Source organism: Tamandua tetradactyla, chromosome 17, assembly GCF_023851605.1.
Source record: "Tamandua tetradactyla isolate mTamTet1 chromosome 17, mTamTet1.pri, whole genome shotgun sequence".
Lineage (NCBI taxonomy): Eukaryota > Metazoa > Chordata > Mammalia > Pilosa > Myrmecophagidae > Tamandua > Tamandua tetradactyla.
The window spans coordinates 51,344,201-51,488,379 of record NC_135343.1 but is presented as its reverse complement, the minus strand read 5'-3'; the positions used below and the strand labels follow the sequence as shown (position 1 = coordinate 51,488,379).

The 144,179-nt window shown below is 35.8% G+C and overlaps 1 protein-coding gene across 5 annotated transcripts; it reads left to right on the top strand.

The window, feature by feature from the left end:
* The first annotated feature begins 47,696 nt into the window (after window positions 1–47,696).
* Window positions 47,697–100,592, top strand: LRRTM4 (leucine rich repeat transmembrane neuronal 4). 5 transcript variants are annotated; one of them, XM_077134697.1, is made up of 5 exons: window positions 47,697–48,036; window positions 68,928–68,998; window positions 91,304–91,499; window positions 95,109–95,283; window positions 97,156–100,592. In XM_077134697.1, the coding sequence occupies exons 4-5, from the start codon at window positions 95,280–95,282 to the stop codon at window positions 98,706–98,708; spliced, it is 1,557 nt and encodes a 518-aa protein (XP_076990812.1). In that variant the 5' UTR covers window positions 47,697–48,036; window positions 68,928–68,998; window positions 91,304–91,499; window positions 95,109–95,279; the 3' UTR covers window positions 98,709–100,592. The 5 variants fall into 5 exon arrangements, 4 of the variants coding, with proteins under 4 accessions (XP_076990812.1, XP_076990814.1, XP_076990811.1 ...); XM_077134699.1 differs by lacking the exon at window positions 68,928–68,998 and having other exon boundaries at window positions 95,203–95,283; XM_077134696.1 differs by lacking the exon at window positions 68,928–68,998.
* The last annotated feature ends 43,587 nt before the right edge of the window (window positions 100,593–144,179 follow it).

The following is a 144,179-nucleotide window of genomic DNA, read 5'->3' as shown; positions in this document are numbered from 1 at the left end:
TCTCTCAGACTCAAAGAAGAGTTTGCTTCATGAATTAGGGAAACTGAAGGAAAACTGAAAAGCTGGGATCAGAGATTAAGATTCCATGTTGTGTAGCATGGTGCTCCTGAGGTCCAGATCTAATGACATTAAAATAAACTGTGGGAAGATGAAGACGATAACAACGTCAGAAGGGACAATAAGTATGGCTTTCCTCCCTAGAAGGAAGTTGTAAAAGAAATAAAATCCAAGTAGAAATTTCCCAACAGCTCTATAAGATACTATTGCCAAAGCCTATCAGAAAAGTTCTACCACTGAGCAATAGTCACTGCTTAGAAGGTATTTCTCTGCAGACTTTTTGCCCCATGCAAGCTACATAAATACATTTTGCATGTATCCATATTCGTACTTAAATGTCTCTCTATCTATTCTGTCATCTACATATCTAGGAGACCGCTGTCCAATAGAAATGGATTGTGAGCCACAAATGCAATCCACATATATCTTTAATTTCTCTAATAACCACATTAAAAGACATGGATGAAGTTAATTTGAATAATCTATTGATTTAGAATGATACATAGAAAATACTATTATTTCGAAATTTTCTCAGTGAACTAACAAAACACTTCTTGGGTTGGAGGTTGTGGAATTTATCAGTTTGAAACTATTGTGTACCCCAGAAAAGCGATGTACTTTAATCCTCATTCAATATTGCTGGATGGGATCTTTCTATTGTTTCCATGAAAATGTGACCCAATCATAGGTAGTAACTTTTGTTTAAAGGGTTTCCATGGAGATGTGTCTTCCTCATTCAAGGTAGTGTTGCTCACTGTAGCCTTTTAAGAGAGAACCATTTTAGAAAAAGCTTCAGTGCTTACAGAACCCACACAGCCAGAGACCCTTGGAGATGACAAAAGAAAATGCCCCTGGGGGAGCTTCATGAAACAAGAAGCTGGGAGAGAAAGCTAAATGTCCCCATGCGCCTTCCTAGCTGAGAGAAGTCTCCAGAAGCCAAAGACCCCAGCAGACGCCAGCCACATGCCTTCCTAGCTGACAGATGTGTTCTGGATGTGTTTCTTGAGTGAAGGTAACCTCTTCTTGGTGCCTTAATTTGAACATTTTCATGGCCTTAGGACCTTGAACTTGCAACTTAATAAATTCCCTTTTCAAAACTGTTCTGTTTCTGGTATATTACATTCTGGCAGCTTTAGCAAACTAAAACAGGGAAGAATAGAACAGTTTATGTCCTTAGTTGTCTGTCCATGACAAACCCATGCCTTATGCATGTTTGTAAATCAGGGAAGAATGTAAAAAATAGCACCCCTCACCTTTATACCCTTATGTAATAAATAAGCAACCTGAAACACAATTTTTAAAAGATCATTAGTTTTAGTAGCCACACAGCATTCCTTTGTGATATTTATCAAATTAGATTAAATTGGTTATTTTATAAAAGTTCTTTAATTACAAAACGGTTGATAATGATCTTTGTACAGGTATCTTTGCTTGAATGCACATTTAAATCTTCTGAATGCAATCATGTGAAAAGAGGAAATTGTATAGAAGTGAAAGGATGTGTGGTATAAGATATTGTAACACTTCCTTCTGCTTTTTCTTTTTTTATCCAACTGCCTGTTTTCTTTTGGTATCCAAGGAAATGTTCCATGCAGGAGACAATGGCACATGATGGAATATGTAACCAGTCAACTTTGCACTTTAATCCTGATGAAGCACCCTAGTGAGAAAGGCTTGATTAAAAGCCCTTAGTTTGCCATGGCTTCTATGACAAATACCACACAATGAGTTGGCTTAAACAGTGGAAATAGTTTGGGAGGCTAGAAGTCCAAATCAGGGTATATTGTAGGTCATGCTTTCTCCTGGAGTCAATAATTTTCTGGTGCTGGCTTGCCAGAAATCCTTGAAGTTCCTTGGCTTGTAGACATGTCTCTTCCTTTGTCACATGATGATCTCTATCCTCTTGTGACTTCAATTTCTATCTTCCGTGATCAATTTCCTTTGCTTATAAGGACTCAGCCACATTTGATTAAGACCCACCCTCATTCATTTGAAGCACATCTTAACTAATAGCGTCTCCACGGTCCTATTCACAAATGAGCTCCTACCCATAGGACTGGGGTTAGGACTACAACAAGTCTTTTGTAGGGTACATGTTTCAATCGCCATCAATATGGAAAGATAGTTTTATTAATGTTAGAGAGAGGAATAAATTTAAATCAAGCAGTTTCTCCCTTAAAGGAAAACTAGAGAGTTATTATAAGGATCGTGCCTCAACCCTCACTCTGCATTGCCTGTAATAAACAGGGCGTGAGGATGATGTGTGCAGACAAGTGAAACTACTCCACACACACTCCCCAGAGCTCCACCAAAGCCCTTTTCTTGAGAAAATAAGCTTGCAGATTAACATAAGTAAGGAAGGTAACCAACTGGATTTTAAAAATACATGAAATCTACTTAATACACTTTAATTTCCCAAACTACAAAATTTTATTAATTCTATAACAATAAATAGAAGAGGTTATTAACAAATCAATGACCTTGTTGTTTGTTTATTCTGAAAAATCAGGTAACTAATTTTTACAAAATATTTTGCTTGCCTAGTGGAAAATGTCTCCTCACTGCAGCAGCAGCTCTAACGCACACATGAACAGAGACAAGGCAATGGGAAATCATGCACGTCTTTTCACAGTGTTTGGCCCAGATTTATTAAACCTTATTCAAATATAAGAAAAAAAAAGAAATTAGAAAGGGATATAATAAAGTACCGCAGAAATGGGAGTAAGAGAACCATCAAAAAGGCCTAACGATCTGTTTAAAATGATCTGTTTGGATTTCTAGAAGAAACTTTCGCAAAATTGAAAGGTTCTCCCAGTGCAGATTCAGGTGACCTCTACAAAGTTGTGCAGAAAACTGCCAAGGAGAAAGAGTAAAATGGAAAGGAAGAGAGAGAAACTACGAAGACAAAAGGATGGTGTATAAATGGAAAACGATGAGGCAGGGAAGATTTTCTATACACCAAAACTTTCACAGGGGTTATTTGTTGTGCAGTTACAGTGCTATTTTTAAATTTTTCTTTTTGCTTTTATGTATTTTCAAAATCTCTGAACTGTGCAATAACTTTATCAAACACAAAATGCATGAACGTTATAAAAATAGAAAATTTTAAGTAAAGATGGAAGGGATTGAAAAATAGTTACAGAAATGCTACCACGTAATCAGACTCCAGAATAATAACTGAAACTCCAAAGGGTTTCACTTATTATTTCATGCAAACGTTTAGAAAAAATGATTTCAAAAATTCACAGGCTATTCGAAAATGATATAGAAAAATGTAGTGTATTATGAACCAAAATAACATTTATTTCAAAAGGTAACTACGATAGGAAGTTTGTGAAAGACAATCCTTATTACAAATCAATATGCAAAAATATTATTTAAGTAGTAGTGGAGAGAATTAAATATTATTTCAGGATATCAATTAAAGAACATTAAGTAGAAACCAATATCTGAAATAAACGCTTGTTTTAATATGAGAAATCTGAGTCTAGATTAGGGGATCCACCACAAAAATAAACAAACAAAAATAAAGAGAAACATTTTGCTTCATTAAAATTTCCAATAATCATAGATGACTGTTCTAGGACTACACATTAACGAAAAAGTATTTTTTTATTGTGTGTACTGAACCTTCTGGAATAATATTAGAAGTAAATAGGTATTATTTTTAATAGAGGTGAAATTTATACGTTTTACCCTTAGGGTGTTTCTGGCTGTTTATTTTTCAATTAGATATCATTTTGATAAATGCTTTTATATCACTTTTCTGTAAAAAAAAAATCAGTAACTTTTAAAATTATTACCAAATATCTATTACACTTTTTAAGATGGTCATATACATTTTCTGAAATCCTGACATAAATTTGTCAAGAAATTGTGTGCATTGATTTCGCAAAATAGAATTAACCACAATGATAATGACTTAGAGATGCTGTGTTTTTCTGTTTAAATTTTTTATATATAGTGCATTCTGCTGCAATATACGGCTTGATTACTTTCAGAAATATTATTGCACTTGTTAAAACTCGTACTTACTATTACATCTTTACTCTCATTACTGTCTTTTTTTTTTCCTTCTGGGTGCATGGAGTGGGAATTGAACTGCAGTCTCCTGCATGGCAGGCAAGTATTTCACCACTGAACCACTGTGCACCCCACCAACTGTGCACCGAATTTTTACTTCCTGTTGTACCACATTGGGTAATGAGCCTTTATGTTCTTGCCGTTGCTTCCAGAAGGTTCCCTTGGGCATCTGCAGCCAGGGCTGCTCACCTACTATGCCACAGTCCATCCGGGAAACTGCAGCCTTTTTCCTTTCACCAAGCAGGAAGTGCTAGTCTGCTTCTGAGAGTAAAATCCATAGAGTTAATTCCAACCATGTATTTCTCTCTCACACAATGTAGCTATTAGAAAATTCTTATGTGAGGCATGTCTTTCTCTACAAGCCTGTTGGCAGTTCTTTTGGGCTTTCAAGTATGTTCTTGAATAATATTTAACAAAGACTCTTTGATAGACTACAACTGTGTGACATTCTGAATATCTTTTTATGTGTTTATAGCCACCTTTCATCCTTTTTGAACTGTTTGCTTTTGTTCAAAAATACAGATTCTAATTTTTATAGTGAAACTGTTGTTACTTTAATTATAAATGCACATTATTTGGCTTAAAACCAAATAATTATAAAGGGTATGGCTTAGTCAAAGGAGAGACATTATTAATGCTAGAGAAAAACTATGGCGCAAGAATAAAAAAATTAAAAATGTGGAGAATAATTTTAAATCAAGTCTATTTGTTTTTACTCTACTCTCTTATAAAAAAACACTCCCAAAATTATATACAGTTATTTTCTAATAATAGATTATTTAATCCTCTGCTGTTGAAAATGAATAGATCGAAATCCACGAATGCAATGATTGAAACAGATTTAAGATTATGACCTGGAAACAGGAGCCCACCCTTAAGTCTTACAAGTGGTCACACTACAGGACCTTTGACCAATCACACTTCCATTCCCTCCTCCTCTTTCCCAGAGTATTACTTGTTACCCTCTTCTCCATCCTTCAAGTCCAACACCTCCACTTCCATTTTCATTCTCAGTTCATGCCCTTGCTTGTGCTTCACTGGAAACGTATTTGAAACCAAGAGACTCCTGCCTTGCCCTCTGTAGTTGGTGAACCACGTCCAAGTGTGACGTGGTTTATGATAAGTGTACTAGTAGCTGTCGCTCGGGGAGAAGGTGCCCCTACATCCTCAGCAGCCACCCTGGACCTCCCCTTGTCACCCAGCTGCAGCATCCCAGGGGCAGGGCTCCACCTACCCTGGGGCTGGCACGGTCAGTAACCCAGCCTGCAGGACCCCAGTCCACTTCCCCATGAAGACTATCATTGAGGAAGGGAATATAGGCAAAACAAGGGGTTGGCAGTAAGAGGGAACATTTGGCGCTGGTAGCAGCAGCAAGGATAAACATTTTAAGAATGAAACATTGAACAGAAAGCAACACAACTGTCCAAGGGTGGTTTATGAACAGAGGAAAGATGGAACCAGAACCTTGAGCAGGAGGAGAGGGAGTGGGCAAAGCTAGCACCTGATTATCAGTGCCCTATCTGAGGAAAGGGGAAATGGGCCTAGAGTGAAAGTAGACAGATTTGGGCAAGGGGCCCCAGCTCACCTAGGTGGCCTCACCAGAATCCCTGGCCTTCTCAACCCCACCTGTACAGAAGGTGACTTGCTATCTCCATCACTGCAGCACGCTCAGATTCCAGGGTGAGGGCAAGATGGGTTGGAACTCCAGTGAAGAGGGAGGAGTCGGAGACTCAGACTGTCTCCTGAGACTCAGTAGGAGAGCCTCGCTCACACAGAGGGTCAGTTCTGTGGGGGATGCAGGACAGGTGCTGGAATTGTTGGCACAAGAAGGTTCCAGAAGGACTGAACAGTCATGCAAGGAGGGGGAGCACAGTCTATGGTCCTAAGGCAAGAGGAAAGGAATAGGTCTGCATACAAGACCATCATTTTAACAAATTTATCCTCAAAGGACTCATTGGAACCTTATCTTTTTATTGAAGTATTGATGGTTTATAATCAATGGCCCTAGAATTGTAGAAGTTACAGATGTGCCTGTGAGAGCTGAGCCAGAGCAACAAACAAGAGTGGAAAATGACACCACAGAGAATAAACATCTTGAGGCTCTCCAGCAGTTGCATTCTAGTGATGTCCCCTTGCATAAACATCTGCCCTGGGGCAACTACACCCTTGCAGCCTGCAATAAATTCACTTGCAGGAATCCCACCCACCCCCGCTGACAGTTACAATCTTGCAGAACAAAAGCAGTATTTTAACTTTTAACTTCACCGATGGAAAGCTGCCCAACCCCCAAAAACCCACCTATGAGAAACCCACCTAAATTTACCTCCAGTCCCCTTTAAAAACCCTTATTTAGATCAGCAGGGATAGAGTTGATTTCTTGAGTCAACTTTCCCTTCTGCTCTTCTGCTAGTAAACCTTCTTTTCCCACTCCCTGTGCCACATCTCTGCCTCTATTTCTCGCCTCCAACCTTAGCACAAGTCCGGGACTTTCCGTGTCCAGGCTCCTAACACTTTGACACGTGAATATATGCCAAACCTGAATCTGTCTCTACCAGCTATCCAGCATTCATTAATCAAAATCCTAAATCCAATTCATGCTGTATAGCAGACAGAGAAAAAGTGCTCCCTGTATTTATATATCCACATTATCCAGTAGTCATAAAAACACACACTGTCATGTGAGATTAGGAGAAAAGGACATTGTAGAAGAAGATGCACTTCATTACAAATGACTTTAACTGAGAAAACAAAGGCTATGACTCCTAAGTTGGAAACACAGCATAACTTTGTTTTAATATATCATTCCACAAAAGCATGAACATATTTTAAACCTACCAATGCCAATTGTTTGACTTTAAATTGAATAAAACTACTTAGGCAAGTTGCCATTTTATCATATGTGAATAATATTGCCTTCATAAAATTGTACCAGCATAACACGGTATATTTAAAGTCTTGTGATCCAAATGCTGTTTTACATGAACATCCTGCTATGACATTATCAAGATGAGGGAGGCTTCGAAAAAATAATCGCTTAATTCTTTTTAGCCACAGTTTATGACAGAAAAGAAAGGAAATAGAAGCATTGATCATCCTTTAATTGGCTGACATATTGCCTTTGATCACCATTTCTCAAGGTGCTGAAAATACACTTTCATTTCTACTGATCTGTCAATATACTTTTTTTGAATGTTGCAAATTGCTCAAAGGAATTTGACATCTAAGAAGATGTTGAAAAATTATCTTTCATCTAGCTGTAATGTTCTCACAATTCTGAAGAACTGAGCATTTAAAAAGTGAATTGAAGTGCATATGACTGGAATCTCTATCAGAGCCATCTGAGCACAGGAATACTCTGTCCTGGACAAGGAAGTCACCAAAAATCTATTTTTCCTTCTGCTTTTCCTCCCTCTCTCCTTCCCTTTCTCCTTTCCTCCCTCCCTCCCTTCCTCCCACCTTCCCTTCTCTCCTTTTTCCTTCCATCCTTCCTTCCTCCTTTCCTTCTTTTTTCATTTATCACAAGAGAAAGTCCATGTCAACTTGGCACTTTAAATCTTTCTCCCCACAAACACTTGACCTTTAAGAACCTTGTAAAATGTACCTGTAGCATTCTGAGAGCTCAGTGAACATCTTTTGACTCTATCCCTCGTGTATGGCTTGGTTGCAGGCTGCCAAAATATGACTTTCATTTCAATCCTAGATTTTCTCTCATAGGCTAAATTTTGGCTCTAGTATCTCTAGCCACTTCTTCCCCAATCCCAAACATGTATCTCTTTGCCTGTGTTCTAAAGGAAGAGTGAGCCAGGGAAATCAAACAAAAACAAAATGAAACTTCAGGCAAAAGCTTATTTCTGGGTTTATTGATATAGAAAGGAGAGGCCAGATAATGGAAAACTTTGAATGTCTAAATATGTATAGTCAAAGAGATTTACTGAAGATTCTGTGATTTTAGTAAAATATTGAAAGTGATATTCTTTAAAATTTGATTTGATGGAAGTAATACAGGAGGGGTTAAAGACAGATAACCCTGAAAGGCAGAGTCCTATTAGGAGACTGTGTCATGTGTAAGTGTGCTCCTTAGCCAACTGTTAACAAGAAGATTGAATTTCTTTTCCTTTTTTTTGAGAACTTGCCAAATATTCCAAATTTAGTGCATTTTAAAAAAATGGGTTCTTGATTTACAATCTATTATTGGATTTCCCTCTAGTTCATCTATTATTGAATATCCCTCTAGTTCATTTGTTTCAACTTACACTCTGTATTTGTAAGACAGAGCTGATTTCTGGAGAATTGTTTCCAAGGATACAATTTGCACATGTCTGGATGGGTTGCATCTCCTTGAATTTTCCGAGTTTTCAGTCCTGTGAACCCAGAAATATATTTTGATACATGCATTGTATGAGGGCATTTTCTGATCCCCTTGGAAATTATTTTATGAAGTTCAAGTAATTAAGAAATCATTTCTGTTAAAGTCTTAAGCTTATGTTCCTTTCTCTGCTCTGAAATGTAGCATCTTCTCTAAACTGAGAAAGTTTAAAAAGCACTGCAGGTCAAAGGAAGTAGTGAACTCAGTCTCAGAGTCTGCCTATAAAATATGATTAATCATTGTTCTGTATCTTTGCACAAAGTGATAAAATATAGAAAAGTTAGAACTGGGTAGAAAAACCCAATATTTTGGGTTCATTGTGCTGCAGAAATTATATATGCCTTACCAAGAGAAAAATATTAAGTGTAACTACAGGCTGTTATCAAATAATAGACAATAATAAGGTAAAGATCAAATAGCTATTTCCTTAGTGAATATATTTTAGAACCATAATATCAAATTATGATATATTCATAGATGATAAATTCTTAATACATCAGCTACAGTTCCTGATTTGCAGCTTGCTATGTTGCATAACTGTTTTGTAATGAAATGTATACTTTTCCAAATAAGGATGGAATGAGGAAAGAGGCTTAGAAATCATTCATACCAACACTTTATTTTGCACTGGTAAGACAGAAAATAAGAATGGGAGAAATTACAGGTACATGATGGAGCCAAGGTCTTCTAGGCTTTTAATAACTGAAACAGGAATAGAATTGAGATCTCCCAAGTCAGCCTACTTCACCTTTTACTCAAGCTTATTCTCTTTTATGTATGAATGATATCCCTTTGTGTTCACTGCAAAATAGGAGGCAGAACATGAGATGTATCTTTTAATGTTTAAACATATTATGAGCAATTTGACAATTGCTATGCACAAGTAATACCTTGTATTAAAAAAAGATGCACATTTTTTCTACTCTGCGAGCACTGTCAATGTGTTCTCTACAGAGCTTTACTTCCAGGCTTGTTCACATACACGTATGTGCATATTTCAAGTAGTATTTTTAAGTGCAAGACTATATAACACATATAATTTTAGCCTACACATTAAGCTCCAATTACCAATGGTTCTACTCTTTCTGCATACTCAAAGTAAAGAAAATTAGAGAAACATAATTTAGGAATATGTTTAATTTAAACAACACAAACAAAATAATGGCTAGAAAAATAATTAAATTTTTAAGTAAATGAATAGAGAAATTATGCCCTTTTAATTTTTTGTATGGGAAGATACTACTATGTTCTTTATTTTTATTTCTTGAGAAAAGTATTAGCTTTTCCCAAATGCTAATACTTTTTTTTTTGTAATTTGGAAAAATGTTTCAACAAAGAATAAATGCATAGGGTTAACAGAGATGGATCTCCTCATTTAGTGTACGCACAGACATAAAGGCACATGAAAAGATACAAGGAGATGATTAACAAATTTAGCCAAAAGAAAACACCAATTCAACTAATGTTGCCTTTTTAACTGTCAAGGCATGTGACATCAATGTAATTCTTTATGTTGTGGAGTTTGACCAGAGAAGTGATATTGCTTAACATTGTGCCTTGTTGAATTTAGCACTAAATATTATTGGTGAGACTATATTTATCTACACTCTTTCCATAAGGGATTTTATTCCATGCTAAACTTTAAATGCAGTCCACATGTCCATGACTCCCTTACTGATGTCTCTAGCCAAGATTACTTTTGTGATTCTGAGCCCTTATTACTGACTGTCACTTCATACGTCCACTTGTCTGTCTAATCGAGAAGTCAGAACACTTTTTCTGTAAAGAGCTAGATAGTCAATACTTCAGAGTCTGTGGGATAGTAAATGTGATCTCCTTCACATATTCTTCTTTGATTTTTGACCACTATTTAAAAATGTAAACAGCTAACCATGCTCACCAATCCTATAAAAAAAGCTCATGGTTTGCTGATCTCACTTCTAGTTTAGTTCTGTCCAATAAAAATATGGGAGCTGCAGACAAAATTTGAAATTGTCAAGAAGCCACATTAAAACAAGGAAAAAGAATCAAGGGAAATTAACTTTTAATAGCATTTTATCGAATCCAATATATCTCAAACATTACCATTTCAACATGTAATCAATACAAATACGATTAATGAGATAGTATTCATTCTTTTATTCTTACACTAAGTTTTCAAAACCCAATTTGTATTTTTCACCTACTGCCTTATCAGTTTGGACTATGCATATGGTGAGTGCTAAAATCAGCGGCTACAGGCTACCACAGTGGAACATCACACATGTAATCTTCTGAAATACAGTGTGCCCCAAACAGAGCTCTTGAGTTCTCAAAATTTGATTTCCTCACTCAATAAATTATGATACCATCGTCCCAGGTGCTTGAACCCCAGCACTAAGATATATTATTTCCCATGTCTTTCACAGGGAGCCATCCCCAAGTCTTCCTGATTCTGTTTACAAATAGAGACCCAGAGCTGATCCACTCTCTGCATTTCCCCAGCCGTTGGTCTCAGCCACTGCCAGCGCTCATCTTGACCACGTGGTGACCACACATCCCCTTCTGCTCTCTCTGGTCTTTATTATCCCTTCATGCTATTGTTTTACTCTAAATCAGATCACGTCATTTCTCTTCTTTGGACTTGAGAATAGTTTCCCTTAAGTTTTTTGTTCGTTTGTTTTGGCATGGGCGGTCTCCAGGAATTGAATTCAGGTCTCCAGCATGGCAGGCAAGAATTCTTTCACTGAACTACCATTGCACCATCGATTTTCCCATAATGTTTAAAATAAAATATACTCCCCTTTGCATGACACACAAGGTCATCCATATTTGTTTCTCCATTGGTCCATGCTAGAAATTAATAAGAACCTTAAAAGATTACTACGAGGATAAATTGATTTTGTGAATATAGGCAAGCTTTATACATTTTGTAGTACATCAGTTTAAGTTTATATTTATCCATAAGTGTCTCCTGGACTTCTGCTAAGAGCAAATTGTATCTATGTGCACTAATGGAATCACATACTGTAAGAGGTTATCTGAGAAATGGAAAACCAATAAGGACAAAGAATAATAAGGGCCAGTTCATATTTTCTGAGAGAGGAAGATTTTATCTATATACTGTTTAATGATGGAGACTAAATAAATTCCTCAGTGCCTAAAAGCACTTTGAGAGAGCATCACATTATTGCTGACACTTTTTTTTAATCTGCATGCTCCTTCAGTCCCATAAACAATATGAGTAGATGGGGCCCAAATATGTTTTTCTTCTAAATTTTGGTCTAGCAATTTCATGACAGGGACCAAAGACCTGAGTGAAATTACTTGAAATTTTATGTTCCACTTTATTTGGTGACTTCGAGCACTTTTCCAAAGAGTGGTTAGTATATTGATCATAAAAACTAATGTATATATGCAAATTTAAAAACAGTTTTAACTTAACTTACCTCAGGCAAACAAATGTAAAAATAATCTATGTAACGATGTCTATGAGTTGGTTTAAAGAACTTGAAGGTCAAAGTTGCAGTTTAGTTTCTTAGTAGTTTGTTTTTCTAATTTGGATAGATTAGTTAACTGAAATTTTCTGAGTCACAGTTGCAAAGCCAGAGGAGTCAATTAATAACAATAAGTCTATTCTAGGTTCTTGATCCACAAATATAAGACATGCACTGAAAATAGTGCATAGCATTTACTGAACATCTTTCTAAACTTTTGAAAGTTGTGCAAAACTGTTCTTCTATTTTAATTTGAAAGAGATACCGAAATATATTTTCAAGTTTTGACAAATGTTAGGACATTGGGCATAAAACTCATTCTTAAGATGATATAATAAAGGGTAAACTACAGTCTGGACTACTCCCATGTCCTCAGCCAAAAATAAAATGGTATTTAATTATAATGAAAAATAATCTCCCCACAAAAATTTCAGCTTAACAATGGACCTCTTCTCATAATAGCTTCACCAAGGGATCACACCATCATAAGCATATGCCTGAATTAATTATCACGTGACCCTAGGTGTTCAGAATGATCAATTTCTCCTTCTTATTACTTCAATAATGATTCTTTCTTTCGTGGTTATCTTGCACGTTTAATCTACTATTCACATTTTAGAAATTACAGAAAGACATTAATTCTATGGCATAAAATGTGATACCCAGAAAATTGAGTGTAAAGGTCAATAAGGATGATGATGAGTCAATGTAAACAGAAAAATAATAACAAAGTTTGAATTTACTAAGATATTCTGTTTGAAATTCAGACATGTCACAAGCTAATACTGCCAAAGTTGCATGCTTCTCCCACTGAGAAGGAAAATAAATAAAAGGAGACTGTGTGAAATTTGGCTCTGCAGACCAAGACTGGCAGAGTTACCAAATAGTTTAAAGATGAATCAATCTCTTGGTGAGATTAAGAAAAGTCCAGTTAGTAATTTTATGAGATAATTACTTGCTGAAATGTTCACTCATCACGAGAATTTGGCTATGTTCCATACATCTTTTGTATTTCTAGAGTATTTTACAGTTACACAATTGTCAATTCCTTTTACAAAAATAGGAATTGTGGCTTAGAAAAGCACTATAAAAATATCATCCTGGCCTTAAGAGGGAAAACTCCTAACATAACCTAGCTTGTATGACTCTAAATACAATGTCACTACGCAGGATAATTTTTCACAACCACTGTACATAAAATCTTTGATCACGTTTTAGAGGTGAATTTTGGTCTTGTTTATTCTTATTTATCCTGCCAACTCCAAGTAATCCCTCTTTCATTAGTTCTAAAGGTAACTGCCATACTATGGTTTAGTTTCACAAGTGTACTAAAAATTTTCATTTACAGAGTTCAAATAGAGGTGGATAGAAGTAAAAATTTCAGATTGTAAGGCTGTGCTGTGTTGGTCCCTCTCTCTCCTCCTTTTATTCCTTTTTTCCTTCCTTCCTTTTACCTTCATTCTTTCCTTCCTTCCTTTCACCATTTTTTTTTATTAGAACAGTTGCAGTTTTGCAGAAATATAACATGGAGAAAATGCAGAATTCCATTATTAGCACCCCTCACATTTAAAGTATGTTTCAAATAAAGAAGTAAAAATCTTCCTACTTCTTCTTTTTCAAAGTTGTTTTGTGTTCAGGGTCTCATGAATTTTAGAATCAGCTTGTCAATTTCTACAAAGTCAGTTGGGAGTCTTTTAAGTGTTTTGTTGAATCTTTAGATCAAATTGAGGAGTACTGCCACTATCTTAATAATATTAAGACTTCTTCCCATTCATGAAATCTTATCTCCTCCCATTCATTTTGATATTTAAATTCTTTCAACAGTGTTATGTAATTTTTAGAGTATATGCTGTGCACTCTTAAAAAATTTGTTTCTAAGGATTTTATTTTTTTGAATACATGTTGTAAATGCTCTTGTTTAGTAATTTCATTTTTGATTTGTATTGTTGCTACTATATAGGAATCCAATTGATTTTTAAATATGATCTTATATCCTGCAAACGTGTTGAACTAGTTTATTAGCTATAATAGCTTATTAGTGAATTCCCTAGGATTTCCTGGGTATGAGATCATGTAATCTGTAGATAAAGTTAGTGTTTTCTTCCTTTTAAATCTGGATATCTTTAGTGCTTTTTCTTGCCTAATTGCCCAGGCTAGAACTTCCAGTTCAAGGTTGAATGATAGTGATAGGAACAAACATCATTGTTTTGCCTCTGATCTTGGCAGGAAAGCATCAGCCTTTCTCTATTATGTATAATGTTAGCTATGGGTTGTCCATAGATGCCCTTTATCAGGCTGCAGACATTCCCTTCTATTCCAAGTTTGTTGAGTGTCTCTGCCAAGAAAGTTCAGGGATTTTGCAAAATGTTGGTTCTGTATCTGCTGAGATGATAATGTCTTTTTTTCCCTATTCATATGGATCATTGTATTAATTAATTTGCAGATATTAAGGCAATTTAATTCCTGGAATCAAACTCATTTGTCCTGGTGTATGATTCTTTGTGTATGTTTTTGGATTCATTTGCTAGTGATTTGTTAAGGAATTTTGCTTGTATATTCATAAAAGATACTTGTCCGTAGTTTTCTCTTCATTTTATGTCATTCTCTGCCTTGTATGACTTTAGTGTCAGGACAATACTGGCCTCATAAACTGAGTGTTTTCTCCAATTCATCCTTCTTCCAGCTCAAAGTTACCTTTGAACTCCTCTAGGGATTTTTTTTTTTTTCATTTCAGTTATTGTAAATTTCAACCCTAGATTTGTTATATAATTTTTATAATTTCTATTTTTATTTTCAACTTGATACAATTTTAATCACAACTTACTTTACCTTTTCTTTAACTTCTTTAATTATGTTTTTCTTCAATTCTTTGAACATTGTTCTGGTAGCTACTTTTAAGATTTTGTCTTTTAAACCCAACATCTTGTCACTTTCACAGGCAGTTTTGTGGTCCGCTTTTTTTTGCAGGTGCTTTTGGCTTATACTTTCCCATTTCTATTCATGCTTCATATTTTTTGTTGTTATTGTAAACTTGACATTTTAGTTTATATGTTGAAACAACTCTGGGTACTGCAGCCCACACCTTCTTTTCAGGGAATACTACAGTTATTTACTTGTTCATCTATTTAACAGCAAACCAAATTATTTTTCTAGTGGAACACATCCTCTGCCAATTCCCTCATAATGTTGCTTCTCTGAGGGCCCAACTTTGCGTTTACCCAATGTTACCTTGGGATGACATTGGCTTTGGCAGGGCTTTTTCTGTCTCTTTAATGAACACACCAGGTGTTAAGCTCCACTAACTGCTGGTTTACTGTTCTACTGATTTCAACAATGCCCTGAGCACAAATTACCCACAGAATAATTCAATCAAATTTGGACCACATTGAAAGGATAGTTCTTGAAGTCAGTGTTTGAGATTTGCTCGGATCACAAACAGATTTCTCCTGACTGCCTCCTACCATAGTTCTCTAGGGAAAAACAAAGCCATAGTTAAGCCTTTTTGTTAAATGAATCCACCAAATTCCTCTCAATTATTTCCACCACAACAACCATTATTTTCTAAAGCACCCTGAAGCTTGTACTTCTCCATGCTCTATTACAAATGGTACCGGTTCCTTTAGTGCAAGATTAGGAGTTAACTGTTCTATGGCCTGCTTCTGCTCTCAGACAAAATTTCTGAATCACAGCCTAGAGCCTGGGGTGGGGCTTAGTGCACACTTCTCTGTGAGTGACACAACTGCTTTAGGTGCTGAACACTCAATGGAGGGGAAGGGAGCAGCAGCATTGAATTTTCTCAGCTTACCCTCCTGGAGTGGAATCACTGCCACCTTAAAAGTCAGGGCACCGACCATCAGGGCCCCAGTATTCTAAGTGACACTTCAGCCAAAGTAGAGTCTCTGCCATAAAAACAGGGTTGGACAGAAACAAGAAGCCCCCACATTTCAGCTGTACTCATCTAGAACTTAGGCTCAGCAACAAGTAGATGGGGAGAAGATGAAAATGCTGATTTTCTGCAGCTTCCAGGAAGATAGGCGCCAACTGGGAGGTGGGGAGAGAGAGAGAGAGCACTTTGTTTTTGGCTACTTAAGACTGTAGCAGATTTTGGATTTCACTGAGCTGAGAAGGCATAGTGAAAGTATGGGTCTCAGCTCAAATAACCATTCTTTCACTGTTCTTACCAAAGTTCAGCAGATATGGTTGAATAAATTTTACTTCATTTGTGCCAAATGCTTGGAATTATTTCATTTACAGAGGCTTTCATTCAGTGTGGCATTTTATTTGTATTTTAATATAACTTTCACTACTTTCACAGGGGAGCAGATGTATGGAGCTCCTCATGCTGTCATAACACTCTTCATTTATTTGAAAACAACTTAAGTAGAATATAAGAGTAGGGCAGTGCAATAGTGGCTCAGTTGCAAGAATTCTCACCTGCCAAGCTGGAAGCCCAGGTTCAATTACAGGAGACTGCCCATGACAAAAAAGAATATAAAAGCAAAAAGAAATTATTAATTTGATCCAGCATAAATCCATTATTCAAATAATTGTCCATAATCTCAGTCTACTTAATACATATGTTGCCCTGTGTATTCCAGTTTCTAATATATGAACTCATATTTTTCACAAAATGCTGAGGAAATGAAGATAAGAGTGTAGATAAATTGTGTTCTACTAAATCATGCTTAAATTGTATGGCTATGGCTATCTTGTCTGGATCTAGTTCAAAAATCACCAACTTAAAATGTTACCCCTTCAGAAATCAAAGTTAAGATCAAATGAACTACATATGTGCCCAGAATTCCATAGAAAATAGAGGATATCTGTAAAATATTGGCTCATGACTAAGTTTTCTTTGCATCTAGGAATCTTATCTTCCTCTCAGAAGACATTCTATTTCTGAATCACAGAATTGGAGAGATGGGCAAGATGGCAGCATAGTAAAGAGTGGAATTGAGTTCGTTTCCAGAGCAGCTAGCAAATAGCCTGGAATGCTGCAGAACAATTGAACTGCTGGGGGAAGATGAATGACCAGACTCACAACACACACCAGTCTGGACTAGGTGGAGTGGCTCAAATACCATGCAGATCTGTATGTCCCCTAAGCCACAGGGGCCAGTGCTCCTCCTCCTTAGGCACAGCAAGCTGATTCTGCAAGGGGAAAGGAAACAGACTTTACTAATAGCAAGGGCTTAGCTCAACTTAATTGCAGTTGCCAAATTAATTAACAAATTCTAACTAATGAAAACAGGCACCCAGCAAAGATAAATGTGGAATAAGCACTAAAAGAACCAGGAGTTTTTGCCCCAGCAGAGAGGGGATAGGACTGATGCAACAAAGAAACAAACAATAAACAACCAATGGCTTTAGAGTTGAGCAGCACAGAATGCTAAAAACAAAAAAAAGCTATACCACAAGAAAAAGGGGTACATAGAGCCTGGAGATACATAGTGCCACATACCAATTCAACTGTTGATTCACCAAACCAGGGAGGGGGAGTCTGGTTCTCAAAAGCTTTTTTTTTGGCTTTTCCTTTTTTACTTCTTAACAGCTCATTAGATAGAACTGCAAGCACTCTAGGGTCCAACACTGCACCAGACAATGGCAGAACTAAGGGATGTCTAAGAGGCAAAGTAACTAGTCAGGTGAAAGGGGTAATACACTAAAGGGCATATCTTCTCTAAGAAAAGGGGGACTCAAAAAGACCCCTTCTTTCAAGGAATTCAGGCCCCAGGGGCTGGAAAATAGAAGTAATCAAAGGCCACCTACTACCTCACCTCTGTCTCAGCCATGACCCTGGCAGAGTGAGTCTACCAAAATTGAAGGCACTGCATGACTTTAAACTGGTGAGAAGCTGTGGGCAGACATGCACCACATTCTGGGCAGGGCAGGAAGATCACAGAGTCTAGAGGCTTTATAAGATTGTGTCACAACCTGCTGAAACTTATCCTGAGGGAAAACTGATGTTGGCTATTCTCTTCTTCTGATATGTTGGCCTGTCTGCTCTGAGGAAATCTGACTGGGGTCTATCTGAGGAGACCTTCCAAGCAAAAAAGACTCCACATAAGCAGGGAAAGATACAGAGATAAAAAAAAGAACTGAAAAGTTCTGTTCAATTCAACATAACCTGTGCTAGAAATCTAGAATAGTTGAACCGAATGTCAAAGAACAGAGAGAGAACAAAGCCATTCAACAAGAAAATCCTTGACAAAAAAAGGAAAACAATCTCTAGAATGAACTAATTAAAGAAGTCAAATGCCTAGACATCAGCAAAAATATAATGCTTCATACTAAAAAAGCAAAGATATGGCCCAGTCAAAGAAACAAATCAATGCTTCATATTAAATACAGGAGTTGAAACAACTGAGTCAAAATGATTGAACAGACATGCAAAATCTCATCAAAAATAAAATCAATGAGTTGAGGGAGGATAAAATAGAAAACATTGAACAAACAAAAGAATAACACGAAAGTTTAAAAAAAAGTCACAAAACTTATGAGATCAAAAGGCAAAATAGAAGAGATGAAAAAAACAATAGAAACCTACAACTATAGATTTAAAGAAACAGAAGAAAGGATTAGGGAACCAGAGGATAGGACAACTGAAATCTGACAGAAAAAAGAAATTGTAGGGCAATGAATGGAAATATATGTGCAGGGTATCAGAATCAGATGGCAACATGAAGAACAAGAAAATACATTTTGTGGGTGTCCCAGAAGGAGAAGAGAAGGGAAAAGGATGAGAAAGACTAATGGAGGAAATAATTACTCAAAATTTCCCATCTCTTATGGAAGACATAAAACTAAAGATCCAAAAAGTACAGCCTACCCCCAAAAGAATAGATCCAAATAGACATACTCCAAGACACTTACTAATCATGTCATTAAATATCAAAGATAATGAGAGAACATTGAAAGCAGCAAGAGAAAAGCAATCCACCAGATACAAGGGAGGCCCCATAAGACTATGTATGGATTTCTCAGCAGAAACCATAGCAGCAAGAAGGCAGTGGTATGATATAATTAAGGTTCTAAAAGAGAAAAACTGTCAGCCAAGAACTCTATATCCATCAAAACTGTCCTTCAAAAACAAGGGGGAGATTAAAATATTTTCAGACAATCATTGAGAAAATTTGTGATTAAGAGACTAGCTCAACAAGAAATACTAAAGGAAGAACACTACAGGCAGCTAGGAAAACACAGGAAAGAGAGGTCTGGAGAAGAATGTAGAAACTCAGACTATCAGTAAAGGTACAAAGAGGGAAAAAAAAACAGTTATGATATATAAAATCCAAAAGAAAAAAAGGTAGAAGAAAATACTACCTCTACGGTGATAACATTAAATGCTAATGGATTAAGCTCTCCAATCAAAAGATATAGACTGGCAGAATGGATTAAAAAAGTAGGACCCTTCCATATGCTGTCTACAGGAGACTCACTTTACACCCAAAGATAAAAATAGTTTAAAAGTGAAAGATTGGGAAAAGATATTTCATTCAAACAACAACCACAAAGCATCAGGGTTAGTTATAATAATATCTGACAAATTAGACTTCAAGCATAAAACAATCAAAAGAAAGAAGGACACTATGTATTAATAAAAAGAAGAACTCACCAAGAACACATAACAATCATAAATATTCATGCACCAAGCCAGAGTGCTCCAAAATATGTGAGATAAACACTGACAACAGTGAAGGGAGAAGTAGACACCTCTACCACAGTAGTTGAAGACTTCAATTCCCTGTTTGTGTCAATGGATACATCATGTAGACAGAGGATCAATAAAGAAATAGAGATTTTTAATTACATGATAAATGAACTAGATGTAACAAACATTTACAGAACACTATATCCCACAACAGCAGGATGCAAGTTTCCCACAAGTGCTTATAGATCATTCTCAAGGATAGACCACATCCTGGAGCATAAAGTAAGTTTCAATAAATTTTAAAAGATTGAAATCATAAAAAGCACTTCCTTGGATCATAATGGAATGAAGTTGGAAAACAACAAACAGAGGACCAGAAAATTCACAAATATATGGAGACTAAACAACACACTCTTAAACAACCAATGGGTGAAGGAAAAAATTAATGGGGAAACCAATAAATACATCAAGGCAAGTGAAAGTGAAAACACAACTTATCAAAATTTATGGGATACAACAAAGGCATATGGTGAGAGAGAAATTTATTGTCTCAAGTGCCTATATTAAAAAAGAAGAAAGCCAAAACTGAGGAATTAACTGTTCACTTGGAAGAACTAGAGAAAGTATAGCAAACTACTAACCCCAAAGCAAACAAAAGGAAAGAAATTATGCAGATCAGAGCAGAAATAAATGAAATTGAGGATATGAAAGCAATCAAGAAAATCAGCACAATCAGAAATTGGTTCTTAGAGAAAATCAATAAAATCAATGGACCTTCAGCTAGGCTGACCAAAAAAACAGGAGGTAGAATGCAAATAAATAAAATCAGAAATGGAAGGGGAGATGCAGCCATTAATCCTGCAGAAATAAGAGGTAATGAGAGGATACTTGAGCAACTATATTTTAATAAACTACACAAAATAGAAGAAATGGATAACTTCCTAGAAAGGCATAAACAAACAACATCCTGCATAGACAAATGACCTTAACATATCAATCACAAGTAAAGAGATTGAATCAGTCATCAACAAGCTTCCAGAAAAGAAATTCCAGGAACATATGGCTTCACACATTAATTCTATTAATTATTCAAGAAAGAATAAGTGCCAATACTGATCAAACTTTTCAAAAAAATTGAAGAGGGAAAGTTACCTAACTAATTCTATGAAGCCAACAATAACCTAATACCAAAGCCAGTCAAAAATAATACAAGAAAAAAAAAAATTACAGGCTGTGCCAGTATGAAAGGATTATGTATCCTAGAAAAGCCATGTTTTAATCCTGATCCATTTTGTGGAAGCAGCCATTTCTTTTAATCCCTATTCAGCACTTTAGGTTGGAAACTTGATTAGATTATCTGCATAGAAATGTGACTCACCCAATTGTGGGTATTAACCTTTCATTAGAGGGAGATGTGACACCACCCATTCCAGGTGAGTCTTAATTATTTTACTGGAATCCTTTAAAAGATGAAGAATTTTGGAGAGAAGGACATGAGCGACCAATGAGAACCAGAAGAGCCCGCAGAGCCAGAGGCATTTGGAGATGAAGAAGGAAATCACCCCTGGAGGAGTTTCATGAAGCAAGAAACCTGGAGAGAAAGATAGCAGATGCTGCCATGTCTGTCATGTGCCTTTCCAATTGAGAGAGAAACCCTGAATGTCATTAGCTTTCTTGGACCAAGGTATCTTTCCCTGGGTGGCTTAGATTGAACATTTTTATATCCTTGCTTTAATGGGACATTTTCATGGCCTTAGAACTGTAAAATTCCAACTTAATAAATTCCCCCTTTTAAAAGCTGTCCTATTTTTGGTATACTGTATTCTGGCAGCTAGCAAACAAGAACACAGGCAATCTCTTTAATGAGTACAGATGCAAAAAATCCTCAATATAATACTTTCAAATCAAATCGAGGAGCACTGTTAAAGAATTATACACCATGAACAAGTGGAATTTATAACAAGTACGCAAGGCTAGTTCAACACAAGAAAATCAATTAATGTAGTCTACCTTATCTGTAAGTAAAAGCAGAAAAAACACATGGTCATCTCAATTGATGCAGAAAAGGCATTTGAGAAAATGTAACATCCTTTATTTATGAAAACACTTCAAAGGATAAGAAATGAGAGGAACTTCCTCAGCATGATAAAGGGAATATATGAACTACCCACAGCAGAAAGCTTTCCCTCTAAGATCAGGAAGAATACGAGGATACCCAGTGTCACCACTGTTTTTTCAACATTATGCTGGATATTTTAGCAGAGCAATTAGACAATAAAAAGCATCCAAATTGGAAAGGAGGAATTAAAACTCTCACTGTTTTCAGATGATATGATACTATATTTTGAAAATCCTGGAAAAATCTATAACAAAGCTATTAGTGCTAATAAATAAGTACAGCAAAGTGGCAGGGTAAAAGATCAACACCCCCAATCAATAACTTTTCTATACACAATGAGAAATCTCAGAAGAAAATCAAGAAAAAAATCCATTTACAATAGCATCCAAAAAAATAAAATATTTAGGAATAAATTTAATTAAGTATACAAAAGACCTGTACATGGAAAACTACTAGAAATTACTAAAAGAAATCATGGAAAACCCAAATAAATGGAAGGGCATACCACATTCATTGACTGAAGATTAAATATAGTTAAGACGTCAATTCTTAGATTTATAGATTCAGAAATACTTTGCAGAAATAGAAAAACCAATAGCAAAATTGGTTTGGAAGGGCAGAGAGCCTCCAAATAGCTAAAAAATACCTTGAAATTAAAAATGATGTGGGAGGTCTCATCCTACCTGGCTTTAAAGCACAGTACTAAGCTACAGTGGTCAAAACAGATTGGTACTGGCAAAAAGATTGATATACTGACCAATGAAGTCAAATTGACTGTTCAGAAACATACCCTCTCATCAAACAACAATTGATCTTTGATAACATGGTCAAGCCAACTCACCAGGAACAGAGCAGCCTCTTCAATAAATGGTGCTTGGAGACAAGGATATCCATGTGCAAAAGAATGAAAGAAGATCCATATCTCACACCTTGCACAAAAATTAAGTTCAAATGGATCAAAGACCTAAACATTAGAGTTAAGACCATAAAACTGTTAAAAAAAAAAAAAAACTGTAGGCAAATATCTTATAAGTCTTGCAATAGAAGGTGGTTTCCTAGATTTTATAACCAAAACATGAGCACAGAAAAAAGGAATCAATAAATGGGATCTCCTCAAAATTAAACACTTTGGTGCATCAAAAAAATGTGTCAGGAAAGTAAAAAGGTAGCTTGTAAATGGAAGACAATATTTGGAAAGCACGTATCAGATAAGGGTTTAGTATCCAAAATATATTAAGTGATTATTCAACTCAACAACAAAAAGACAAACAACCTAATTAAAACATGGGCAAAAGATGTGAACAGACATTTTTCAGAAGGGGAAATACAAATGGATAAAAGGCACATGAAAAGATTCTCACTTTCACTGGCTATTAAGAAAAAGGTAAATCAAAGCCACAATGAGATATCATCTCACACCCACTAGAATGGCCATATCACACACACAAAAAGACAAACCAGAAAATAGCAAGTGCTGGAGTAGATGTTGAGAAAGAGGCACATTTATCAACTGTTGGTGGGAATCTAAAATAGTACAACCATTCTGGAAAACAGTTTGAAAGTTCCCCAGGAAGCTAAGTGTAGAATTGCCATGCGATCCAGTAATCCTATTACTAGGTATTTAAACAGAGGAACGGAAGATAAAGATATAAACAGACATTTGCACATAAATGTTTATAGCAGCATTATTTATGATTGCCAAGAGATGAATGTCTATTAACGGATGAGCTTCTAAATGAGCCATGGTATATACATACAACAGTATACTCTGAAACTGTAAGACAAAATAAGGTCATGAAGAATGTAGCAATGTGTATGAACCTTGAGGACATTATGTTGAGTGAAAGAAGTCAGAAACAAAGGGACAAATACTGTGGTCTCACAAATATGAACTAATATTAGTAAGCCAACTTTGAGAGTGAAAATTAAGAACACAGATTATCAGGTGATAGAGTGTAGACATTGGGCATTTGGTACTGGAGGAATACAGATTATGCAACAGGACTTATTGTAAAAATTCAGAGAAGAATAGTACAAAACTACCTGATTGTAGCACAAGAGGATAAAAACACTGAATAAAGCTGAATATGAGAATGGCTAAGGGAGAAGGACTGGGGCATGTATGAAATCAGAAGAAAAAACAGAGGATAAAGACTGAGACAGCATAATTTAGGAATACATAAAGGAATACATAAATACATACATAAAGTGAACAATGATAGTGATTAAATATACAAATAAAAAACATCTCTGCATGAGGGAGAACAAATGAATGTCAACATTGCAAGGGGTTGGAAATGGAGCATATACAGTAAAGGAACAATACAAATAAGGCCTATAGTCAACAGTAACATTGAAATGTGCTCTCACTGAATGTAACAAAAGCATTACACCAAAACTAAATGTCAAGAAGCAGGGGACATAGGAGAAAGATATGGATTCTATGCAGAAGAAAAGGAAATGTCTTCATGTAGAGATTGTGGTGGTGAAGGCGTGTCTATTTACTTAGGCTGGATTTATATGATATGTGAATAAAATTGTTTAAAAGGAACAGAGAGAAACAAGTCCTAGAGAATATGGAGAAACAGATGTACCTATTCACTGTTGGTAGGGAAGCTGAGAGGAGCAGCCCATCTGAAGGGCAGCATGGTGTTTCCACAGGAGGTTAAGGGTAGGGTTGTCATACGATCTTATAAACCCATTGTTAGGTATATACCTAGAGGAACTGAGAATGGGGACAGGAATGGACTTTTGCACACTGGGGTTTATGGAGGCAGTGTTTGTGATTTGTAATGAATGCAGGTGGCCTAAAGGTACATTGACTGAAGAACAGAAGGGGGAACTGTGGTGTTTACATACAATGGGCTATGGAGTGGCTGCAAGAAGAAAGGAAGCTGTGAGGCATGCAACTAGGCGAATAAACCTTAAGGACAGTATGTTAAATAAAATGTCAGAAACAAAAAAAATCATATTATCTTGCTTCACTCACATGGATTAACTATAATATACAAACTCAGAACTGAAGTTGAGAGCAAGGATTATCATGTTGGGGCCTATTGTAAAGGTTCCTGGATATAAGCTCTTATGGCAGTCAGATATATTTAGGAGTTATAATTGATATTTCTTAATTCTAAGATACTGAGCTATCTTTTTATAAATTGGTCATTCCCTGAAACTTTGGGTGTTTATTTGACACCTGAGACTTAGAGTTAGAGCACTGAAGTTACAAAGTCTACATTATCCCATTCAGCAACTGTTTAAAAAGCTGAAAAAATGATAAAACTTCATCTAGAAATATGAATGAAGCTGATCTGGATAGGACTAAGGTAAACAGAATATTGGGTTAAAGATAATATGGTCCATATTTTAAAACTTCAACTTCTGTTTGAGAGGAAAGAAAGAGATGTTTATTCGATGCAAAATTTATATTTTGGTAATGTATTAACTAATTTAACTTATAAAATCAGCTTAGTTGAACCCCATAAGTACATGGAATCATGAATAAGGCATGAGATCTTGTTGGTTTGTACCAGTTAGTGTGATGTCCTGATACATACCAGGGTAATTTGGGCAGAGAATAAAATATATATATATATTAGCAAACTCTCCTTGGAGGACTGGGGAGAAAGGAAGAAATCTTCAACTTCCCCACCTGAGGAATTCCCGATATTCTTGCAAGTAGTGGTGACAACAAATCCAATAGACTAAGCCCTCAATCTTGGGACTTGCCCCAATGAATTCTTGCAAAGGAGAAGTTAAACCTACTGATAATTATGCCTAAGAGTCACCCTCAGGGAACCTCCTTTGTTGTTCAGAGGTGGCCTCTCTCTCAAAGGGAACTTGGCAGATTAACTCACTACCCTCCCCTCTACATGAGACATGACCCCCAGGGGAGGAAATCTCTCTGAAAACATGGGGCCTGACTCCCAGGATGAACTGAGACCTAACATCATGGAAATTAGAAAGACTTCTTGACCAAAAGAGGGAATCGAGAAATTAGACAAAATAAAATCTCAGAGGCTGAGAGATTTCAAACAGAGTCAAGAAGTTAGCCTGGAGGTTATTCTTATGCATTATACAGACATCCTTTTTTAGTTTATGGTGTATTCAAGTGGCTGGAAGGAAGTGCCTGCAACTGTTGAACTGTGTTACAGTAACCTTGATTCTCAAAGAATACTGTTTAACTATATAGTTTTTATATGACTCCACGATTGTGAAAGCCCTTGTCTGAGGCTTCATTTATCCAAGGTACGGACAGAGTCACAAAAAATAAGGATAAAAAATAAACAAATAATAGGGAGAAATAAAGAGTAATAATGGAGTAGATTGAAATACTGTGGGTCAATAAGAGCGAGGAATAAAGTTATGGGATGTATGAATTGTTTTTTTTTTTCCTTTTTATTTCTTTCTCTGGAATGATGCAAATGTTCTAAAAGTGATCATGGTGAAGAATACACAAGTAGGTGATGATACTGTGAGCTGTTGATTGTATAATATTGTTGGATTGTATGTGTATAGATTTTTCTCAATAAAAATATTTTTTACAAAAATAACAGAATTGAAATGGAATTTAACAGATCTTTATATCAGTGCTTTAATTTTAAATTTGGGAAAATAAGGAATAAATAATGTCATTGATTTTTCCAAAGCCACAGGAGTAATTAACAATAAAGCCAGCATGAGAAACCAAATTTGAACTGAGTACTCATTAATTGTCCAAACAGGATATCAGCTGAAAATCAACAAGTACGAATATTCTCCAATTACAAAATGCAAACCATAATTAATAAAGACTTGCACCAAAATAAAGCATGTGGTGTTTGCATCTGTCTCCTTTTACAATAAATGATAAACAGAAATATGAATTGGTTTATTAACTAAAGTTTTAAAAAGTTAATAGTGCAAATAAAAAGTAATTGATATGTATTTAGTGAGCCATATCATATCATATAGAACTATAAGATACAGGAGAAATGCATAATGTGAGGAATTCCAAGGGGAGTATAATTGCAAACTTGAAGATCAAAGATTATAAAAGAATTCTATTTATAACACTCTAATAGTCAATTTGATCATCTACATAAAACTAATTAAAAATTAGTGGTAAAATTATTTCCTATAGTAATTCTGATTAAATTTTAAAGGTTATTAACTAAACTTTATAAAACAAATTGGGACCAGACAATTTTCTGGGGAAGAGTTAGCCCACTTTTAAGCTACAAACTAATTTATAGTTTTCTAAAACAGATGAAAACTCAAAAATCTTGCTAATATATTTTAGGAAACCAGCATGAGTATTATATGAATCATCAAAAACAAAATATTGACCATTTTCAAATTTTACACAGAAAAAAATGTCTAAATAAAACATTACCCAAAGAGAAAGGCACAGAAGGAAGCAGCTGAAAACAACAAAACCCAGAAGACACATGGCAGAGGAATCCAGGATTGCCAACAGCTGGTGTTGGGAAGAAAACATTGTCTTGATGATGCCTTGATTTGGACATTTTCATGGCTTCAAAACTTTATAAGTCTCTGGTAGAATGGCAGCTAGAAATGGTGACAATGTGCACCATTGAATTTCTCCTAATCCTACTGGGAAATTTTCAGTATTTCATCATGAAATTTTATACTCAAGATCAACTAGTAAACACCATAGTTCTCTGAGAGTCAGATTCTTCTGTTTGCTACTTTGATTCTGCTGTCCAGGATGGTAGCCATACCATCCTTGTCTTTCATAATAAAGTGCTGCACTTGGCTTCTGCCAACTTGGGATCCAATTAGCTCCACTGTATTTAAGGGTACAAGTTCAGTGGTAACAGTTTCAGATCAACATCTAACCTGCAGGGAAGAGAAACCACAGTGCTCTTCAGGAATTATTGAGCTTCTTTCATGAACTTATCCCTCAAATTCATGTTGAAAGGTCCACCTTCTAGACATTCCCAAGTGCTCCTGGTTGCAATTAGGTTCTGTATGATTCTTAGAGTTCTCTGGAGAAGTGTGTTTATTCATGGAAACTAGCATAATAATGCACTGAATATCATTTCTTGCACAAAGGGTACATACAGTTCCTTTTCCTGACTGTGCAAAAATTTTTCATAAATGTTTTCAAGAAATCTTATCTAGAGAATGTCTAGATTGATTTAGAATACAAAGTTTATGAATAGAGAGGCACAAGATTACAAAGCTATTCTGACTGAACCCTCAGGAATTAAAAAAAACATATATGATTTTTCTGAATCATTACTAAAACTGCTTGTCAAAATAGTAAAGGAAAAGATGCCTGAGAACGGAGCTCCAGGACTCACCCTGTCCTTCAGGGTAGCTAGAAACAACTGTTCTGAACCTCCAGAAACAAGAAGAACACTGCACAGCATCCAGGGAAGAGCAGGAGGAAGAGATGAATAAATTGTAGTGAGGAACTATGTATAGGTTGCTCCACAATTGTGGCTGGTGCCCACTCCCACTCTTGTGGGAGGTTGCCTCAGGATCTGGCTGGGAGCCACTATCATAAAGGAACTTAAAAGTCCCCCTACCCAAGAAGGGATCACAACTTTTGAATAGGGAATTCAGATCACTAAGTTCTGGTTTTAAGGGCAATTATTACTTCAACCACCCCCAGGCAAAGGCAGCCTTCAGCCTCTGTTTCAAATCTGTCCCTAGCAGAGGTGTAACTGTGGGTGATTTTAAAACAGAGCTCCATCCTAGGGCTGTGGAGAATCAGTTGCTGAAGAGTGGCTCTTTTCCAAGAACAAGAAGGGAGCATGGCCAAGCACTGATCACAGCTTTTGATTAGCAAATTCAGATCACTGGGTCAAAGCTCTGAATTATGCCTTCAGTCCACCCCAGATAAAAGCAGCTGGTGGCCACTATTTAACCCTGTACCCAATAGGGGTGGAGACAATGGGTGGAGATTTAAAGGAAAAATTCCTCCTTACAACCACAGGGAGCTATTTGCTGAAGAGTGCCATTGCCTAGGCAAGCCAGAAAAGTGTAGATTCAAAGAGCCATTAAAGAGATGTTTGGTGCTCTTCCTTCCAGGGCACTTTTGAACTGAGATACAACTCCTCTATGGATCACTGGTCCTGTTTTTACTGGGACATAATGAATTGAGAAAGCCTACTTCCAAGGCACCCCCCACCCAGAATTTGCCCCAGAAAAAAAAGAACTAGAGAAAATGAAAGGAGTTTAAAAAAATTGTTCAGTCAAACAAAAAATAGAACAAATCAACATTCCCAAGGAAGAAACATAGGAAAGGAAACTTCTCCTATGGGTGAAACAAATGCACAAATGGTGCAATCTCAAAAATTGTTTCATATATCCTGGGTAAGAATCAGATGAAGAAAAGGTAAAAAATCTGATCAGTTAAACACAGGCTATTCTGAAGATCTAAAATAAGTTGAACCAAGGGTCAAAGAAGAGTCTTAACACAAAGCAAATTGACAATAAAACCCTAGGCAAGAGGGAAAAACTGACCTCTATAGTAAACATATAAAGATAATATACTTAGACCTCAGTAAAAAATTACAAGTCATACTAAAAAAATAGGAAGATATGACCCAGTCAAAGGAACAAATCAAACTTCAGGGGAGATGCAGAATTTGGAACAACTCATTAAATATGTTCAAAGGAAATTACTAAATCAATTCAAGGAAATTAAAGAAAATATGGCTAAAGAGAGCAAAGATATTAAGAAGACACTATGTAGAGCCGAGTTGGTGGCTTAGTGAGGTGTGAGATTCAGTTCATCCTTCACAGCAGCTAGTAAATAGCCAGAAACAGTATAGAACAACTTCTGTGGCCACATCAGTGACCAGGCACACAGTCTATACCAGTCTGGACAAGCTGGACCAGCTGTGATCCCACCCAGAACTATGAGTTCCCCAAGACATGGCAGCCAGCACCCCTCCTCTACAGGCTGATTCCTAGAAGGGAAAAGGAAAGATACTTCACTAGCAGCAAGGGGCTGAGCAACCAAGCTCAATTTGTGGAATTAATTAACAAATTCTGACTACTGAAAATACACCCCCAGCTCAACTGAACCTCGAGTAAAATCAGGTTGCCAGTTTTTGCCCTAGCACAGGGAGGGGAGGACTGATGAAAAAAAGAAAGAAAAGAAGAGGGTTTTTTTTGGCTCAAACAGCACAAAATACTTGAAAGGTCTGGACCCTGAAGGAAAAGAGTGGGCACATAGGACCTTGAGACACACAGAGCAATGTCCCAACTTAAGCCCTTGATTAGCAAACCTGAGGAATGGGGGTCCTGCTCTGAAAAGGAGGATTTTTGTTCTTTTCTTCTTTGTGGCTGAGATTCTATGGCTCTTGGCGGACAACTGCAAGGCTTCTCAGGCTCCAACTGCCCCATGCAAGGATGAAATTAAGCTTATCTAAGAGCTTGTCTGAAGACTGTGCCTTCCCCAGATGAGGAGTGGGGCCTAGCTCAGGTGGGATCCCTCCCTCAAGGAATTCTGACCCAAGGGTCTGGAAAACTGAAGCAATTAAAGCCAGCCTACAACCTCTCCTCTGTCTCAACTATACCCACAGCAGGGAGAGTCTGCTGAAGTTAAAGGCACCACATTACCTTATGCTGGTGGTATCCACAGGCAGACAAGCACCACATACTGGGCAAGATAAGAAAAACACAGAGTCTAGAGGCTTCATAGGAAAGTCTTGCAACCTGCTGCATCTCGCCCTCAAAAAAAACTTTGCTCCTGAAAGAAGGCCAGTTCTATCTGGGAAAATCTGATTGGGGTCTATAATACTTAAGTAGACCTTCCTTAAGGGGAAAAAAAGTACCAGATAGACAGTGCAAGAAACAAGAATGCAAGAACTGAAAAATTCTGATTTGTTAAGCAAAACCTAAGCTAGAGGTCTAAAATAAGCTGAATTGAATGCCAAAGAACAGGTAGACAGCAAAGTAATCCAGCAAGAAAATTCTAGATAAAAAAGTAAAAACAATCTCCAGAATAAGCTAATTAAGGAAATTAAATGCCTAGACACCAGCAAAAAAATAATGAATCATACTAAGGAAATTGAAGATATGGCCCAATCAAAGGAACAAACAACAATTCAAATGAGATACAGGAGTTGAATGTTCGAACAGACATGGAAAATCTCATCAAAAAGCAAATCAATGAATTGAGGGAGCATATAAAGAAGGCAAAGGATAAAAAAAAAAAGAAATAGAAAGTCTGAGAAAACAAATCGCAGAACATATGGAAATGAGAGACACAGTAGAAGAGATGAAAAAAACAATGGAAACCTACAATGTTAGATTTCAAGAGGTAGAAGATAGGATTAATGAACTGGAGGATGGGACATCTGAAATCTGACAAGCAAAAGAAAATATAGGGAAAAGAATGGAAAAATATGAGCAGGACTCAGGGAATTGAATAACAACATGAAGCACATAAATATATGCATTTTGGGTGTCCCAGAAGAAGAAGAGAGGAAAAAAGGAGGAGAAAAAAGTAATGGAGGAAATTATTGCTGAAGACTTCCCAACTCTTATGAAAGGCTTAAAATTACAGATCCAAGAAGTGCAGCATACCCCAAACAGAACAGATCCAAATAGACATACTCCAAGACACTTACTAATCAGAATGTCAGATGTCAAAGAGATAGAGAGAGTTTTGCAAGCAGCAATAGAAAAACAATCCATTACATACAAGGGAAGCCCAATAAGACTATGCATAGATCTCTCAGCAGAAACCATGGAGGCAAGAAGACAGTGGTATGATATAGTCAAGATACTAAAAAAGAAAAACTGCCAACTAAGAATGCTATTTCCAGCAAAATGTCCTTCAAAAATGAGGGGGAAATTAAAACATTTTCAGACAAAAAAATCACTGAGAGAATTAGTTTCCAAGAGTCCAGCTCTGTAAGAAATACTAAAGGGAGCACTAGAGACAGATAGGAAAAGACAGGAGAGAGAGGTGTGGAGAACAGTGTAGAAGTGAAGACTATCAGTAAAGGTAAAAAGAAGAAAAATTAGATATGACATATAAAATCCAAAAGGCAAAATGGTGGAAGAAAGTACTGCCCTTACAGTAGTAACACTAAATGTTAATGGATTAAACTCCCCAATCAAAAGACATAGACTGGTAGAATGGATTAAAAAACAGGACCCATCTATATGGTGTCTACAGGAGACACATTTTAGATCCAAGGATAAACGTAGGTTGAAAGTGAAAGGTTGGAAAAAGATATTGCATGCAAATGACAATCAGAAAAGAGTAAGAGTAGCTATACTAATATCCAACAAATTAAACTTCACATGTAAAACAATTAAAAGAGACAAAGAAGGACACTACATATTAATAAAAGGAGCAATTCAATATGAAGACATAACAATCATAACTATTTATGCACCAGGCCAGAGTGCTCCAAAATACATGAGGCAAACACTGAAAATAGAAATAGACACATCTACCATAATAGTTGGAGACTTCAGTTTCCTACTCTCATCAATGGACAGAACATCTAGACAGATGATCAATAAAGAAACAGATAATTTGAATAATACAATAAATGAACTATACTTAATGGATATTTATAGAACATTACACTCCACAACAGCAGGATACACCTTTTTCCCAAGTGCTCATGGATCATTCTCAAGGATAGACCATCTTCTGGGTGCCTGACCTTGCAAAAAAAGGAAAACTGAAGGGAGCAGTGAAGATCTATCCAATAATAGTTGGGAACTTCAGAACACAATTTTCATAGACAATGAAATATTAATAGTATTTCATACCTAGATAGAACATCTAGGCAGATGATCAATAAGGGAACAGAGAACTTGAATAATAGACAAATGAACTAGATCTAAAAGAAGTGTATGGAACATTGCACCCCAAAACAGTAGGATATACATTCTTTTCAAACGAGAAGGTCCAATTCTCCAGGACACACCACATATTGGGTCACAAAATAAATCTTAATGATTTTAAAAAGATTGAACATATACAAAGGACTTTCTCTGATCATAATGGAATGAAGTTGGAAATCAATTAAAGTGGAGAACTAGAAAATTCACAAATATATGGAAGTTAAACAACATACTTCATCAAGTGGGTCAGAGAAGAAATGTCAAGGTAAATTTGTAAATATCTTTAGACAAATGAACATAAGTACACAGCATATCAAAACTTGCTGTATGCAATGGGGGCAATGCTGAGAAGGAAGTTTATAGCTCTAAATGACTACATTATAAAAAAAAAGCTAAAATGAAAATCTTAACTGCACACCTGGAAGAACTGGAAGAAAAAAAAGCAAACTAACCACAAAGCAAACAGAAGGAAAGAAATAAACTAGGGCAGAAATAAATGAAATTGAGAATAGATGATAAACTAACAAAGTAAAAAGAGAAAAGATGCAAACAAAATTAGAAATGAAAAGGTGACATTACTACAGACCACACAGAAATATATAGGATCATAAGAGGATACCATTAATAATTGCATGCTGACACCTTTGACAACTTAGTTGAAATGGACAAATTTTGGAAATACATGAACAGTCTACACTGACTCTAGACCTCAATAGACCAATCATGAGTAAAGAAATTGAATCAGTCATCAAAAATCCCCCAACAATGAAAAGGACCAAATGGCTTCATTGGTGAATTTTACCAAACATACCAAGAAGAATTAACACCAATTCTGCACAAATTATTCCAAAAATATAAGGGTGAGGGGAATACTTCCTAATTCATTCTGTGATGCCAACATCACCCTAATACTAAAGCCAGATAAAGATACTACCTGAAAAGAAAATTACAGACTAATTTCTCTAATGAATATAGATGCAAAATTCCTCAACAAAATACTTGGAAATCAAATTCAACAGCACATTTAAAGAATTATTTACCATGATCAAGTGGGTTTTATCCCAGGTATGCTGGGTGGTTTAACATAAGAAAATCAATTAATGTACCACATTAACAAATTGAAAAGGAAATGATCATCTCAATTGATGCAAGAAAGGCATTTGACAAAATCCAGCATCCTGTCTTGATAAACAAGGAACACAGCAAAAAATAGGAGTAGAAGGAAACTTCCTCAACATGATAAAGGGCATAAAAGAAAAATTCACAGCTCAAACAGTACTCAATCATGAAAGATGGAAAGTTTTCCCTCTAAGACCTGGAACAAAATGAGGATACCCACTGTCATATCAGTGTCACCACTGCCAACATGATTACTCAACATTGTCCTAGAAGTTCTACCTAGGGCAAGAAAAAGAAATAAAGATCATTCAAAGAAAGAAGTAAACCTTTTAGTATTTTCCAATGACATGATCCTATAAATAGAAAGTTCTGAAAATCTACAAGGTACTAGATTCACATTCATCACAGTATAGGGTATGAGGTCAACATGCAAAAGTCAGTACTTTTTCTGTACAAAAGAAAAGAGCATTTATTTATTTACAAACCAAAAGCAAATAGCAATATGAGGAAAAAATCAAGAAAAAACATCCATTTTCTATAGCAACTAAAATATTCAAACATCTCATTGTAAATTTAATCAAGGATATCAAGGATTTGTACACAGAAAATGAGAAACCATTGCTAAAGGATATGATAGATGACCTAAATAAATAAAACAGCTTTCTGTGTTCATGGAAAGGGAGTCTCAACATCATTAAGATGTGAATTCTACCCAAATTGATTTACCAATTCAATGCAAACCTAGTAAATATAAAACAAACCTACTCTACAGAAATGGAAAACCCAATTATCAACTTTTTTTTGACATGGTGAGAAGCCTCAAATAATCAAAAACAGCTTGAAAATGAGGTTAGGGGACTTACACTTCCTGACTTTTAGGCATGCTACAAGCTACAGTGGGCAAAACAGCATGGTACTGGCATAAAGCTAGTTATTGATATATTGATCAATGAATTAAAATTGAGAGTTCAGCAATGGATCCTCACATCTCTCACCAGTTGATATCTGATAAGTCTGACAAGTCTGACAAATTCACACAACTGGAAAACGTCTCTTCTCTTCAACAAAGGGTGCCAAACAACTGGATATCCATATGCAGAAGAATGCAAGAGGGCCCCTGTCTCACACCATTTACAAAAATTAATACAAAATTCATCAACGACCTAAATACCAGATACAGTATAAAACTCTTAGAGTTCTAAGGCATGGATGAAAGTAAAGGAGCACCAAGGATTTCAGTTATCCAGCCACCAGACCACTACAGACTTTGGGAAGAAAGCATGGCCTTTCTGATGCCTTGATTTTGGGCATCTAGCATCCAAAAGCATAAGGCAATAAAGTCCTGGAACGTCTACTACTGTGTGGTATTGGTCATAGTCCCCTGTTAAACCAAGGCAATGACTAATTAGGACATATCCCAAGAATTCAAGGTTGGTTCAACATTTAAAAAACAGTCAATATAAGTGGCTATAACAGAAAGAAAACCCTATGATTCTCTCAATAGAAGGAAAAAACATTTGCTATAATTTAATATTAATACATGATAAAATAATTAAAACTCTGAAAAACTAGGACTTACAGGGAACTTAGTATATGACATCTAAGAAAAACTAATTGCTAACATCATGCCTAATTGTGGAAGACAGAATATTTCCCCCCACAGGTCATATACAAGACAAGGCAGTTTTACTCTCATCATTCTTTGTTAGCATATGGTAGTGTTCTTAGCTAGTGCATTAAGTTATGAAGCAGAGTTAAGAGGCATACAATTAGAAAGGATTAAAAAAATTTTCATTTATAGGCAGCTAGATAGCCTACATAAGAACTACAGAAAATGACAAGAACTTCTCTGGTGAGTTCAGCAAGGTTGGAAGAAACGCAGCCAATAGATGAAAAATATTTTTTATTTCTATTAACTAGCATAAACAATTTAAAACCAAAACAAACAAAAACAACATCACTACCATGGCATTAAAACATGAAATATGGAAGTAAAAATTTAGAAAATACATAAACAAGATTTGTATGCTGAACATATGTTTGAATGAAATCAAAGATCTATATAAAGGGAGAATATGCTGTATTCATTGCCTGGGAGGCCCAATAATGTTAAGATGTCAGTTCTACTCAAATTGTTCAACACAGTCCTGGACAAAATCCCAGTGAAATTTTTGGTAGATATTGATAACCTCATTGTAAAATGTATGCAGAAAAGGAACAGAAGTAGAATAGTCAAAACATTTATGAAAATAATGAATAAATTTGGAACAATCACATTACCTGCTCTCAAAACCGAATATAAAGCTGCAATAATCAAGAAACTGTGCTACTGGCAAAAGAATTTTCACATTGGTCAATGTAACAATATAAGAAGGCCAGAAATAGGCCCACACATTTAGTTTCAGATTAAGTTTTCAAGGCAATTCAATGTAGAAAGAATAGATTTTTTGACAAACGGTGTGTGAACAACTGGGCATTCATATGCAAAACATGAATCTCAATCCATGTTTACACTACATTCAAAAATTTAGAGTGATTATTCCATTGTAATTTAAAATCAAAATTATGCATTAAGCAAACAAACTCAATTAAAAAAAAGGAAAATGATCTAAACACATACTTCACTGTGATATTTAGATACCCCTTTTTAGTTTATGGTATATTGAAGTGGCTTGAGGGAAGTACCTGAAACTGTTGAGCTGTGTTCCAGCAGCCTCGATTCTTGAAAATGATTGTATAATGGTATAGCATTTATAATGTGACTGTGTGTTTGTGAAAACCTTGCATCTGATGCTTCTTTTATGTAGGGTATGGGCAGATGAGTAAAAAATAATATGGATTAAAAATAAATAAGTAATAAGGAGAATGAGGGGTAAAAATAATTGGGTAGATTGAAATACTAGTGGCCAATGAGAGGGAAGGTTAAGGGGTGTGGGGTGTATGAGGTTTTTTTCAATTTTAGTCCTTTTTTCTCTAATGAAGCAAATGTTCTAAAAATGATCATGATTATGAATACATAAATAAGAGATGATACTGTGAGCCATTGATTATACACCATGCATGGACTCTATTGTGTGAAGATTTGTCAATAAAACTACATATAAAACAAAGCAAACAGAAAAAAAGAACTGGCCTATCTGTTGCTATGAGGACATTTTGTGGAGTTAAATAATCAGTACATTGATTGCATCTATGGCTGATTACATTTGCAGACAACTAAGGGGAGTTTCTTCTGCAATGAGAATTGTTTAATTTAATCATTTGAAAGCTTTTAAGGGGGATGTGATAACTTCAACAGTCAGAAGGCAGAACTTTCATCTCTAATTCAGCCAGCCAGCCTCTCCCAGGGAATTCATCAAAGACCTTGCAGGTTGCCATATGGAATTTGGACTTAAGCATCTTCAAAGTTGTGTGAGACACTTTTACAAAATCTCACGCTATTTACAGATGTCTTTCATTGGTTCTGTTCTAGAGAAACCTTTCTAATACAGCTCTGGTACTAATAGTGGTTCTTGAGAAAAAGAATCATAAAACTAGGTTTTTGTGATTGGTTTTCTACTTCAATTAGCTGCAAAGGCACTAATGATGCTATTCCAATATTCAAGATGACATTTACAGTAGTACATGGTGTGAGTTGGCAGTAAATATATGCAAAATATCATCATTTGATTCTGCTAATCATGCACTTATATGAGGCAAGGATCTGGGTGGCAGTGTTTTTGACACCTTAACATAGTTTTGTGCAGTTAAGAGGCCTAATGATATTGGCTGGTTGCTGTTGCTAGATATACTGGATACAGTTATAAAAGAAAGGGATGAGATGGAGGCTTCAAATTTTCAGCTTAAGTGTCATATGAAAGATGTAAAAGTGTCTGTGTGTGCCCTGAAAGAAAATCTTATTTCTTGTGGCTGCAAACTTGAGATCTCTGAAAACCAGACCCAGGATCTTATTGTGTGTGTGTAGCAGAATTCCACCATAAAATAAATTCTCAACCTTACAGGGTGTCTATTGTTAAAGTGTTTGGAAAGCAATGGAATACTGAAAATTACGATGGGGACATATGGGTTGATAATGATAGCAATGGGTGCATTGAGACTAGATTCTGCTGAGTCTTTGTGAGATAAAACTGCAATGGTTTCTTGCGAAATGACCACCCAAACTCCTGCTTGTCCTGAGTCAGCCACTCAACCTCCACCTGAAGGTGTCTGCTAAACCTATAACCCCCTCTCCTGGAGAAATAGCTCTCTTCTGTCTGGAGACATTAATCCTGTGTCATCAGATGAAACTGCAAGGAAATGCCCTGACATAATTGGCTTGAAAGATATTTCCAACTAATTTTATGACTCACCACTACTACCCTACTTTTTCTCCGGGCCTATTACTACACTAAAGTCCCAACAACCCTTAAAGATGAGGTTCAAAATGTGACTCATGAGGAGATATGCTATATTCCAAAAGAACTGCATAAGTTTTTCAATTTATATAGATAGAAATAAGAAAAAGATGTGTGGGAATGGATATTAAGGGTGTGGGACAATATGGAAGGAATATAAAGCTAGATCAGGCTGAATTTATTGATATGGGCCCACTAAGCAGAGACTCTGGATTCAATGTTGAAGTTTAAGGAATTAGAAAGGGCTTAACAGTGTGTCTGGGTGTCACATTATACCAGGGCTGAAACAAGGAACAAAAGGTAGCCTACATGACCTGAGGTTGAAATGCCAGAACAGTCCTTGTATAATGTAGATCCGGGATCCAAATTCTTAGAGACATTGGAATGTTAAAGTGGATTTATCATGGAAGACCTGCTCATACAACCTCAGGAATATCCAGAGGGCACACACCTTTTACCAGAACTGCGAGGAATGCATTTGTCAAACTAGCTCCATCATCCCTAAAGAGCTCTGTAATTGTCCTTCCCTGTAGTTCAAATATTATTGTGGGAAATTCTGTCACTGAGCTGGAATTCTTAAACACAATGGGAATAATCAGATCTGGAATTGGCAAAAGTCATGTTATCACATTTACTCCTCAAAGATAAGGTCAGAATGGGTACCATAATGAACAGCAGACTCAAATCAGCAAAATAACCTGACTCTCAGTCAAAATAAGAGTCAAATACTAAGAGTCAAAATGAGAGTCAGAGACTTAGGGTGCTTACTAGTAGATAATGGGGTACCTAGAAGTAAAATAGATGGGAAGTATACAACATTCTTGTTCAATCTATATAAACAGAAAAGTCTAGGTCAAGTGAATAGAAATATAAATTGAGTTACAAAAACAAACTCACAATCTCTTGATTGATTTCCAGAGTTGAGACAGTTTACAGACCAAAGTCCCTTGATTAAGGGGAAGGCCAGGTACACTTTGGGAATGACCCTATTCCACTGCCAAAAATGTATACCACTAAATTTATTTGTAGCCTTCCCAAAGGATACCTACAGCCTTTTACTAGGTTAATTCTGCAAAAGGGAAAAGGAAATGATAAGATATCTGGGGGATTTTTAGTACTGGCTCAAAAGTGACACATTCCAGGAGACACAAAATGTCCTTCTGATCCACTAGTCAGAGTAGGGCCTTATGGAGGTTAGGTGATTGATAGACTTTTAATTCAGATCTATCTCACAATGAGTCCTCAAGCCAATTCTGTGGTTATTTCCTCAGTTCCTGAGTGCATAATTGGAATGGTCATACACAGCAACTGGAAGAATCCCCACACTGGTTCCCTGACTCATGGAATGAAGGCTATTATGGTAGGAAAGGCCAGGTGGAAGCCACTAGAATTGCCCCTATCCAGCAAAATAGTAAATCAGAAGCAGCACTAGATTCCTGGAAGGATTAATGTTATTCTCAAGGATATGAAGGATGAAGGGGTGGTGATTTCCCACCACATTCCCACTCAGCTGTCCTATTTGGCCTGTGTAGAAAACAGATAGGTCTTGGAGGAAGACAGCAGATTATGATTATCATAAACTTAACCAGGCCGTGACTGTAATTGTAGCTGCTGTTCCAGATGTGGTAACATTGCTTGAGCAAATCAAAACATACTCTGGTACCTGGTATGCAGCTACTGATCTGGCAAATACTTTTTCACAATAGTTGTTAGTAAGGACCACCAGAAACGGTTTGCTTTCAGCTGACAAGGCCAGTTTATACTTTCACTTTCCTACCTCAGGGGTATGTCAACCCTGCAGCCCTATGTCATAATCTTGTCTGCAGGGATGCTGATCATTTCTCCCTCTCACAGGACCCCACACTGTTCCATAATTTGATGGTATCATGTTGATTGGATTTAGTGACCAAGAAGTAATAATTTTTGTAGACATATTGATATTATGTATTTGCATGTCAGATGATGGGAGATAAATCTAGCAAAATACAGGGGCCTTTCATCTCAGTGAAATTTCTAAGTGTCCAATGATGTGGGGCATGTTTAGATATTCCTCCTAAGTTGAAGGATGAGCTGTTGTATCCAACACCTCTTCTGATCAAAGAGAGACCACAATGCCTAATTGGCCTGTTTGGATTTTGAAGACAACATATTCCTCATTTGGGCATGCTGTTCCACACCATTTATGAAGAAATCAGAAAAACTGCTAGTTTTTATTTGTTAGTTTATATTTTGCATGGGCGGGCACCAAGAATCCAACTCAGGACTCTGGCATAGCAGGTAAGAACTCTGCCCCTGAGCCTCTGGGGCCTGCCCAAGCTGCTAGATTTGAGTGGAGACTGGAACAAGAGGAGGCTCTACAACAGGTCCAGGCTGCTGTGCAAGCTGCTCTACCACTTGGGCCATCTGATCCAGCAGACCCAAAGGTGCTGGAAATGTCAGTAGCAAACAGAGATGTTTGTCTTGAGCCTTTGGCAGACCCATTTTGGAGAATAACAATGCAGGTTTAGGATTATGGAATAACGCCTTGTCATCCTCTGAAAATAACTACTCTTCTTTTGCGAAACAGCTTTCAGCTTCCTACTAAATGCTGAACCATGATCAGTCAAGTTCCATGAGATCTAAGCTGGATCTTTTTTGACCCCCAAGCCATAAAGTTGGGCTTTCACAGCAACAGTCTATCATAAAATGGAAATGGTATATATGTGATTGGACTCGAGCAAGCCCTGAAGTTGCATGAAGAAATGTTCCAAATGCCCCAATTATTGAAACAATACCTTCTATTTTCCAATTCTGAGGTGTGGTCTCTTGGGGAGTTCATAGGTGAATGAACTCAACTACTCAACTCAAGTTGAATGACGATGAGAAATCCTGGATATGGTTTAGAGATGGTTCTGCATGCTATGCAGACACCACCACAAATTGGTCAGCTGTAGTACTGCAGACCCTTTCTAGAATGTCTATGAAGGACAGTGGTGAGTGGAGATCCTCCCAGTGGGTTGAATTTTGAGCAGTGGGTCATTTTGCTTGGAGGGACAACTGGCAAGAGGTACATTTGTGTACTGACTCACCACTGTTGCTAATGGTTTGGCTGGATGGTCAGGGACTTAGAAGAAGCACAATTGGAAAACTAGCAACAAAGAGGTCTTGGGAAGAGATATATGGACAGATTTCTCTAAGTTGAAAAAAGCATGAAGATATTTATGTCCCATGTGAACACTCATCAGAGGGTGACTTCAACAGAGGAAGGTTTTAATCAAGAGGATAAGATGACCCATTTTATGGATACCAGTCATGCTTTTTTCCAAGCCACTCATTTAATTGCTCGATGGCCTCCTGTGGTCATGCTCATAGGGATAAAGGTTATGCATGAGCTCAGCATCATGGACTTCCACTCATGAAGGCTGGCCTGGCTATAGCTACTACTGAGTGTCCAATCTACCAGCAGCAGAAATTCACACTCAGTCCCTGATATGGCACCATTCCCCAAGGTAATCAGCTGATTACCTGGTGGCAGGTTGATTACATTGGACCAATTCCATCATGGAGGGTGCAGCAATTTGTTTTAACTGGAATAGAGACATACTCTGGATATTTGTGTACCTTCCCTGCAATTCTTTTGCCAACACTACCATTTATAAACTTACAAAATGCCTTGTCCACGGTCATGGTCTTCCACACAACATTGCTTCTAATGAAAGAACTTCTTCACAGCAAGTGAAGTGCAGATATGGGCACATGTTCATAGAATTCCCTAGTCTTACCATGTTCCTCATCATCCAGAGGCAGCTGGGTTGATAGAGTGGTGGAATGGCCTTCTGAAGGCTAAATTACAGCACTAATTAGGTGACAGTACCTTGCAGGGCTGGGGCAATGCTCTCCAGGAAGCTGTGTATGCCCTAAATCAATTTCCATTCTATGGTGCTCTTTCTCCTATAGCCAGGATTCACAAGGCCAGGAATCAAGGGGTGGAAATTGGAGTGGCAACACTCACTATCACCCCTAGTGGTCCACTAGAAAGCGTTTTGTTTCCTGTCCCTGCAACTTTAAGCTCTGCTGGTTTACAAGTCTTAGTTCCAAAAGGATGAGTCCTTCTACCAGGAGACATAGCAATGATTCGATTGAACTGAAAGTTAAGACTGTTACCTCGCCAATTTGGGGCCTTCTTATGCCTCTGAATCAACAGGCAAGAAGGGGGATTAGTGTGCTGGCTGGGGTGATTGATCCTGACTATTAAGGGGAAATAAAATTGCAGGTACACAATGGTGTTGAATAAAGGTTTTGTGGAATAACAGAGATCCCCTAGGGCATCTCTTATTACTATCATGGCTTGTCATTTAAGTCAGTAGAAAACTGCAAGAACCCCAATACAAGAAGGACTACCAATGGCCCAGAAACTTCAGGAATGAAGGTGTGAATCAAACCTTTCAAAGAACTACAACCAGGTGAAGTGCTTGCTGAGGTTAAAGGAAACATGGAATGGGTAGTTGAAGAAGGTAATGATAAATATGAGCCATGACCATGTGACCAGTTACAGAAACAAAGATTATAATTGTATGAATATTTCTTCCTTGTTTTGTTATGAGTACATTTGTATCATACATAAATCAAATATATTTGTTTTTTATCTTATTCCTTTATTATATAACATAAGTTATATTGTTCAAGTTATAGTATTTAAGTTATTGTGTACAAGTTTAAGAGTGAATATTACCCAAGGACTTGCACCCTATTCTGGAGAGATTTAGTGTATTTCCTGTTATATTCAGGACAGTTAGTATTGTTAGGTGAAAAAATATGTCTTTTATTTTTTTTTTTAGGGATTAAACATGGTTTAAAGTGACCTGTACAATTTCTAAGTTGATAAGGGGTGGATTGTGATGACTAGATTCATGCATCACCTTGGACAGGTGATAGTGCCCAGTTGTCTGGTCAAGTAAACACTGGCTTATCTATTGCTGTGAGGACATTTTGTGAAGTATTCTTGTGATAACTCTTTGTGGACTTGGCGAGTTGTGGGTTGGGGGGGTGGGTTGCAGTGAAGGAAAAGGTAGGATTAAAATTCCCTTCATTTTCTATGCAATGACCAAGTTTTAAAAAAAATGTATGTAGACAATGGGACACAATAGAAAATATTTGTACTCACTTGGATAGTATTTGATGACAAAATAGGATCGTGCAACTTACTATGCATTGTTTCAATACTCTACTGTGTTATCACATAAACAGCCTTAATGTATGATTTCCTTTTATGGCCTATAAATTTGCTAAATGTAATGTCATATATTCTCTTCTTAGTATCTAATAATCTGTCAGTTAAGGGTATGAACAGTTCATTCAGATCTACACTTCCTATATATTTGCGTATAATGTGGACAATTTAATTCCAGCAGAAGTACTCTTAAACACAATTACTCTCTATGTAAAAGATACACTAAACTTGCATTTTGCAGCATAAGAGTTTAAATCTACCATATTGCAGGCAATGCCTTCTTTTCGGAAACATAATATAGACACACTTCTTGAAGTAATGAAATAAACATTCTACTAGGTTGGTATCAATTCCTAGGAGAAAAGAACATGTTGATGGGGATTTTTTCCCTCTCTCCTGCATTTGAAGATCTTGAGAATGAATAGTCCTGAAGGAAAAGAATAGCTTATCATTCTTGGATGACATACTAAATTGCAGTGTCCATCTTCATTTCACGTTTTTATTCTGGCTTCCTTCTATAAATATTGTTATTACAGCTGATATCCAGCCTTCCACTCATTTCCTACAAGATTTGAGATGCAGGATAACTTCTCCCCTTTGTTAAACCTTGAAACAGTTGTGTGTGTGTGTGTGTGTGTGTGTGTGTGTGTGTTTTGTTCCAAAGAACATACATACTTCTCTGAAGATACAATTTATCATTATGATAATGTATTAAGTTTTTGTGGTTGTTTTTGCTTTTTGCTTTTTTTGGTCACATCAACCACTCAGTTCCACTGTTCTCTTCCTAAATTAAATGATTGGAATAAAAGTGCGCCCAGCCATGGCTGTAGGAAGCACTATTGGCAAAAAGATGTTGGGAATTGCATGCTTCGTGGGAGCATGTTTGAATGCATCTTGTAGTTACTGTAATTGAATTTTACTGCCTGCAGTTTACTGCCTATCTTTAAATTATGTAGGTCCATTACTCTCAAAAGTATCTCTAACTTTAGTTGCTACATATCCTTATTAAAACTCATAATTGTGTACTCATTACACTGTATTCTTGAATGTTTATTATTGTAGTCAGTGTAATTCGTGGGTCTGCAGCATGTCACATCCTATTTGCTCTTGGCAGAACCACATATCACTCGAACTAAAGTGCTTATTTCCATTGCATATTTACAGCTATGGCAATATTTTTAAACCTGCTTGTGAGTGCCTTTAATTACATATTGATTTTGGATTTATTCTTAAACAAGTTTGCTGGGAAAAATCTTGGTTTTGGAATGGGGAAAGATTCATCTGCATGGATTAATTGTGTTCTTCCAGAAAATTACTCAAATAATAAAAACAAAATATAAACACTACTTTGAGAAGATAAAATATGCTTTTGAAGAAAGGAATCTGTTAGTGGAAAGAAATGCAAAGTAATTATGCTAGAAAGCCATGTTTACACAAGAAGTCGATTTTTTAAACTACAATGTCCTAAGGTACTTAATAAGAAAACTTTTCTCATTAGTTTTCTAATATCTATAGTCCTTTTGGTTCTTTGGTTCTTTTAGTGCCCTGGGACGTGTAGGAATTTCCAAATAGTTGCTCAATCAGAACAGACTCTGAAGAACTTACTAGAAAGTTGTTCCTGATGTGAAAATCCAAATCATCTTCATATGTGGAGGTAAGAATTCTGACAATTTTGCATGCTAATTCTGTACTTTTCTTAGCTGCTTGATTCTGGGTAAATCACATGTGTGTTTTTTTTGTTTTTTTATTTATTTATTTATTTATACTGGGCAGGCAACAGGAATCAAACCCGGGTCCTCTGGCATGGCAGGCGAGCATTCTTGCTTGCTGAGCCACCGTGGCCTGCCCCACATGTGTTTTTTCTTGTTTGTTCGTTTTTGTGTTTTTTTTTTTTTGAACCTTAGTGCCCTAAACTGTAAAATGAAGAGAATAATGGAGTACTTTTAGCAGATGTTGGTAATGCCTTGCCTAGATCTCCTAGGCAGTGTGTGAATGTGCCCATCCCCAAGTGACTGGGTGTTTGAGAACCTTTCCTAATGGTTAATGCTTAAGCATTCCCTTCAGGATTGCCATCAGAGTTTGGACATTACTCCTGGCTTCTCCTCCACTTATCCCTACCTTGAAATCTAACCTCCAGAGACATAACCAATTACTGACTGTGCAGGCAGAAACAAATGCCCTGCTCTTCTCACTCAAAGTAGGATAGGTTCTTTGGAGCAATTTACTCTCCTTGAGAGGAAGCTCAACCAGACTCCCCTGAACCCACACATCCTTGCAAAACTAATAGACAAGGATTACTGAGGAAAGGTCTACTTTCCTCAGGACCTTACTGGTTTCTCAAGAGCACTGCTACAGTAAATCACATTCTCATAAATCTCCTCAAGTCTTGCTAATGGGCAAATGAACTTAACACAACTATCTTTCTGAGTTATTATGAATATTGGATTAATTCATTTAAAACCTCTAGAACAAAGTCTGACCTGTTGCAGGCAGTTAATACATGTTAGCAATTATTTTAATTATCAATGTTGTTGAAAGGAAAGAAAATCATATTTGATTTAAAAGAATGTTAGATTAAAATGACCTAAGAAAGGTGGTGATGTTGAAAATTAAATACAAGCAATTCCAGAATAGTGGCTAATCTGTGAATGAATTATTAAGCATAATTTGTGTGAAATGGAGTATTTCAAATGCATTTTCATCAATATGCAAATGCTACTATTCCTTAAATTTAGAGTAAACTCATGCAAAAAATAAATAAAAGAGTGAGTTGTGTCTGCAATGTTATGAGAGCTGGGAACTAATTTTATGTTAGGAACACATTCATGAGGTGACATCATGAGGATGGGTGACTGAGATGCTCCAGAGTTGCATATCCCACCCCCCAGGGTTTTTGAATAATAAGGGAAAGTTGGTAGAACCATTATTCTTGAACCTCTGAAAAACACAATTAAAGGGAGTTGCAGTAACTGCTGGGGCAGTGAATTAAGGCAACTTAAAAATGGCAGGAAAATCTCATGGTGTTTTTGCTGGCACTTACCCAAACCCTTCCCAGTATAGTGCAGAGACAGCCTGTGCTCTCAGTGCAGGTGCCTGGGCCTGATTCTGGGGGAATTGCTTAGTAATCATTATGTGCATAATGGGTGAATATATGTCTACAATAATCTGCCTGATGTCAGGCTTACAGGCTGAACCAGTTCACCTCTGTCTGACAGGTCCCAGAACTTTCCTAGATATAGAAGTAATTTGCAGGGCAATTAAAATAATATATGAAAACAATCAAACTGTAAGTTCCTAGAGAAAAAGATTATTGGCTTTAATACATACAGTAGAACACCTGGAACAAGGAGGAAAGACAGAGTTTCCTGATATAAAAAGGGCATTCAGAGAGAATCCTTTTAAATTGGGGAATTCATAAGGTCATAGGCTTAGAAAAGACAATAACGGACCTATACTTTCACCTTGGGCTGTTCTTTAAGCTCAATGTGAAGCTGGGTAATCTCTGAAGGAGAGCACATACACAGAGCCAATCCCAAAGAATGGAAAAGGGTTTTTATTTCCATATTGTTTTCTCTTTATTTCTTCCTTTTCTTCTTCTGTCCTGTTCCTTTTCCTCCTCCTCCTTGATCTTTTTTTTTTTGTTACCTCTTGAACATTTAAAGAAATCTCTGTAATAATACTAAAAGATGATAAGTTTATGGTTTAGATACTTTAGTAACTAAACTCTAGAGCTGAGATGCTAAAATAGTAAAAGGTCCAGTGTACAAAACAAAAAAGGACAACACATGAAATGGTGGCACATTAAAAGGAACAAAATAATTCATTTAAAACAATTAATGAAGAAGACCAGACTTCTCACTTCTGACATGTGAGACAAATTTTAAAAAATATTAAATATGTTCAAAGGGCTAATGGAAAACATGGAGAAAGAACTAAAGAGAATCAAGAAAATGATATATGTGCAGAAAGATAATTTAAATAAAGACATAACAATTATAAACAAGAACCAAAGGAAAATACTGGAGCTGAAGAGTACAATAAAAGAAATAAAATTCCCTAGAGGGGGACAGTAGATTGGCGCAGACAAAAAAAAAAAAAAATCAATGAACTTCAAGATAGGACAACTGACATTATCCCATCTGAGAGTAAAAAAAGATTAAAAGTGTGAAGACATGTGAACAAAGCCTGAGAGAACTGTGGTATACTTTCAAAGATGCTGGTATATATTTTAGGGGAATTCTATAAGGGGAAGAAAAAGAGAAATGGCAAAAATAGTATTTGAAGGAATGATGTCTGAAAATGACCAATGTTTAGAAAAGCACATGAATATGAACATCCAGTAAGCTCAAAGAATTCCAAACAGAATCAACTCAAGGAGATCCACACTGAGACCCATTATGATGCAATGGCAAATGTCAAAGACTAATTCCAAATTTTGAAACTGCAGGAGAAAAGAAAGGCACCCTATACAAGGGGGCTTTGAAAGATTAAATGTCTATTTCTCATCAGAGACCATGGAGACAAAAAGGCAGTGGGATGACATAGTCACAGTTCTGGAAGAAAAACACCAACCAAGAATGCTATAGCTAGTGTCATCCTCTTTCAAAAATTAGGGAGAGATTATTTCATCACCAATGGATTTACTTTGAAAGAAGTGCCAAATGGAGTCCCTCAGTTGAAAGAAAAGGACACTACATAGTTGACTAAAGCAGCATAAAGATCTCCAATAGAGGTAACTACATGGGTAATTATAAAAATCTGTACAATTTTATTCTTGATCTGTATGTATAATTTCTAATTCTTATAGGATATAAAATGAAAATGTATAAAAACTAATAAACCTAATTTAGAACACACAAGGTAGTATGCAATATATAATTTGTGACAAGAATAACGTAATGGTGAGGGGGGACAGAAAGGAACAGGAATATAGATTATGGATGCAACTGAAGTAAAGTAAGGATTGAATCAAACAAGATTGTTATAAATTTAGGATATTAAATTTAAGCTCCATGCTACCTGTGGTGGCTTGGAGCTATGTACCACAGAGAAGCATACTCTTAAACTTAATCCATTACTGTGGATATGAACCCATCGCAAATAGGACCTTCAGATGAGATTGCTTCAGTTAAGGTGTGGACCAACTGAATCAGCCTCGGTCCTCATCTATTACTGGAGTCCTTTATAAGCAGAGTGAAATTCAGAGCCACAGAGAGAAAACCACAAGGCAAAGTCACAGAAGTCAATGGGATCCAGAGAAGCCAGGAAAGACCACCATTTGCATTGTGATGTGACAAAAAAAGCCAAGGACCAAGGGTCACCAGCATCTGGCCCCAGAGCACAACAGTCTTCTGGAGAAAACATTACCTTGATTACATCTTGATTTTGACTGGATTTGAATGTCTAGTCTTAAAACCTTAAGCCAGGAATTTCCCATTGTTTAAGCCACCCCATTGCATGGTATTTGTTTTAACAGCTGAGACACTAAGACATCTGATAAATGAAAGAGTTTTCAATAGCCTACTTCTCAGAAGAATCCCTTTCCTCAATTTTTCTTCCAGGCTTTCTGCTTATCTGAATGTGTATTATTTACGTGAACATAAAATTTTGCTTCAAGAATGCTCTCTGCATAATCACTTTTCTACCCTGAGATATTTCTGAGTTGGGCAAAACAAAGGCAAAAGCCTAAATTCAATCTTTTCAGGTAGCTGCCAGACAGGTGAAATGATGTGAATCCCACCCTGGGAATTGAACTGACCTCTTTAAGACTGCTGCCAAGCCTGGAAGAGAAGTGAAGCAAGGACAAGTAAAAACATCACAAGGCTTTCTTATTGTATTCAATTCAATATTCTTCAATTTCTTATTGTATTCAATTCAATACAAAATTCTTATTGTATTTCTCTTGATTCAGTCTTTGTTTTGTTGCTGTAAACCTGGAACTACTTTTTAGAGTTTCAACAAAGTTAATGCTACAGTTTTTATTGAGGTTTTTTGGTAATTCTCTGAAGGATGAACCTCTGGAGCTACCTAATCCATAATTATCAGTAACATAACTCCAGTTCTATTGGTTTTGACATATCAGTCATTGCTGCATTAAATGGATTAGTTTCCGTACCTTAAAAAAATCCCATTTTACCCTTGCACTCAGTTCCTGTCCCCAAACCTGTGGAAACCACTGATATGCTTTACATTTCTATAGCTTTTCCTCTTACTTCCTCTTATTTGTTTCTTACTTGATGTTTATTCATTAATTTTTTTCTCTTTAGCATTTTCAGAGAAAGCAAATATGTCCCATAGTCAACATCTGTTAAAGGAGAGTCCAATGCTAGGTGTCAAGATCTTTCTCCATTGACTTATTCTACTTCTTTGTAGGTTCAGTTGCTGCTATTTTCAATATTACTCTATTTATTGGGAACTCAGACATGTTTTAGTTTTCTCTTCCTTCAAATATTTTATGAAAATTCACCAATTTTTCTGACATTTCAAACTGAATTGAAATACAAGCCATCAGATGTTTCTAAATTTATTTAAAAAGTGGAGTTACAGAATTGTCAGCTATTCCCTAAAGACATCACTTTTCATTTATTTGCTTAAAATATTTATTAAAATTTAGGAGAGCGGGAGAAGAATATGATTAGTTGGGGGCTTAGGTTTCTGTCTGTTGCTTTGGCTTTGGAAGAGAAATCTAAAAATATGTTTGTAGCAGTGCACTGTGTAAAGCCAGACATGTGCAAAGAAAAATGTTAAACTCCGAAATGACAATTTAGTAACACTCAAAACAGAATGACGTGGGAAACTATCTAGAAAATATAATAAAATCAAAGGGTTCATTACCTTTTGAGGCACTATAAGGATAATAATCTAATTAAAAGCATAATTTAAAAAGCTAAGCACATTAATAAAAAAATCCTAGACATAAATGACAATACACACACATGAAAAAATTCAAGTAACAAACAAAAAATATTCACTTTCATAAATAACTAAAGAAGTGAAAATCAAAATTAAATATCCCTCTACTCACACACAACAAACCCCACCCAGTATATACTCTGACAGTTTACTTTCAAGATAATGTGAAAATCTGGCCCTTGTGAGCTTCATAGGGCAAATCACCATTATCTCTGAAAAGTGATTATGCAGAGAACATTCTTGAAGCAAACTATTGCAGTTCAGGTAAAAAATATACATTTAGACAAGCTGAAAACCTGGAACAAAACTTGAGGAGAGGGCGGGCCATGGTGGCTCAGCAGGCAAGAATGCTTGCCTGCCATGCCAGAGGACCTGGGTTTGATTCCTGGTTCTTGCCCATGTAAAAAAAAAAAAAAAAAAAGTTGAGGACAGGGATTCTCTGGAGAAGTTAGTAATTGAAAATCCCTTCAGTTATCAGCTGTCTCAGCTGTTAAAACAAATACCATGCAATGGGCTGGCTTAAACAATGAAAAATTCTTGGCTCAAGTTTTGAAACTAAAGATTAAAATCCAGCCCCAAATCAAGATGTAATCAAGGTCATGTTTTTTTCCGGAAGACTGTTGTGTTCTGGGGCTGGATGTTGGTGATCCTTGGTCCTCGGCTTTTTTGTCACACGACAATGCAAATGGCATCTCCTGGCTTCTCTGGATTCCTTGACATCAGTGGCTTTGTCTTGTGGCTTTCTCTCTGAGGATCTGAATTTCATACTTTTATAAAGGAATAAGACCCATCCTGGAAATTCCGAGATCCATCCCAGGAAAAATCAATATTATTACTCACTTGAACTATTGAAAAAAATAAAAAAAGCAAAAACCTCTACAATTCCACTCTGGTTTTCCACCAGTCTATCTCACACTGGACAGCCAAAATTTTGTCCTTAAAATATAAATGAATCCATACCATTCCTGAAATCAATGCTTTTTTCAGGGCAGCTGTTTCTGGAGATGGTAGAATGAGTCTTTGGCAGATGAAGCGTGCTTTACAAAGATGCTCACAAACGTCTTCTTAAGGGTTAGGAAATGGGTAGCAAGGCTAGTCCCTGGACAAAAGTCTGTAAGTGATTTTTCTTGGCCCATCCATATGCAAAGGCCTTACCTGACAGGTCTAACAGGGAAAGCTGCCTTCCCTGCACAGACGTGGGCACAGACAGTGTGCTGCAGGCTCTGGAGGAAGTTGCAGTCAAGCGCTCAGGTCCCCTAGCCGCCATTCTTTAACCCAGGTCTGTGTTCCTAAGTCAGGGTCTTCCCCAGGAGCCTCTACTGGGGCCTGCCTAATGAAGGATGGGAAGAATGGGGGGGGGGGCAGGAAATGAAGACACTTTCTGCTCTCTGATACAGTACTTTTCCCTTCCTAAACCCCTCCCCCAAATCCTCCAAGTTCTTAAAACTGCCGAAGCTTTCTTTCCAGGGATCTCTCAGCAATGCCATACCCCACTTCTGTGCTGACCTGTCTGATCCTTGCCTGATGGGGCAAATTCATAGGGAAAATGGAATGGGGTGGGGGAGACTGTGCTTTTTCTCCAGATTAATCTCTCACCTATACCATTGTGGTCAGTTATTAAAGGCTTCGCTGTTTATTCCCACTTTGGCTTGATTATTATTTAATTGACTTGGTTCAACACCCAGCAGCTCAGCTTAGCACTCTCTCAGCTCAGTTCAGCTCTTGACATGTGATAAGTAAAATAAATGATCTGTCTACATTGGCCTTGCAGGGAGAGAGCCCCTTTTCTAAGAAGCGACAGGAACTTTCTAAAGATTTAAACATAAAAGTGAGGCTTCCCTCCCTCCAAAAAATGGACTATTCCCTTAAAAGTTGCAATTTAAGTAATAATAAGAAATAAACTGGTTTCTGCCAATAGAGATAGCCTATTAGAAATACACAACTATGTTCTAATAACAAATGTACAACCATTTCTCACTTTTGAAGATGCTCCTTTATAATGAGGAACTTAAATGTCAATCAACTACAGTAATTTCCCCTTTTGAAATATTCTAATTGCCTTCCTAAGCCAATGTTATTAACCACTTGAAACTCTTACTTTGGTTTGAGACCTCCCTGCTCAAGCAGTTTCTCAATCAATAAACCCATTCTGTTGATTATTGATTATTATTGGTGACTAAGCTCTTTTTAACACCTGTAATGAGTTGGAACATTCAGCTGCCGCTCAAACTAGCATATCTTCACTTGTTAGAAGATTATGTTACTGAAGATGCAGACCAAAACAAAATTCAGTTGGAAAGGATATTTTTCTTTATGCCGATAATGACTATATATTCAAGGATGGCTAGTTAGGTTAAACTATGCTTCTCTCAATCTCCAGAACCAACATCTCATCCCCACCACCCCATAATTCTCCCTTATCTATGACTTCTGTCTGCTACAAAACAAAATTCAGTTGGAAAGGATATTTTTCTTTATGCCGATAATGACTATATATTCAAGGATGGCTAGTTAGGTTAAACTATGCTTCTCTCAATCTCCAGAACCAACATCTCATCCCCACCACCCCATAATTCTCCCTTATCTATGACTTCTGTCTGCTACTTTAAAGTACTTAGTTTCAGGAAAGTACTTCCTGGGGCCCCATTTCATTTTCCCCAGAGTAGGCATCAAATGAATCCTTGGGTTAATTTTTCCTTTACCAAACCAGTTTGCAATACATCTTAGATAACTAATCAAAGTATTCTTCAAGAACATGGAATTTGATAAAGTTTCTATTGCTGTGTAACAAATTATCCACAATTTGGCAGCTTCAAACTTTTAAGCTGGCAATGTTCACTGATTCTGGGTACAAGAATTTGGACGTGTGTGGCAGGAGTGGCTTTAATTTGTTCAGCAATGTCTGGACCTCAGCTAGGAGCATGAAATGGAGGGGATGAATTTGTAGGTTGATCTGTCCCATATCTGGCACTTGGGCTGCCATGACTCCAACACTGAGGCTGCTGCTTAGGCCAATACGTAGTCTCTCCATGGTATCTGGCTTCCTCGCAGCATGGCAGCCTCAGGCTGGTTAGACTTCTTTCATCAGGGCTCATAGCCCTAATCACAAAATGTTACAGCCAAACAAGTCAGAAGCCTTGTCATCTTTATGACCCACCCTTGGCAGTCATGTGTCATGTCATCATGCACCCCCACTCAACTGGTTGAAGCAGCCAAAACCCTGTGTAGATTTCAAGGGTTTGCTAAAGGTGGGAAGTGCTACAGAATTGGGGAGCCATGTTTTAAAGCCATGCAGCTTTTCTTTTTTGTACTAATACGAAGACCAACCCCCTAATTTTGTATTCTTTTGACCATTGTGGTAGAACTTGAGGAATGAGAGTTTACTAATGGTTATCAAGTGGAGTTTTATATGGAAATATCATTCACCCTCATCCTTTTGCAGAAAGAAGTAGAATGCACATGGATTTTTCTTTTAAACAAATGTGGTCATTCTTCTGATTACAGCTTTGGTGATGATGAAAGCAATAATTGTGTTTAACTTTTTCAAGTTCTTGGGACAGCCCTCATTTACTTGGTGCTTGTTAAAAGTTACCACAGATAAAGGAAATTAGTACAGAAGGTACACAGTACAGAAGGGGGAATAACAGAGGTTTTCTTAATGTAAGTGGAAACTCATTTTTTTAAATATAAAACCTCTTTTTTGTGTGTGTTGTGTGTGTAGTCATAAAAGTGATTTCTCAAGTATTCAATAAAATTGTGGAAATGGTTCCTCTCTTTAATCAAATATTTTTATATATATGGTATATCATATATTTGGTAAAATTTATGTAATTCTTATATCACAATATAGTTAAAAACTAAAATTATGCTTAACAGAGATATTGTTTCTTATTTTGCAATATCTTGAAACATGTTCATTTCAGAATTGTCATTTCAGCCATCAATTCTTTATATAATATAGGCCTTTTAGAAATATCAGTTAAGAGAGAATTCTGGGAAATTAAATAATGGTTGTGTAAGACCTTGCTTTATATACCTTTCTTAGAATTGAGGTATTTTTGTGGTAGAAATACTCTGCTGCTAATACACAAATGTCCTTTAAAAACAGATGAAGTTTTTATACTCAAGAGTCCAGTTAGTGGTTCTCAGTGAATTATTATTCTAGTTTCTGTTTTGGGAAGGGGGAGTATTATACCTTAAAGAAACATATTTGTAAAATATTAGTGATACAAATGTCTCTTTGCCTCAAGTAGAAATGCTAAAAATGATTACGAAACATTATTAAACATGATAACTTTGTCATATCATTTCCCCTTAGAGGACCTTTTTTAACTTTTAAGTTCTTCTTAAATCCCTCTGCGTTTCTTAATTTGCTCAATTATTCCGATCATTAGCAAATAAAAATAACATTGCACACGGCCCATGTTCGATTAAAAAGGAAACACAAGAAGCTAACATCCATTCTATAAATGATCATAGGGTAATGGATTCAGGTACTGTAGCAGGCTCCATCACAGAGCCAATCATCCTTTGTGTGTTGGGGTAGGAGATAAAAACAGAGACTGGACATGTAAATTTTTCACATAATGCCCCCGAAGATTCTTTTTTCATCAAAAATTGTTTGGCTTTTATCAACCATCTATTCTTTAACAAACATCATAGAGTCATATTCACATTGGCCAAAACTTACAAACGAAAATCAAATATAATTATGAATGCGTGGATTAAGGTTTTGAAAAGGTAAGCAGTCACATGTTTTATAGTACCTTCTTAGAAGATAACGGTCATGAATACTTTCAGCCTATGTATATTTCTTTCTCAGAAAAATCCTTGGGATTTCGCTTCTGATAACTGCTGGAAGTTCCTCAGAGGATGTAGCAGGCACAGAGTAGGATCTCCGCCAGGGAGTTGTGGAAGCCTAATGTGGAAATTACAGTTCCGCTGGTGACCATAGCCAACATGGGGGGGAAAAAAGTTTCATTTTGTTCTGTCTTTTTTAACAAAAGCCAAAATCATTTCTACATCTGACATGTGTCAGGTCCATCTTCAGCCACTTTATTCTCTGATTCTATAAATAAATAATGGAACATAAAATAAATCTAAGTGGTTCCCTTTTCATTTCTCCTGGGTCTAAAAGTTATGGACAAGGAGCAACTCCTGTGCTTAGTAGAGCCTTTACCAACTCCACAGCCAACAAGGTCCTCCACCTGTGTAGAGGAGCAAATCAATTTTCTACCTTTGAGTGCATATGTTTGACTGACTTTTGCTCTCCTAGGATGAGTTCTATGCAGTCACAGGTTCCAGGAACTGTTTGATGTACGTATCTTGAGTGAATAAAAGAATCTCATGCTGATGACTGTTTGAATGACAGTTTTATAAATATTTGAGAATTCAAAATTATACTAATGAATCATTAATAAATATAACTTGGTTTTTCAAAACATGTGATTAACTAAGAAATCGTAAGGACCATGGATACTGGCAACTATGTTCGGAAGAAAAGGATTTTTCTCATGGTATAGAGCCCTGCAATCTACAGTGAGCCATGTAAGCATTAGAGATAAGAGATAACTGAATGATTTTTAAAACTATTATAAAAATAATTTTAAAATAAATTTAGTTGGCAGTAGCCAGAGGAAGAATGTGGATAGTCATGTTTTTTATTACACATGGATGTAACATGCTTATATACAAATTCTCATGTGCATTTATTAAAAATCAGGAAGTGGAAGATGAAATTAAAAACTGAATAGACTTAACCTTTGTAGAGAGAGAATAGGGTCAACAAACAAAAATAAACTGTAATATTTTCTGTAGCATTTAAATATTTTACCATATGTGGGTATACTTTCTTTACCAAACAAAGAAAAAAGGCAAATTCATACCAGCACAAGATATTTGAATTGCATATTTGTTTTAGCACTTTTGTTATAATTAATAATGGTAGTAGTCAACTGCGTTAATTGCGAGCCATTTTCCATGCTGCATTTATACAGTGGTTGCAAGCTTAAAATGAATTAAAAAATATTGCACAAAAATGTAAGCCTGGCATGGAGTGGCTTTCCTCTTAGAGTCAGGGTGGGCTCACTCCAGTACGCCTTTCTTCAGACTTGAGCCAGCTGGGGTGCTCAGGGTGGGCAGATTCATTTCAAGGCATTGAGCCCTGACATGTCTTGTCTCCCTTTCCAGGGAAGATTTCAGTGTTCTTTCCAAACCCAGAGCAGCTGTAGCAGGATTAAGGTCACTCTAATTATCTTGGTTTTAAAATGCATGGAACACTGTCTTTGTAGTACATATTGATTTAATAATATAGAGGGAAGAGAAAGCAACAGGATTTCATATTTTAATTATGTCAACAAAAAGAAAAGATTAAAAGAAGGATCTGGATACTTCATGCAGGCTCAACAATTAGCTTAAAGGTCTTTCTACAATAGAAGGACAGGAAAATGTATATGTAAATGAAGGTATGTGCTGTATTGGGTGATCCTCTCATTTCTTTACACTGTATTTCTTTTTCTAAAATATTTCACAGGTAATGGAAATTAATCTGGTACTCTAGAATAAGCAGTAGAAGCTATTTGGCTTATCCTGTAGGCAAAAATGAGAGTGAGGATTTGTCTCTCCTATGCATTTTTAATGGAGTATAAATTTGCTAAAATATTTAGAAAGGCATTTTGAGATTGTATCTGAAAAATTCCAATATCGTGAATTTTATTTGCCTCAGAAATTTTACTATGCAAGGAATCACTCATGATTTCAAAGCATATACTTAAATTGAATATATTTTAATTTTTGAGTATTGTCTTAACATTTATTTAATTGCCAGAAACAAATCCCTTCCCTTCAGTGAATACCAAGTCTTATTTTTTTAATTTAAGAAAAGGTTCTGACCACTAAATTACATTTTGTTAATATCAAATTTTATTAAATTACTATTCTAAAATATATACTGCCTCTTATAAGAATTATATATGATATTTAGATTCGCACACGTATTTAAGTACTTACCCTGTTTTAAATTTCTCTTTTCAATATTTGTATTTCTGACCTTGAGTTCTTAAGATTGCTCATTTAGGGGTATATACTTACAGATCATTGTCTCAAAGAGTAAATGAATGCTTTCATTTCAAAGCCATTGCATACAGGAAACCATCTTCCTGCTCTCTTCACATGTAAACAACTTAAGTAATTATACAGCTCTGTTTCACATTAACTTTTCATCCAAACCCTTAGAAATTTTACTCTTGTTTTCTTTCACTTAGCGGTGTGGGGGACAAATTTAATATCTGCATGTTAGCATGGGATTTGCTGCTCTGTTTTGTTCTTTATGTATTTGTTCTATTTTGATCTATTTATTTTTCTAGGATTCTTGCCAGATATAAAATTTCTTTTTCACTATCAATTAGTGGCCAAATCTACCTTTGAGTTTCTTTCGAATTTTGTTGTCCCTGAAATACATAAAACCTTTAAAAGATTCAACTGTAAGAGTTCAATATTATATATTGGCTAATTTTATCAGGAGTGTTTTCATCAGTTATGCCCTTTATTTTTATTTCCTATTAAATTATGCTACTTTTCTCATAGAAGAGAGATTTCCAATATATCTATTGCCTTCTCTATCAACATTTTTCACTCACTATTATCATTTTGCTCCTTTTATTCTAGATTGTGTGAGAGTTTGTACATTCTTCAAACAGAGCTAATATGGTTTTTTATAGAGACAATTCTACTTTTCATATCCACAAATATGGATATTAAAATAGCTTTAAAAATTATAATAATCTTTTATCTTATTTAATAACCCCTTTTTGACCTTTTCTCTAATATTTTTCTGTTTCATTGTAAAATAAAAATATTGGTATCATATGAAATTAAACCCAGGAATGTTCCCAACTTAGGAAATATGGACACAAATGATTAAAACAAAATCTTGGTTTTGACCTTTACATGCCTATGCTAAATCAGAGAAGAAAAGAACCTACAGAATGTGACAATCTTAAGTAGTTTATCAGAGATGCATAAATGGAGAGAAAAATTGAGACCAGTCTTGCCATATCATCTTCAGCATTGGCCTAATGGTGGGTGTTCCACTCTGATCTTCAACTTTATGTTGTTCAAGATATCTCTGAACGTTAGGGATCCCCCACTGTAGAAATGGATATATAACATCAATAAATAGAAGAAATCTAGCTAGATTCCAGTTCCAATCCATAGGATGTGTGACCCAACTTGACCTTATACACCATCCAATTAAATCTGAAATGACTCTTCTTTCCCTTTTGTGAAGTTTTAAGGAGGAAATGATGTATATGTCCATTACCCTGATTTCCAACATTGAGAAGAGATTTGTGTAGAGCTGGACTATAATGCCTATTTCCCTAGGCTTAAGGATTATGTGTAGAACTAATATTCCCAATGTGTACTGGTATAGATAGTTGCTACTTTCCTGTCTCATACTGCCTTATGAGAGGGGTTTAATTGTGTCTCATCCTTCTTTGCCTTTTGTCTACTTTTGAGTATTGGTCTCCTGAAGCAGAAATCTAGATATGAATGTGGAAGTAGTGAGAATCTGTTCTTCAGCACCCCGGATGTTTGTGATTTTCTGAGTGCTAGAGATCCTTCGTCTCTGAGTTCAGATTAGCGTTGGAGAGTAGACACTGGATAGGGCTTGCACTTCTTTTTATTCTTGAATAAGCTGACAGCCCTGCCCTTCTTCATTGAGGGCATAATCTCTTATAATCTCTCTTTCTCCATTAGTAGTAATCATATATTTGAGGGATATTTTTTGAACTTTATCTAGATGTAGACTACCATCAAAACATGGCTGAGATGAATACACACCAATTTTAGAGCACTGGATACTTCTGGGAAGGAGGGAGGACAGTGAATGGGGAAAAGATGGAATTTCAACTTTATCTTCATAGCTTGTTGAGAAAGAGAGATTAAACAAAAAGACTACAAATACGGTCAAACGATAAATTTGCTAAATCAAAGTAGTAGGTTCCTGGTGATTTATTGCATTATTCTTTTCATTTTCCTGTACGTACAAAATATTTCATAATTGAAACAAGAAAAATATAGGGAGGAAACTATATTGAAAGCAAGTATTACAATATTATAAATGTTTCTTTCTTTTCAGAGTTTTTACAGATATTTTACTGAGGAACAGAGATAGCATACATCAAGGTCCTGACTCTGGATGCCATTTTAAAACAATATCAATGCAGAATTATCGTTGAGGCAGGAGACATTTTTGTGAATCATCTAAAGCAGTGATTGGCAAACTTTTTCTATAAATGGCCAGACAGTAAACATTTTAGGATTTGCATGTCATGATGTGTGCTGGTTTGAAGCTCTTATGTACCCCATAAAACCCATAAAACCCATGTCCTTTAATCCTCATTCAATATTGCTGGGTAGGATCTTTTTTATCGTCTCCATGGAAATATGGTCCTCCCAATTGTGGGTGGTAACTTTTAATTAGACCGTTTCCATGGAGATGCGTCTCCACCTATTCAAGATGAGGTTGCTTAATGGAGCCCTTAAAGAGGGAACAGTTTTGGAAAAAGTTTTAGAACCAATAGAGCTGAGAGAGCCCATACAGCTAGAGACTTTTGGAAATGCAGAAAAAGAACATGTCTGGGGAATCGTTATGAAACAAGAAGCCAAGAGAGAACACTAGCAGATGTCACCAGTGTCCTTCCAGCTAACAGAGGTATTCTGGCCCATCAACCTTTCATGAATCTAGATATTTCTCCTTGGGCACCTTAATTTGGACATTTTAATGGCCTTAGAACTGTAAACTTGCAACTTAATAAATTCCTCTTATGAAAAGCCATTCCATTTCTGGTATATACCATTCCGGCAGTTTTAGCAAGCTAAAATATGGTGTCTGCAGCAAATCTTCAACTCCACCATTGTTGGACAAAACCAATTATATATAGTAATCAGTGAATGAGCATGGCTGTGCTGCAATAAAACTTTACCTATGGGCACTAAATGTGAATTTCACATTTTCATGTCACAAAATTTTATTCTTCTTTTGAGTTTTTTTTGAACAATTCATAAATTCAAAAACCATTCTTAGCTTACAGGTCAGACAAAAAGCAGGTAGGAGAGTGATTCTGGCATGTGGGCTGTAGTTTGGCAAAGAAAGGAACAAGATCCTAGGATGCCATTCTCTTGATTTCCAGGAAAGATATGTAAGTCATTTTTCATAGTAGAATATTTTATGCAATTTAAATGACAGCAAATTGAGGCTAAAAATGTATCTATAATCCTTTCTCTCTCTTAAATCATTAATTATTTGTTTTCATTCACTATAGATACACTTTTAGGTAGTTATCATCACATAGTGGATACAAATTTCTTTTCTTACCTGAAATGTCTACGTTGATGCAGTGTCATTAATTGGCTAGTTCAATGCTATATCTTCTATTATTGGACTGATGTGAAACAATTCAGTTAAAGTAAACACACATGCAACAATAGTTAAATGACTTGTTCCAATTTTAGAATAGATGATGCCACCAAGAACATCTCTGATTATTTTTGGGTGTTTTTCCTTAGGATCAATTTTCACAAGAGAAATTATTAAGTCAAAGGACATAAACATTTATACATTTTTGATAAATTTTGTGAAATTGATTTCCGAAAATAGTATGCTAATTTATGTACCCCACCAGAAATAACTATTGACCACAAGCACATTAAGATTTATTATGATTTTAATACTTGTTAAATGAATTGCCATCTCATTTTTATTTTAATTTGTAACTATTTTACCATGCAAAGGTGAATATTTCCTCATTTTCAGAATTACTGACTACGTTTCTTTCATGGAAATTGCCTCTTCATATCTATTGCTAGTTTATCTATTGGAAGGTTGATACACTTTTATCAATGTTTAGAAGCTTTAAATAAAATATATTATAAGTGGTCTATCAAAATTGTTTCAAATATTTGCTGGGCCTGCTTTCTTTTTTAATTATATTTTTATCACAAAGATATTACTTTTGATTTTATGGGATCTGTCAGGTCATCCTTTCTTTATATTTACTTTCGTCTCCATACCTAATAGACTATATTCTTCCCACATCTGTTAGAATTTCTGTTTGGAACCAACTTTTTTCACACTTTGAATATTGAGTTTTCCTTTTATGTCCATTGATCCATCTGGGATTTAATGTTGCATATGATAAGAAGTATGCACATACAAAATTTTACAAGTTCAACTATTCAATGGAGAACTTGTATATAATTTTAGAATGGACATAATGTAAAGAGAAAAATTGGCAAGCCTGTCTTAAAATAAAAATAAAAACTTCCAGCAGGCTATGCTGACCTATTTAATCACAGAGGGTAGCACATTTCATGACAGTAGATGAGTCCGGCTTTCATGGTTTGGGTCCTCAGGAGGCTGCCAGCAAAGCTGTGGATGAGCAGACGGTAGGAAAGTGTGAATGGAATTAGGCCTTTACTCTTTGAAAGTAAAATTGGAGAGAGGGTGTGGCTGTAAAATCAGTATAAAACGGTGGTTCCCAAAATGTGGACCTCAAACCAACAGTGTCAGCATCACCCAGAAACATGTGAGACCTAGATGCACTGAATTAGAAAAAATAATCTGCATTTTACCACCCCACCCCACCTCACCCCACTCCACCCCAACCCTACCCTAACCCCAGGTAATTCTGAAGAACACTGAAGTTTGAGAACCACAGATAAATAAATTAGGATCTATATTTGACTCTGTAAATGAACAGTTCTTTTTTGTTGTCATTTTTAGTTTTTATGTGTTTAAAGTTATGTTCATTGATCTCAATTAATCATTAGTTTTTCACATTAATTTTCATAGAAGTCAATTTCTTTTACAAAGCCATGATGTTTCAGAAGACATTTTATTTCATTTAATGATGATCCTGTGCTTTGATGATACCTTTTAGTTTTGGAAACAATTTATAAGACATAAGCAATTTGGGATTCAGGTATTAATAAAGATACTAGGTAATCTCTCATATAAAGACATTTATCATCAATGAGACCTAAGGAGAGATTAGTTCAAATATGTTATCTTGTTTGAAATGAGGTCTGTGTACATGTCGGTATTTGTGTGCTTGCGTGTGAGGAGAGAGAGAGGAGAAAGAGTAAAAAGGAGTGGTAAAGAGGTTTTCCATATGTATTAAACCATAGCACATGTTGGCTTAAACCTGCAGAGACAGAAGAACGATTTTGTAAATAGAATAAAAACATATGCAAATTCATTCTTGGTATTCTTCTAGACCAAAAGCTGTTTAAGATAAGTTTTCAAGTTTCCCCAGAATTCCAAGGATATAAGCAAGGTATGCATGTGTATGCATAAGTATATATATATATATATTTTAAGTATGTTCTTGCAACAACATAAGCATTTGCCTCAGTTTTCTAAATATACTAAATTTGTCATAATGCTTAAATGAGGTAAAGCATATATATTTAATTAAGGCATGTCCCTAAATGGGAAAGATACTCCTAAAAATTAGCTAGCACTTTGAGGAGCATTTTAGTTGCTATACTTATCTCTTCTAAAGTCATTTTGAAGAGGAATGCACTAGTAAAGAGCATAGGATTGTACAACATAAACAGTGAACCCTAATGTAAACTATGGGCTATAGCTTACAGTATAGTATAATCTTATTCTCTTAGAAATTTTGTTTAATTTCAATAAGAAATTTTGATTTGAAGAATACTTTTGGTGGTGTTGCAAAAACCTTATCTAAATAACTCCAATAGAAAATTGAAAATCATAGATTTAGTAATCTAAAACTCTAGGAGAGAAAGAAATGATTGCTATGGAGAACCAAGATAAAATAAATTTAGTACATTCTTTTCCATCATCTAAGGTATAATTGAGCAGAGCTTAAAATGAATAATTTGCTCTTCTAATGTCAGAGTTCTAGGTCAGCTTCTGGAGAGTGCTAGAAAAAAATTCAAATTTTATGCACATTATTTTGCAAGAAACTGTATTGACTATATGCTATGCATTTTGCATTTTTTATTTTACTTTCTTTATTAGGGAACGTACAGATTTCCAGAAAGACCATGCCCAAAGTACCAAGTTCCCATATACCCGTCCCCATTTTTAGCATTTTGCATTAGTGGTAACTTGATTATAAATGATAAGAGATTATGATTATAATGCAATATTAGCTATAATCCATAGTTTACACTTGGGCTCACTGTTTATATTGTATAGTCCTTTGGTTGTTCCTTTTTAAATTTTTGTTCTGTCAGCATATATGCTGCTTAAATTTCCCCTTTTAAATACTTTCAGATATATAATTCAGTAGAGTTAATTATATTCACAATGTTGTGTTATCATCACCAATATAATTACTCTATCTTTTCCATCACCCCAGATAGAAACTTTTCTCTCCGCCTTCCCTACCCCAAGCCTGGCCCCGGCTAATCTGCATACTAGTTTCTGACTCTATGAATTAACTTATTCTAATTGTTCCATGTCAGTGAGATTATATGATATTTGTCGTTTTGTGTTTGCTTCTTTCACTCAACATGATGTCTTCAAGGTTCATATGCTGTGCTTTTGACCAAAATCTTTATAAATTTCAGAAATCGTACTGAGATCTGATAGATTTGGCAATGCGTTGACATATAGAAAAAGTTCTCAGATCCTCTGGGATAAGGTTTAATATGAAGATTTCAGGTTCACAACCAAGAAAATTTAATTCAGAAGGACCCTGTTAGTGATTCATATTCTAAATATTATGATCTGGACCAGAACCATACATTGAACAACAACAATTTCAGAATTAAATTATTTTCTTTAAAAGCTGGTTTCACCATAAAGGGGATTATCTTTGGAACTAGAGAGTTATGCATTTGAATGCTGAATATGTCTTTTCTTGGATGGCTAACCTGCAGTCTGTTCAACCTACCATTTCCTCATTATTTTTCTCAAGTATAAATTAATCACAAGATTATAATGAGAAGCAAAAAAGAGGTGGGTAGTTGGATGATACATAGTAACTGTACAACACAATTCTGTATATATTACGTATGTGTGATCATTTTAGATTCATAACCCTTTCTCTTTCCACCTCCACTCCTGTCCAAGAGTCAGTAAAATCCTCCAAAGATGAAACACATAATCCTGTTCATAGGGTCGAAGTACAGCTTATTTGTTAAGGGAATATTGACCATCACTGGGGAAGCTGATGCCATAGAAAATGGAAGCTATTCTTATTTCTGCTACTGATTCTTGACTAAGCCAAGCATTTAGCAGGCTTCATCTCATCTGGTTCTCACAGTAACCTTGTGATTGTTTGCACTGTTAGGTACCCCAGAAAAGCCATGTTCTTTCAATCCTATTCCACTTTTGTGGGGGCAGAACTATTGTTTGGGTAGGACTTTTTTTTATGCTGTATAAAAAAATGTGAGGGTCACATTTCATTCTTATTCCATGTGACTCTTCTGTTATTGCAGCACTATTTGTTGATTTTTTTTTTTTTTGGTGGTGGAAGGGAGTGTACAGACCGAGACTCAAACCCAGGTCTCCCGCCTGACAGGCAAGAATTGTGGCACTGAACTATCCTTGCACCCCCTGTGGAACCTTTTGATAAGGTTGTTTCCATGGAGATGCGATCCATCAAATTGTGCGTGAGATCTTTTGATTAGATGAAGATGTGACCCCGCCCATTCAAGGTGGGTCTTAATTCGTTCACTGGAGTCCTTAAAAGAGCCGACCTAGCGAGCAGAGAGACAAAATTAGACACAGACATTTGGAGATCCTTGGAGAGGTGACATAGAAAGCCAATGGGATAAGAAGCTGAAAGCTAAGCAACCCCGGAGCCTCGGACCAAGAGATGCCAGCCACGTGCATTCCCACCTGATAGAGAAACCCTGGATGTGATCAGCCTTTCCTGAATGAAGGTATACTTTTGTTGATGCCTTAAATAAGACATTTTATGGTTTTAGAACTAAGTTGTAATTTAATAAATCACCGTTGTAAAAGCCAATCCATTTCTGGTATATCGCATTTCAGCAAATTTAGTATGCCAAAACAGTTTGGAACTCTTATTTAACCAGTGTGACCAATGACAAATTGAGACAGAGCTAAAATTGCAGAATTTAGGAAGGGGCTGAGCAGAGTAGTATGCAGTACAGCTTGCTGGTTCCCAAAAAGAAAGTAAATTGAGACACAAAATAGTGCAAACAAACCTTCAATAAATTAAAACAAGTAAACAGAAGAAAATATCAAGTTAATTTTTCCACAAATAAAGAAGAAATTTTGAATACATATGAAATATTCAAGGAAAGAGAGCTTAAAGATGGCTCTAAGGAGTTTATTTACCCATAGAATAAATTCTATATGGAGAAAATGTATGAGAAATAAGATATTCAAAGAAATAATGTGATGTTAGGACTGCATTTTCAGAAAAAGAAGAGCTCTCAGAAAATCAGATTAAAGTAATGAAAAGAGGCACAAATTGAAACTAATCTATTAATTAGTTTTAAAAGGTAACTTGCAAGGAAAATATAGAAAAGTTTTTTAATTATATCTTTCCCAAATACATCATTAGGAGACAATCACTGCAAACATTTTGGCATATATTCCTACAAACTTGTTTCTATATTACACATATGTACAAAGGTTTGTATAATTGAGGGGCAGACCATACCATTTTATAATCTGCTTTTAAAATTTCATCTATAATATGGGATGAAATTTAATTTCTATATCAATCACTATCCAATGTGCACATTGATATGAAATGCTAAGTACTGTTTTCTTGTGTGTATACATAATATATTTTACCAATCTTCTATTGAAAACCATAATATATCCTGAATTATTAATAAAACTGCAAAAACCAGAGAGTCTACATAATTTCATTGTATTTGTCTGATTACTTACGTGGAACAAATTCTTAGAAATGGTATTGCTGGGTCAATGAGAATGCATGTTTAATACCTATTTCCAAATTCCCTCAAGAATAATTATGCTACTGGAATTTAAGTCTTAATTTTTCTAAATTCTTGTTATCACTGGGTATTAGTTATCAAATCTTTTCATCTTGGCAGGGATGGTTTTGTTCTTTTCCTTTTTTCCACTGGTATGTGTATAACTAAAAATATATACATAAACTAATCAATACTATCAAGTTGTAAAAGTTTCTATATGTTAAGGATATGAAATGTGTGTGTAAAATATTTTTTGTAAGAAATTTTCATGAGACATCATGGTAGAATGCAAAAATCACTTGAGCATCGCAGTAGAAAACGCATCCTACCTAAAAAGGGTGACAAAAAAACCTGATTGGATTAAAATATCTCTTCATTTAGGAAAGCAGTGAAAGGCAGTTGCAAAATTTGATGTTTAATGATTGTGGCTGAATACATTTAAACCAGCTAAGCCATCAGTCTTTTACTGGAGCTTCACAGAGAGATTCTCTGATATGCAAGTATTCATCTAGTATGCCACCCACATACCAATTTTAGAAAGTATTCCATTGGATTGCAAAATTAAAAAAACATTAAAAAGGTTAAGGTAGTGATGGAAAAGAAAGGACAACAGCATTTGTGCTACCAAAGCATGAGGTTATCTAATTGCAAATCAGGGAGAAGAAGATAATTAAAAATCTTTTTAAGAGATGAGATAGTTTAAAATATATAAAATACATATATTTTATAATAAATTTGAATCTAAAATATATCAGATTATCATGATAAATATTTAGAATTATGTATTCAAGTATAGTTTACACACAAATTCTCATGATTTCAAAAATGATTGTCTAAAAAAAAATGCACAAGTTCCAAATCATTTAAGTCCTAGTAAAGAAGATTTGAAAGATGTGCTAGAAAATAATTATGAGCACAGAAAACATAAAAGAAGATTATCAAAGTTGGAACAAGCCACATTTCATTTAATGCCTAGAAAATCCATTTTATGCAGACGATAAATAACAGATCATAGATTCTTAGTCTGGGGGAAATACTGTCTATAGAGAACATTTTTTAAAGGAAGAAGATAAACAGTATTGATATGGTTCAAAAATGGATTTCAAGATAGAAAAACATTAAACAAGACAGTAAATCTCATTTTGCAATGCCCTCTAGCCAAAGACTACCAGGAAGGCATCTGTGGTTGAAATGGAGGAGTTTATTACTCCTTGTAATTAGGTAAATTGCATGCTAATGGGAACTATGGCTTGCTCTCTAGGGGTACATTAGAAAGGATTATCAAATTGAAAGTGCTAAGTGATTTGGGGGAGAGTAAAGGGAAGCAGGGCTTTCCTCTGGATTGGATACTGTCTGGAAGCTCAGGGAATTCTATGATTGTGTATATTAAATCTTATCTAGAAACTGAGATACATGGAGCAAGGTCGATGCTGCAATTGATTGGCAAAGAAGCAGCTGTCACTCATGTTAGCCAGGATATGTTTGGTCGTTGTTGTGGTTTGGACAGTGTTTTTGTTTCTGTTTTTGTTTTTAATTAGGGTGTGATTATGTAGTGTTTAATCATAGGATGATTTTAGGTCCTACAATAGGTATTGTGTTCATCTCTAGGGGAAATATCATAAGAAATATATATTTATATTTGTTTTCAAGTTGCCAATATGAAATATGCATTACTTGATACACAAAGTTAAATATAATAAAGATAAATTAAAAGAAGCAAGGTTAATATACAATGCAAAAGACATTTTAAATAGATGTCTTGATGCATCAGTTTTCTGTGAGGCTGTTTATATGCAAAGCAAAAATGACGGTGTATGGAAGTGCAACGTCAGCTCCTAGGGTCGGGAGCTGCTTTTCTTCCACTCAGTGTGTATGGAACATTGTATCATCTAAGATCAACTTTTATGCGTTATTAGCTTGAGTGTGCTATTGAAACAAATGAAAAATAAGCACATTAGAAATATTAGGAGACATTAAAGTAAAGAAAAATAAAAGTGAAAGACCTTTAAACTTGCACTATCATTTTTGACAGCTAAACTAAAGGAATAATTAACAAAGCTTTAAAGAAATATTAAATGCTGTCGTGTGTGTGTGTGTGTGTGTGTGTGTGACAAAAGACAAAGTATTCTAAAATGTTAATGTGATATTGATAAACAGTGCTGTATATTAAATTGCAAAGAAGCCTCTAACATCTTTACAAGAGTTAAACATGGGAAGGACATAATTTAATGAGGCTATTGTTTCATTAAAAACAATATGAAATCACTTAGAGAAATATTAATATTTCACAAATAATGCTTGAGGCAAAGAAAAAATGAAAACGATATTTACATATTAACTGCAAATGAAAACAGCAAGTAATGTAGTTCATTAAAACATCGGGGCTTTGGTAAGCATATAACCTTAGGAGAATTGATTCCTTCAAATTTTTATCTTTTAAATATGGAAAAAACATTTACCTCAGGACTGAGGATAAGCAACAAAAAGAGATGAATACTAATAATGTCAGGGAGAATGATTTATTAAAAAAAAAATAACCAGAAAATTGATCAGTAAATTTAAGCAAGTTCTATTTGAAAAGGCCAATAAACACCTCTGGTTCATTTAATTAATAAATAAAATTAATGCACTAATAATGTCATAAATAGAAAACTTATATGTCCATAAGCATAACTGGCAAAATAAAGATTTATAGATATTTGTCAAGATTTTATAAAACTGTTTTTTATAATTAAAAGCACAATTTCTTTTCAGAATCTTCAAAACTTAGAAAATGAGGAATAACAGATAAGAAAACCTAACAAATACAAAAGAGAAAATTATAGGTAAGAAATCATTGATAAAATATACCAGCAAATTCGTTCAATTAATATAGTAATAGAAAAAATGCAACGTTCAAATGTAGTACTTATTCCACTAGTACAAGATATCTTTATAGTTCATAGATCTCTATTGAAAAGATAATAAAATTCAACACTAATTCCTGGTAATTTCCTAGCAAATTATAAATAGTATAATCATGATAAATAAAAGCTAAAAGATCCTATTAAACCATGTCATACTTCCTGCAGAGGCATTAAATGCATTCTTTGAATATTCATTTTCATAATTGTTTATCATTATTCTGCAATTTCTGATCACTAAAATGAGAAAAATGAGAAATAAGAGTTAGAGATATTGAAGAGCAAAGATATTGGTACATTCTGGTAAAAGTACATTGTTTTATTTTGCTATTGGCATGATTTTAAATGTATGTGCATGTGCATTTCTTGTTAAAATATGCTATTTAAAAATTTTGCATTTTAGCATTTTTGTAAATTATATAGTTATGTGTACCTGCACTTGTTTAATCATAGGATGATTTTAGGTCCTACAATAGATATTAATTGTGCTTGTCTCTAGGGGAAATATCATAAGAGATAAATATTTATACTTACTTTAAAGTTGCCCAAATTAAATATGCATTACTTGATATGCAAAGTTAAATATAATAAAGATAAATTTTAAAAAAGCAATGTTAATATATAATGCAAAGCCGATTGCTACCCCATGGGGGGAAACGGTGTGTCTGACTTAATATATGATGTTGACAAAATAAGGTGAGCTTTTAAAATAGAGCATTGCATTTCACAAGTGCAGATACTGCAGTCAATAGCAAAGATCAATTTTGGAACATTTAACTTCCTGGTTTCCATGAAGAATCATGGAACTACATGACGGGATTAGCTATTCCAGCACATTTGGAAGCCTTTTATAATCTCTCTGAATTTTGTTGCTTTTCGAGCTTTCTTTCAGTCCATTTCCTCTTACTCTGATATCTTCTGAATAATTTAAATCTGAAAGATGCCCCATAGATAAGAATTTTTGAGAGACAAATCTATTTACAGGCCTTGATCCAAAGTGTTAATAACATTTTCCCCAACCTGTTTTTCCAAACAACAGTCACGTATATTAGCGATCAAGCATTTTCTGAAAAGAAAATTGTTCCACCAAATCCTTTAGTCAAAGCTTTCTTCTCAGTAAATTATAGTAATAGTTTATACTTTTAATTTAATGTATTTCACAGAGAGCAAATAGATTTTAAGCCAAGCTGCTTCATTATTTTTTCAGGCACTTAAAACACATAGTACCTGACATATACTAAACATTCAGTGAATTTCAGCTATTATACATTTTGTTATTATTTCAATAATTGCTCTAATTTATTTTTCTTCCCTGAGATACACACAAGGAAATATATACAACAATTTGCAGCATTTAAAATGATTTTAAAGGTAGAAACGAAACGACACTACAATTTTCTGTTTTGAATTTAGAATATTACTGTCATTCAAGAGTTATATCATAAAAATATTGTCAGGAATAGAAAAGGTAAAATAATGTTATAAGGTATGTAAACCAAAGTTTCACAAGACCAAATGGGTATAAAATATTGTCTTCTTTTAAAATTATGCAGAAATAAATTTTTGTGACTGTTAGATAATACCTTACATTCTGTTTGACATAGCAAAAAAATCAAATATTATGTTTGATTATATTATGGTTTTCATGACAAAAGTACAAACTGCTAAGAATAAACAACTGAATCATGTTAATTGTTGATGGAGAAATCATCAATATTATCAAATCCATTCACACTGGCATTTCTCGTTAAGCAGATATTTTCTCCTGTGGATGAGAAATGCTAACATGCTGGCAGCTCTCATATTAATATCTTCAGATCCAACACTCCTCAAAGCTGAAAATATCTATTTATTTGAAATTTTCATTAGGTAACTTCCCAAACCTTTCCCAACTCAAAACTTGATTCTCCAACAGCGTTTTAGAAAATCTTCCCCATCTCGGACAGTATGGCAACCATGGACCCAGTCGTTTAAATCAGGAAGTATATATAGCCCCATTCCCTCTGCAGCCCGTCAGTGAATTCTTATTCCTCTCTGGAATCCATCCACCTTCCCCAGATCCCCTGCCATCATCTTAGCACAGCCTATTTTGCTTTGATTGTCTGCCCCCTCTGTTTTCCATTCTTAAATCTGTGAGGTACACAAAAGTTAGGGTGATCATATTAAAACTGAAATCTTATAAAAACCTTTCATTCCTAAATTCCCTTTCTCCTTTCCATTGCGTTCCATGTGAAATCTAATCTCCTGCGTATTGCATAATGCATATATGAAGGAGGCCCCGGCTACTTCTCAAATCTCTTATTTTCCTCTCTTGTTCTACAGGCTCCAATCTTACTGAAATCTCAGGTCCTTAAGCACATTAGGCTGATTTCTGAATAATGTAACTTTCCCCTCCTCTTCTCAACTCTCAGAAAAGTAAATGAATATTCACATGAGAAAGAAAGTGGATATGGATGAGCTCAGATTTCTGGAAAACATAATATAAAGAGCACTACCTGGTGGTGGGGGGGGGGTTTGAAGGCAAAAGAAATTGGGGAAAACTAACCAGTGGAATAAATAAAACCAGAAGGAGCCCAAAGGTGGGAAGACTATGCCTATCATTCAATTTTATAATAAGAAATTTGTACTGGGCATAGTACAAAGGGTGTTGGTATTATTTTTCTCCTCCCCTCCCCTCCTCTATCCTTTCCTTCTCCCCCTCTCCCTCCTTCTCTTCTTCTTTCTCCTCTTCTCTTTTTCTTTTACTCTTTTCTCATTCTTACTTCCCCACCTGCTTTTTTTTTTAACTTTAAGTTAAATTCACCCAAGTATAACTGAATATTTTCAGGCAATGGCCACAGGTTCTACTGAGATTCCACAAAGCAATAAACTTTCTTGGTGGTCACTGCCTCCAAAGCATGAAAATGGACCTTTCCCTAATTTTCAACCATGATAGCAGAAATTCATTCTTACATTAAACCAAAGCCTTGTATAAAACAAAAGGGAACTGCCTCAGACTTAGTGACTCCACGTGTGGTCTCCATCCTCTCCTTATTCCACAGAAGCTGCCACTTTCAGAGACCAGGTTACCTCCTCCCTTTAGGAACTCTCAGTCAATCATTCTTCAAGTCCAGTCACCTACTGCCTAAGGACCTTTCCTTTCCAACCCAGTATCTGGAGCTCTTTATCATGTCGATTATTTCAGGGAGACTGATGACCTTATACCTGGCGCAATAGGTCAAATTCAACAATCCCCACCAGTTCAAATCAAACTGTGAGTTATTCAGACTGCAATAACACAAGTGAGGCTTCAGCAAAATTGTCCAGTTTGATCATTGCCTTTCCCAATCTCTTCCCCTTTAACGTTTCTCTGTCAGTGTGAATGCAAGATACCCTTCCTGGGCTCTGCTTAAGATCTTCTGTATTTTAACTATCTACAAACCGATGTTCCTAAAGCAAGGAATAAGCTTCAGAAGAAGTGCAATCTAAGTCCAACATTCATGAAAGAAACATTATATACCTACATTAACATATCTAACAACCAATTTTTTTTTCATTTTGATGCACAGTTAACTTCTGCCTTGTGTTCAAAATCAGAAAGACAGTTTCTGCTTTATTATTGCCTAGCCAAAGTTTCATTCTGTTGATTTTCCCAAAACGTTTTATTTCTGCTTCCCCTGCTGTAGCCATAACTTTCCAAATGAAGCACCTGCTGCTGCCTCACCGAGAGACCCTATCACCTATGCAGGAGTTTCTCAGTTTCCAAGAGAACTTGCTTTTACTTTTACATTCAAGCCTAGATCTAAACTTATTCTAGGAATAAAAGCCACTGGGCAGTGGGGGGAGTTTTATCAAGGAATTATTTTCTTTTTTTAAGAAATCTTGTTAATATCATATATTTATTAGTACTCCTGCTGCCAATCTCCCCTTGAATATGTCTGTTTAGGTAGCCTTAGTGTTAGCTTCATGTAGTGAACTAATGTTACGTTAAGGTATTTGTCAGTGCCCCACAGACAGAAAATCCGCTGGCAGTGTTTGCATATTCCCTCTGAATGACTTCATGTGGTTGTCCTAATCTATTGGTTTTGAAAAAGAAAGCAATTCTATTTATAGACTCTAAGGCATTACCTTAAGAGAACAGTGTGTCGGTTTGAAATTGTTGCATGCCCCAGAAAAGCCGGGTTCTTTCAGATTCATTATTTTTGGGTGGGATCTTTTTTTTTTTTTTTTTTTTAGCTCAGATGCAGCTTCATTCAGTGTTTTAACATGATTACTTTACAATTAGGTATTATTGTGCTGTCCATTTTTGAGTTTTTGTATCTAGTCCTGTTGCACAGTCTGTATCTCTTCAGCTCCAATTACCCATTATCTTACCCTGTTTCTACCTCCTGCTGGACTCTGTTACCAATGACATATTCCAAGTTTATTCTCGAATGTCCGTTCACATCAGTGGGACCATACAGTATTTGTCCTTTAGTTTTTGGCTAGACTCACTCAGCATAATGTTCTCTAGGTCCATCCATGTTATTACATGCTTCATAAGTTTATCCTGTCTTAAAGCTGCATTTGGAAATGACATGTTGTCCGGCGCCGTCTCGCTCAGCTTCTGATCCCCGGCCGGCGGAGGGAACAGGAGGGAGAGAGAGACAGACGCAGACAAACCGACTCAAGTGACAGACACGGGTTCGAGACACGCTGCAGTTGTGAGCACAGACCTTTACTGGAGCTAAGCTTGCAAGCTCTGTTACAAATTCCGCGCGGGACAGAATACCCCGCGGGGGAACAACCTCTATGCGGCCGTCAGGTACGGCTCCCTATGGGTCGTCTCCTCCCACCCTGTCCGGGTAACCTCTTATATACTGTGCCCAAACCCAATAGGTTAGTGCCACGTATACAGAGGTGATTGGAAGATAGGGTTGGTGGGCGCGTGCGTCATACGCGGAAACAGGATGCGGGCGCCATCTTGACTCACTCGATGGGCGGGGGGGAACTCTAGAGCAGGCCGCAGCGTGTCCACTAGGCCAGACCCGGGAGGCGGCTCTCCACATCTCCCCTTTTTTTATTTATTTTGACCCAGTGTCTCCATTGATGAGTGTGCTCCCATGGGCCTGAGTGGCCCACTACATGTTTTGGTGCTTTGGGGAGTCTGGACTAGGCTTGCTAGGCACCAACCAGAATGCCACCTCATATAGAGACCGGAGAGCCCGTGAGCTGGAAACCACGTGACTCTCCCTGCAGTGCTTCGCCTCGCAACTGGGTTATGAGGGGGGGCAGGAGAGCGGCAACCAGAATCGAGAGTGTCGCTAGGTGTCTCTGTGCAATGGCTGGAGTCTAGTCTGGCCAGGACTGCGACTTCGCCTAAGAGATCAGCCTACGACCAAAATTATGACTGCTGGTGCCGCCTTTTATACCCGGGACACAGCCATGGGCCTTGCAGCGGGTCTTGCTTTCGAGCGTCCCGCCCTGAGTGGCCGGGATGGGTCATACGGTGAAATGGGGGACTGGGCAGCAGGGCGGTCGTTGTCAGGAGCACCAGGGGCGAGTGACATAGCCAACATGGTAGTAACACGCAATTGCTGCTGTGTCTGGAACAAGCGTTCTAACAAGCATTTAACAGTGACTAATCCCACTAATAGTCCCACCGCTACGAGAATCCAAGTAGTCAAATTGGGCCAAGAGAACCAAGAGGTGACTCGGTTCCACAGACTTTGTACAGTCTCGCCCAGTTTGGAAAGGTCGAAGGCAACGGGGGTTAACTTGATCTTCCCAAGCACTTTAAGGTCTGATTCCACCTGTTGGGAGAGCGGGGGGTATTAAAACTGGTCCCCCCTTCTAAACAGTCGAAGGGTGACCGGCGTTTTCGTTGCCATCTCGTCAGTCGCCGCCGTCATCAGCAGAGTTGGAGGCCTGATCTGATGGTTCAGGTTGAAGGCTTGTTGGTTTTTTGGGCAACAGCTCCGTGGCCTCCTCGGGCGATGTCACGGTTCTCACCAGTCTTTCCGGAACCCACACTGGTTGACGTCCTGGCTCCTGGGGAAAAACACAAACAGAGCCTCTGGCCCAGCTGAGCACGGGGTCAGGGCCTTGCCACTGTCCCGACAGGACATCCTTCCATCGGACTAGACCTCTATGTGGAGGACTCGGAGTGGTGTGTTGAAGGGCAGGTGTCATTCCCTGTGAATTTTCATTTAAAAAATTGTACGTAAACAAGGCTATAGACAGTTGAGCCTTTGGGGACAGGCCGTGACCTATTCCCCCTTTCTGTTTCTTTAGTAAGTCTTTGAGAGACCTGTGAGCTCTCTCAATGACTCCTTGTCCTTGAGGGTTGTAAGGGATGCCATGTTTTAATTGTACTTCCATATTATCACAAAATTTTTGGAAGGTTCTACTGGTGTAAGCAGGTCCATTATCTGTCTTTAATATTTTTGGCTTACCCCACGCTGCCCAAGCGGCAAGGCAGTGTGCAATGACTTGGTGGACTTTTTCTCCTGTCTCAGCAGAGGCAAATAATATCTGAGAACATGTGTCTACTGACACATGCAGGTATTTAATTTTACCATACTCTGAATGATGAGTGACATCCATTTGCCAAATGTCTCCTGGGATGAGGCCCTTAGGGTTAACTCCAACCGAAGGGACTGCTCTTTGTTCTGCACAATCCCTGCAGGCTCGGACTATATCTCTAGCCGCTGCACGCGGAATACTAAACCGCTTAGCTAGGGTACCTGCATTGATATGAAATTTGGCATGAAACTCTCGGGCTTGTTGATATGGTGTCAGCGCGGGGAAGACGTGTGGCTGTCGAGTGGCCACATCTACTATGTGATTTCCTTGTGTCATGGGACCAGGCAGGCCTGTATGGGCCCTAATATGAGTTGTGTAAAAGGGATGTTGTCTAGCACGTATTGTCTCTTGAAGCTCGAGAAAGAATGTGCTCACTGTGGAGGAACATTTTATAATGCCCACAGTTTCTAAAATTTGTAGAGAATTTACGACATAAATGGAATCAGAGATAATATTCAGGGGGCCAGGAAACTCTTTCAGGACTGTAATAATGACTTGCAATTCAACCCACTGAGGTTTTTGTGGTTGAAAAAATACTGTTTTGGGAGTGTCCCCTTCCACACAATACGCCCCTGTACCGGAGCTGGAGCCATCCGTGTACACGGTGAGGGCGCTCGCTAGTGGCTTAGGCGAAGTCACTTTGGGAAAGATCACTGGATGTCGGGTAACAAATTGTAAGAGGGGGTCTTTAGGGTATTGACTGTCAATACATCCCAAAAAGGTGCACCGGAGAACGGCCCATTGATCTATGCACCCGGTAAGTACTTCAATTTGCTGGAGAGAGTAAGGCACCCTGAGGTTTTTGGGTGGTTGGCCAAAATGTTGTATGGCCTTCTTGATGGCTTCTAGGGCTAGTTCTGCAACTGCGGTAGGGTAATGCTCTAAAATCTTTTTTGGAGAATGAACAAAGTAATCTGTAACTGACTGTAATCAATTAGTTGTAACTTCCACTGCACTCGGACCAGCCTGCAGGGGGCTCCGGATCTCGCAATGGAGGGCAGACGGAATTACCTGATGCTGCCACTCGAGGGAGCCCTTGCCTACCATCCACCGGAAGGCGCCGCGTCTCTAGGGGCGCAGCAGTAGGCGCGGGCGGGGCGGAGGGCAGCGGGGGCGAGACCGGGAGCCCCCCCAGATCGATCAGCAGAGGTGCGCCTGCACTCTCGGCCTCGTCACCATCTGACTCTGAGTCAGAGTCGTCTGAACTAGCGCCAGACTCTGGCGGCTTACAAGTGGGCGGCTCACTTTCACAGGAGCCGTCCGCTAAAAGGGTCTTTAAGGGAGCTAACAAAGGTAAACTTCCGGACTGCCCCATGTTTGCAGTCGGCACTGTACTTTAATCACTCGGAGAGCTCTTCCGAGTCCCCGGGGCTACCTGAAAGCCTGCGGGCCTTAACTCTCACGTAATAAGAAGTACTCACCTTCTCGCGGTGATCAGGCGCGGGAAGTCCGCTGCGAGCTCAGGATGCACGTCCTTCTCAGTTCAAGAAGAGACAGTACGGCTCTCCTTGCAGAAGAGGTGTCGAGAGAGGAGGGTCCCCGTACGGGCCACCACTTGTCCGGCGCCGTCTCACTCAGCTTCTGATCCCCGGCCGGCGGAGGGAACAGGAGGGAGAGAGAGACAGACGCAGACAAACCGACTCAAGTGACAGACACGGGTTCGAGACACGCTGCAGTTGTGAGCACAGACCTTTACTGGAGCTAAGCTTGCAAGCTCTGTTACAAATTCTGCGCGGGACAGAATACCCCGCGGGGGAACAACCTCTATGCGGCCGTCAGGTACGGCTCCCTATGGGTCGTCTCCTCCCACCCTGTCCGGGTAACCTCTTATATACTGTGCCCAAACCCAATAGGTTAGTGCCACGTATACAGAGGTGATTGGAAGATAGGGTTGGTGGGCGCGTGCGTCATACGCGGAAACAGGATGCGGGCGCCATCTTGACTCACTCGATGGGCGGGGGGGAACTCTAGAGCAGGCCGCAGCGTGTCCACTAGGCCAGACCCGGGAGGCGGCTCTCCACAACATGTCAGATAAAGGTCTAGTATCCAGAATTTATAAAGAGATTGTTCAACTCAACAACAAAAAGACAGCCAACCCAAATAAAAAATGGGAAAAAGACTTGAACAGACACCTACCAGAAGAGGAAATACAAATGGCCAAAAGGCACATGAAGAGATGCTCAATGTCTCTGGCCATTAGAGAAATGCAAATCAAATCCACAATGAGATATCATCTCACACCCACCAGAATGGCCATTATCAACAAAACAGAAAATGACAAGTGCTGGAGAGAATGCGGAGAAAGAGGCACACTTATCCACTGTTGGTGGGAATGTCAAATGGTGCAACCACTGTGGAAGGCAGTTTGGTGGTTCCTCAGAAAGCTGAATATAGAATTGCCATACGACCCAGCAATACCATTGCTGGGTATCTACTCAAAGGACTTAAGGGCAAAGACACAAGCGGACATTTGCACACCAATGTTTATAGCAGCGTTACAATTGCAAAGAGATGGAAACAGCCAAAATGTCCATCAACAGAAGAATGGCTAAACAAACTGTGAGTGGGATCTTTTTACTTAAGTTGTTTCCATGGAGATGTGACCCACCTAATTGTGGGTGGGAACTTTTGATTAGGTGGTTACCCATGGCGATGCCTCCACCCATTGAAGGTGGGTCACTTACTAGAGTCCTGTAAGAGAGAAACATTTTGGAAAACGCTTCAGAGCTGCACAGAAACCTTTGGAGATGCAAAAAGAAAACACCCCCAGGGAAGCTGTTTATTAGACCAGAAGCCAAAGGACTAGCAGACGCCAGCCACATGCCTTTCCAGCTGACAGAAGGCTTCTAGACTCATCAGCCTTTCTTGAGACAAGGTATTTTTCCCGGATGCCTTAGTCTGGACATTTTTATGGTCTAAGAGCTGTAAACTTGTAACTTAATAGATTCCTTTTATAAAAGACAACCCATTTCTGGTATATTGAATCTCTGGCAACATTAACAAACTAAAAGAAATGATGTGAAACTTGTAAGAGGGTCTGTGATACTTTACAGATATGTTTAGTAAATCTTGTCTTGAATTTAGAATTGATACATCTTGGTTCTCAGGAATGCCAGAAGTTTCATTTTCTTCTCCAAAGAATAAATGAGCATGTGTTAATGTAGTAATTAAATATCACATATCTCTTATATTTCCTTCTTAATAAAACATTAGGAATAAGAACAAGTGACTTCTTAGCCTGCTGAATTGTTCTGAGGTTGACACAAATCGTAGAGTTTAAATTTATTAAGCTATGCTAACTGTGAAATATTTTTATGGCATTATAGTCACAATTAACTAACTCTAGGCTGATCTTTAATATAAATGATAATTTCTACTGTGTAAGAAAAGATTGCAGCTGGTAAATGCAAGTTTTCTTTAATGTCATTTTTATTTAAAGATAATATTTAATTAAAAGTTTTATTAATAAGCTTGGTTTCTAATTACTTTGTCATAACTGTTGTGTGTTCTGAGTTTCAAAATATGAATGTGATTCATTAGCTAGTCTAACAACCAATTTAGTGTCCGCCCATGTTTTTAAAAATATTCGTATATTTTTGTGATTTTCGAATTATGTCTCTATCATTGGAGATATATTTTCCTCCAATCAGGTTAAAATTATTGGTAATTGGAGAATTCCAACATTGGTAAGGCGATGTGAGAAATACCTCATTTTTAAAATGTCAATCATTTTCAGAAGCAAAGTTATGCCATTCCCACATTTTTGAAGATGTTAGAACTACATGCAGGGCCAAATATTTCAAGAAGTAAAGAAACTGTCATGTACAGCAGTGCCTTCAAATGTTACATTTTCTCAACTTGGAAACTCAAATTATCTTAATAAATTGGATAGGTGGGTAGATTATTTTGTTCTTGAAACTTACAGACTTTTAAAATGACTTCCACTATTATTCATTGACAATTTTAACATAGTAAAACACATTGGCATTAATTCTTCAATGCAGTGTGTATTAAATATTTTCCCCTGTGCTTCAAAACCTTTCTAGAAAAATCCCCATGCTTAGATCCTGCCTTTCATTTGGGAAATCTGAATTCCCTTCTTCCTTCCTGCTGTACTTGAAAAATAGTTCTTCATGAAGGCAAGGGGTTGTCTCTCCAGCCTCACCTACCCTTTCCTCCACACGCATACCCTGAAGGCATTTGGCAATGTCTGCAGACTCCTATTGGGAGTGGTATCTGGTGGGTAGAGATCACAGATGCTGCTAAATGTGCAAGCAACCCCAGCAACAGAGGATTATCTGGTCTAAGATATCAATAGTGTCCATGTTTAGAAACCCTGCACTAGAGTATTTTCCTCCACAGGAAAAGTACACTACTCCTAAATAGTGAAACCTGCATGAGCTTCGGAAGCTGTGATGTCATTGGTGGAGACTCGTTCAAGAAAGAGTGTTTATGCGTCTCATTTAGTCAGGTTACTTAACAAGTCAATCAAGCACAAGTCACAAATCAATAATGGAATAAGCTCCATTAGCTCCAACATTTTCTCAAAGGGACAGTTTGCTATATTTGAAAGTAGAAATAATGCTATATATGCATAGATTATTAGCAGAAAAAACAGAATACAAATAATAGGCCATGTTTTATAATGGATGTATGGAACATATGGTTTCTTTATTACTTACGAACTCTTTTACTTTAAACTGTATTCATGGGTTTTATATATAGGATGTGTCCACTAAAACCAGAGAGAATATTAAGACATAAATTAGTACTTAATTCAGCAATCTTCTCAAAAAATGTGGGTTTCTGAAAATAACGCTCACGCAGTGCATGATCCAATTTTAAGTAATATCAACCTTTCTGCTGAGATATATAATATGTATTTCTCTATACATCATACAATATATATGGTCACATAGTTATGTGTCTGTATTGATATAAAAATCCAGTATGATGCAAAAACCATTTTCACGATCCAAATTAAAAGATAACATTGGATAGGAATTTATACATTAAAGCTCAGGTATATCTTCTGTGCTGTGACTAATTCAGTGGAAATTTGGCCCTAAAACAGTAGGTTAAGTAAGGATTGAATTTTTATACAACCTGAAGAGACTTGCATTACATGAATTTTGCTGACACTTTTGTTGACAGACACATGGCTGCCAGCCATATAAATTTGTTTTCTGTCAAAAGTTTCACAAGTCATAGGAGGAATTCAATGCATTCATATTCTATACATGTAATACTTTGTCTATCCACTACTTAGTCATGTGTTGCAAGTTTTAATCTATTTTTAATCCATTTTTAAAAATACACATTTCCTTTAGAAGGACTGAAAATTCCCTGAAGATTGGGTCACATGTCATACTTATTTATGCTGGAGAAAAGACACCTGATACCACCAAGGGGAGGGATCTCACTGCTGGGAGAGAAGTAGAGAATATAATAAGGTCTGCCACCATGACTGGTAGTCCTAGCATCCCAACTTACTCCATGGTTTGCAGGTGTGAGGCTTGCCAGCAAAAACAAGGCTCACACAGGGACTGACTGGAACCACATTTATTCACGTAAAGAAGAGGGCCAATAAAACAGAATTAGCTTCACTAGTGGGCATTGGCCCTAAATGACCAGTGAGTCTCGCTCCGCAGCTAATGCAAGGAGATGTGCCACCTTTCTTTGTTGCAGAATAAAGGGCCCTGCACCCCAGCACTTGGAATACACAGAGCAGCTCGGTGGGTCAGGTGCCACAAAATGTATCTACTTTAGCCAAGCAGTCTCCATTGAGTGTTTACATATGCTGAGAACAAAAGAGGGAAGGAATGTGCTGACAGGCCATTATCTGCTAGAGGACATATTTTATGTCAAGATTCTTCAAGAAAGAAGTCATCCTACATTCATCATCTAATGCAGACACCAGGCTAACACGTCTGGTCCTCAGCACAGGGTTTATTTGTGGGTGCCAGTGAAAGGAAGATAATCTCCTACTGTAAATTGTATCCCCATTTCCTCTTACCATGCTAAGAAAATTTTAGACATTCACTAAATCTTTGCTCGTAGAGTAACAGGTTCTTGCCTTGCCAATAGACCCAAGTACTCTTTCTTTCCTAGTCCAGCAATCAGTGAATTGTGTTTGTAGAATATATAGCTGGAGAAAGAATGATAGAATTTGAGAACAAAAAGAAAAGTTTCCTTCAAATCTTCCAATTTTACCTTTAGGTCAATTGCTTGGTTAAAAAAAGGGGGGGGTACATTAGCCCTCAGCCTACCAGCCTTCTGTCATTCTGCCTCAAATTCAGTTCAGTTGTATAAGTGGTACTATCCTCCTGATTACCTAGATATGCACTCTCTCCTTGGAAGCAAGGCGCTCTGCTGTTCCCCTACAGGACAGGACATTATTTCAGCCCATACATATTTGATATCAGAAGAGGCCAAGCCCAAAAACTACAGCCCCCAAACCTTTTAGCCCAGAATGATTTCATTGCTCAATTTAGCTCTGCAATTTAGTCACTGTTCATTCAAACTTTGGTTTAATGTAAAGGTCAAACCAGGTCACGACTGTCTCTATCCCTACCACTGATGGGGAGTTACAGATGCTGCATGTGTCTCCCACACTCTCAAGAGCAACTGATCTGGAACAGCTTGTTATGTTCTAACCTAGTGACTAAGGATTTAAACTTTGGAGTCTAACTGCCTGGGTTCTAATAATGCTGACTTTGTCATTCATTGCCTATATTATCTTTAGAAATCTACTTAAAAATCCATGCCTCAGTTTCCTCATGTGTAAAATGAAAATTATAACAGTATCTATGCAATGTGTTTGAGAACAGACTGCCTATAACAGGGGCCATAGTAGACCATACCCTACACTGCCTGCTGCACTTAGGCTGAGCCCTAGGGAGACACATCTTCATGGATCTGATAAGGTGATAAAGCATCTTTGGAGTTCTGGCTTCCCTGTTGAGGTAAGTCTTCCTATCTCCCAGCCATTTGTCCCCTGAAATGAGCTCTTCCATCCCTGTCTTGCACAAGGTACTTGCCTACCCAGAATGGGTAGATACTTCCCTTCTAAATGCAGAAAATCACCTCCTGAGACAAATCCTGTCCTATAAATTTGAAATGTAACTCATGATCCTGTACAAATTTGTTTTAGTTGGTTTATAGATATTTCCAGGTTGACGTGCAATGATCTCTTATTGATACTATTCACTTTTGCATTGTCTCTTATTAAATATATTAAATTTATGACTTTGCTGCATACGAATGTGACTGTTGAGGCCCTGGGTTGTTAAAGAACTAGGATAAAGTTGTTTAATTGATATTTGGATTCTAGTACTAGAATCCTAGAGTCTAATACACTATGACAGACCTTTGGAATTACCTTTAACTAATAATTTCTAGTGATGTTAAGATATCTTTGGAGTTTGTTCATTGCAGCAATAGCCGATTATAGATAGGATGCATAGGGAAATTTTAATTGGAAAAATGTTTTAAATATTATAATATTTTATAGGTAATAATTTATGACAAGTAAAAAGATGCACAAAAGTCCAATAAATTGTGTATATGTGTGTGTGTGTACATCTATACATATAAGGAATCAGTATTTCTAGTACAGAAATATGTTCTGATGGAACATATGTTTCTGTTGAATAGCTACTTGGTTCTTATTTACATTCTAATTATGTATTAATCATTAAATTCAGAGGGTATAGGAATTGCAACTATAAGCATTTAAGTTCACATTGCCTTGTTATTTATGTGCCTGCAAAACTGAATAAAACCTACTTTATATTGCTGAAGCATGGTCATTTTGCTCATTTTGTGCATTTGCCGGTGTCAGAATTGACTTCATGCTGTCTGCTTTCGATGAGAGTGACTCAGGTCATTTGGGAACCTTCTGGTTTAAGTTAATATGCCTCACTTTCCTGAATAAATGCAATGTTAAGTCGGAAGTTACTACTAATCATTATATTAAAAAAATCAACCTATTTTTTTTCATTTGGGATATATATTATTAAAAGCTATTAAAAATCAGGGCAGTTCACATTTGGGATGTATTTAAGTTGTTTCTTTTTTTCAAAGAAATATTCCTTTTTGAAATAAAGGGCACATTTTTGAAGCCATGAATTGACTTTTAGAATACTTTAATCCGACTGATGAAAGTTTAATGTCTTTTTGTACAACTCACTAAAAAGTGATTTTCAGCTGTTTTAGTTATGATTTGATATCATGCCTGTAGTGGGGAGATTTGCAGGGACTTGAGGAGAAGCCAAACGTAGATCCAATTTTGTCAGGATTTTAAGGCCAAGAAAGCAAGAAGCAGATGGCCAGTGTTCTTTTGCATTTTCATGTATTTGTTATTTGTTTGCTATCAAAATAGGATGCAATCAAGAGAGATATTAGAATCTAAGGTAACTCAATGCTGTCATTTAAAGTTGAGGGGGAAAATACTTAGCAGAATCATTATGTTCCTATGGTCATTTTGCTGGGTGGTAGTTGAGCCTAGATCTGAGCAGAGTCACTTGATGACTGTGCCAATGCAATAAGACATGCCTCTTACAAGCTGCAGGGTAAACCTGGTGATTTACTGACAATGACTGTTTATAGAAAGGAGGTGTAAAGCCTATTTTCTCTGTCAAGGAAAACATTGGTGGTGACAAATGAAAAAATACATACAAAATGGGTCAGTTGAATATTACTAAATCTAGCAGGGAAAATACTGAACATTTAAAATTGTACATGCTGATACATATATCAATATATGGAGATTAATATGGAGACATATACATTTAATACTCAAAACGTCTTAGAAATTATATTCTATTCCTCTATTATCTCCATTTTATAGGAAAAGAATTTAAGTTAGGAGAGGTTGAAAGTACTTTTTGTGCATCATATTTTGAGCTACTTAAGGACAGAGATCTTTGTTTTGCTCATTGATATTGTGTGCTCAGTAAATATAAGTATTTATTTTGGTATTTGTAGAGCATGCTAGATATGTCAGGACAATATGCATAAAATGATAAAACTCTGGTACTAGCTTATTAATGTATTTTTCTAACATCTATATAGACATGAATCTTACCAGTAATATTATAGTAGCACTATAAACAATTTCTTAGGTCTTTAAGCATTTTCTGTTATTTTTTACCTCATCCTCAACATCATATCCCTGCTCTCTCTATTTTTAAAAATCATTCCTTCCATATAGAAAATAAAAATGAGATGTAATGGGTAAGGAGATTTGTCAGCATGACTCAGAAACAAAAAGGAAATTAGCATGTTATACACCTACCCTAACCAATCAGCCTCCCCTAATGGATGTTTAATTGCATGTGTGTATGCAATCAGGAAAGACATTTAAAGACATTTTATTAATTATTCCAGTCAGAAACTCAGATTCATGGTACCTGAAATTATTTTGTCATAACTTAAGGTGCTGGCAAAATTCTTCCATTACCAACTTTCATCCCCTTGATTCAACTTTACTGCAGAAGTAAAATTATAACTATAGAGAAATTATTTTAAAAATGATAAATTCAGCAAGTCAACCATTTTAATTTTTCTGTTACTTGTATTCCTTTTTGGTATGCATATACATTTTTTTCACAGTTTTTGGCATAAAAATGATTTTTGTATTTTATTTTTATGGGTGAAAACATTTGATTGAATTGATGTCATTTTTTTAGTTAAATGTTCCTTTATTTTTTAATGTTTATATCTATACCTTTTTTTTCCTAACAATGCTGCAATGCATGCATTTGAACATTGCTTTCTATTAGTTTAAAATACACTAGACTTGAAACACTAAGTCAAAGACTAGGAACCTTTTTATAGATCTTGATACATATTGCTAAATCATAGCAAATTAATTATCCTAACTTACACTTTTACTATATATGTAGGTATAATTTAACCATGATAGCTGATAATATAGTCAATATGTGATTTAACTTATACTTATTTTCCTAGTATAATTTTGGGCTATTTCTACATCTGCCATATCCTCATTTTATTTTATTTTTTTCTGATCTGATTTCTGAATATGCGATAGCTTTTTTTTTTTTTTTTTATGTCCATGGTTCTAGTTTATTACAGGGAAAGGATACAGATTAAAAGCAGCCAAGTAAGAAGTGTAGACAGAGTTCAAGAGAAGCACCAAGTGCAAAACCCCCATAGTCTTCTCCTCATCGAATCAGGATATGTGACAGTATGCATGGAGCATTGTCAGTTGGAAAGCTCAGCTGAACCTCAGTGTGCAGAATTTTATTGGGGCTCCTTTATGTGGTCATGATTGATTGATTTATTTATTGATTGCCTGAGTTCTTGACCCAGCTCTCCACCCTAAGTTACCTTGTTAGACTATCCAGAATAATCCAGACAAACAAAGGCACTCCTGTCAGGCATAACAGTCCAGGAGATGGGGGGTTACTTCCCAGAAGCCTAAGGTAAAGACCAGACCTTCTCTTGGGTGAAGTCAAATTCTTTACTATACAGTCATTTATCTGTGAACCAGACTAAAACTTTAGCCATTCTGGTGCTTAGTAATATGGCCTATCTTATCTATTTAGTTGTTTCGTTTTTTTAAAAAAATGTACTGGAGATGTATTGCTTCTTTGCATATATTTCACAATTAAAAAACTTAAAAAAAAATAAGTCTTTCAATATAGGAAAATGGAATGTCTTTCATTTATTGGGGTCTTTTTACATTTCTTTCAGCAGTGTTTTGTTGTTTTGTAGTTTTCAGTGTTCAAGTCTTTGGTTAAATTTATTCCTAGATATTTTATTTTTTTAGGTGCTATTGTGAATGGAATTGCTTTCTTGACTTCCTTTTAAGATTGTTCATTACTGCTGTACAGGAGGACAAATGATTTTTGTATCTTGTTCTTCTACTCTACCACTTTGCTGAATTGGTTTATTAGCTTTGGAAGTTTTGTTATAGATTTCTTTGGATTTGCGATAGCTTTTTATACTAATCTATAGTGTTGAACTTGCCAATTTGTAGATTTCTTTAAACAGCACATGGAAATAAAGCAGTGGTCTATCATTTTCTGGTTTTTATTTATTTATTTTTTTTACTGAACCAAAGTTTGTGTTTTTATATTTAAGAATTTGTCAGTCATTTTTGTGGTGAATTCTTCGGTAAATTCGAAGTTAGAAAAACACCCGATATTGAAGACAAACAATCTTAAATGCTTGAACCAAGTATTACTTTTTGATGATGGAATTTCCAATGCTATCACCTTTAGCAGACAAAATTGCTTGTGTTATACAAACAAAGACATCATTTCGCATGCATCAAGTTCTATCCACACTCCTAATATTAACTATTTTGTGAAATTTTGAAAAAACTAATAAGCTTACCTTGATCTCAATTTCTTTATCTTCACATTTATATCAGTGTAGTTCAAACTATAAGCACTGAGAAATCAAGTATGTTGTTACTGGTATATTATTTTTTTTTTAATTTAATAAAGTCAAAAACATCCGAGTAAGTATTGCTTTATGAAACGTGTCTTTAATTCAGTGAATTCTATTTCTTTCTGTGGGTGATGGAAAAAATATGAAAGCTCCTGAACTGAATTTCACATTCTATTGTTCTGTCCAGTTCACTGAATAATCTTTTCACCTCCTCTTACCTCCTCAATTTTAATTATTATATTTTTAAATTTAGGATTTTGATTTGATGCTTATGAACAGGAGCCAGTTCTCTGCTGAAATCCCCAATGCTACAGGTTTTGTTCATATCTGTACTATTTATGAGTCAGTTTCTATTATCTTTTTTTTCCTTTTTTGCCTGTAGTATTCCTTCAAACAGGCTTCTTCAAGCAATCACCTGTCCCCAGGGACTATTTTCTTATCATTTTCTCTGCTGTATTTTTCTTCCTTCTCTTTCATTTTCACCTAGTTTACTCCTTGCCATTCTTTAGGTCGAACAAACTTAGATAATTTACCCGTTCTAGAAATGTATGAGAACATTTTATAAGAAATATGGTTACATTATTATTGTCAAAAGTATTTTTCTTGATACTTTAATCAAAATTACTTACATTACTCTACTTCCAAGACATCTTCTCCTTTGTTTGTTAGCGTTTTTCTTAATTTGTCATTTGTATATTTGTTTTTGCACTTATTGGTCTAATTTCCAGTTTGCACCCTAAATGCTCATGAAAATTCTGGAATATTCATTCCATGTTTTACATCATCATTACAGTTTACTAATATGCTGGCATAGATAATGGATTTATTTCTCTAATCTGGCTGGTTAGTTCAACATTCTATACTTGGTGTGCAATCAATGGCTCACAATATCATGATGTAGTGGAGTATTCATCACCATGATCATTTCTCAGAACACTTACATCTCTCCAGAAAAAGAAATAAAAAGCAAAGAGAAAAAACTCATACATACCATACCCCTTACCCCTCTCTCTCATTGATCACTAGTATTTCCCTCTACTCAATTTATTTTAACATTTGTTTCCTCTTTTGTTTATTTCTTTTTAATCCATTTTTCTTTACTCATCTGTCCATACCATAGATAAAGGATCATCAGAACAAGGTTTTCACACTCACACAATCACTTCACAAAAGCTATGTCATTATCCAACCATCTTAAAGAAACATGGCTACAGGAACACAGCTGTACAGTTTCAGTCACTTCCCTCTAGCCTCTCTAATGAATGCATAAGGAGTCCACTTTAATGTTTCTGTGTTCCGTAAAATTTTTACTGTGACTACATTAATAGTATGACCATTATCTTAGTTATATATACATTGGGATTAGAGGTTTTGAGTACGGACATCAAGGTTCCTAAATTCAGCTGAACACATATAATAAAATTTTATTTTTAAATTTTTATTCTTTCTTTAAATTGTTAACCTAGTTAAGCCACTCACTAACATTAGTACCAGAAATGAGGTGCTATCAAATGACTTGGAGGAAATCAAAAAAGGCAGACAAAGCCATTTGTTTGTAAAAGAAGATTTGGGTTGTTTCAGTTTGTTGAAGTTGCTGGAATGTAATATACCAGAAACAGGTTGGCTTTAAAAATTGGGATTTATTAACTTACAATGTATGGTTGTTACGCCATGAAAATGCCCCAATTAAGGCACTCACAGGATGCTACCTGGACTCTAGATATTGCTGTCACATGAGAAGGCACATGGCTGGCATCTGCCAGTCCTCTTCTGGGTTTTGTTGCTTTCAGCTTCTGATGCCAGTGGATTTCTCTGTCGGTGTCTGTGAGAACTCTCTTAGCTTCTCCAGGGGCTTTTCTCTCTCAGCAATCTCAAAATTTCTCTAGGTGTTTCTCATCTCTCTTGCCCTTTTTTTTTCTTTTATCCTCATAGGGGGCTCTGGTAAAGAATTAAGACCCACGTTGAATTTGGTGGGTCATATCTCAATTAAAACAACCTAATCAAAAGATCCCACCTACAAGTCTACCACCACAGTACAAGGGTTTATCTTCAGGTTGAAATTGAAAAATGTAGGTAATTAACACGTCAATGAGTAAGCTATTTTGAAGTTTGTGCATGTATAGTGTGGGTATAAACATGTGTGTGTAGGAGAGAGTAAGCACAGAGGATCAATTATGTTCTGCTACTATCCAAAGAGTGGAATTCAGTATTTCAGGGATATTTGCTAAATCAGAGTAGGAAGTGTTTTGCATATGGAAAGTAAAGAAAGCCTAGGAACCATGCAAGCCTGATGCCATGATAGCACAAGAGCAAAATAAATTGCATTGTGGTTTTTGTGGTTATATTTTGATTTTGCTTCTTAGTTGTCATTTTGTTTGTATATTTGGGTGGGTTGTATATTGAGTTGTATAATGGATTTTTTTCTTTTTTTGCTCCCAATATCCAATCACCATCATCCCATGTATACCCCTAAAATAAACAATCCCCCACAATCCAGTAGCTTAACATAGTCATAGAGTCCTATATCCTAGTCAAAGAAATGCCTTAGCCTGTAAGTAATACACATCTGCTCATAGTCCATTGGGGAGGATTACCTGGTCCTCCAGCTACCTGGTCCATTCTAAATGTAAGGGGGGCTCTGTCAAGACAGACCACAATTTAGTGGAAACTCCATATTGTAAAAAGGATGCTCATGATTTTTTTTCTCACTTTCAGGGAATGTGTTTTTAGGAGATCTTCCCCAAAACACTTCAGGTCTAGAATACACTTACCTATACCTAAACCAACCAGAACTCTCATTACCAAGGACACAGAAAATGATTTGGAGTGAAAAAGACACCTCATCCAATCTCTTGTATACAATGAGGCATTTAGAATCTTGGTATTAGAAGGTGCTGGCATTACTGGAACTATCTTGAAGCCAGGATTATAATGGAAATAACACATTGGAAGACCTGGGAAATGAAGCAAGGGAAATTGGATTCCAGTGACACATTTAACTCCTGGATCAAGCTATGCCTGACTATGAACTTTTCATTTGTGTGAGCTAAAATTATTTTCCATTGTCCTTTTGATTCAGTTTGACTTGTTATTTGTACCACTTGGCATTTAAAATTCCTGAACCAGCACAGTGATTTAATTGTTTAATTGTTACAAAAAATATTTTAGGAAAGAAAGAAGGTATTGAAGTTGACATTGATTGCTTGAATAACAATTGATTGATAGATTAATTGATAATTGGTAGATTGCTTTATTTACTATTTAATCCATCTGTTTTTGAGCATCTACCATTTGGTAGCATCATATTACATATTAGGCAGACAAATCGCACATGGCACTTACAGGCATTGCCCGTTTGTACCCCATGAGCTGTCCCCCCAAAAGTTATTATAGCTTAAAAATAATAAATACCAATATGACCAAATGGCTTGGATTTTGCAGAATAGTTTTATAAGGAAGAAACGGCAAGCATTGAAGTGGCAGAAGTGAAGAAAGGTCTCATATTCTCACAGGCAATGCAAATTTTTAGTTACCTCTCTTTCCTTACGACTCAGTTGAGTCTGAATTAGAAAATATATGGGGTCCTCAAACCAGGTTATTATTAACTTAATACAGCTTGGTGCATTTCTCAATATTTAGCAACCGGCTCTGCAAAGATGATTCCAGGATGTCCATTTCTGGTATTCTTGTTCAAATTAATGAATAAAACAAAAGCGAAACAGCAAAGACATATGTTGGCATTTCATTTGTTTGTCAAAAATGTGAGTGACTTCTGTTTCAATCACATCATCATTCTCAAATACTGGAAGAATATTTCTCTGTTTTGGTGCTGTTCACAATACTGGCTACAAACAGCACACTGAATTATTTCTATTTTCTCCACTTTCTTAAGACTAGTCCATCAACAAACAATAGAGCCTGCTCCAATTTGTAGCCTCTGCTCATTCCTATGGTATAAATACTCCCACCAAGGTCAATTTCAACCTACTAATATGAAGTCACTGAAGACCCTGAAGTTAAAAAAATTACCGTCTTCAACTAAAGCTCGGTAAGTTTCAAGACAGTAATTGAAAGTATCAATCTACCACATTAATCACTGTTTAATATTTCGCATAAAAACCAAGTTCTCCCTCAGTCTGCAGGAAAGACCAGTTGCAGGTGAGTCATCTGCTATCTAGGGGGGAAAATGACATATTCTCAGCGCCTCATTCTTGCTTACCTCCTTCCACACTTAGTAACTGCTGTTTCTGACTTTCCCAGGAAAACTTCCTAGTTGACTGGTGCTGTCATCAAAAGGAATTGTGATCTCTGGGCCTACCAGATGTTGAAAGATATTTCTCTCTCTCATGGATACACTGATGACTCCTTAATAGTCCCATTAAGAATAATTGGCAAAACATCCAATGACAAGGATGCTACATTTTTTCTTCATTCATCTGGTACCTGTTCACACTTGGTAGGTTTCTGTTTGCTTGTTCTCTGGTCAGTTTGATTGTATGTTTTGTATATGCACACACACAGACTCTGTTGAAGGTCCCATCAGAATTTAAAATGGCTTCAAGCAGACTCTCCCACATAATCTTCCTCCTTCCTCTCTTCCACGGAAAACATTCGTACATAATTTAATCAAGAAAAAATATGAAAGTACAGGCCAAACCAGCACAACCCTTATTCTCCTTTTCTTGGGCAAACTCATTCCTTACACCCTGGATTTCCCTATCAGGCATTATTTCATTCCACCGCACTCTCTGCTCGAAACACCTACCTAGCTCTTCGTGTAGACTGTAGGGTTCTTTTCACTACAGTTGAAGAGCTTACCCACTCCGTATCTTAGGCTGAAGGAGACAGGAGTGAAGGTAATTCCAGACAGTTTTTCTAAAGTAATCTTCCACAGAAATCCTCTGACCTTCTCAATTCTTTTGATTCTTGCAGTGTCTTCAAGAGACTGCTAACTGATTTTTGACAACATCCTTTGTAAAGGGGATGTCCCTCCTTTGGAATCTAGCAGCTATTCAATTTTGGTACTTCCAACAAAACTTCCATTTTCGTAGGTTATTACACCACATGATCTTACTCAAAGATATGAGTAAGATCATGGCCTTTCCAATTAATTGTCTGTGGTAGTAAGATTCAGGTGTCAACTCGGCTAGGTGAGGGGGACTAGTTCTGTTGCTGTGGACATGAGCCAATGATACGTGAACCTCGTCTGTTCCTGATTACATCTGCAGTTGGCTAGGAGGCGTGCCTGCTGCAATGAACGACGTTTGACTTAATTGGCTGGTGCTTAAATGAGAGAGTTCAACATAGCACAGCCCAAGCAGCTCAGCATACCTCATATCAGCACTTGCAGCTCAGCCCTGGCCTTTGGAGATACAGAAAAGAATCACCCCAGGGGAAGTTGTTGGAACCCAAGAGGCCTGGAGAGAAGGCCAGCAGAGATCGCCCTGTGCCTTCTCACATAAGAAAGAACCTCAGTTGAAAGTTAGCTGCCTTTTCTCTGAGAAACTACACATCAACTAAATAAGTCCCCTTTCATTGAAAGCCAATCCATCTCAGGTATATTGCATTCCAGCAGCTAGCAAACTAGAACTCTATCAAAAGTTGTTCTCATATCTTTTATTAAAAAATGTCTGCACACTCATATGTATGCACATACACATGACACATATACCACATATACATTGTAGTTGAAAAATTGAAAACTATGGATAGATGAAAAGAAATAATTAAACATTAAATCAACTGCACCTCAAATCTATTTACTGCAAAAATCTTCTTTCAATAGTTTCTTTTTCCCCATCCTCTATCATTGGATATTTGTGTGGTGTGATGTTTCTATGTAAACCACACTATGACTATGTGTATCACTTATGCCCATTTATTTCCTTACAAAGTTATACCCCTTAATAAGCATCATAATAAGTATTAAGCCTTAAACCCAATGCATCCATTTTTTATGCAATTTTGTTGAGGTATATTCACACTCCACAAAATCTATCTCCCAGTATCATCACCTAGTTTTGCAATCATCACCACAATCAATTGTAGGACATTTTAGTTACTCATAATAATAATAATACAAAATTAAAATATAAAAGAAACCCCAAAATATCCCTTACCCCTTTTCACCCCCTGTTGTTAACCCCTAGTATTGATGCAGTACATTTGTTACTGCTGATGAAAGAATGTGAAGATATCACTGTTATAGTCATAGTTTGCAATAGGTATATTTTCTCCCACAAACCCCTCTATTATTAACTCCCTGACATAGTGTCATGGGGGTACCCATTTTTAAAATAGAAATTCGGGTATCAGTGTAAGGAATTAGGGATATATTTGGGGAAATAGTATCCTTTCTGTTCTTGAGAAATCTTAGGAATTAAGTATTTCCCTGTGACTACCTGCTCATAACTCCGACTGAAAAAAATATGTCATCTCTATAAGAAGACCCCCTTAATAATTAATATTTTGACAGATAATTAAAGCCAAGGAATATTTCTAGAAATATTCATTTTGCAATTATTCACAGTATTCTAGATACTTAAGTAAAATCCATTTAAACTTCTCAGATCTGCTAAATTAGGTTAGAAATCTTACCTAGCAATCTCTATATTGGTTCATTCTTCTTGATTTTCCCAAACATTGCTATCTGCTAGAAGATTATGAAATAAAATAGTAAAAAAGGAGAAAAAATGGAGATGAGGCATTATTACTTTTTTCACAGTTCAGTACAAGTTCAAGGAAAGCATGAAAGTTTTTTTTCTTTTCTTTTTTCAACTCTTTATCTCAGTCATTTTGTCCTAATTCTAATGTATGCTGCAGGTTTCAGAGAAATACAAAGCTGTTGTTCAGAACTTGTGTTTTCGTTTTTCTGGAATTGCTTATTAAGTAATTTCCATGATAAATAATTCGTATCATAAATGTAGGGGTGTTTAAGGAAAGTGACTGCTTACCTTCACATTTGATAATAGAGCATTAAAGAGATCTGCTTTAAGGTTAAGAAAATGCACACTGCATGATAGATATGATGTAGGTTGTTCAACAAAAAGCCTAAAAATGCAGATGTTATATTATCGTCGGTTAGATATTTAAAATTAGACTTTCACATTTTGAATGTAACTATCTTTAACGAAGAACTGCATTCTAAGTGATTTGATTAAAAAAATGTAAGTGAATTATAAAAAAAAAACCCACCAAAAACAAAAACTAGACTCAATTTCTGTCATTGATAAAAAGATACTCTGATTTTGCAGAAAAAAAATTCAGGTTAAGACAACTGTTAAAAACCACTCATTATAGAATAATTAGAGAAATAGTATTTTGCTAAATATATGCTATCACTGAAAGAAACCCCTTGGAATAAATCCTTCATAATTTATTTTATTGGATAAAGAGAGGAAAAAAAAAAGTGATCCTGTGCCTTTAATTTCCTTTTCTGAGCAAGGGAAGGCTGCACACCACTGACAGGCTCACTTGTTCCCGTCTTTAATGTGCAATCTGTTTTCTCCAGCGGAGGGCACTCAGCGTATCACAAACTCAAGCATTAGCACCAACAAGCTCTGAGCATCATCAGTCTCTGGAAAGCCTTCTGAATTAGACAAGGGCTGCCTCTCAGCACAGCTACAAAACACTTTAAACCTGACCAGCTAAATGGATAAACCTAGCCAGCATAGCTTTTAAACTGGGGTCTCACACAGCACAGGAGGCCTACTTGCTTCAAGAACTGAAAATCCAGAGGATGAATTGCTTTATCTGGGAATGGCAAAAGCCAGCACAATAAGGAATGCCAGGTACTCCGAAGATTTTTTTTTCTTTTTTTCTGCTTTTTACAGAGAAGTTGGTTACCTTCGAGATGGGCTGTAGCTCTTCAGCACAGATTGCCAATTACTGCTGATGGGTCTCTGGTGAATTACACAATGGTCCTCAGAGCTTAGAGGCCCTCCCCCCCCCCACCCCCAACGGCTTCCTTCTCCCGGCCCTCCCCCCGCAGCCCACCCCGTGCCAAAATTTTTGCAAAGCTGTCCATATACACATATAGATGTATTATACATGCATACATATACAGATTTGCCAGTGCTCTCCGGGGAAGTTTGTGTGGGGCTCCTAGCTCACATGCGGGATAAGGATGGCGTGAATGACAGCCGCACTGTGTCATGAAGGTGGTGGTGGTTTCGGAACGAGAGACCAAATAAGAAGAAAGCTGAGAGCGGGGGAGAACGTTTTTGGATGACAAAGAATGGGTAAGTGAACTTTTGTTGTTTCCTTCTTAGTAAAGCTGCTCTTCTTGGCTTCCTAGCCTCAGCCCTGGTATTAGCTGAGAAAAGACGGGGCAACAGGGAAAAAGCAGCAGTCTCTGAGTTTGCCAGTTGGCACACGATAGTTGCGATCATATTTTTAGGTCATTTTGCTTTTTGGGGGTTTTGTTTGGTTTGTTTTGTTTTAATCCATAAACGCACGACATGGAGTTAAACGGACTCTAGAGAAAGATCTTTGAGCTTCTCTCTCTCTCTACCCTCTGCGCATCCACAGCCTGGGAATTGAGCCTGAGATAAATGTGTTCACTTCTATTTCTTGATCCTATTAACCATGCTTGGATTTCTGGTTGCTGTCAGGAAGATTGTCCACACTTTACTGCGTGTGTGTAGGGGTGGGGTCGTTACTTTAGCAGAGGTTGCACAAGGGCTTGTTTTATCTCTGAAGCTGTATCCTGAGCACGGCTTCCAAATTTCCAGCAGTCATTTGCCAGTCTTATTTTTTCAAGTGTGACTGGCTTTCCAACCCCCCCTTTCTCCCGTCTGGGAGAGCTGGAATGTATTTCAATGAGTCTGGAGCTGGCAAGAGGACAGAGAGCAAGATCGGGGTTTAAATTAAAAACGCAAAAAAAAAAAAAAACCCAAAAAAGAAACACCTTAACTGAGTGGAAGAAGGAGGGGTTTTAGATCAGGGGTTTAGCTGATTGCCTCTTGGTTAAAAATCGGAACATTTCCGAAAAAAAGAAGCTGCCACACACAGTCATTTTTTTTGGTTGTTTGTTTGTTTCCTGTCACCGCTAAGGAATAATTAATCTACTGTTGACAGGGGAAAGAAATCCCGTAACATATGCAGTGACTTAGAAATGCAGCCAATAGATTGCAACTTTGCAGGTTCCTTGAAGTTAATGGAGGTAGGAGAGGGAAAAAAAAGTCAGTGGGAAATTTAAGCAGCTCAGGGTTGAGGGGGAGGGGGGAAGGAGTCTGCTGCTTCTCTCCTTGTTTATCCTCTCTATTTCCAGAAGGAACTGTATTAAAATCATAGCAACACTAAGTTCATGCATGAGTATTTTGTCTTTTATGCAAATATTTCATAAGATTTTGACAATATTAACTTTGGAGGGTTCTCTGCTGTCAATAGTCCAGGCTCTTAGTCCAGTTTTGGTGGGCAGGGGAACCACAATACGCAGCTTTTTCTGAATGTTGAGAGCGTACATATATACTTATTAACAAATTGCAAGTAGCTCCCTCTGGTATTAGTTTTCACATCATGCTTCATTGACTGCCCGTAGTAGTCCCAGTGCCATTTCCAGAGCTCATATATTGTCATTCTCTTATGCAGCATGTATCCAATCTCAGGCAGGACAAACTTGGCTTATTTTGAGAGGTTACCGAAGCTCCTTTGCTAAATCACTGGCTGTTTGTGTACAGAAAAGGTGTCTAAGTACTAGGTTTACTAAGTCACATTTTTGCCATTACCAGATGACACAGTACACTTCCTTCTGCTACTGGTATTCAACATAGTGACTAGACAATATTATTGTTATTAAAATGTCGGCATTAAGGGGTAAGAAAGGCTCTGTGCTTTTCTATGTTGATGTGCACATGGACTCCTGAAACTCAGGAAGGGTCTTCCTAGTTGAATGGCACTGTGGTGGATTTGAGAATCAAGGAAGAAAGATTCAAACCTAAACAGCAAACATGCAACACTAAAGAACATAAGGCTTTAAATGTTGACTACGTTGTTGCTAAATCAACTGCCCCATGACTACTCTAGATGAAATACGTCTGATATTTCTAAGCTGATGGCGATTTATTTTAATGGCTTTACTATGTGCATTTGTCTTCTTTTTAATATTGTAGGTTTCCATTTAATTACACAGCTGAGAGGCATGAGTGTGGTGCTAGTGCTACTTCCTACACTGCTGCTTGTTATGCACACGGGGGCTCAGAGAGCTTGCCCAAAGAACTGCAGATGTGATGGCAAAATTGTGTACTGTGAGTCTCATGCGTTCGCAGATATCCCTGAGAACATTTCTGGAGGGTCACAAGGCTTATCACTAAGGTTCAACAGCATTCAGAAGCTCAAATCCAATCAGTTTGCCGGCCTTAACCAGCTTATATGGCTTTATCTTGACCATAATTACATTAGCTCAGTGGATGAAGATGCATTTCAAGGGATCCGTAGACTGAAAGAATTAATTCTAAGCTCCAACAAAATTACCTACCTGCACAATAAAACATTTCACCCAGTCCCCAATCTCCGCAATCTGGACCTCTCTTACAATAAGCTTCAGACGTTGCAATCTGAACAATTTAGAGGCCTTCGGAAACTCATCATTTTGCACTTGCGATCTAACTCGCTCAAGACAGTGCCGATCCGAGTTTTTCAAGACTGTCGAAATCTTGACTTTCTGGATTTGGGTTACAACCGCCTTCGAAGCTTGTCCCGAAATGCTTTTGCCGGCCTCTTGAAGTTAAAGGAGCTCCACTTGGAGCACAATCAGTTTTCCAAGATCAACTTCGCTCATTTTCCACGTCTCTTCAACCTCCGCTCGATTTACTTACAATGGAACAGGATTCGCTCCATCAGCCAAGGTTTGACATGGACTTGGAGTTCCTTACACAACTTGGATTTATCAGGGAATGACATCCAAGGAATCGAGCCGGGCACATTTAAATGTCTGCCAAATTTGCAAAAATTGAATTTAGATTCCAACAAGCTAACCAACGTCTCACAGGAAACTGTCAACGCGTGGATATCATTAATATCCATCACCTTGTCCGGAAATATGTGGGAATGCAGTCGGAGCATTTGTCCTCTATTCTTTTGGCTTAAGAACTTCAAAGGAAATAAGGAGAGCACCATGATCTGTGCAGGACCTAAGCATATCCAGGGCGAAAAGGTCAGCGATGCAGTGGAAACATACAATATCTGTGCTGAAGTCCCAGTGGTCAACACGGAAAGGTCACACCTGGTCCCCCAGACTCCCCAGAAGCCTCTGATCTTCCCTAAACCTACCATCTCCAAACCCGACGCCACCCAACCCACCCGCGAAATACCAAGCCCTTCCCCAGGGTTTCAGATTCCTGGCATAGAGCAAGAGTATGAGCATGTCTCATTTCACAAAATAATTGCCGGGAGCGTGGCTCTCTTCCTCTCTGTGGCCATGATCCTTTTGGTGATCTATGTGTCTTGGAAACGCTACCCAGCCAGCATGAAACACCTTCAGCAACACTCTCTTATGAAGAGGCGTCGGAAAAAGACCAGAGAGTCTGAAAGACAGATGAATTCCCCTTTACAGGAGTATTACGTGGACTACAAGCCTACAAACTCTGAGACCATGGATATATCGGTTAACGGATCTGGGCCCTGCACATATACCATCTCTGGCTCCAGGGAATGCGAGGTATGAACCATGGTCCTCCTAAAACCATTTCTTCTGCGGGGAAGGAGAGGTAAATGTTTGACGCTCTAGAGGTATCTCTAATCGCTAGAAAGATTGATGACCCTTTTGCTTTTGGGTTTTGCTCAGTGTGAAAGGTTACTTAATTAAATGACAACCACCGGGAAATTGACTGTTTTTTGTTTTTGTTTGTTTCTGAATGGGTGAAGCTTGAAGGAAGTTCGTTCAAGGATGAGATTAAGTCGGAATAAAGCACTATGTTAAAACATCTGTTTTTAACAGTTTGTATACAAGGGTTGGACTTCAAAACATACATCCACACACACACACACAGAAACCCCACTTTTCATTCAGAAATTGATGTCCAGTTCTTGCTGTTTGACTTTTGTAATGGAGTAAAGAATGAGGGGCTAGCTTAATTTAAAAACAAAGAGTTTACCAAAATTCTAGGAGGTAATGAAGATTTAAACCAAAGAGCAATTTACCCAAGGGTTGATTTTGTTGTGACTTTTTAGTTTTCATTAAAGCATGCAACAGGGATCTCATAAGGATAACTGTTTCCGTGTTACTTATTTAGATTTTATACCAGCATAGAAAATGCCAGAGGCCTACAGCGTAATTGGATCAGGCTTTTAAAAATCTATCTTTCTGTTCCTTCTTTCCTTCCTTCCTCCCTTTGCTCCCTCCTCTTTTCCTTTTTTCCATCTTCTTTTCTTTTTTCCCCCCATACTGAGATATAGATCACTTCTCAAAGCTTTTTTTACAGTGCTGGCTACTTTTATGTAATCAGAATGAAACATGAATTTCCTGTGTTGGTTCTGTCCTTGTCATGTTGTTGTGGATGATTTAGCAATAATGCAATGACAGGCATAAGAGGGGCTGCTTTGCAGTTTTGCTGTCATCCCTGGAAAAAATTATGTGTGTTGTTGTTAAACTGATCTGAAACGAAGTAAGCAAATATTTATAAATAAAAGGAGAGAGGTCTGAGTTCTGGGTAGTCTCTCATGTATCACCAGCCTGAACTGAAGACATTTCGTGCTATATATTTTTGTTTTCATGAGACTAAATTTGGATCCAGTTTCTCATTTTTTTTTTCATTTTAAAGCTCATTTATAGAAACATGTTATTGAGTAGAAAAGTAGTCACAGATTTCCCAGCTTGTCAAAAGTAATACTGGATGTAAATTATTCTTTTCTTGGTAAAACTGATTTTAATGTACAGAGTCTGTAACTCCCAAAGCTTTGCTACTGGAATAATCTAGTAAAGAGGGGTTAAGTTCTGGCAATATGTTGCCTTAGTATCTGATTATAGATGATTACTTTTTCAAAAGAGAGTTTAATGATATTTAAAGACTTTGCCCTTTCAATACTAGCTGTAGCAGTTGGAAAATATCATTTGCTCTTTGACAATGTATACTCAAATCTTTTCATAGCCCGAAAGGCAGATGCTAAGCAAAATGTTTTCAGACAAAACACTGCTGTAAAATAATCTTCAACTTGGGACAATTTAAGATATTGAACTTTAATTTGCAGAGTTCATTTTCTTCTTTTTGTGTATGATTGAAAATGAAAAAGAAATCCCTAAAAGAATCCTATATAAGCACAAAGCACAAAAACCCACACTTCAGTTCCACCCCTCTGTTTTTTGGCAGTTTGTTTGGTTTACTATAATTATAGGTAGACATAGGAAATGAGAAAAAGCATATTATTAAAAATTGTTATGAAACCCTAAGTTACCCCCACTTATGTTTCTGCCAGGAGCAAAATTTCTCCTGTTGAGAAATATTCCCATTGAGAAAACTTTTCTGTAACTGAGGAAAATGAAGCCAAGAGAAAGAAATTACTTGCCCAAGATTGCAATTTTTAGGAATAGTAGAGATATGCTGAGTTTTAGTCTGCTGATGTTTTTTTAATAAATCCCATATATCATTGGGTTAGATAAAGTGCAATTCATATATTTGTTGTCCACTTTTGCATGATAGTTTTTCCCTTTTTACTCAAAACACCAAAATCTGCCCAATAAAGCCATAATTACTTCACAAGAAAATTTAGCACCAAAAGCTAATTTTCTCAGTGCCTTCCTGAAAATTACATTAAATTGAAAATTCCACTTTTCCAGATAATTTTATATTCAGTTATCATGACCTACATACATTTAAAGTATGCATATTGTCTGTTTCCTTTAAGAAGAAAATAAAAAATTAAGATTCTTGATAAGAACAATTTCTGAGCCACATGCATACGGCATGCAATTTGTAAACCACATTTGGGTCTAGATTTTGCAGTGCTTAATTTTGAAAAGCCCATGTGAACATACCATGGGTAATAAACTGAAGAATATTATACTAACTTAGACAGTAAAAATCTCCCATTCTGTAAAGGAATAATAGACTAGATTACTATGAATAATTAATGTGATAAGTGGCATAAGTATAAGGGATATATATTTCTCAGTCATCATACTTGGAGTGGATCAGTGTGCTTAATTGAACTGAAGCATTCCATTTTTCTGTCCTCAAATTGTCCTGAGAAAAGGGTATTGGAAACCAAAAAGATACAAGTTTGTCTAAAACTTTGCGTGATGCTGTTAAAAATGGAGAAAATTGCAAATATTACCAAAAGTAGTTGGTGAGACTGTAATTTTATCTCATTAAAAACAATATATGAAAAGAAAACAATATATGGATTATGATTCTACTTCTTTCCATAAAGCTAATTTTTCCTTAAAGTAAATGGCATACAGAATAACATTTTGAATATCTCGCTCCTCTGGGGTATGTTTTATCATTAGAAAGTAGCAAGGACCTTTATATAATTAGTTATTCCAACAAAGGACAAGAGAGATAATTTCAAGTTTGTCTTTTACATTAAAGGAAAATGAAATAGATAAATCATTAAAAAGAATGAAGGTGCTTTCTAAATAAGCTCTCCATCCTAAGTGTTTTACAAGTTATGTACTAGAAATATAAAGTTTAATGCTCCCATAATGCTAACAGTGCTACCATTTGGGAAATGACAATATAGGTGATGTTATAAATATACAGCTTCCAAATACTGGATAGTTTGGTTATACTTTTCAAAATCAAGTAAAATAAAACTGTATTGCTTGTCAGTTGGGCTTTTATTATTTCTTTCCCTGATGCAGTGAGTTGTACAGCCCAGTTCCAACAGTTTGTTTACATTTTTTAATGTATTAAGTCAAGGACAAACTCTTCATTTAAGGGGGATTCTTAACTTCCTGGTACACTGTAGAAATTGACATTTTACAGTATAATGAATAGAATTCTGAGAACTAAAATATGTAAGTCCAAAGGGATTCTAAGTGAAACAGATCCAATATCATTGAGTTTAATACTTTACCAATATAAAACTAGAGCAAATATACTCTCTTTGGGTAGTTTATTACTATTAATGTGTTACATTGTAATAAAATATATACGGTTCATATTCACACATAAGGTATACGTGTGGTGTGTGTGTGTGTGTGTGTGTGTGAGTGGGTGGGTGTTTACAACTATGTCTGTGTACACAGTGAGCAAGAATATAAATATTTGATTCATCAAAGTGTATGTTCAAATATTATTTTCATTTTCATCATTTGACATTTCAATGGAAAAATTCTAAAGTAAATGCTATCATGATTTTGTTAGCCAGGCGTATATTTCTTAAGAAGATAAAGATTTTATTGTCTCTAAAAGTTTTTAGTATATTGTTTTTATTTTTTTAACCGTACCACATATTGCTATTTTTTGGTGTGCCTTTGGGCAAGTCACTTCATCTGTCTGTGACCCATCACTAAAATGAGGGAAAGTGACTAGCACCCCTTGGATTAGTAAACCTTTTCCTCCATAGAAGATTCCCCAAAGCACAAGATGGGAAATGGAGAAATAACTTAGCAATCGATATTCACTACCAATGAAAAAAGAAAAAGTTTCTTCGGGTATTAAAAATCTGGGTGCTCGGATGAGCACCTCCGAAATTGTGCTGGAGGGGAAAAAAAAATCTCTCTCTGTCACACCCATGCACACACACACACACACAGTTATAGATCTTTAAAATTTTTTGAGGTAACCAGTTATTTCAAAAGCATTGACAATGTCTAGTTCTGAAAAAAAATCAGTCTGAATTTGATCCAACTAAAATCTATTTGTGAATAGAGATTTTATTAGAATCTACAAAAGTAGTCATGAAGAATGACAGCTGCCAGGAAGGCCTGATATGGCTAATTTAGGAAAGACTTTAAACTGAAGATAAATGGCTCAATTCCTTTTTCTAGAATTAGCTGGGTTTAACATCTCATGGGTAAAGTTTGAACAATTGGTTGTTCTCTAAACCCCGGTGCCGACACATCTGAAAATGACTTTAGGAATCTATAGCTTCTGACACACCCCAGTAATCGTCACATGCCAGAACTTTTCTTCTGGAGACTTTTCAATACTGAATAAAATCTAATTATTCTAGTTCTCAAGAATTGCATTACAGACGCTTAAGAAAGTTAAGAAAGCTGCTCGGTAATATTTGCATTGGGAACTTGATGACTCTTCTGAATGCCATGTCTCTAGAGTTTCATGAGTCACTAAATCCAACTGAAACAGTGTCAACCCGTACATCTACTGGACACTGGGAATTTTGAAAGATTAATATGTCTTTGGATCAATGAAAAGCATGAAAGTGATATTGAATGTGTTTTAAAAAATTAAAATCGCTTTTTGCAGTTCCAGAAGAACTATCATTCATTGAGTTCGTTTAATAAAATCTCAATATTCTTAAAAGGCAAGAGAAATTACAAGGGCATTTTTCTCATGTGCTCTATAAGTCTAATTAAAGTTTCAATTGTAAGTTAAGGAAGGTTGAAAAAAGCATAGTATGCCCTGGGATATGAACAAAATTGCTTTATGATAAACATCTGCTTGGAGCTACTAAATATGTGTAATGGCAAAGTATTTAAACTGCTAAGGAGTTTAAAGAACAATGTTTTTACTGTCAAGAGATATTAAGGTCTAAACAAATGTAGCTAAGGAAAACATGTCCTTTAAAGAAATATTTTTGATCTTAAGCCAAACTATATGTTGCAACATTTGTAAACATAAGGTCTGGGAATCAGATGACACCAAAGTTGAGCTGATATATGTTAATTAAAATTATAAAAGTGGTGAGAATATTAAAAAGAAACAAACATCATATAAAAAAATTATGAAAAATCCTGGCTAAAAGAAAAACATCAAATTTAAGCTGACACCTGGATACCAAATAGATAAATAAATAATATGATATTCAGCACTATTGTTTGTACATGGAGATGAGGTACCCAAATATTTTAATCATTTAAACAGTATCTTGAAACATAAACATCTAAGGAACTGAGATATTATTGCATTTAAACATCCTAAACATTTTAACACCTATATATACCATATGAATTTTTCAAAAGTACTGAAAATATATATTGCACTCAAACAGTAGTATGCTGTTGAATAAACCTAGTTCTCTACTAAATTGTCCAGTACCTATGAATTGCTTCAAACGTAAATTTTGGGAGCGATATTAAGTAAAAAAGAATGATAACGACAACAAGGTAATTTCGTGTTTCTTCTGTCATTGCCTCAATTTGTTATGATTGTTTTTTCTGGGTTTTGGGATGTCTATACTATCATCTCATGGAAAGTTCTATTCTTTTAACTTGGTCTTTTGTATATTTATTCAAATCTCAGACCTCAGAGTTAAGAATAAATGTAGAATCATTAAGTCTAGCAAAAGGGTCTTTTTCATTTTTATTATTATTTCTTAAACATATAAGAAGAAGAAAGTAAGTTATGTTAAACATTTTATTCACTTAGGTCTTAAAAGAAAATTGTAATTTAAAGAAAAAGTAACTATAACCTAAAAACAGAACTTCCTACACAAATAAATTTATCTCCATTTGTGTTTAATATTTCAGTGGTTGGAATCTGCAAATGTCATCGAATTAAAACTGAACAGTGCATTGATTTTAGTAATATATTTAAATGTTTCAAAGCAGACAAGCTAAGATGAATATTGATGGATTTAGATCATTTTAAAATCACCTTTTTATCTAAACTAGCAAAATTGTGTATTTCCCTATAGGTATATATGGACTTATGAATTGATTTCACATTGGTTAATGTTTTAGGTAAAAGCAAAACTCTATAGACACTAATTAGGCAATAGTGTATGATATAGAGCAAGTTCAGACATGTCTGAGATTGTTTTGTTTTTCAAAAGCAATGCCACTTAGCTCACATTTCTTGTATACTTTAATTTTAAGGGATAACAACTACTGTCTTGTTACCTTTTCTAAAATAAATGTCATCAAAGAAAACAGTGAAGTTATACTGCTTTTATTAAAATGAACAAACAAATATAAAACAGTCTTTGGGAATGAATTCAATGGGTGCTTCTTTAATTTTCTTCTCCTTCCTTAAGTCAACTTTACTGAAACATTGGGTCTTACATTTGCTCTTGGAATATCTAAGGTGATGCAATCTTTTAAAAGTTGACTTTTGTCTCTTTTAAATGACTTCTATTAAATAAATTTATGTTCAAATAAAGTCCCCAAAATACTGTTTGCTTGTTTCAGCATAAATTTGATCACAATGCAATTTTACTATTAAGTATTTTGATACTTATAATTTAAAATTGATGCCAACAATTGTTCAGTGTTTCTAATAAAACTTTTCAAAGGAAAGAAAAATAAATTAACTATGTCTGAGTCTATTTTAGTATGATCACCATCAATGAAAAATTGATATTTGCTTCTGTGTTTAGAGGTCTGTAAAAATAATAGCAGGCAGGTCAGCCTTGAAGCACTTAGGCTGATGGTCAAACCACAGCATGGACCAATATTGCATTGGTCCAGTGGTTAGATCAAGGGGTGAAAAATAGGTCTCAGGGAGTAGAAAGTGACTCCCTTTATTTCTGTAATATTGGACAAGTAAATATCTATTTGACCTTTCTCTGATACAATTTTTCTATCTATTGAACTGGGGTAATAACTTTCCAACTAACTTGTTGAAATGATTAATGAGCTACTATTTGCAATCCCCTCGAACTCCTCCATAAAAATCTTTAGTGTAAACATAACTGATTATTAACCATAAGCCCTACTTGTCTACTGAAAAAATGCAAAATACAATGCGGCTGTATTATTTTTATTGCTATTATTAGTTATAATGATAGTTATAATACCCCTAATGTAGAAAAAAGGGGTATGGTTTCATTTTTACTAAAGTGAATAATAAACCTGATCTTTTAGTCCCTTGCCTGAGGTGTAATTTAGTTTGGGTACCAGACACACTAATTTTTAAATAGTATCCCAGGATTTGTGAAATACGACCTTGGCTGAACATTTTATTCACCTTTTGAAGAAATCAGCATTATAAATCTTTTGCTTGTACTAACTCTAAAGAAGAATGGCTCATATAAACAACTTATAAATTTCCAATCTGATCAGGTATTGCCCTTCATTTCATTTTCTTGAAAAGCTGAAGAATTTTTAATTCCCAGAAAATGTTTATGCACAACAAGTACGTATTTTCAAACAATGCATAACGTATGCCCTATGAATTAAAGAGTTAACGTATGAGTTCAAGAAAACCTGATATAACTCTAGCATCTCTACATAGGAGGACTCTTTAAAGTGAAACTTTTTAAAGCTTCCCCTTGGAGAATCTCCTACGATACCACTATATATTTTGAAACCAAGAGGGCACCACTGGTACAGATCCTTAACAATAACAAATGGGCATATAGACATAAAAGGCAAAAGAAGGAAGTCATCTTTGCTGACAAGGTGTTGTTTTATTTGTAATTAGGAGGGCAAATTACTGTAATGTAGGGGTTCTGCAGGTGTTTTGCAATGACTTTTCACGTTACGGTTTCTGGAACTCGGGAAATAACCACAGAATGGGATGTCTGGAACACATTGGACTTCCACAAGCCTCTACTCTCACTGGTGGACCAAGTGATGCTTTGGGTGTCTGGGAAATGGTGTCAGTTCGGAATCAGAGTCCAGTTATTCCCAAAAGCCCAATTATTTCCTTTTCTCCAATACGCTGTCACCCTGGTCACTGGCCATAGGTACCTTGTGGGAAAGCTAGGAGAAAGGTTAGCAGAACGAAATGTTGGCAGTGTAGGAGGGTCATTTCTCGAGAAAATCCAGCCTCCCTTTCATTTAAATGGTTCTGGGGATAGAAACTAGCTCGATTCTGGGAATTGATTGTAGGCTCATGACTCTATCTTTACTTGATTCAAGTAGGCTTCTGTTAGTTCAACCTCTTCCATTTATGCAGATCATGTAAGAATTTTGTAGACTACCCATCTTTTTATTTTCTAGAGATGTCATGATCAACTGACACCGCAGATCTGAGTCAGACAATTCTGATTACTGCTTTGAATCCACTGTCTGTTATGGTAATAAGTGAAGTAAATTTCTACCTTGTCTTTGGCGATTCAGTGAAGACACTAGATCCCATTATTTCCATTGTATTTAAGGATTCCAGTTCTATTGTAACTCTTTCCATTTCAATTTCTGAACTACAGAGAAAAGCAACTGCAGAGTCATTAGCCCTTTTCTCAATCCCTTTTATTCCCCAGTTGCCAGGTTGTCAATCAGTTTCTTCTTCTTGGATTTTGTCCTATAGCACTCTAACTGGGATTTTTTTTAAATTAATTTTTGAGAAACGCTGTTGAGATGCCAATCTTGAAACGTGGAAGATAAGTGAACTTAAAATGAAAACATAAATCTTTAATATTTTCTAAAGTTTAATCCCTTTCTCTCTCTCTGGCCACTCACAAATTACCTTCTCTGAAATGATTGGAGAATAAGTTGTGGTTTTAAATCAATATTCTATGTTTTTCTTCTGGCATAACAGTTTCTATCTGAAAGGTTATGTAATTCTCCACCCAAAACATGAAGAGTGGCATAGGCCATGGGGCTGGAAAATCGATAATATTAATTATGTTTATCATTGCACTTCTTACTAAAAATTTACTGGAATGCATAATTTAGTACTTACGATAATATACTACCTTATGAAATGATTATATCATAATCTTTTATGCTAATACTAAAAAGAATGATAAAAGCTATTCTGGAAAATGAAAAACATAGTTTTGAACTTGGGTATTTTGTTTATTTTCCATTATTTCTAAATTTTAAAGGAAATGAATGCTTCTTTAGAAAGTAACCAAAAATGGGTTTATGTATAAAAATAACCAAAATATTTAGTCAAAATTATACTATGCAGAGAGAATGATTCTAATATATTTATTTATATGTACAGGTATATGCTTATGGGGGTCAGTTTACAAAATAATTTCATGTTGCAAACTTCATGTGTACATGGGTATAAGGTTATTTTTAAAATTCATTTTATGTAATGGACAAAGTCTACTTTTCAAAATATGATTTTTAAAATTCCCATCCTGAAGATGTGCCACATTTTGCTAAGTCTACCTTTCTTGTTAGGCATTTATGATGTTCAATTTTACAACTGTAAATATTTCCTAAATGACATCCTTATCACGATATATTCCTCGAAGACAAAATACACGGTCACTAAGAATGAAAATTATAACCTTCCTAACTCTTACTGCCAAATTATTCCCTCAACCTGAATTTCCACACATATATACCAACATTATTTATTATCGTTTTAAGCAGGATGATAGGTTATATTTTTAGTGTTCAATTTTTATATCTTTGGCTTTATGTAACAGAATCTTTTATTTTCTATTTCTTTATTATAGTTTGTATCATTGAAGTTCTTATTTTGAGATATGGTACATAATCAACCCATACAATCAACAATAATAATTGTTTTCATTATGTTTCTTTATATTGCTTTTACTTTTTAAAAGCCTTTCACATCCTTTAAGTAAATATCCACTATGTTTTGAACATTTCCTTTATAGATTTATTTTTATATTTAATTTTTATCAACCCCAAACATAATTTAGCATAGCATATAAAATAGAAAGCTGATGTGTTTTTCCCACTTAAGACTTGCAGTTTCCCCACTGTTTTACTTAATAATAATGCAAAATGTTCATATATGCAGATCATTTTTTTGCCTTCTATATTCTTCCCATGGATTCACTATTCTTGGATATGAGCCATATTTTTTAACACTGGTATAATTTTATAGTGTGATTTCAGTTTTACAAATAAGTTCCCTTACTGCTGCCACTAAATTCCGTATACTTTTAAAAAATTGTTTCAGTATTTCTGTGCTACTTTCATTTGAAATAAATCTTGGAATCACTCTCTATTATTATTATTATTTTCTGATCACACATATTGTATTTTAACTGGGATTATGTGACTCTATGGATTATTTGGGGAATAATTGTTATATTTAAAGTTGTCCAAAGGAAATGTTACGGATGCTATAATAACAACAGACAGCTTCATTATATCATCCCTTTCTTATGTCTTCAATAATGATGCACTGATATTAGCATGTGTGTATATATGTATATGAAATTATTACTAACATTTTGGCTATTCCCATTAATTCTAGTAGATTAAGCTATTTCTTTAGAAATTTCTAGTTTGAACATAATTTTTTATAAAACAAAAGGTGTGTCTATCTAATCATTACATATGTTATTTACTTACTTTTCCATATTACAATGACTTCTAAAATAATGTTATATATTTATTGTGATTTGAGCACTATTTTTTTGTTCCTGATTTTAATGGAATGCCTCCTTTATATTTGTCCATTGTATCTTTCTATTTACTAATTAATTTACTCATTGAATTAAAAATCATTTTTACCTACTAATGGTTAAATAGTGGATTCCACGCTGTGTTTACAATAATATATTATTTTAAGCTAAAAAAAACTTTATCACAGTTAATATGCATATTGTCTCATTTTTCAAATACACATTTATCAAGATGGATAATAAATTTTACCAAATGGCTTTTCAGGATTTCCTTTTCCTTTTTTGCAAGACATATATTTTCCCCTCACATTTTGGTTATCAATTTTATGAATAACATATGCATTTATAGAATAAATTATGGTTGTATCTTCCATAAGTTTCTTCCCCAGATCATATATAATTGAATTTACTTTCATTTTGTTTACATTTTTTAATCTTTTAAATTAATGTTCTGATTCGATGTTATATTCTATCAGTTGAGTTATATTTAATAATCCATTTTTTTTCTATTGCTGAAGTGTTTAAAGTAGTGCGGAAATTCTCTTTTCCTTGACTGTACACGAAAAGTTCCATAAAAAAATTGCCCCCTTTGGGCCTCTCTAAATGTAATACTGAGAAAGCATTAAACATTTTTTCTGAGATTGTTTCTTTTTCTGTCTTTGAGTCATAATAAGTTATTTTTCCATCAAAAATATCCGTTTCATTGAAAATTCATCATATACAATAATTTATTCTATGCAATAATTACTTTTCTTAAATATTTTCTTCAATAATATATTTGTCGATTTAATCCCCCTGGACCACTATCTTAGAAACTGTAAATGTTCACATACTTATGATCTAGCATAAAATCATTAGATGATTAACATATTCCTTCTTTAAGGAGATAAAATTCTTTTATTATTACTTTTCATATTTTATTCATAATTATTCATAATTGTTCATGTCTTGTTCATAATTGCTAAAGATTTGCAGTGCTATTGATTTCTATCTTATGACTTTAAAAAGATTACACTGAACTGGAGGAAATTAACTCAACATCTACCTCCCAAAATATAACATCTCCTTCTTTGCATGGATACGTTCATCACATCTCTGACATCCTATGTAGTTTTATCCTATTGGTTACCTTTTCACATTCTTATATAGTAAAATTCTTATTTGATCTACATCAGGCACCAGCAATCTTTTTCTTTAAGTGAACAAGTAGCAAATATTTTCTTGTTTTGTTTTGTGGGCCATGTGTTCTCTCTGTTGCGTCTATTTAACTCTGCTGTTGTAGCACTTGAGCGGCTATGGAAACTAAGTAAGGAAGCATATACATCTATATATTGATACAACTTTATTTATACAAACAAACAGCAGACTGGATTTGGCCAGTGGTTAATCTAGATCATTCTCATAGGTTTTTAAAAACATTTGCATCTCATCCTAAAAAAACAAGTAACATGGAGGTTTCTAGTAACCCCAAATAGTCTACTTCTGGCCTATCTTGGTTCTCCCATTCCTAAAAAATTCCTTCCAAAGGATTCTAATGCAATCTACTTTTCCTGGTATCTCATTCAATTGCAGTCTACTTTTCCTGGTCTCTCATTCAATTCTTTAGCTCTCTACACTCAGTCATTGGAGCCTATCAAACCATCAAAGCAACTTTTGCTAAACTCACCAATGATTCAATACAACAAAATTCAATGATTAAAAAAAAATGGAATTCTTTGATATCTCAATAATATCTAATGCTTGGTTTTGTTTTTTTTCCTTCCTTCTTCAAATATTTTCCTCCATGAGTTTTTCTCCACAGAAACTTCCTTCTTCATTCAGGATGTTCCTTTTCTATAACCTTTGTAAGCTCCAATCCCTCTACCTAAGGGATATTATTTTTCTTGTGACTGAATCCTTGACCTTTCTCTTATCCTACCATGTTTTTTTCTTTCTCTCTCTGTCTCCTTTCCTCCCTCTCTCTCTTTCTTTCACTCTCTCTCTCTCTCTCTCTCTCTCTCTCTCTCTCTCTCTCTCCCCCTCATTCTATCTCTGTCTCATTTGCATGGTTTCCAGCCCTAGAGCTTAAATACCATTTATTTACTGAAGATTAGTCATTCCCCTACCACCTGACCTCTTCTCTGAGTTCCCCTCCTGAAAATTTCCTTGTTGACATCTGTGTTCAAATATCTAAGAGACACCTTAAACCCATTTCTAAAGGCCAAACCATGGTCTTTCGCTCAAAACCTATTTCTTTTTCTTGGTTTCCTGACTTGTGAGTGAAGCTATCTCTCTATTCAATTCAGGTTGCTGGGATTCATCATTAACCCCATCCTTACCCTCAGAATTGAAAAGCAAGCCATTATGAAATGCTATTGGTTTACCTTCTAAATTTCTCCCAAACCCATTCATTTCTCTCTATCTTCACTAATACCTAGGGTCCTATCTGCTCTCCCTAATTCTACTCTTTGGTCTATTGGATTTATTCTCTACAACAGACAAGATGCATCTTTTCAAAACTAAGTTGATCATGACAACCTCCATCCTTCTTTCTTTGGATGGAAATTAAAATCCTTTATGTGGCCTAAAAAAACTTTGTATATACTGACCCTGCCTTCTCACAACATTCTCCTCTTGCTCCCAAATCTCCATCCAAGGAGAACTCCACATTCTCTACAACAGCCTCCTTCTCTTTCCTTCTTGTTTGTTGTGCTTCTTCCTTCCCCAGTAGCATGGTGTAAGCTTAGCCCTAGATCGCTTATACTTTCCACCTAATCAATTTCCATTCCTCATTTCCTCTGGAAGCCATTTCTGAAATCTTAGTATTGTCAAACCAATTTTCACTATTTCTGCCCACCACTATATAATATTCTATATGACAAGTACCCAAGTTGAGATTATCCCTACATTTTCTATAATGATTTGATGAATCTTTGTCAATCTTACTAGAATCTACCCCCCAAAAAGTTATATATGACTATTTTTGTTTGTGTTTGCATCTCCAATGCTTCACTGTATAATTTGTATATAATGGATTTCCAATAAATATTGAAGAGAAAAATAAATGCATTCCCAATTTTTTGTCTCTATTTCCTGCCTTTTTAAAAACAGACTCTCTTTCTTTGATTTTAATTTCTTTATAATATTTTGCCTTAAAGGTTTGTTAAATTTATTTCATTATTCAATGTTTAAAGTTTAAATTTACCTTTAGGATATAGACTTGGGCGGAACACATTTTGTATAACGCTATTCTAACTGACATTTTCATTAATATGCCATTTTATTATACTGGTGTATGTTCAAAATTAGAATACATATAAACAAAAGGGGAAAATGTTAATTCACATAACTTTTATTGCATTTTCATGACATATTTGTGGATATATTTTGCTACGCAAATACAATTAAGATAATCAATTTGTGTATGTGCTATAAAAATAGCTTACTTTTTATAAAAACGTACTGTATTGTGAGCATATGTATACATCAGGGAACATTCATGTACAATATAATTTTACTTACTGTATAATGTTTTATTGTACATGGATTCCAGATCTCTTTGCGATTGTTTCAACATTTTTGGAATAAACATACAATGATGACTATCCTTGCATTTATGTCTTTCCAACTATACTTAATGCTTACCAATTTCTATTGTTACTTTAATTCATCTTTTCTAGTTTGAATATTTTTTTTTAATTTTGTGTTTGAGCTTCTGTAATTTAGATCAAATAGTATTTTGTGGTTTTTAATATATTTATCACATTTATTACTATTGATACTTTTTTATATTTTCTTGCACTTTCAATATTTTACGTAGTGAATTTCATGTTCATTTGCTTTGTTCATAATTTGATATGGATTTATAATAAGCTTTTAAAATAGTCTATTAACCTTTTGGGCTTTATATATGCCTAATAGTTTTTATGAGCTTGTCAATTGACTTTTAATTATTTTAAGTGGATTTTTTATTTTATAATTAAGCATTAATTTTATATATTTAAATAAACATCTGCTTTTTTATTGTGTCTGTCTTTATTACAATAGTCCAAAGGTTATCTGTAGCGAATATTTTAAAAATTGACCTTTATATTCTTCTAATACTTTCATTTTTAGCATGCAAATCAATCATTAATTCAAATGACTCAAATATTATTAACATAATTTTTCTGAATTCCCCAAATTCATTTTTTACTTATTTAGTCTTTAGGCACATAAATGAGAAATCATATTTGGAAACCATTAAGTGGTTAATATTAAATGTAAACCATTTAACACTTATAGGTATATATTTATTAAAATGTATGTATATATGTGTACATATGTGTTATGCATTTGCATTATATATCCATATATATTTTCATATATAAATATGAATGCTCATGCTCTTTTTATTTTGATTATGCTCCTCCTGCATTGCTTACTTAATCTACTGGGTTAAATTTTCTTTTGCTATCTTATTTTTGTATATTTTTGCCTATTCATTTTCATCCAGTTTTTATATATAAGTATAAGTGTCATAACACACAGAAATGAACACATATGAAGATCAAAAAGTGCTTCTTTTCCACTGTCTTGTTTTCTATTGCCTTTTCTTCTCTCCAGAATCATACTCTAGAAATAATTATTGTTAACCTTTTGTTCTGCATTCTTCTGGATATTTTCTGTGCATATATAAATAGATACCTTTTAACTCTCAAACATGATACTAGCTGTCTTGATTTGAATCATCTTTGTATGGTTTGGTTTTATTTGTTTCACATAATATACCTTGAACATTCTTCCATAACAATGAATAAAGAGCTGCCTTCTTGTTTTTAATTTATTAAGGTGGTTTCCTAGTGGTAGACAAGTGAGATGTTTGAGGATATTGAGATGAACTTCAGAATTATGTCACTATCTTAACAAAATATCTTCGAGACATTTTTTGAAATCATGTTAATAATCTTGAATGAGTTAATATTGTCAAATACGAATTCTTTCATTTGAGTTATGGTCAATCTTTTTTGTATGTTGATTTCTATTTCTGAGAAAAGAGTACAATGTTCTGTATATAGAGAACATTTATTTTTAAATCTATTATGCTTTGTTTTATGATTTTTTGTATTATATGAACATAATGAGGTTTGCTTTTTCCATATTTTCTATTCATTTTTGCAGGTATATAATGTGCCTTTGTGAGTGTTACTGTGTGTGTGTGTGTGTATGTGTGTGTGAATATATGGTTGTAATTTTTAATGTGCCATTAGCAGCCATAAACTCTGATAAAGCCAAATATTAACTCCTATGTGTTTCGGTTTATTTTCTTTGGTTTAAGAAGTAGGCCATTCCTACTTCTCTTCATCCTGTCCAACCTTCCAGCTGTTAAAATTCACAGTTTATTTTATTATTCAAAACTCCTGAAATGATTTTGACCACTTAGGAGGTCTGAAGAAGCTCCATTTCCCGCTCTATCACCTCCACAACATTTCAGAGGAAGACAAGCATAACTGTGGATGTTTTGGGCCAAAAAAATAGGACATTCCCAAGTGTTGAAAGAGTGTTTCCAGTTGAGAAGGGCACAAAGACTCCTCTTTTGGGGCTTCCCCTCTTTCCAATCATCTTCCATGGGAAAAGGAAGTGATAATGTAATCTGGCAGCCGTGTTCGGCTTGGGAGTGCTCCTACTCTGGGGAAATAGACTTGAACAAGTTGCTGGAAACTATAGGGAGAAATGTCATCATCTTCTTTGGTATCATGCATTCAATTTCCTCTAGCTCTTATATTCTTTGTAGTTGGAGACCAAGAAAGTCAAAATCAGTGTATGATTTGGGAGCAAAGTGTTAGGAAGGTGTTCTGCTTGAATTTGACTATTGGGTGCATTTAACCAAGTCTAGGAAAACTCTTATGCCTTCAGTAGTGGGAGGTAAGTGATATAGTCAGCATTTGAAGAAGCATGTATAAAAAAATAAAATTAGGAATTGTGGAGACTAGAAAAGCCTCGAACTTGCAAAGTGCTTATAAATGCATTCACAATTTTAACACTGTGCTGCTCAAATGACATATGTTTGGGCGAAAGTTCTTCTATGGTGTTCTACTTTGATACTTTGGATGTTTAACTTTGGATGTTTAACTCTAGGCTTTAAATATTTGAAAACAGTCTTTATGGAAAGATTCACATGCTGTCCATTCTAGTTTACTAATGCTAGGTTTAGGAACCAAAGCTATGCCAAAACTAGGTGGCTAATAAAGTATTGGGTTTTTTGTTTGTTTGTTTGGATTCTGATGATACATTTTGTTTTCTTTGCACCCCAGAGGAACTATTAACATCTGGCATAGCTGGGTAGACTCAGGTAAGTGTGTAGATAACTTGGGCCTGGGAAATTTCTCTCATGAACGCACAAATGCAGAGATAATTCTGGTTTCCATGACTATATTTTAATGCAAAAAGCAAAACTACTAAGTAAGAAAGGATCTGGTATAATGTTTCCCAACTTCAGCATTTATTGATGTTTTTGCTAGAGAATTATTTTACTGTGGGGGAGCTATGCCATTATTTTGGGACATTTGATAGCATCCCTGGTCTTTGTCTTTTTCATATTGGTAGCAATCACCCTCCAGTTGCGACAACCAAAAATGTCCCTAGGAATTGCCAAACAACCCCAGAGGGGAAAGGGAAAGCAGAGTCAACCATGGTTGAAAACCACTGATCTGGTCGATGGAATGGTCTTGGAGAAGCAAAAAAATGCATTTCTGGAGCCAGAAAAGGTTCACCAGTGACCCTAAAATTTCAAGAGTTGGAGGTTTTATGTAGGAAGCAAGATGCAATCTATTCACAGATTGGTAGGTGCAGTGCTCACTTCAAAACTGAGATAATGTCTGCAGGCAGGCTTTTACCGCGATATGAGGATCTTCTTGACAACACGGATGGTAGTGCTGTCCTTTATCATGATTCTTAGCCAAGGTTAAAAGACAACCCTTTTCTACAGATGAACAGTCAGAGTAATGGCGCAGAAAAGAATGAGAAGTGGATGATTTTGTTGCCATCGCAGTAGGCTTGATAAGCCTTCAGACTGTTGAATAAGGAGAGGCCGTGTTGGGTGCCTGAGTAACGGGGTTGAGGAAACACAAGTAGCATTGGCCCAGGCCTAAGAATATTTCATGTTTGATTTGGCCTTGTTGAATGGGACTGTGCATTTGCTTGTTTGTTTTTTACATGTGTGGAGAGAGGAGAGTCCCTAATTATACACTGTACTCAGTGCAGCATCAGAAAGAGCTGGTAAGGTGTGGGTCAAGGAGGAAACAGAAAAGGCGATGAAGGATTTTGAATACACTAAATGAAAATATACAGGAGGAAAATAACCTCGGGAAATTTGGGGGACTGGCAGAGACACTTCTGTAATTTTCTACAATCTCAGAAAAGATAGCTTTTCAGATGACATGCTCTGTTGGAGGAAACAATTTTCACAGATGGTGGAATTTCTTCGTAATATAGATATATTGAGGGAAAAAATATATATGAGAGAAACAGTTAAATTATTGCCAAACAACATCTCCCAATTGTGTTTGAAGCTCCTAGGTAATGAAATCTGAACAAATGCCATAGACTGATAAATAAATATTAAAAGATTTTTATAAACTTACAGTCTCAATATAGTGTGGTATTGATATCATGGTAGACAAATGAATAAAACAAATTAGAAAGTTCAGAAATAAACCCACAACTTTATGGATGACTGGTCTTTGATAAAAGTGCATTGATAATTTAGAAGAGAAAGCATGGACTATTAAACAAATGATACTGGATATCCATATGCAAATAAACAAACAAACACTTAAAACCATATCTCTCACCAATTTTACTATATGGACCATAAGCCTAAATGTAAAACTTAAAAGCATAAATCTTCTAGAATGAAGCAGAAATAAATCTTTGTGACCTTGCATTACGCAAAGATTTTTAGATACAACAGCAAATGCCCCGTCTATAAAACAATAAAGTGAAAGCCTAAACTTTAAGTTAAAACCTCCGCTTTTGGATGAACACTGCTCAGAGGATATAGGCCTAGTCTAGAAGAAGCAGCTCAAATGGAAAAAAAAAATCATAAAAATTGTTGGCAAAGAGGTAGAAGAAATGAAATTTTCATACACAGCTGGTGGGATTGGAAAATGGCACAATTGCATTGGAACACCAGTTTCTTAAAAAGGTAAACATACACCTACGTACCATGTGATCTAAACATTCTACTTCTGAGTAATTCACTAAGAGATATGAGAGTATGCGCACATGCAGAGAGCTGTACTTGAGTGAACATGAAGGCTTTATTTGTAATATCCAGCAACTGCAAACAACCAAAATACCCATGGACAGGTTAATGGATAGACAATGAAAAAGGAAACAACTATTGGTACACAAAACAACATAGAGTTGCTTGCTTGCTTTCAAATTAAGTTATTAATTTGTATCTTCTTCTAAATACATACTCCTAGACTATATATATATATGTATATATATATATATATATATATATATATATACATATATATATATATGTATATATATATATATACACACATATCACTAAGTGAAATATGTGGGTTTAAAAATGTCCTTTTGTGTTCCATAATGAAAACAGAAAAGGTCATAGAATTCCTTCAGAGTATAGTTTGAGCTGCACTGTTGATTTCTTATGGATGTTATCCTGATTGTAGATACTTTCCAAAGAGATTTTACTTGAAATTTTGTTTTCTATTTTGGCCTGAGATTTATTAAGTAGAAACTTATGATTTTGTTCATTTGCATGTGTTAATTTATAAGATTATTTTAACATTTTAAATTAATTTCTTATTTTATTGCATTATGTTTTCCTTGGTGAGAAAATAGAGATTTTGTTTAATGTTGACTAGTATTCAAACATTTCTAAGTGTTATGGACTTTTGGAATGAACACAGAGTATTAATTTTTGTGGTGTGTTTCAATATATCAACCTTACTAAAAATATAAATTGTGCAATTTCTTACTTGCCTTTTGCTTATTGACTTGCAAAATTGACAGCTGTATTAATTCATAAATTATCCTTTCCTCTTGATATACATATATTTTTAATGTGGGTATGTCTGTGCATTACTCTCTATTCTTCCAACTATAAAGTTTCAGGAATTTATAGGTCTTTTGGGAATTGTTCCAATTTAAAGAAATATTAGTATGCTTTTTTTGGAAAATGCTTTATTCATTAATTCTATAACATTTTATATTAATTTTATGATCTTGCCTTTAAATTTTTTCTAACATTTTCTTATCATATTTAATGTTATGCATATTATTTTAAATAAGAGGTTTTCTTGCTTCGATTTAAGGGATATATCTTGTAAAATAATTAGATTTTTTATATTATTTACTTAGATTTCCTCTTAAGATCCAATTGGAAATATTTATATGTATGTTCATCTAAATTTTATAATATGATTTGTATGCTTTATATTTTTAAACTCTCTTTTTCCTTCCGTTGTACGTTTTTGCACTTCTCCTCTGCATGCTTTCTTTCACCTTTATGCCGTCTCCGATGTATATCCTGCTTTATATTCTTCAAAAAGCACCTTTTCATTTTTAAGGGAATTTTATTTATTTATCATTTCTCTAATTTTTTGAGTGAAAAATGAAGATAAACATAAATATATAATTTTATTACATAAATATATAATTTTATTACCAATGTTGAAAGAAACTCAACATTCCTTTACTCATTCTCTCTTCCCCCATGCTATGTTCTTGTTATTAGCTTTATATATAACTTTTCCATTATATTATCATATAATTTACATATTATTTTTAATAATAATTTTACTTTAGGTTTTTGTGTGGGATTTTAACAAAAATATATATGTTTTTTAGACTTCTCTCAGCATTGCTCCATTGTTTCATAACATTTAAAGTTGCTTATTTTACTGGGTGCATATGGAATTTTGTTGTACATTATTCTTATACTTTAACACAAATGTGCCAGACTGTGGAATGATATTGCTAGGAATGTGATATGCTGAGATTTCTCTCCTCAGGGACATTTTTAATTTCCATCTAATTAGTTTTCTGTTTTTCTTCCCTTATCTGTCTTTTACTACCATAATTATCCAAATTTTGGCTTACAGTCCGTTCCATTTTCTAGGTTCATAAATTCATATGGATTATTTAAACCTCTTACCAATACCAAATAGTACAATTGCCCTTATGTCCAGGTTCAAACACTGAAAGACTATAAGTGAGAAGATAAGAAGAAAGAATGTAAATGAATGTATTCGATTTTGCAACTGATTGGGTTGTAGTACACCATAAATTAATTAATTCATATTCAAATCTGTCCTTTTATTAAAGAACATCTTGTAATATTGACAGATCTTTAAATATGTCCTTTTAAAGTTCTACTAAACTTTCAACATGTTGCTCTTTCCATTTAAATTTTTAAAATTTTATTACTATAGACCTAAAAGTAAAATGCATTTGATATCCTGTAAATTATTTCTACACCAAGAAATGTTTAGCTATTGAATTAAATTATTTTCTGCATTTTTTCTGCTTATTATATCATCACTGTCACTCTTCTTCCATACAAATGAAAGAAGATTCTTATTATAGATCTGCCATTTTAAGATTTTTTCCACCATTATTGGAAGTGAACGAGAAAACCCTTGTGAAGCACCAGATGTCATGTCTGTTTGTGCATTAACTCATTTCTTCATTTCCAGGCACTTATTTAAGCATATACATAGACCAGGAGTCAAACACAGCCCATGTTAATATGAAGTAACTTTGTGTAATTTTTTTCCTAACATTCCTTAAATATTTATTAAATTTCTTACAATTGGCATTCAATACATGGCTCATCACAGTTGATAGGTCCTGAGTTTGAGAAATTTTAAAATATGTAGCTTTTTTGAAACAGTTAATACTGCCTTTTCTTTTTCATAAAAAATATGTCATTATGCTGGATTCATCCTTACAATATTAAAAACCAGGCATAATTAGGAATTATATTTTCTTAAGGATGTTATACAATAGATTTATCATAGTTTCTTACCTAAATTTTTACTTGAAAGAATGAGTGAGATAAAAGTTTCATTTTTTTTCCTAAGGCAGGCAAACATACAAAAAAGAAAGGTATATTGGTTTTTATTCCTTCTTTGGGTAAAGAAAGATGGGGCGGCATACCAAATTTTGTTATTTGTTTCCAAAATCCATTAGTTATCATACTATAAATTTCAGAATACTGAATTTTTGTTTGTTTCCCAAATCCATTAGTTATTATCTTGTAAATTTCCACAAGAACAACAATCATCCCTGTTTATTTGTGATGAAACTGCTTTACTGAGTTAGAAAGATTGGCTATTACAAGCACTGAGATTCAATAGCTAATTAAAATAATTTTATAGCTTAATTGTAAAAGAAACTAAGATATACAAGGATTACTGAATATTTATTAAATATGTTCCTACAAAAAGCATGAGAGAGGTTTTAAATTAATTTTTTAAATGCAGCTCCTCCTTTGTGCAATTATATGTGAGAAGCTAAAAATCTTCACTTTTGTTCCATGCCTTCAGGACTGTCTTCTCCAAGAAGAAATCTTTTTATGTCACGTCTCTGATATAAACTCCAAATAAATTTGCCATTGCACATTTTACATAGCAAGAACTGTTGCTCTAAACTTAAAGCAAACAATGCATCTCCTCACTTGCTGGGTCTTTGTCCCCCTCTATGTAAATTATACTCTGCCCTAATTTATCCACTTGGAAAATAATCATTTTCATTTAAGACCCAGCTCAATTTCATCTTCAATTCTCCAAATGAGTTAGTGGTAATCTCTTATGAGGTCCTAAGTCTTACTTACTTGCTCTCTCTGTCTCTCTTGTCAATTGCATTACAACAGCACACTTTATTTTAATTCTTTGTTTACATACCATGCTCCATATTTGATCTATGCTTCTTGGAGTATAAGCCCATATTATAGATATCCTTTATATCTAGGTTTATAGCAAATTGCTTGACACATAGAAGGTTGTCAAAAATAAACTTAAAAGGCAAGCATCATTTGAAGTACATGTTAAATATCAGAAATAACTCACTGAACAGAAATCAATTCTAAAGTTATTCTACTAGAGGTCCTGAGTCATTGAATATTTTTGTGAAAGCTGGGGTTTTCTCCTCTTTCTACACAGGTTTGGTATCTAGATAATCTACTGTGCTATTTATCAGTCAGCATGCCATTAATTTCTAATATAAATGGGTAAATTTCATTTATATCAATTAAATTCAGTGATTACAAGATTGTGTTTTATTAGCCTTTCAATACATGAAAGAAAATGAATTCACTAGTATAAAGAAGAAAACTGATAATCTTGTATTTGTATTTTAACTTTCAAACATTTGTATTGGATCAAACGAAATAATTTAAAATTACAGTTTAATTGTAATGCCAAAACAATTTCTGTGGATGTCTATTTAATGTATCAAAAATTAGAAACTTAAACATATTTACTCTAACTGATAATGTTTGTACTCCTGCTATTGAACTTGAGAAAGGGATCCTTAAAAGAAAAACTATAAAATCAAAAAAAGAAGAAGTGTCCCCATACCTTAGACCAATCTGGGATCCCTGGCCACCCCATTGCAGACTCATTTATTTCAAAGAATTAAACACATATCAGATACAGATATTAAACCTTACAGAAGGATGTGAATTGCTCCATAACTCAATACAGTACAATCTGCCACAAGTGAACAAAACACCTAAGTATGTAGAGAAAAAAAAAAGAAAGAGAGAGAGAGAGTATACTGGATATTAAGAACTTTAGTATTAGGCTTTATATAAAAAATGAACTCAAGTGAACAGTCCAAAAAATCACTTGTTGCTAGCTGAAGAAGGACTTGGCCTTCCAGCAGCCAAAAGCTATGACTTGATGCCTCAAACATACTCACTGCCTATTTATGAATGATACCACTTTTTTTCTTGACTGATGTGTGGATAGCCACCCTTCAGTTAGGCATAAGCCAATCAAGTCAGTGCAACCCAACTGCATTTTGTTATGGTCTAGTCTCGTGACAACACAGCAACATATATAATTTGTGATATTAGACAAAGCTTCTAGTGTTGAGTCACTAGCAACTCAATGCAAAGAAGCTTTGTCTAATATCACAAATTATATATGCTGCTGTGTTGTTATGTATGTAACAAAAATAAAACCAAATACCACTTACTTTGAAGTGTGAATGTGAAGATTATATGTAATATAGAGAGTAATAGCTCCCCTGATGAATAATAGGAAAAAATGAATACAAGTGATTATTATTATTAAAGATACTTACCATCCTGGCAATACTTAGATGATCAGCTTGCTATTGTAACCAGAAATAGCTTTAGTAAAATTTATCAAGTAGATAAAATTGGTTTTCTCACACCAACCCTCCAACATTCCCTTTATCCATCTTCATTCATATTTCAATGTACGGCCACATTCTTTTTCATTCTCTAGTTGCCTTGAGTTTTCTCTCAAATGGGGAACTCCACTCAAAATCCTCTTCCCAAGACTGTCACCCTCTGTTTTATAATCCACCCATCTTTCAAAAAAATGAAAAGATCTTATGTAGTCGTTTAGATTCTCATCTAAGATGAAGAACACATTTATCATTCATAGGAAGAGTTATAAAGCATTTATATATGCCTTGTAACTTAGAACTTCATGGTGTTTAATCCAGTAATAAGGAATAATAAACTAGATAGGAAAATATTTGTAGAGACAAGCCAGTTTGGTCACTTTTTAGTTAACACTAGATTCTTTAGTGTGCCTATTACTGAAGTACATTTTAAATAAAAAACAGGTAAATAAGGTGGTGTAGTGGTGACTCAGCGGCAAAATTCTCGCCTGCCATGCCAGAGACCTGGATTCTATTCTGGAGCCTGCCTATGCCCCTTCCCCACCCCCCAAAAAAAGCAAGTGAATAAATTTTTAAAGTTTTATTTTAAAAGTGACAATTACTACAGTTATTTGTATTAAAATACAAATCAGTTCAATATGGAAGCTATATTTTGCTATGCAATCTTAGGTATAAAAATGTACCAGTCTTTATGAAATGTGATTTGAACTTCTTTTAAATATATCATGAAATTGTTCTTTTGTGTCCCAAGACCTCTCTGGAATTAAATTTTATTTTCTAATGCATTCAACCAGAATGTGAAGTTGATCATGAGTCCTAATGTGTTTTTTAAAAATATATTTCTATGGATATTTTTGTACTGAAATGCAGGATTTTTATGGTGATATATATTTCATTTTTTCTGTCTCTGCCTTTTCATTTACTTCCTGAAGTCTCAATAATCTCATGTGGGGTATTCGATTTGCAAGTCAGTGCATTGTAGGAAATCAAATGCGAAATAAAGGTTCCTCTTGTTCTCTCACAGTTGGAATAAAGATTGGTCAAATCACATTGGAAGAAAGCACCAGCAGCTTCAAATTAGTAAAAAGCATCTATAGTCATTTATAGCATGCTTTTCCCCATCCATCCATGCTTTTACCCATCCCCTTCCTCTTTTTCTTGGAAGATACTAAGTCAAACTCAGGAATAGTTCAGCAGTCCATTGACCTGAAACATAAAATTTGAATTGAAATTTTAGAACATTTTTCATTATCTACATACAGCTGGTTAGAAATCAGTTACACACTGGTTTCAGATCATAAAATTTGCAATCCAGGCCTGCTGAGAGAATGAGAGAATTTTTTTTCATAGTTTTCTGTCAGGTTCCAGAATAATGGGAAGGAAAAAGCAGCCTACACCCTCTTCTTATGTGAAATAAATTAACCTGAAAGAGTTATCTTTGTACTTTGAATATCCACACTTTTTGGGAAAGAGACTCTGTCTTAAGCATCCATGGAAGGAAACCGACAAGTAGTGTCTAAAACAAATCCCACACACTTTCCAAAAAGAATCTCACAAACTCAAAGAGGAAGATTATATGGGAGAAGAAACAAATGGTGGCTCCTCATGCCTGAGGAGATCCAGAATGAGAGAATATCTGCCCTCCAAACTTTCCCTGGCTCCAACTAGAACTTAGAAAGTGGGTGGGCTCAGGTAGTTACAGAACCAATATTTCTGTACTCTTTTAAGTTTATGAAGCCTCTATATTTAGGTTCCAAGGCAAAGGCAAAGGCCATCTACCCTACTGTGCTCACTCGCCTTGTTAAAGCTGTGTTTTATTATTCATGGTGACGAAGGCAGGTTCTGGAATCAGATTACTGAATTAAATCTCAGCTCCTAGGTCTGTGATCCTGGGCGGGTTGCTTTACTTCTCTGCATCTCAATTCTCTCATCTATAACACTAAGATAATAATAATAGGCCCCCTCTCACAAAACTATAGTGAGGATTAAATGAGCTAACACAAATAACAGCTTAGAACAGTCAGTGACACAGGGTACCTGATCTATAATGTTGGTTAATACTTAGTTTGCTTTGTCTGGAATCAAATAGGTGATGAATGAATACCCTTAGAGTAAAACTGGGATTCTCCAGGCAGAGAAGGATGTGGAAATAGCAGTGGCAAATGCTGTATTTCCATAAAGGTCATATTTAACAAAACTAATGTCAATTTAAGGTTCTGTTAGGTCTAGTATTTTTAGGATATGTTGAGTGAGTCAGTGATTCTATGTTGCATTCAGATGTAGGGTCTGCCTAGGACCCTACATCTGCTATTTCAGTCTTTCTCTCTCTCGCTTTTGCTCTTGCTCTCTCTTACACACACGCACACACACGAATATGGCCAAGTATAGCAAGTTTGCTTGTAGTGCTGGAGTGTTGGACAGTGATGTTGAATGCCTCTGATAGGTTATTCCTTCTGTAAATTGTGCATTTTTATGCCTGCACTTTCTTTTTTACCCCCTGCTGCTGGCAATGCTTAATTTGCCTGCTTTATTAATAGTGGCAATGTGGATTAGGCAGAACAGCATCTATCTAGGAACTGAAATGATACATTAATTTATTTTCTTGAGCCGTTTTGCCTTCACAATGGCAAACTGAGTGAATGTCCAGTGAGCAGCTAGACATTAACCCTGGGTGAGGCACCTTCTAATTTTGCATGAGCTCTGTGTTCTCCTCTTTGCATTGCTAACATATTAAAATAGAAGGAATAAACTATTCTGTTGAAAGAAATAGGACAAGAATTAGCACAAAGCATCTCTAAAACAGGGTGAACATCTGAATTATCTGAAAATAACCTGCTACCAGGCAATAGGGCTATGGATAGAGCCTGTGACTCTCTTCTCCTCTGTGACCCCTTCTGCTTAATAAATCCACAAGCAACAAACTTCACTTTTTAAGCAGGATTTGCTGAGATTGATAATTGACAGCAATGTATTTTCACCATAAGTGTATGGGTCTGAGTCAGACGCCATCACCCTCTAACTCCAAATTCCAAGGCTGTCCTTGCTGGTGTATCAGGTTAGCTTTGTGGAGTTTAATTTTGTCATCTGGGTGACTGTTCTAGTTTGCTAGCTGCCGGAATGCAACACACCAGAGACGGATTGGCTTTTAATAAAAGGGGATTTATTTTGTTGGTTCTTCAGAGGAAAGGCAGCTAACTTTCCCTGAGGTTCTTTCTTACGTGGAAGGCACAAGAAGAGGCTGGTCTTCTCTCCAGGCCCCTGGGTTCCAACAACTTTCCCCAGGGTGACTTCTTTCTGCATCTCCAAAGGCCTGGGCTGAGCTGCGAGTGCTGAGATGAGGAATGCCCAGCTGCTTAGCAGTGCTACATTACAATCTCTCATTTAAGCACCAACCAATTAAGTCAAACATCACTCATTGCAGCAGACACGCCTCCTAGCTGACTGCAAATGTAATTGGCAACAGATGAGGTTCACGTACCATTGGCTTATGTCCGCAGCAACAAGACTAGGTATGCTCACCTGGCCAAGTTGACAACTGAATCTAACGAACACAGTGACCGTAACCTCACCATCAAAAAATACCAAATCCAGCTAGGGGTGAGGGGGAAATGAGATTCTAGATGGAGAAACCATGTGGCACATGTATTATTTGAGATTTGTTTGTTTTGTCCCCTAGACACTTAGCCTTTTCCTGGTTCTAAATTAGTCGAATGAATATCAGACGGTTTACAGCCTTTGTGAGAAGGTGAAGTGCACACAACTTCTCAAGGGGCCTGCGGGAGAAAAGAAGTAGGAAATGGCACAAAGAAATGGCAGGAACCTTCCCCTGGCGAGTGGAAACTGACAGGGCAGTAATGAGCTGAGCCTTCCCTGCAGATCACGTCTCTTTCCCAGTCAAAGCCACCTGCCCATGAGCTATCTTTGTTTAGGGGTCTGGAGACATTAGTTCCCTGCTAAGGTGCACATTTTCCAGTAAACCCAATGCCCTTTTTTTTTTTTTAACCACAGCTTGTACAAATGGTTCTGCACATTGCATCTTTTTTTTCCAGACATAGTTTGGTAACAGAAACAATACTCATTTCGGGAGTATCTCGCTCGTAGACATTTTTGTGTGTGTGATAGGTGTTTCAAAGCCAATTAGGGGATCTCACATCTACTTTTATCTAAAGAAAACCAATCAGACATTGTCATTAATGAAAAGGTCAACAAGCAAGCTAAATTGCTTTAGAGGCAGAGAAAAGTTCTCTTATAAAAATAAATCGTGAATTGCAGAAAAAGCCTTCATCATAGGGGACTGGACTTTTTCGTTTTTTTTTTTTTTTTTACTCTTCAGAAAAGATTAAAACTGTGCAAACACTTATGTGTAATTACAGCAGACATCATCTTCACATCAGAAGCCACTTTCAGATCTATAGTCATTTAAGTGCTTCTCAAATGACAGGGACAAATAGAACTTAATTTTATCTAATTGAATATCTTGGTAACCCAGACTGTTTTCCAGGAAAGGAATTAGTGTGTGCATGGCCAGTATATGTGTAGTGACAAATATCTGCCAGTCATGAAGTGTGTATCCAGAGTGTAAAAATTGCTCAGCCTTGAACTAAGTGCTTGGAAAAGTCAAGTTCCTTTCCTTAAGGAGTCCAGAGAAAAGATAGGAATATTAAAAATGCCAACTGCTGGTATAGGACACTATATGTTTTGACATAAGATTTTCCAAAATAATCTATAAGAACATGAATACATTTTAAAGAGGTATCAGAGGAGGAAGGAACTGCGTTGTTGATTGCACTACGTTCTGGAAATTTTGCAACCTGAGCTGTGTCCTGAATGAGAAGGGGCATCTACATAGATATAAAATTTTACTTGGAATTGAAAAGGGACATTATCATCTTAATTTTATTTAGGATGAAGAATGAAAAAAATGTACTTTCCACAGGTAAAGTTTAAAAAATCTGTGTTGCCCATTTCCTCCATATAATTCCTGATCAATTTTGACAAACTGAAAAACAGTGAAGGAAATAGAGAGCAAGAAATGAATCGAGAGTGCAGCAAGGAATAGCACGGAGAGGAATGGCTTTGGAAATGCCGATACAGGATTTTAATTTAATGCATCTTGTGATTTAGACTCTGAGTCACCTTGAGGAAGATGCTAAACACCTTTGAGCTTGATTACCTTGTCCATAAGATGGCGTTAGCAATTCCTGCCTTGCTGACTATTGAAAAGCTAATAAAGCATTTGTGTCATTTAAAATACTTGCACAGCCCAGATGTATATACATCTTATAATTAATCATTTTTTTGGAAAGGAAGATAAACGGGGCATAATATCCCCAGATTTATTTATGGGGGAGTATGCCCATTTTTATTTATGGAAGTGTTTGAAATAAAGGTTCTACTCTCTGGAGCAAAAATGGAGCCATTACCTTGCCACATTTTATCTTATGACTTCTTTCATTCACGATGAGAAAAAGTTCTATATGAAAATTCATTTTTTTTAACCATTAAAGCCGCCATTTATTTGCCACCAAGAATTTTATGGAAGCATCTCACTAAGAATTTATTATGCATTTTTTGATGGTGGCTCTTGATTTTCTCATTTTTGTTTGACTCATCAAAAGGTTTTCTTGAATTGCACAAGATTTTAATGATTGCATGTGGTGTACATTCTATCATCCTCTCTATTTCTTTATTGTTCCCACCTTCACTCCCCCATTTCCCTTAGTCTGGAGAAGGAAAAAGAAAGCATCTTTTTTCTAATCTCTGCCCTGCAGAGGTTAACATTTATCATCCCTTTATTACATTTTTGGAATAAAAATCTAAACACAACCTTACAGAATATATTATTCCATGTTTACCAGTACTTATTTTGCTTCTCTTAAAAGCAGCATAGTTATAAGTGAAACCCAAAGCATATTCGTGAGAAACAGGAGGGAAAATCACCTATAATCTCACCGCTCAAAGAAAACCATTATTTATTTGTTTATTGGTAAAATGTACTGCAGTAAACTTTTCATTCAGATTATTATTTTGCAAAAATTGGACCATTATTGCAAATGCTGTCAGTGACTAGTTTGACTCTGGTAATCTCTCCATGTCATTAAATACACTATTGCAACATTGTTTGGAGACTGTATTACATAGCAGTATAGAGTTTCCAAAGTAAATTTGGCTTTGATTATAGAAGTCTATAATCTACCATGCATTGATTCTACTGTTTTCATTATATACTTTCAATGTTCTAAAGATGCTTTTAGATTTCTTTTGATGCAAGAGTTATTAAAGATAATATTTCCTGTTTATTTTTAAAGTTCTGATTTTAATACTAAAATTAGGTTGCATGAATTTCTTTTTTGCATCATGTTCAGATAATTTGACCTATATGTTAATTGGTTGTGAAATACATTGTATTATTTTTTCATTTATAATATGACTAAATCTGTAACTAATGTTACTAACTCATGTTACATGAGCACTTAAGAAAGGTATATTCTTTGCTTACACCGCTAAAATAAAGCCTGTAATTGTATTACTCCAATTCTTGATCATCTTATTTTTTTTTAAGTTTTATTGAGTTTTATTTAAATAATCCATTCAAAGGCGTGAAATCACAGAGTTGTGCTCCTCATCACAGTCAATTTTAGAACATGTTCATTACTCCAGAAAGAAAAACTTTTTTCTGGACTGCTAAGGGGTATGGAAAACCCCACATCCCTTAGCAGTCACCTCTCAATCCCTCTATTCTTCTCCAGCCGTACATAAACACTGATCTAATTCTGTCTTGTACATTTGCTTAGATTTCAAGAATACTAAAATATTACTGTGAACTATGGAATACTATGGAATAGGCCATAGTTTGCATTAGGTTTCCCTTTACCAACTTATTGTTAATACTTTGATGCAGTGACATGTATTTGTTATAATTCATGAAAAAACTGTCTTATATTTGTATATTCACCACAGCCGTGGTCTAGGATAGGGCTCACTGTGTTATACAGTACCATTGTATCCTCTCCCTTTCCTTCCAGTGACATGCATGGCCTAAAACTATGTTTCTACATGTTTGCTATATCAAGGACTAAAAAATATATATTAACATTTTTCCTTCAAATTGGGAAAGTTAACAATTTATGTGAAGAAGAATAGATTTATGAGTCTCATGCACATACACAGAGTTGCTTCCAAGAAGATAACAGAATATTAGCTCAATGGAGGTAGGATAACTGCTTAACAATTTTAGAAAGTTTGAGATAATATACTCCCATCATATAACAAAATGATCATAGTGTTCAGAATAACTGGACATATAGAAACAAATGAGATCTTTAATGAACTAGAAAATGTATGGGTGAATGTTTACCAGGATTAGAGGGATGTGTTGTAGGTATAGATGTGAAGGGACAACAGCGAAGGAGGGGATTTGTCTACCCTGTATGAAAAATGACTTTCCAGTTTGCTGTCGGCAAAGGTTTGTGGACTTTTTCTCCTGAGAAAGCAGTCTGTGGTTTCTACTAAATTTTCCGTTGTGTCAGTGTTAGAAAAGGTCAGTATTGATAGATAGGGAAATATATAGGTTTATTTTTTCTAAGTGTCATAAAACATTAAATGAAACTATAAAACAAGAAAAAGTAGATAAAATATTACAATAGAAAATAGTTATTCTGTTTATTAGGAAAGATAGACCTACAAATCAATGAATAAATAACAAAATGTCATATACCTTAAATAAAAATGGACAAAGAATATGAACTAGCATTCAAAGAAAGAAGCAATATAAATTGCCAATTATGACGAAATTACTAAATTCACTTATATGAAATGAAACAATTGCACTAAAAATGACTACCTTCGTTTCCATGTCATACTAACAAATATTTGAAAATTTAGTAATCTCTAAGGTTTGAAGAATATAGGATAACAGGAATTTTTATATTGATAGTGAGGGAATAGGTAAACTTTTCTAAAAGACTATTAGAATATGTATCAAAAGACTTTAAACCATGCATATTATTTAATAAAAAAATTACACCATTGAGAAACTTGTCAAAAAGGAATAACAGATGTTCATCTTTGTCTTGTATATAGAAGATATTTCTACAAAGAGGGAAAAAATCTATAATGAGAGTACCCATTTTTAAAAATATAATGCTATGCATTCATTTAAGATCTGTGATCTATTTGTAAAATGTATTTCAGATATATTGTGATAATTATGATAGTGACCTGTGATATATAGGAATAAACATTTAATTGCAGACATGATGCTGTCTGTTTGGACCGATTTGAACCATTATTTATTTCTAGTAAGAAAAATTTGCCCTGGAATTTATGTTCAATTGAGAGCTTGTGAATGAACTGAGTTGTAAAACCAACACCACCTGTGCTTCTTTATAGGTGTGAATTTAGTTGCTTCCTCTGCAGCACACAGTTAGTTGGTGTATTACTAAGGAAAGAGCAATTTTCTCCTTTTTTACACAACTTGAAAGAAAACGTTTGCCCCTCAATGTGTATCTTCACTTTTGGTCACTGGTTTTTCTTTTTTGGTCACTGATTTTACTTTATGTTCATATGTGTGATTTACAAACAACCAATTGTGGGCAATATCCTGGCCCCCCTCCTGCCTATTTTCAACCCATTTCACAAAATAAATTTGGACTTTTGGTTATCAGCTGAAAGAATACGGAAAAAAAAAAAAAAAAACTTAGCATGCTGCGTTGCTGCTTCGCAGTCCACAACTAAGTTTTGAAATTATTAATAAATTCACATTACAAACATATGTGTTTATTATGTGTACTTTTTATTATATTGCACATTTATTATTTCATAATAATACAATAAGAAACATAATTGAATCAAAGTTGATAATTGCTGCAACTCATTTTGATCTCTAATCATAAACATCCTAGATTTAAACTGATCAAATATGGATTGACTATAATAAAAGGGAGAAAAACTAAAGGATAATTTCTTCAACTATTTGGCACAAGAATTTCTATAACGTTTATTTGACTTTTCAATATTTTATTATCTTGGATTAATTTTTACATTTTTTGCTCTAAACTAAATTTAACCTTGTATTTCCACCTTAGTTTTGGCATGGCTGTAGTTAACCCCACTAAGACGTTTTCACTATGACAAGCTTACGTGGTTATTTTAAACAAGATGAATCCTTAAGAATTGGCATTTTAGCCCAATTAGAAAGCTCTAAATATGTGTAAATCAACAAAGCAAAAGATGTGCTGACAATTTGTAAAAGTTCTTATCTATGTAAACCAAGAGCTGCAACCCCAGACAAATACCTCAAAATCTGTTAAGCATCTCCCGTGTGCTCTCCCTTTCTCTTTCTTTCTCCCACCTGCATGCACACTTGCCCTCGCTTTCTCCTTCCCTCCTTCCTTGCGGTCTGTTATCTTAGATTATCCCTCTACATTTGTTAAAATTTTACAGAGAATATATTTTGATTTTCTTTTTCTCTAAAGACGAGGAAAAAACATCACATAAACACTTTGCTTAGGTGTGAATCCCTCCATTGATTGTTTGCTTCATCAGTGACAGAACTAAAATAAAGAAAATCATATTTCTGCTTTGGTTTAATACCAATGAGGAATGATAACAAAACAAGAACTAAGCAGACAATTCTACCTTGCTAACTTGCTACCTTGATAAGCAAGGAGAGGTGGCAATGAGTACTTTCTAACTTTCCAGGACTAATTGAGTACATGGTTATTGGAAAGAAAGACATATATGAACAGGCTTGGCTTGCTGCAGTGCTTGGAATTCCACCTGCCAAAGAAAGTGGAGAAAATGCCCAATATAAGGAAATCTCCTTTTCATTTCTTTATTAGTGTCACATACACTCGTGCCAATAAAGCTGTCAGACAGATGTTTCGGCTTAAATACCCCTGGCAGTAACTTTATTGAAAATCAACACAAATCATGGTCAACGATCAGTTCCTGCTCCCCAAAGAAACAATTAAGCCAAAGTGACAGCTCCGAAAGCCTCAGGAGGTGAAAGCTGATGTGAAGGGTCTGGGAGCGGAAGGTGTTTCGTGTCACAGTTGTCACTTTGCAATCAAGACAATGGTTCCTTTCTTTATTTGATTTTACTTGTAAACCAATTCCACTCATTTCTAGAAAGAAAGAAAAAGCAAAAGTAAAAAGAAAGAAAGAGAAAGGCTAATAGAGACATAAGGTGAGTGCTGTGCATAAAATCAATCCCATTAGCCTGAAGGGAAAACATTGTGTCTGAAAGATCTTAATTTGTGGGAATGCCTTTGATCTGACGTGTTTTCTTATTATGACAATAAGCTTGTTTATCTTGAAACTGCCTCCCATTAATTCATGGATAAACATTGAATTGTTTCAAATCCTTACAATAATAACTAATATTGCATCATGGTTATTCATTATTTTAATAATGTTTGGTAACACTTGGCCATGTTCAAATTGCTTGTACATTCATCATCCCCCTTGATTCTTTCCATAATCCAGGAAATGGATGGGGAATGTATGGTTAGAAACATTATTTATTTATTAATTGTTTATTTATTCTGCCTAATCGGCATCTCAAAGTTATGCCTCTTAAGCCACAGAGAAAAAATAGCTTGATACAGGAGGAGAATCTGTATTTTCTGAGTCTATGTCCTCCATCTGTTGTCTGTTCTAGGCTGCTTTCTGGTTTAATCTCTGCCTATATGTACTTAGCATTCTAATTCAGGAAGAATAAAAACTCTTCCCAGCACATTCAGCCTTTTAACAAGTGATATGAATTTGTCTGTGAGTAAAAGATGGTAAATTCTGCTTAGAATTAAGTATACCTGAAATCGACTTGTTGTTTAATTCATTTATTTATTCCCTTTGTTCATCGTATTCACCACCTGTGTCATTACCCAACAACTGCATCTTCCTCGGAAGTGAGGTTGTTAGAAAACCAAATAACCTGCCTGGTTTCACATCCTAGCAATGGAATTGCCATTGCATGCCCACAGGTGAATGACTGGACTCCTTGTGACAGGCTTCCCTGGCATTTACCACGTTGGATGGTTGGGGAGAAGAATTCAAAGATATAATGATGCATTAGTATTACTGAGTATCTGCTACATGACAAGCACAGTTTCAAAAGCACTGAGGATATATTAGTGAGGAAATAAGCAAAACGCTGCTTTTACAAAATCTCCTACATTCAACAGAATATAGGCAATAAAAATAAACAAGTGTGTGTGCACGTGCCTTCAATATACCAGGTGGTGCAAAACGTTATGAGGAAATCTAAACCGAGGTAAAACATCTGGAACGCGCTGCCGCTGGTGGTGAGGGCGGATTATATTATCCACGGCGGACAAGAAAGACCTTTTCGATAAGCTGGCATTTTCACAAAGACCCTAAGAAATTAAAGAGTGAGCCCTGTGGACACCTGCCATAAAGAAAACACCCAGAAAAAGAATGTCAACTGCAAAGGGCTTGAGACAGTAGCATGATCACTTATTTAAGGAATAGCAAGAGCCAGGGGGCTGAAGTGGGGAGAGGTGTGGGACAAAGAGAAGATGGGATCAGAGGTTGTGGCATTACAGAGGAAGACAGAAAACAAGGGGGGTTGTGCAGGTGAGTGACATAAACTGATCTATTTTGAATGGATCAGTGTAATGTCAGGATTTATTGCAAAAAATTTACTTGAGAGATGATGATGATTTAGTGGGGGGGGGGTGTTCAGGAGTGATCAGATCTTGGATATATTTGTAAAATAGAGTTTATAGAATTCTCTAATTGTGCATAAATTATGGGGAAAAAGAGGAGTCAATGATAACTCCACCATGACTCCCTGGGCAACTGAAAGAAGGGATTTTCTTTTAATAAGGTGAAGAAGATTGTATGAAAGGTGGTTGAGTTGCGGGATAATGAGAAATTTGGTTTTGCGTAGGTCAAATTTCAAGTTTAGATTGGAAACACAAGTGGAATGTCAAGTCAGTAACTGATGTGTGAATTTGGAGTTCAGGAGAAAATTCTGAGCTAAAATATTGATCAACAATCAGCAGCACACGGAGGGTGTTTAGAACCAAGATACTATAAGGGATCACTAAGCAAGAAGGACAGAGAAGAGAAGAGTTTCTTATACTGAACTCAGAACCGGAAATCACCAGATGATTTGTGGTCTTAATAAGTATTTATACCTGCTTTACTGGCACTAATAGGATTCCCACAAAAGTTCCCGTGATTTCTGAATTGATTGGTATGATCCTGTCATAATCTAATTCTTGTTATCTGAAAGAAGCAGAAAAGTTGTCCATTTTAACAATATCAGATTCTACTTCAAAGACTCCAGAGTGAAATGCATTTTGTAGCAATAAAAGAAAAATCATAAGGCGAAAGAAATAGTAGAGATTCAGACTAGCTGTTTCTCCTCTCTTCACTTTACCGTTATGCATAATCCTCCTTACCTTCCCTGGTGTAACAGTTTGTGGATCTATCTAGTGCCTATTCAACAGACTTACCTTTCTGCTCTATGTAAGCTTCACCCAGGAGGAAAACTAAATGTGTTTGTGGGTTAATGCTCTCGTCGTTCCAAAATGCATTGTTATGTCTTCATTTTCAAAAGGATTTCATGCTTTCAAACACTTGCTTTGTGTCGTTTGGTTTCTGTTTTATGTAATTTTCAACATATTTGGCATCAACGTGGTGTGCCTTCCAGAATTCTTGCATCCATCCATCTGCTTGTCCATATGCCAACAACCAGGATAAATGGCTCCTAATCCTTAGTTCCTAAGGGAGCAGTTGGACTACAGGGAGTCGAAATTTTCTCCCTTGTTATATGATGTGTGACTGTGAAGGATACACACAATGTATTTGTCTACTATTATGCAGTTGTAACGGGTTTTTGCCTATCCAGAACACAAGTCCCTGCTTTTCTGTGACAGTTCTATGTCAGTTCTAAGAACCAGTGCCTAAGAGGTAATGAAATTGCTTTCTGAAGGACTCTCACTTTCTCCCCATCTGAACCATCATGCCTTTCAAAGCAGTGTGCAACCTTGCCTTTCCAGAAATATGTTTGTTGCAATTAATTGTCCTTTTATAAATAAAAGCTTTGCTTTAATGAATTATAATACTAAAACTACCCTCACATTAAAATGGAGATAATTACTTTAGCCTGAAAAAAGTCTTAAAGAATATAAAGTGCTACACAAAAAGAAGGTTGCCCTTGAATATATATAACCTAAAATACTGAATATAGTCATAGCAATATATATTCCTAAATCTATATTATATATAAGCTATACATGCCTAAGAAATCTTTAATCATCTTCCTTTTCTAGGGTAAGATTAATATCTTTAGTTTGTGCATTTCATCATCTCACTTTCTTAAAATCTTTTTATATATTCATTGAAATTAGGGCTTTTATTTTGGAATCAGATGGAAATGAAATAAAGTCTCTGGCTTACTCATTTGCATAATTGCAAATTTTTGATTTATGTGTTAACCTGGCACTAATTCCCATCTATTTCTTGGCAGTGTCTTTACTGTTAGCAGCAAGCTTATTTTTTCAGTACATTAGTTCTCTATTACTAAATTTCAGTTTGAATTCTTTGTAGGATTTTTTTCTGCCCCCTGACACATTCTCTCTTTCACCATCAAATAGGCTTCTGTTTTACTAGTTTATTAGCGGCCCTCTGTGAAATAAAGAGGCTTCTGTGTGGGCTGCGAATTTGCTCACTGCCCCTGCTTTCAGAGCCAAACCCTTGCTGCTTTTCTTTGCCGGAGCAGGTCCAGCGCGGTTTTTAGAGATCACGATTGCAGCCCAACTGCATTCCCCAAATGTAAATACCTAGGCAGGAATCAAAGTAATCTCGCCCTGTCTTGTACACCCCTTCTTTACCGTCTTCCTTCTGCCCTTCCTTTAAGAAAGCAGCCGAAGGTGAGCGCGGTGCGTAGTTGCTATGCTAAGTAAACTGAGGCACCATCTCACCAACTCAAACACTGCCCCGCTACTCTTGAGCGAAGGGCTGCATTCGTTTTCAATTTCAATGGCAGAAATAGGCAAAAATACTAGGTGCTTTCAGGGCATTAAAATCTCAAGGTTGGCCCATTTAGCCCAAGTGGCTGAGAGTAGAGCAGGTGAGCGGGGCTGCTAAGAGAAAGGGCAGGGCTATTTTGGAACGTTACGGGCATGGCTGGTGCAGGCTAGCCATCGCAGCGCGGAGGTTCGGGCAGGCAGAGATGCGTAAGAACATGGTACCCCAGCGCGGGGAGGAGGGCAGGAGGAGAGCCCCGAGAGTGTGCGAGGCCTTCCAGACTCCTGCAGGCAGAGGTAACAGGCTTAAATTTGGGTAAGAGCGTCTCTGATGATCCCAGATCACGGCCCTGAAGCCTGTGCTGCCGTCTCTATCAGCCCCAAAGCTCGGTGAGGACTCGGTGTGCCAGAATATAATCGATTTTCAACATTTGAAGAATCAACAAAGACTGCTCCAATGTCTCTGTATTATAGCACATGTAATGCAATGGCCAATTGGTCTGACTGTGACTTTCTGGGACGGCTTTGTAACATATACATCTTTGCATTTGCAGACAATGATTCTTATGCCTCCCGAGAGCATAGCATAGTATGATGCTTGTGGTAAGAGTCAAATATTTGTCAAGTAAAGACATGAATGGAAGAATGAAAAATATGAATTAGTGATAGTCAAACGTAGAACTCATTAATGTGGCTTTAGTGAAGAAGTTACTCCTGGCTGCCTATATATCTTTTAGCTTTTTTTTTTTTTTTTTTTTTTGGTGAAGAAGTTGTGTAGTGTGGAAGAATGGAATAAATTCCAGTCATTGGTGGGATATTCCATGATGGATATCTATTTATTTTTGAGGAAAAAAACAAGAAAAGTTGCCCGTTAGAACTAATGGAATAGAAATAAGTAAATAAATAAACAGAAACCCATGTGGAATGAATTTTTTCATGACTTGACTGACATAGAGAACCTTATAAGTGTCTCTGATTGCAACTTGAAAGTGAATGATAGTGGAATAAAAAGGCAAATCAATAAATTTCTTCTGAGTTACTCAAAATTTTTCTTCAAGGTTTGACATCCATTGATTTTTATAGCACACAAAATGTGCTTATTTACTAAAGGTCTGATCCTTTTTCCTACCATCTAAACTGAGGATCACATCCATATATATATATATATATATATGCATACATATACACACACACACACATATACATATATATACATATTTGTATATATGTATTTCAAAAGGTGTGGTTTTCAGAATAAAATGTACTTTTCAATTATGACTAAAACACTGTTATATCATTTATACATTTAAGTTCAGACTAACGAATAGCCAGACTGGACCTGGGCTTAATTTGACGTATATCATTCTTAGAATATGTTCAAAAGATCGTGTTGGTTAAGTCTGCAGTGTTTCTGCCTACACAGGGCATGCAGTCATTCATGTGTAAAGGAATGTGTCACATGTATTCTTGGATCACATGAAGTGGAATTTCTTCTATGTACCGAGATTCCATAGAAGGATGTGTACAAAGACTGGAGAGTTTCAGTCTTACCTCTGGTGGTTAAGAATCTAGAGCGACAACTTGGCTTTTATCCTTCCTGAACGCCCACACCATAAAGTAGTCATGGCTGGAAATATCCACGGAAGCGGCTGAGTTTTGCTGTTACTCATTAGGACGGTCACTTCAAACTGAGAATACACAAGAAAAGAGATAAACCTAATGCGCTGATCATCAAACCCAGTATCACAGATGCCAAAAATCCAGGAGCCTGATCTGTAAGCGATTCATCTCACAACCGCACAAGCGCCTACCCCCCGCCTCAAAAAAACAGAACACCTGAAAAAGAAAAGAAGCCTTGTTTTATATAAAAACGTTAACACTTAAGATTTGTTGTTTACTTACAGTAATGATAGTGAATTAGCGGGCAAAAAGTCAAGGTTGCTAGAATTTGAAAGCTTTTATCAAATCCCTTTGATAAAAATTTTCCTTTTAATGCAGGAAATACATTAGTGGAGACAGATTCTTCTTGAAACCAAAGATTGAAAGTTTGATTTTGTTGTGCTGTTGTCTTTCTCACCCGACTTCGTCATTTTTCCTCAGAGAAAAGCAGTGATTTTTAAAAGCATCCTGTTCTTTTTTTCAATGTTGATAATAATATAAAATGAAGAGATGCTTTAAAATAGGGGTAAGTAGATGGATGAAGTTGTTTATTAAGTGACTTCAGTGAATCGCATCAACAGCTTTCACTTCTGTGCGTTAAAGCATCTTCCCAGATCATTAACCTCATCCTCAAGGTTATAAAACTCGAAGTACCTACACTTAGCTGCCAGATAGTCTTATTATTTTTTTCTTGCTTAGTGGTAACCAAAACCAATTTGATTCTGACTCCCCTGAAGTAATTAATTTGGGGTCTTTTAAAAAATCAGAATTATACAGAAGCAAGGCTCTTTTCATTTCCATCCAATTAAATTTACAAGACTTTACTGTCCCCATATGCCCCTTTCTGATAAGCTTTGTTCAGAATTGAAACTCTGTGGAGAGCTGATCTGAATTTAATCCTATTGTTTCTAAGAAACGTATCCCATAGTTAAGGTCTTGTTGTTTTTCTCTAAAACAAAGATCTTCTCCTCACAGAAAAAGCGTCATGGTTACTTAGGGCCAGAGTTAGACAAGTTTTATGTTATGTGAATGGATTATAATCACTAAACAAAATAGACATAGAAAGGAAAAATAGTCCATATTGCATTCGAAAAGCCTGCTGTTTTTATCATTACCTTAGGTGCCAGCTGCCTGTGTGTATTGCTCTGTAATGCCAGCGTAATCAGTGCAGAGAACTGGAATACAATATCTGTGAAATCCAGAGAAATTTTGCTTTAAACAACAAATACAAACAAAAATCATGGCATTGGAACCATTGTAGTCTTAAAAAAATGCTTTCAGACAATTGGTAGCTAGAAACTTTAGTAGAAATTCATGTATTTCTCACTTATAATCCCTTGGTTGAGCTACTTGTAGGGGTGGGAGACCCTTAGATGCTGCTCTATAAAATGCACTTATAGAGAATGGATTCCATGACTCCCACCCCCAATAGTGAAGACAAGCGTAACAACTATTAGAGATAACACCCTAATCCCTAGAAGTCAAAGCAGATATCTTCACATTTTTGCTTTTCAAATGCAAAGGATCTTGGGAGAAGGAACACAAATCAACACATAAATTGGACAAGCGGTGGGAAAAGTTGCATTAAACAAAGGTCCTGTATGGATAATCAATTTTCATTTTTCACGCAATCCTTTGGAATAGATATTATTTTCAATTTATGGAATGAGAAAGTTTTAGTTCACATAGTTAAATAACTAACAAAAGTAAAGGTTTCATCCATTCATCCATCAAGTATTTGTTGACCACCTACTATTGTGCCAGGTACTCTTGCAGCAGGCATTACAATTTTATGTTGATACTTTATGTCAGTCCTGAACCCCCTGAAGCTTACATGCTAGCGGGGGCAGAAACACGACAGCTAACTTATATTGCAGTGTAGGGCTTGATGAATGCTGTGACAGAAAGTAAGGGATCTGAGCTTCAGGGACTATAACAACTATGCATTCCGTAATGTGCCCCCTGTCATGCTTCCTCTAAAGGTAAGTTGTGACTAGAACTCTTTCATCCTTAAAATATTAATGATTTCATGTGATAATTGTTTATCTGTGCTATTAGTTTATTGAAGTGTTTTTTAATAGCACTGTTTTAGGGTGAGACATGTGGCTCAGCGGTAGAGTTCTCACTTGCCATGCGGAGACCTGGGTTCGATTCCGGGTGCCTGCCCATGCAAAAAAAAAAAAAAAAAAAAAGCGCTGTATTTAGTCTACATAATATTCATATGTTTAGCTTATTAAAATTGCTAACTCTTCCCATCCCAGAAATTTTGATTTACTAATCCTCGGTAGGGGGTTATTTGAATAAGTAAAGGAGATGATACCATCCACTGGCTACATTTTAAGATACTATTAACCTGAAGAATGGAAAATTAACATTGTTTATCCATCTAGATATCAGGCCCCACCAGCGAGAGTTTTGAAGAGTGAAAGTGCATTAAGACCAATTTATATCTGATCTATCTTGATACTTGTGACTCTCCAGCCCTTGATATGCATAAGTTTTAAGTGGGGTTTTTGCGTACAAAGCACGTACTGGATATTGAAGACTACCATGGGAAAAGAAATGTAAAATAACTCATTTAATAGAGTTTACAATGACTACATGCTGATATTATGATACATTGCATATGTTGGCTAAAACAAACTATATCGTGATTTCATTTTTCATCTATTTCTTTATATATATTTTAATGTGGCTACTAGAAAATTTTAAATTATGCATGTGGTTCACATTTTATTTTCATTTGACCTAAGCTGTCTTAGGTCAAATATGAGCCCTTATTTCTTTAAAAATCTATTGAGAGTGATTTCTTCATTATCCTGGACTTGCTTTCTGGGATCATACTGTCATTACATGGAACGGTCTTTCTGATATTTCCCCCATCTTACCCCATACTTTAGCCATTCAGATCATGTGCTGTCTTCCCTTGGTCTATATCAGCTCACGCTGAAGTCTGGGTCTATGTGTTTTATTTGCCTTGCCTGCTCTTCCATTCAAGAAACTCTGTTGCAGTCCAAAAAATTCCATCAAACTCAGTTTGAATCCTATGTTCTCGAAGAAACTTCCCCATCCATCTGTTATATTTATGGTACAGCTCTGTGTTCATTAATTTACTCAAAATTGTTAAGTAGCCTCTATTTGATCTTAACTGTGGGAGGAGCTGGTGTATAATGGTGACTGAAATGGGTCTGCCCATTCCTTGTGCTCTCATAACTTAAAATTATCTGACCTTTCACATATATAAAGGATTTTGTAAGTGCTTATGCTTCTCAAAAGCTGTAGAGAAAAGTCTGCATATTTGTTCTCATTGTGTACTGTACGGCACTCAGCCATGTATTGTACAGGGGAGATGTGCAATAACCAAGCAATGTTATTAACTACATAATTAGAGATGGGGTGGCAGTGCAACTTTAGTAAAATTTGTATATTCCCTCCACAAGTCACTTTTTCACCTGTAAAAAGGAGACTGAACCAGGAGGGATCTAATAAGGTCCATGAATGAGAAGTGACTGTTGAAACATATAAAATATAGAATGACCTGTTACTCATATAACGTGTGGACGTTATTCTCTGGTCAGTTTGCTTGGGGGATCCTAATAACCCTAAAAGTGCACTTAGTCACTATTAACATTTTCCTCCATAGTTTTTTGTTTCAATATGGTATCCGTGAGCTAGTGTGAATTTACTACTTATGGACATAGGAAATATTCTTATTTATTGAATAGATTATTTTGTGTTTGTGCAAAATATTTGGGATTTGCTCTGTCCGATGAAAATACCTTTATATATAGAAATATAGAAATTTGTTAATCTTTACTAAGATATAACCAAATAATGACAAAATCCAACATTAACAATCAAAATAATTCTTCCCTCTGGCTCTTCAAACGTTTCTTGTTTGACACCTTCATAATTCTCCCTTACTTCAGGTTGCCCTCCTTCCCCAACTCCAATATTGACACACACAAATGGACACTTCTAGAACCCTCTCTTAAAACAAGCAGGGGTGCCTTCCTCTCAAAGTCCTAAAAACCATATGTGCACTGATTTTTGCACAGGTAGGCATTTTGTGATTTTATTTTTCCTTATGCTGATTGCTAATTAGGGTGGCTGCAAGACCTGCTTTGTTTCCTTTTAAAAGTCTTTGCTTGGGAGTATTTCATCATCTTTCAATCCAGCAACACAGTGTGAATATCAAAGTGAGAGCTGTTGGTAGATAATCCTGCCACCTGTTTCTATTTTTTGATTTTTAAAATCTTATTCCCTGTAAGGTGCTCATTCATGATTTTCCATAATCTAGAACATCTCCTTGTAATATGTCATTATTTCAAGACAAGCCAACTATTAAGTGACTGGTGGTAGTCAGTAACGAGGGCAGGGCTGGGTCAAGCAGTTTGGATAATCCTCGTTGCTGCTTTCCATAAACTGTGTTCATTTCTCCACCAGGAAATGATACTAAGCCACAGTAATTCCTGTGTGAAAGGAGCACTTTCCAAAAATCTGGACTTGATTGCCTTCCTTGGGTGACAATAATACTTCCTATGGGAGACTTGGTTTTATTTTGATAACGTCTTCTCTGTGAGATATTTTGCTATATACTGGGGTTGCAGTGATGGACATTCCTGAGCTCATATAACTTTCAGAATACTGTAGGGAAGACAGCAAGCAAAGAAACCATTACAATACAGCATAATAAGTGTTTTGATAGAGTTATGCATGGGATATTATGGCAACAGTAGGTGGGACTTTTAAATTAGACTTTCCAAGGAGAGTGTCAATTGAGCTAGCCAATTAAGTGACTGGATAACTAGGGGCAAAAAAAGAAAAGGCATGTTTTTTCTGAAAGGAGTAAATTTAAGACATCATTTGATTTAGTTGCTCAGGGGTTATGGCCTGACCAAGTTAATTAATGTGACAGGAGGATAAAAACGACAGCTAAGTCTTATGCTAAAAGCAAGCAGACAAACAAAAGAAACAACTAGAGAAAGGAGTTCAGGCAGCCATTTGAAGCAAGTGATTGAAAAATTGCCTTGTTGATTGGTCAATATAATTCAGTACTCCAAGGGGAGGGGAGAAAATTAGCCACAGGGCACAAAATGCTCAGTGGAAATGCTGGATGGTTCCCAAACCCTGAGAATCAAAGCATCTATTGTATGGTTTTGGAATTGTAAGACTTGTAAACTTTTAGCTAAATGAGAAAGGAAAAAAATTTTATACCAGGGAAAAAATGTAAATAAATTTGCATTTACCAATTTGTTTGCAATCGTGGCAGACAGAAGAAAGAAGTCTCTAGTTTTAAGAATAATGGAACTAGAGTAAGAAAGACAAGTAGAGGTCAATCTATTATTTATTCTCTGTTACAGTGCAAAAATGTGTGAATGGGCACACGTTCCCCTTGTACTATGTGCTTTCAGATACGGATCGTATTGGTTTATGCCATCAGAAATTGGCAGCCTTTCCTCTACAGCAAGAAATGTATCTTTTAGGGTGGCAAGAACACTCAACTCTTCCTCTACCAAACTGCCACCTCTTTACAAATCTATATCCATTTACATGTGGATATTCCAAGAAAATAAAAAGTAAATAGGAATAGGAAAATAAATTTATGTCTTGTATCAAAAAAAGTATATTTTCCAACTGAAAATCACTGAAGTTCAAGCTTGGGACTGGAAGAGTCTTGGTAAAAATTCACGATGAGTATTAGATGTTTAGAATTCATCCATGTGCCCACAGCGGAGCACAGCTGACCA